Consider the following 144,179-nt stretch of genomic DNA (forward strand, 5'->3'; position numbering starts at 1 on the left):
GTCCAGCAGGCACAGGAGGCACCCGCCCAAGGGGCTATTCACAGGCCAGTTACGTCCCAGTGAAGACAATGCCTCCCCTGGCCACTCAGGTCTGGTTATCCCAAGGATACTGGCAGGGGTGAGGGTCCCAGGAGCAGCTGCACAGCCATGCCTCCCAACAACCAGGAAGCAAGTGGGCCCTAGAAGTATCTGAGGCAACCCAGGGCACAGGAGATGCTGTTGCCCTGAGCCATGAAAGCGCCATCACATTCAGGTGACTTGCCATGCTGTGTCTTATCTTGCTTTGGGGATCCCCCTCTCCTCCTGCTGCCTGCCAAGTGAACATCTCAGCAATCCCTGCATCACATCATTGTGTTAGTTAGCTAGGGCTGCCACAACACAGAATCACAGGCTGGGTGGCTTAAACAATAGAAGTTTATTTTGTCACAGCTCTGGAGGCCAAAAGTCCAAGATCAAGTTGTAGGCAAAGTCGGTTCCTTCTGAAGCCTCTCTCCTTGGCTTGTAGATGGCTGTTTTCTCTCTATGTCTCCACATGGTTTTTGTTTGTCTGTTTGTTTTTGTTTGTTTTTTGTTTTTTTAGACAGAGTCTTTGTCTGTCACCCAGGCTGGAGTGCAGTGGTGTGAGCATGGCTTACTGCAGCCTCGAACTCCTGGGCTCAAGAGATCCACCCACCTCAGCCTCCTAAGTAGTTGAGAACTTACAGGTGTATGCCATCGTACCTGCATAATTAAAATATATATATATATATTTTAGAGATGGGGTCTTGCTGTGCTGCCCAGGCTGGTCTCAAACTCCTGGCCTCAAGTGATCATCCTGCCTCAGCCTCCCAAAGTGCTAGAATTATAGGCATGAGCCACTGCACCTGGCCTGGCATTTTATCTGTGCGCTGTGTATGTCTGTGCCCTAATCTCTTCTCTTTCTTTTTTTTCAGAGACAGGGTCTTGCTATGTTGCCCAGGCAGGACTCAAACTCCTGGACTCAAGTGATCCTCCCACCTCAGCCTCCCAAGTATCATCTCTTCCTATATGGATGAGTCATGCTGGATTAGGGCCATCCTAATGACCTTATTTTAACTTAATTATCTCTTTAGAGAGCCTGTCTCTAAATACAGCCACATTTGTTGAAGTCCTGAGAATTAGGACTTCAACAATTAGGAGGGGGCACAATTCAGCCCCTAGCAGCCACTATGTGAGAAGGTCTGCATGACCCAGCTGACAGCCACCCTCCACTGGGCAGTTTTTCATCCCAGCACCTCAGGGGTTGCCTGCTTACTGCGGGCGGGGGCTAGGGCCTGGGGAGGGGAGCCCCATGCAGGGAACACGCCTACCCTGCTCAAGGAGCAGTCCAGCCTGCTGCTTCCTGGGCAAAGGCTCACCATTGCTTTGGTTGAGTGACATTGCAGTGGCTGAACTGACACTTTCAGCTCTGTGTTTCTCTAGCAGGCAGTGAGGAAACATGAGGGCAGGGCCTGGGGATGGCACTTCTGTCCTAGCTCCCCAGCTATGTGTACGTGGAGAGAGTCTAGCTCCTCTTGTCCCTCCTTCTGGTTCTTGATTGTGGGCATGAAGGAATATCCAGGCCCCATGGCTCAGTGAATGGGCATGGTTTCCACTGTTGCTGTCGCCCTATTACCTCAAGCAGGTCCATCCACATGCCCAGAGCAGGTACTTATGGCAGCAGGTGATGCTCCAGGTGAAAGAGCCACCTAATCCTCTCCTCAAAGGGGGCCAAGAAACCTCTACTACCATTTCTGGAAGCATCTTTGGTCAGGGATTCAAGAAGGTGTCTTTCAAGAAGGGAGAGGAGGAAGGGTCCCTGACTGAGAAGCCCCATGGGACATAAGAGACTGGATGCCAAGAGGCAGGAGTGGGTTTGGAGTCATGGCTCCACCACTACCCAGCTGTGAGTCTTTGGACAAGTTGCTTAACTTCTCTTAGCCTGTGTCTTCAGATATTAATGAGACAATAGTCTCAACCATCTTATCTATTTGGGAAGATAAAATAGCACAGATGAACATTCCTGGCACGTGGTAGACACTCAATAAATGCAGGTTCAGTTGCAATCTCTTCTTGATGGAGGAAAGTGCTTTGTAAACATATGTCATGACACAAATGGCAATGGTTATTATTATTATTGAGACGGCCAGATGGGAGGGGGTTCCTGCAGAAACTCCAACCAGCCTGCCCACTGAAGTGGGGCCTCGGGCAGTTCAGGATGTTTGCAGCAGAGGAGCCTGGCCCCGCTTCTTCCTGGGTGGAACCTGAGATTCAAGCTGCGACGGAAGCGCTCTAGCAGGGATTCGGCGTAACGCGATTCCCTGTTTCCCCCTTTTCTTCCTTTTCACCCAATAAAACCCTATCTCACTCACCATTCAAATTGTCTGTGAGCCTGAATTTTCCTGGCCATGGGACAAAGAACCCCATCTTTAACTGAACTAAGGAAAAGTCCTGCAAAGTTTTGGCACCCCATTTGGGGGCTGGAGAAGTGGTGAGTGAAATGGGGACTCAAAACCTCTCACTGTTGATCCTGAGCATTTTAATCCTCGAACTTCTGAAGGTGGGCAAAACATGCCCCCAAATCCGGGGGCTCCGGAGATCAGAAGAAAGGTCCTTTCCTTTCTTTTGGGGGAAGGATAGGCCAGCGGGGGCTCCTTGCTCCCTCTCCCCTCTGTGCGGAAGCTGGGATGCATGGCCCAAGGGTCGTGCACAGTTGGCTGGCTTGTTCCAAGCCACGCACCACCACAGCAGCCGTCCCCTTCCCCAGCCAAGGGGTTCAGCTTCACTGGGCAGTAAACTTTTCTCCCTGATGGAGGAACCACTTGTATAAGAATAAGAGGTTCTTCCCCAGGGATTTTTAAACCTTTTTTCTTTCCTCTTATCCGCCCCGTCAGCAGTTAAGTTTAAGCAGGTTTTTTTTTTTTTTTTTTTTTTTTTTTTTCTTTCTAGAAGACATTTTGCTAGGCTAGGAATGATAAAAATCCCTGTTTATATTCTCTGTAAAGCTTTAATTGTGAAAAAGGATTTGTGGGGCTAGTGTTGGGCTGTGGCCAATCTGGTGTGCTTTGCAGGTCTATATGGTTTGTGCTGCAAGCCTCCATCTTGTTTTACATCCTGGGGCATGGCCAGTAACCACTTGGCAAGGCTTTGTTTAACAATCCTGCCTTAGGGGATGACCGTCTCTGGATGGATATCTTCATGTTTCCTAGTCCTGTCCCTTAAAGGGCCCCACCCAGCAACTGGGTTTTCTTGTGCCTATCTGTGTATGTACTGTGTGTGATGTCTGCAAAAAGAGCTCTAATTAATTTTGCCTAAAGAAAAGCGCTCAGGCCGGGCGCAGTGGTTCACGCCTGTAATCCCAGCACTTTGGGAGGCTGAGGCCGGCAGATCACGAGGTCATCAGATCAAGACCATCCTGGCCAACACGGTGAAACCCCGTCTCTACTAAAAATACAAAAATTAGCTGGGCATGGTGGCATGTGCCTGTAGTCCCAGCTATTGGGGAGGCTGAGGCAGGAGAATCGCTTGAACCTGGGAGGCAGAGGTTGCAGTGAGCCGAGATTGCGCCACTGCACTCCAGCCTGGGCGACAGAGTGAGACTCCGTCTCAAAAAAAAAAAAAAAAAAAAAGAAAAGAAAAGAAAAGCGCTCGGATCAAAAAAAAATTTTTTTTTGAGATGGAGTTTTGCTCTCGTTGCCCAGGCTGGAGTGCAGTGGCACGATCTCGGCTCACCGCAACCTCCGCCTCCCGGGTTCAAGCGATTCTCCTATGTCAGCCTCCTGAGTAGCTGGGATTACAGGCGCACGCCACCACGCCTGGCTCATTTTTTTGTATTTTTAGTAGAGATGGGGTTTTACCATGTTGGCCAGGCTGGTCTCGAACTCCTGACCTCAGGTGATCTGCCCACCTCAGCCTCCCAAAGTGCTGGGATTACAGGCGTGAGCCACCGTGCCCAGCCTGGATCAAATATTTTTTAAAGGCAATATAAAATCCGTGGTACCTTTTAGTTCATGTGACTTTAATCTTTGAGAAATAAAAACAGCCGTGAAGATTATTAATGCAGGTCAGATGCAAAGTTTGCTAAGTGTTTTCAGGTTACAAACTGCTTTTTGGGTTTTGAGAACTATTTGACTTGCTGGCTTCATAACTGGTAAGGCTTGGGGACATGTGGAACTAACTAGGCCCTTAAGTAAGAAGGCAAACATTGGCTGCAGTTAGCGCACAATTCAACTTACCAAGTTTTACCTTAAAGTTAAAAATTGCTAGGAGTTACAATTATGACATGTAATTGAAACTACCGAAAATAGATTTACATGCAAGGGGTGTAAGAAGAGTAAAATGTGATTTTTATGTAAAAGGTTATAAGAAGGCATGGAAATGTAAACTTTTGCCTGGGGTTAAAGGATTATTTTGAGTTAGAAAGGGAAAGCTGAAGGTTCAAACAAGTGGTGGAAAAGCTGTGGGAATTAATCTTGCAGAAGAGGTTCTCTGTGTGAACATATTAACTAAATGCAAAAGGGTTATAAAAAGCTTTTGCTTCTTTAAAATTTCTGAGTCATGATTTTGAGAAAATAAATATTTTGTGGTAATCTGGAGCTCTATTTCATAGTATCAGGTGCTTTAAACATATTTAAAAGGCTTCTCGAAATCAAACTTAAGTTTCAAAATTGTCTTTTCTGGTACCTGGCTTTTCAGATGTTTCAGAGGACCCCTGAAACATCCCGAAAAAAGAGGCAAACAGAATTATTTGGCGTGTTTAGGTACATGGGATTGCAAAATGATCTTCAGTCTTCTTTAGGCTATACTTTTGTGAATACTAATATATGTTCCAAAATTGTATGGGAGTTCTAAGATTCTAATGTCTGAGTATATGCTATCAATCATAATTAAGGTTGGTATGTTAAGTTATTGTAAACTATGAAGATAACAAAACTTCGTCAATTGTGTTTCTAACTGTAACTACCCTGGACATTTTGCTATTCACAGACAATTGTTGTCTCATTTTGATTCTTTTCAAAAGATAGTTTATAATAAGCTATAGAACTTTAACGGGCGCTCTCATATACAGGCTTCTGATAACTTTGGAGATTGTAACATTAGAATAAAGGAAAATGTACAGGACTCATGAAGAGCTGAAATGTTCACAAATATTAAACAAAAGAAGAGTTAACTAAATGAACTGAACTCAGAAAGCTGAAGCAACCTTTTTGACTTTTGATTGGAATATTGCTGATTCTTGTTTTGTTTTTCATAGTTAAGGAAACTTACTTGGAACTATTTACAGCCTTTAATAATTGAGTAAGGTTTACTCCTATGAACAAAAATTTGGAGCATGTTTGTTTCTCTCTGCCTGGTTCCTCTAGAATTTGGAAACTATCTGTGAGTATTCTTACGGTAATATGGTTGTTTATATCAGTGCAATAAGAATCCATTTTTCTTTTGCAACGGAACACAATTGGAGAAAGTGGTTATTTTACCAAGGCTTTGACTAGAAGGGTATGCTTCCCTTTAAGGAGTCAATCTTGACTTGCAGAGCTGATAAAAGCCCTGTGGAAGAAACTGGCCTCAAACCCTTGCCTACGCAGTCCCTGTACAGGATTCTTTCTCCTCTACAGGTAAAGAATGTCACTTTCTAACAGGTCCGGGAGCTCCAAGTTTATCTTGGGACCTTAAGGTAAACTCACAGTTGTTTGAGGATACAAACCCATGGTTGGGCTCAGCATTAAACGGTCTTATCTGAGATTCCTTGTGGAACAAACTTGCATCAAAGCCAATCCAAAAGGTCTATGTAGAAATAATTATTCTTGCTGCACTTTATGCAATTAATCAGGCCAAGTATAAGACTAAAGTCTATTTTGCAAACCATTCAGTCCTATGATGATTTTTTAACAAAAATGAGGACCGGAGAGAGAGAAATCATGTTTCAAAACTTATTATACATTTGTCATTAAATTCTAAACTCATTGGTTGTTTTTAAGTTTTCACCTACATTTTAGGCTAACCCTACTTGCTCTTGTGAACCAACCAGCCATCTCCAGCTGCAGCTCAGAAAGAACAAAAGGGATGGGTAATGTAGAAATCTGGATCAATATTCTAGCTCTGGGCAATTATCCTGCAAGTCCTGCTAGGTGATTGGAATAAATAGGATGCCCATCACTTGGAGGTTTCCTTTTTGGGGAAGTAAGACCAAGAAAGCTAATCAAAGCCAAGGACCATGCACCCAAACCCTCGCAAGCATAACTATAGCCACCAGTTATCCGGTTGTGTCACAAGACATCTTTTTCTCTCCCTTGTTGGAGGAGGACGCAATTCCACAGTTTCATCTTAGCATTTGGCTTATGATAAGGAGTCCATGCACCCCCCCGAGACACATTTTTGTCCCAAACTCAATTCCAAGCTTTGGGTCAAAGTCCTAGGAAGGAAAACTGGATCTGAGGGATCCAGGGACAAATGACAACAGAGGTTAAAAGGCACGGTGCAGGTGAGCGTGGCTCATTCCTGCCAATTAAGCCAACCCCAAGCTTCTTGTTTCATGGATAAACCCATGGCACAAATTTCCATGGCATAAATGAGATCTAGGGAACTCCAAGGCTACTGACAGTAGGGGACAGAGGCATAGGTGAGAGCAGATAATTCCTATTTTCTAGGCCCTCCCTGCTTCATGGGTGCAAGCCACTTTGGCACTCATGGCGGCACCTGCCAAGGTCACTGGGACTCGGGGATGCAAGGATGGAAGAGGGAAAGAGGACGCTCTTTTCTCTCTCCCTCATGTACCCTGGGTATCTGCTAGGAAGAGAAGGGAACCAGGGACACCTGCTCCCCTCTTTCCAGATGGGCAGCAATTCATCTGCAGTCTGTACCCCTTTCAAATGCACCCTGAATCCCTGGGACTCCTTCAGAAGGTGTCTTCTTTTTTCCTTTCTTCTCCTCTGTCCTCTCTTCACTGATAGGTAATTGTGTCTCCGTACTATGGGACAATTCCCTCAGATGCATCCTCCAAACTGGAAACAGTTAATTTCCCGAACCTTAAACTGGTTGGCTTAGGATTAGGCTCAGGGGAAGGGAACTCAGAAGCCCGACGTGCCAGCAAAAGGGTCCAGTTTTTGCCAGTTGGGCTTTTGGCCTCCCTCTCCCTGTACAAACTGGTAAAAGGCCTCAAGATTTTTGAGCTGTCCTTACCCCTCCGCTTGTCTCCCCTTGTTTCCTTTTGGGTTTTTGTTTTTTTGTTGTTGTTTTGTGTTGTTTTGTTTCGAGACGGAGTTTCGCTTTTGTTGCCCAGGCTGGAGTGCAGTGGCCTGGTCTCGGCTCACTGCAACCTCTGCCTCCCTCCCGGGTTCAAGCGATTCTCCTGCCTCAGCCTCCCTAGTAGCTGGGATTACAGGCGTGCACCACCATGCCCGGCTAATTTTTGCATTTTTAGTAGAGATGGGGTTTCGCCATGTTGGTCAGGCTGGTCTCAAACTCCTGACCTCAGGTGATCCATCCGCCTCGGCCTCCCAAAGTGCTGGATTACAGGCGTGAGCCACTGTGCCCGGCCTGTTTTGTTTTGCTACATGTTTTCTAATGACCCCGTTTGTCTGTTCTTGCCTTCAGGCCATCAAACTCTGAACAGTCATGCAACCGGAGCCTCTGATGATGGCCTCTTCTGCTGGGAACCCTTAGACAGGCATCTGAGGGAGCTCTGACTGCCGTTTCCCAAAAACAGTGCCCCCTGTCATCAGGAAGCAGTTAAGATCGGTCTTCATCCTTATCCTTAACCTAAGGGCAGTTAGATGGACTTCTTTAGAGGGGGGAATGAGACAGCCAGGTGGGAGGGGGTCCCTGCGGAAACTCCAACCGGCCTGCACAGTGAGATGGAGCCTCGGGAAGTTCATGACGTTTGCAGCAGGCAGGAGCCTCGCCCCCCCTTTCCTGTGTGGAACCTGGGACTCAAGCTGTGGGCAGGAAGCGCTCTAGCAAGGACTCTGGCCTAGCGCGACTCCCTGTTTCCCCCTTTTCTTCCTTTTCACCCAATAAAACCCTGTCTCATTCTCCATTCAAATAGTCCTTGAGCCTGAATTTTCATGGCTGAACTAAGGAAAAGTCCTGCAACTTTATCACCCCAAGTTGTTCCTGACGTGTTTTATATACACTGAATCTTGGGTCCCATGACCCTTCCCTAAGGCTTTACTCAGAAGCTGACTTGGTGTTAGGAGCCCAGAAATGTCCGTCTTGGTCCTCTTGGGAATGAAGACCCATCCTCTGGGTTCAGTGGCCCAACATGCAGCCTGCACTGATGTGCCTCCCAGGGTCCCCCACCTGGGACTCTCACTGCACCAGGTTTGGGCTGTACTCCTCCTCTGAGGAATGCATCGGCAACCCCGTCCGCAAACCCAAGCACTGCCTTCCCACCTCCTCGAGCCCCCCGTCCCCTGCACATCCTCATGTGTCCCTTCCTGTGACTGGCCACTGGCAAGCACGAGCCTCTCCCAGGGCCTAGGGTCTGGGGTGTAGGGAGTTGTGGGGAGCAGATGCCTTCATGTTTGTCACAGCCCTTTCCTTCTGGATTTGAGGAGGACTCTGTCAAAGTTCTGTCACCCCCCAGCAGAGAGGCAGTGGCTGGCTCAACCCACGTCACCCTTCCTGAGATTAAGAGGCTTGGTGCTGGGAGAAGAGAGGGAATGTTAGTACATTCAAATGGTATCTTCCCTTCTATTGGCAGTGCTGGAAGGGGAGCTAACTTTATCTCCCATTGTGCCTTCTGATGAGCCCCTCTGAAACTGAGTGACTGCAGAAGAATCCTCCAGCCAGGAGCATTCCAGTTTAATCTGAGCACATCGAGTATTTGGACAATGCAAATGATCACAAAATGCTCCCTAGAGTGTCTGGGGGACTCTGAGAGTGCCTTGGTCATTGTACTGCCTTGGGCTTTAGGTCCTGGTCTTAGCAGCAACTCAAGTCAACCTGAGGCACAGATGCCATTTCTGGGGCCTTGGAGGGGCCATTGCAGTAGAGCTTCAAGTCTCACCAGAGGTTGTGCTTTGAAGATGATTCCCTCTTTTGGACAAAAGCAGCATCGAGGCCATTGAGACTGCAGCCTCTCCCCGGGTAAGTGGACCCTAAGGGTGCTGGGCTGGCCTGAGGAAATGGCAGGAGGCGGGGCCCTTCCCCTGGGTGTGAGTGACAGGAATGACACCTGGACACTCATTGTCAGAGCACTTGCCCCCCCACGGCACCCAGTACTGAATGCAACGCTGCAGATGCGGTTTCATTCCGGACCCCAGCCTGCAGCTCCTTGTGCATCTGAAACCAGGTGGCCTGTGTAGTCAGCCCCAGCATGCCGTGATGAACACTGAGCTGCCTGTTGGGTAACTCCCCAGGGATGAAGGAAAGCACGGAGCTTTCTTCATGTCAAGCGCAACTCTTTCATTGAACGCTATTAGATTTCATCGTGTTAGATTGCCTCTGCCTGTTGGGATATTTTGGGATTCTGATTTGTTCATCTAATATACTTATTTCTCCTTATCCACAAATTTAGTAAGTTCTGTAGGTCTTCATCCCATTATGAGCGAAGGCATTGGCTGGGTTGTGGATGCAATTCTCTCCCAGGTGCAACCTGTCCTTCGTTGTAACTGAACAGGTAGTTATACATTCTCCTAACCACTCTTACCCAGACTCTCATTTATTCAGAAGTCTTTGTCAAATATGTATGTTGCCCACATTTCCCTCATCAACCAGTCTAACAATTAAGAGCAGGAAATGAGCTGCATCTGTACACTTATTCTTGGTAAACTCAATCTGGGGCCTGATGCTTGATTTAGCATGCAAATTCCTGGTTGCAAAGGGATCAGATTATCAAAGATGAGGCTGTTTGAAGAGTCACTTGCACAAGCCTTTCGGAAGACAGGGAATTCGGGAAAAAGGTCTGAAAGAACGCAAGACCTGCCTTGGGGGAGGACAGCCTTCATAACGGAAAGCAAACCAATGGCAAAGGCTGCAGAGGTGGGGAGGACGGCGTGTTGTCCCAGTCAGAGATCTGTTCGATTAGGAACACGGGAGGACACAGGGATTTGAGAAACTACCGGAAAGGTCACATGAATGTTTATTACAACATAGAAAAGAGGGAAAGGAAGAAAAAGGTTTCCAAAGCCATATTTCCAAGGATTTAAAAAAACACAAACTTGGAATGCCAAAGAGATGTCATGCTTTATATATTTATAATAGGAAGGTGTGTGTATGTATAAATATGTACATGGAGATATGTACACAGGTTTTGACTGTCATATATAGTATTTTTCATTGCATGTACAGTAATGCTGCTTGAGTGAAGGGTTTTAAAGCTGGCAGAAGGCTGGAGAATCTGGAACCCTGCTTGGCCCCTAGAGGGCGCTGTGGAGACCCCTGAGCAGCTCCCAGGGAAGGTCTGCTGGGGCTGGGTCCTGAGGGTGTTGGGGAAAGCTCAGCTGCAGGCGGGCTTGGGCCCCAGGCTGCAGGGTTCCGGCCAGGGCAAGCCTGGAAGTGTCCCTAGGTCCCCGACATTAGACGTTTTCTTCCAAGAAGTGTTCCAGTCATTGGAATAGGCTGGAAATACCCTCATGGCTGGACTGGGGTGGGGTGGGCTCCCAGCGGGTCAGGGTAGAAGTGAGACAAGAAAACCCCAGGAGCTCAGAGTCTTCTCTAAGAACAGTGAAAATGCACAGCAGTTAATTTCAGAGAAAGAAGAGAGACCCAAACAAAGCCAATCACGGTGTCAAAACACTGCAAATCACAACACAACACTCATTCATATGTACATTAGGTTAATACACACAGAACCAGTTGTTTTGTTTTTATATATGTTGGTTTTTTTAAAAAAATGGCACCACGCACAACAGCAGGGAACTTAGCCGATGAAAAGGGCTGGCCACAGGTTCTCATGGGTGCCCAGGCCTTCTGGGGTGACGGTGCCCACGAGGAGCCTGTTACAGCCACCATCACCTTGTCCCTTGCTTGAAACATCCAATCAAGTGCTAACCCAGAAAACGGTGAATGGAACCTCCCTCTCCTTTCTTTCCTCCCTGGTTCCTGTGCTGGAGCAGGTGGGTGGGAACACTGCCCCTCCCCTCTGGGCAGGTCCGCCTTCCCCTTCCCACAGGAGGCCAAGCTGGGGTTGTGGGGAATGGGCACAGCCAGGTTTGGTGCTGAGCCCACTCACCCTAGGAGTGCATGGGAGCAAGAGATCCACAGGCTAGGGCCCTGGAGACAGGAAGCAGCATGTGCATGTGGGCTGAGCAGGGGTCGGGGATGTGATGAGGGAAAAAAGTGCTGCCAGCCAGCGCCCATCCCGGAAGAGGGGGTGTGGGCTCCTTTGGAGATAAGTCCCAATCCTGAGGCTCCAGGCAGACCCTGGCCTGCTTCCCCCAGCAGTTAAAGGTGCTGGGAATGTGTGTGAGTGTGTGCCTCTGTCCATGTGCGGGTGAAATGCAACGGGGATGGACTGTGGCATCCACACCTGCCTGGGTGGTTGGCATTTTGGCAAATTCAGGCAGAGAGGGAGAGGGTTTGAGGGCCGAGGTTCCCTAGCTAAATGCAAATCCAGATGACCTGCACTGGAAACTTAGGACACACACACACAGTGGACGCTACAGGGCACCTTTCTGCCCTCTGCGGTAGCATCAGGAGGGGAGAGTGGAATTGGGGGCCAGTGTTTCTGTTCTGCTAGAAAGAATCTTGCCAGCTGCAGCTGGCAAGGAGGTGAGGCCTGGGCAGGAGAGGACAGCCCTTGCCCGGATGGGGCTGGCCTTCCAAGCCCTTGGCTCTGACAGAAATGGGGAAACAATGGCTGCCTAAGCCCTTCTTTGTTCCTAACCTGTAGATGGTTAAACTGAGGTGAGAGGCAGTCGGAGAGACGCCGGCAGTCATAACAGCACTCAGGCTGGAACTCACTCTTGGGCCACAAGGGAACGTTTGGGATCACTCTGGTTGGGATTCTTCCTATCTCTGCAGGGCGTGGGATTTAGGGCAGTGCATGACTGTCTGAGCGTGACCACCTCCATGCCCCTATGATCCCGTGAACATCCAGCTCGAAGAATCTTGCAGGAAGAAAACTGATGAAAACACAGGCCCCTGAGCCTTGCACCCACCGCCTGCTCGGGCTGAGCTTTTTTGTGACTGTTTTCAAGATCCAAGCCGGTCAGAAGGACCACAGTCACCTCCCCCGACCAGGCTGGCACCTCATCCCCAAACCCAGCGCACAGAGCTCTTTGGAGGGAGAAGGGGCAGTGCTGTCCTTGAAGAGTGTGTCCCCACTCCTGCCTCTGCTCACCTTGCAGCTTCACCTGCGGAGGCTGGGACGGCAGGAGTGTGGGGGTGAAGGCAGGAGTGTGGGGGTGAAGGCAGGAGTGTGGGGGTGAAGGCATCATTTCCAAGCACAGGACCGCTGGGCCCACGTTAGCTCTCGCTGAGCTTGCTGATGAGTTAATGCAAAGCAGGGAGGTGTCCCCCTGGTGAGGACTGCCTGAGGCCACTACCTGGAGAGGAAACCCTGTCTTTCCTCAGCCTGAGGCCCGGCTTCTTTCCTGGGTGGGTTGGCAGCAAAGGCTTCACGCTGCTTCCTAAGCCTGAGGCCTCCAGCCACATACAAGGTCATGGTCTCTGGGAAGCTTAGGTGCAGCTCGGGTGCAGGGGGTGGGGTGCACTTTAAAAGTGCTCTCCCACCTCCAATCCCTCTAATAAAAGCCCTCCAACAAAGCCAGCAAGAGGGAGGAATAACAGTAAACTCTGCCTTCAGTCACTATTGGAGAACTTCCATTTAAATGACACGCCCCCAAGCATTTATGCAATGCTCTGGGCTTTCTTTGCAAAATTCACTAACACCATAAGAAACAGCCAGTGCAATTAAAGCCTAAGGTGGGCCTGGGAGCCTAGAAGGGACCCTGAGGAGGCCCAGCTCTCCACCCTCAGGCCCAAGGGTTGGATCCCGGCAAAACTGAAGTGAATTCTCGGAATTGCAGGCATCTGGGCAGGGAAGGGGTTAGCTAAAGAACATGTTTCAGGGTTTTTGGCTTCGTGGGTGTTTTGTATTTTAAAGAGCCACGCTGGTGCAGAAGGACCAGGGCCCTATCAGCTTCCCCTCCTCCTCGAGAACCTCGGGCCTTCGGAGGGCCTTTGACCCGGTCCTGGGGTTTCAGCCCCACTTTGCGCTGCCTTACACTTGGTGTTGGTATCTGTGCCTGGCTTTTCTTTTTGAGAGCCGGACCCCTTTGCCCTCCAGGGGAAAAGTTAACCATGTGGCTTTTTTTCTTTCTGCAGTTCCTTTCTGTAGCATCCTCCTTACTGCTCCCTAACCCTGGGCATCCTGCATGAGGCTGAGTTCATCTCACACCTCTGAGATGCCTGTGCCAGCATGGCTGGAGCCCCTGGCTGCGAGAGCGGGAGACTTGGTCCTGCATATTAGGATGGGGAAGCTCCTAATACCAGCTGTCTCTCTGCCGCCATCCCCCGACACCCTCAGGAAGGGGCGCCCTTCTGGGCCTGCCTAAAGGAGGTAGCATGGGTGTGAGGGCTGCCCGGGCAGGTGGGAGTATGGAGCCTTGTGGGGCAGGGTGGAGGCGTCCAGGACCTTCCTAGGAGGTTTTGCCCAACTCCCCCTAAGTGATGACAGGTCTCAGGAGGGGGCCGCCCCCACATATGGGAGGGAGCTTATTTTCCCAGCTTGGGGTGGGGGCGGCTGCTGAGGGGATGGAGAAGAGATGGTAATTTATGTTGCATGTTTAGTGACACAATCCAGACGCAGGTGGAATTGTGTCACTAAACATGTGACATAATCACCCTATCACTCCTGAGGGGCGAGGACCCCTCCACAGGACCTGCTCTGGGCTGCCTGTGATTCTGCTCCTTCTTCTGGGAGTGCTGTAGTTAGTGTGTGGACGGCACAGGCTGTGGGGGTGGCCCAACCTGGCCACTTGCCTGTCCTGCCACTTAGGAGCCGAGTGTTTGGGGGCATACGGCTTACTCTCTCTTGGAGCTTCTGCTCTGACATCTGAAACTCACAAAAGCATCTCCCCTCCCAGGAGCTAAAACGCCCTGCACCGTGCCTGGGTGAGGCTGTTCTTGGGGCTGGATGCGTGGGTCTGGGGCAGCTGAGGGTGGGAACCATGCTGCCTGCCCCTTCCTTGCCATGGCAAGGCCAGTGGCGTGGCAGGCTGGGGTGGGCCCCAGCAGCAGAGCCCCCGCCCTGCAGCCCCAGTGCTAGGCAGGCGAGCTGGGGGCTGGTACCGCAGCCAGGAGCCATCAGACTCCTGCCGCTCCCATGGGGACCTGGCCTTCTCAGCCTGAGATCCTTGGTTCTAAAACTGACTCAGAGCTCAACATCCAAATCAACAGTCTCCACCGTCTGCAGGACACACCCAGGCCACCCACAGCTCACTCTGGCTCTAGGGTCCCACTCTGACCCTAGATCAGGGAATAGCCACCCTGATCCCAGTGGCACAGTTGGGTACTGGGAGCATCTCATTGCCTCTGACTTTCTCTGCAAGCCTGTGATTCCTGCACTAAACACCCACAGCCAGGGAGCGTCCTATTGAATTCCGACTGACAAAAGGCCCCAACCTGGAATGTGCCCTGCAGCCTCTGAACCAACAGCCTTGTCTGCACTATCCAGGCAAAGCCCAGTTTTGTCACCAAAGGGCTGTGTGTCAACCAAGCACTTGCCAGCATGAGAACCCTAATTTTCAGCTGGCTGGTGTTTGAGAAGTTAACTCTGGCCCTGGTCTGAGTGGCCAGCTGGAACTACTTGGAGTAAATCAGCCACTGTCCCTTATCTACTGAAGATGATCATGATGAGACCGCGGTCTAATTTAGAGGGGCGGGGGTGCTATTTTGAACCGGTCCCGCCCACGTGGCAACCCTCACAGCCTCATTCAGGAGACAGGCAGGGGCCTCTTGGCTTCTCCCACACATCAGTTACCCGGAAAGGGGCCTCCTTCTGAGGCTGATGTGTTCCCAGGTTTAGAGACGCAGCCCCCGGGGGAGAGGAGGATCTGGGGGCGCAATGGCCCTCCACACACACAAACACACAAACCCCTGTATTAAGCCGTCCCACACAGGACCCAGGGTGACACCTGCCACTCAAGAAAGTCCCACCTGCGTCTGGATTGTGTCACTAAACATGCTACACAAATTGCTATCTCTTCTTCACCCCCTCAGCAGCCGCCCCCAGCCCAAGCGGGGAAAATAAGCTTCTCCCTCCCGTGTGTGGGGGCGGCCCCCTCCTGAGACCTGTCATCACTCAGGGGGTGTCGGGCAAACTCTGGGGGCTGTGTGGGGTGAAGGGCTGTGGGCTGGTGGGCATGGGAGGGGGCGGCTTCCTGCAGCTGAAGCTATTTTATCTGAGTGGAGGGGCGGCTCCACTCTGACGCAGCTTCCTCGAGAGCAGCGAGCACCAGCCTGGAGGATGCCCGCTGCACACAGCAGAAGGTTCTAGCTTTTTAGAGAAAACCAAATCTGTTCCCACACCTTGAAGATACAGAGGCTTCCAAACAGGAGAGAAGAAGGCAAAGGCCTGGGTCGGGGTCTGTAAGAAGAGAGGACAGGATGCGACAAAGACACTGCCAGGTGTTCAAAAATGGCAGCCGAGCCCCAGGCGGCAATGGAAGATGGACAGTAGCTGAGGGATCCATGCTAAGGGGTGGGCGGCAGGGCCGGCTTCTCAGGCAGGACTGTGATTAGAAAGCCCAGTGGATGGGGTAGGTGGGCTGAAACCTCCAGAATGGTGGCCACTGCTTCCCAAGCACTTTCATCCTGCAAAATCCCTTCTCCTACCCTCATGGAGTTCTGACAGTCTCTGATAGACAAACAAGCCCTTCGAAGAGGGACATGCCCAATGGCACTGTGTCAAGTGGAGTCAGAAGCTTGACTTTGGGCCAGCCCCACCTGTTAGCATTTCCTATGTTAGAATGAAAATGAAAGGAAAGGAAACAGACATGTAAATGTCCATCCTCTTACTATAATTTCTCTTAATTTCAGATTGATACTTGATCCACAGTATCCCGGACAACTTCTGCTAGATTCTCCCCACCCCTAGCCCTCATTAGGGATCTAGCCCTGTCCCAATCACTTACAGAGGGGCTCCTTAAAGAGGCCCGTGGTCCTTGGGCAACTGAAGGAGTCCCTGTCTAATGCTGACAATTTCACCCTCTAATGCATCTGTTTGTAAGTAGGATATTCAGATCCAGGTCCACAACCCCCTACAATTGTTCTTGCAATTCTGAAACCCTAAAAGCTCTCAAATGGTAAGTTTTTCCCTAAGTTACTTAGTGGCAAAATTAGACTGAACTGAGGTGAAGCTATTTACAGTTTGTATAGCTCCCAATTAATGGGACTAGTCACATGTTTCTCTGCAGAAATATTCACGTGCCTGATGGTAGGCGAGATGTTCCACACTCTGCCGGGAAGTTAGAAAGTGTACGATAAATGGATCGCATTGTCTTTCTCAAATCTAAAACTTCTCAATTCGGAGACACATCTGGCCCCAATGACTTCAGAAAAAGGAATGTGGGCCAGAAATGCTGTTAAGTATTGGGTGAAAGGCTGCTAGTCTGCCCACTCTTGCTTCGGTCTAATAACTTAGTGTATAAACATCTGGCAGTTCTGGCAGTTTCACCCCAGGGAAGGAGCCACTCCTCTCCTTAAACACAGGTCACGACACACCCAGCCCTTAGATTTCAGCTGTGAGGAGGCGGGCGGTGCGGTCAGGGAGGCAGGCCCAGGAGACACCTGTGGGACTGGTCTTCTCCCCGAGGCCTCAGGCCGGCTGTGGGCACAGTGGGCCTTTCCACGCTAGGTTGGAGCCGGGCCATCCTCACCCCCACCCTGGTGTTGCCCCCAGGAGACCACACAGTAAACACTTGGGGCACCAGATTTTGAGGCAGGTGGGGTTCCAGAGGATGGGTCTACCACAGTCCTGTCCCCTTGGTGAGCCCCTGCTCACCCAGACAGGGCCCGGTGTGGCCCGGCCCAGCAGCTGTGGTGTGCCCTTGCAGTGGGCAGTGGGTACAGCAAGGCCGGTTGGAGCCTGCCGGAGCATCCCAGCCTCTCTGTGGGCGTTCTCATCTCCACCCCACTCTCTGATGCTCTGGTGCCTGCGCCCACAGTGCTTTCCGGAGCAGGAGGGGCTGGCAGCCCTCACAACCTGCTGAGGAAAGCAGATGCGTTTTCAAAATAAATAATATTTTTAAAAATACCTCCTTTCCACCCCCAGTCCAGAAAATGGCAGAAGAGAACATGTAAAGGTCCTTGTGCCCAAAGCTGCCTGGTGCAGCCCTCACAGGGCCCCCCTGGATCTCCCCAGCGGCTCCCGTGGGCTCACAGCTGCTGTGGGATGCCCTGCTCCTTGTAGCCTGTGAGGAAAAAGCAAAGGAGAGATGGTTAGACACCTGCTTCCTTCAGGATTTCTCCAGGAGGTGCCCCTAGCCCAGAATGCACACAGGAGGCATTGTTTATACTAAGGTGCAAATAACTGCTACCATCAGAACACGACTTTTCCCAAGGGCTTTGACTTTCTAATGGGAAACAAAAGAATGAATCAGGAAATGTGGAGTACTGGGTCTACTGGGAATGTATGACGGGCGGGCATTTGGGGTGGGAGCTAAAAGGCTATCGATGTGCTCCTGAACCCACATCTGGAAGCTGCTCAAAGACTGGTCTGGTGTGATTTCCCAATGCAGAGCCTTGGGAGCAGGTGCCTGGCAGGCTTCCCTAAGGGTTGGGCATCTGGTATAGGTGGATGGAAGGAGGAAGGAAGGAAGAAGAAAGGAGGAAGATGGCATACAGAGGGGAGCAGCCATCCCTGTGTGCGTCCAACCTGCTGGACGGTTATGGCGGGAAAGGGTGCCTGAAGGCTAAACCTTTAAAATATTGTTGATCCGAGTCCTTTGGGAAAAAGTGAGCTCTGTGGATAGTAAGGAATTGTTACTGTTTTATTTAGGTGTGAAAGGGTATTGTGCTTGTTTTCTTAAGAAGATACCCTTTGGGAGGCCGAGGCGGGCAGATCACTATGTCAGGAGACTGAGACCATCCTGGCTAACATGGTGAAATCCCGTCTTACTAAAAATACAAAAAATTAACTGGGTGTGGTGGCACGCACCTGTAGTCCCAGCTACTCGGGAGCTGAGGCAGGAGAATCGCTTGAACCCAGGAGGTGGAGGTTGCAGTGAGCTGAGATTGCGCCACTGCACTCCAGCCTGGGAGGCACAGCAAGACTTTGTCTCAAAAGAAGAAAAAAAAATACCTACTGAAATATTCTCAGCTGCTGTTACACGAGCAGAATTTGCTGAGTGGTTATTCCTATTAGCCAGTGAACTTAGTCTGAAGAGGAGCTTTGGTGTATTGAGCTGCTTTTTTCTCTTCATTTAGCAGAGTATTTCTCAATTTTGGGTGCCAATAAACCCATGCTGGGGTAGGGAAGATGTAGCGAATGACAGAGGAAAGGAGACTGGCCATGAATTGATGGCGGCTGAGGCTGGTGTGGGCATTAGGGCCTCATTTTACTAGGGGCTCTACTTTTGTCTATGTTTAAGCATTTTCCAAACCAAAAGTTAAAGCTAAACATAAAAGCCCATTGACCCACTGGGAGAGTGGGTGGGGTGTTTGTGTGCAAGAGTGGGGGTCTCGGGGGAGGGGAGGGCCCCAAGCAGCAGCACGAGGCCCGCACGTCCATCCGCAGACTCACCTTGGGAAACTGCAGCAGCACAGAGTGGGAGGCAGCAGGAGGAAGAGGAGAGAGAGAAGAAGAGAAAACATAGCCTGAAAACAGAGCCACAGGGAACGCTGGGCGCAGGAAACAAAGCAGATCCATAGTGAGGCCTGGGAGATGGGACAGGGGCCATGCCAGTGGCTTCTCGGACGCCATCCCCAGGCAGGGAGTGCTCAACACTCATGGTGACAGCCACAGTGGCCAGCGGTCTGCCCACCAGGTGTGTGGGTGTGGCTAGGGGCACAGCGAGGGGCTCTCACACTGCCAGGGAGCTTGGTCCACTGCCTCCCCAGCCCTCCATATCCTGGCTCTGCCCACACTGCTGCCTTCATTCTTTATTCTTGTCTTCTTTTGAGACAGAATCTCACTCTGTTGCCCAGCTAGAGTATAGTGGTGTGATCATGTCTCACTGCAGCCTCAAACTCCTGGCCTCAAGTGATCCTCCTGCCTCGGTCTTCCAACATGCTGAGATACAGGCATGAGCCACAGCACCTAGCTTTTTTTTTTCATCCTCAGCTCATGCCTTTCTCCAGATAAATTCCAGATGGACACGAGGAGTGGCAGCTCCTGGACAGCTAGAGCTTTGACTACAGCAATCTAAAGATGCCAATATGCCCCATCCTGGCCCCACACTGGCTCTGTCTGAGCTACGTGCTTAGCCATTTCTATGGAGAGGAGCCACATATATAAAAACACTTTGGGGAAGACCCAGGCCAGAGGGTGGCAAACAGGTTTTGTCTTGCAGACCTCTTGGATCAATTAGTAGTGACTGCCCGAAGCCCTGTGCTGAGAACATGTGAGACTGGTCAGCAGAAAGTGTCTTGATTGATTAGCAATGTCTGCCATGGGCATGGCAGTAGAAAGAGCCCACCGTAGAGCTACCAAGTATTTACTGACCCATGACCAAGACAGGGTGTTGTTGATTGTTATTTGTTGTTATTCATATAAATCAAGCAACATGCTTGCAACTTCCTGATGTTAACTCCCGCTGTCATCTAGATTTCTCTGACTCCCCTCTTAGGAGTTTTTCATGATGGTGTGTTTGCTGATGACACCCCAGACAATGCCATGCGAAAAGCCAAGGTGTATTGTTACAACTGAAAAGTTTCCTCTGTTTTTATAGCAAGGGGCTGGAGTGACACCAGAAAGAAGAGTCCCCTATCCAACTGTCTTCTAGGATAGAAAAGTCCATTGTGATTATTCCCTTCAAAGGAGTCACTCTCAGACACACAAGTTCCATGGTTGCTGGGAGTAATCCCACCTATAGCACCATCTCATGAGTGGCAACTATTCACCCTTTGGGAGTGGGATTAGTTGTGGGGAAAAAAGGCAAAGGCTTCCCTTGCTGAGATGGGCGAATGAGTCTGGCAGTCAGGCAGTGGGCAAGAATGAGGTGTGACTGGTTTTTGTATGCAGCCCTCAAGTCTATCCCCCGATATGGTTTGGCTGTGTCCCCACCCAAATCTCATCTTGAATTGTAACTCCCACAATTCCTATGTGTTGTGGGAGGAACCTGGTGGGAGATGATTGAATTATGGGGGTGAGTGTTTCCTGCAGTGTTCTTGTGATAGTGAATGAGTCTCACGAGATCTGATGGTTTTAAAAATGGGAGTTTCCCGGCACAAACTCTCTTTGCCTGCTGCCATCCACATAAGAAGTGACTTGCTCCTCCTTGCCTTCCGCCATGATTGTGAGGCATCCCCAGCCATGTAGAACTGTAAGTGCATTAAGCCTCTTTTTCTTCCCAGTCTTGGGTATCTTTATCAGCAGTGTGAAAATGAACTAATACACCCTCCAAAAGCATTCTCAAAAGTTTGATGCAAAGACAGCGTCCCTGGAAACAGTGTGCAGACAATCAAAGGGTTGACACTGACCCCCAGCGAAGGCTGCGTGGCAAAGGTGGGGGCTGCAGCTTCTTGCACTTGCTTATCCTGCCAACCAGTTAGCGCCCCACACCAGCCACAGCAGAGGAGATTCTGGCCAAGTCAACAGCCTGGGGCAATGGAAAGTGAGGAAGTGACTGGATCCCCATCTGCACTTCTGGGGCCTCAATGCCTCATCTAGGCATGTTGAAGGGAGCTCTTTATCTCTAAGGTTCCAACCTCTTCGTTCCTGGGTATTAAGGAGATCAAAGACAAGTGTACCAGAAAGCTCTAGAGATCAGATGAGGCATCAACATACATTATTGAGACCTACCCTGTGCCACAGTTATGTTCCGCTTTAATGCAGAGGTTCCTTACTCAGGTCCCCAGTGCCTGGCCAGATGCTCAGTTTGAGAGAAAATGAGCCAGTAAGAGGGGCTCATCTTGCACAAATTGGGCAGCCTTCAACCTTCCGAGGGCAGAAGCACCTCCCAGCTTCCAGCTGGGAATGGAGTCAGGAGCCTGCAGACCACAGGCTCCTGGGGAAGCAGCAAATTTCCTCTGTGGAATTGGGACCAACTTTTAGGAGTCACCCGAGGGCTGGCAGCACTTCCTTTCTATCGGTCGTGCTCTTCACCTTTCCAGACAAATGAAAGTGGCCTCTGGACATGCCCAGAGGATGAGATTCCATGAAGGAGATGCAAGGGCCTGCCTGCTTGGCTTACCTCACAGTATTCCTCCGACAGGGCAGCCCCTGCCCTGAGCACACCCCTCCCAGGAGGAAGGAGCAGCTTCCCTGCCGCTTCCCAGCTCATCCCTCCCTGGGGCAGCTCGCTGCTCAGCCTCTGGTCCAGCCTGGGGTTCCCCTGCTCTGGCTGCCCCTGGTTGCCAGCATCTGCCCGGTTTGCTCTGATTCTGGGAGACGCTGGCAGTGCAGCTGACCCGCTTCCTCCCCTGATCTCTGCTGCTGGAGGAGCCACTTCCGGGCAGCCCATCTGACCACACTCCACTGCATCTCCCTCAGGCTCTGCATCTACCTGCATCTTCTCTGGCCCGGTGGCCTAACTGGTCGCTGACCCTGGTCCTGCCATTTGTGTGTGCCCTGGGTCGCATATTCACAGGATCCTGAACTCAGGCTGAGTTGGCTATAGATCATTCTACGTAATTCTAGGGCCCCTGAACCCTGAGTTTCCCCTTCTGCCTCTGCCACTCTTACCTGGCTCAGCTTACCTCTGACACTGATGATCCCAGCTATGAATGGTTTTGGGGGGTATAGGACACAATGAGGGGCATGGGGTATGGAGTGAAGGCAAAGTGCCTGAGAGGTAAGGTCAATTATTGAGGAACTGTGGCCTCACATGTCGATGGGCGTGGGAAAATACAGGGAACGTGGATGGTGGTATGGGAGACATGCACAGCTGCTTAAAATGGGTGGTGTCTGTTTTAAGATTTTGCTAGGTTATTTTAGAAAGGGTAACTGAGTTGTCTTTGGTAAACTTGATTTTGTAACTTTAAACCCTTTCACAAAACCATTCTGTGTCTGAATTAAGTTTGCATTAAATGATGGAACTCTCCTGCCATCCATTCATAATTCCCTGCAGGTGTTGGGCCAGGCCTGGTGGGGAGGGTCCCCAGTGCCAAGCAGCCCAGGGAGTTGTGAAGAGGACATGGGCAAGCCCTATCCAGAGCCCGTGCTTAGCAGGCGAGCAGGACCTCGGCCAGACATGAAGGTCTCCCAAGTCCTTCCTGTCCCTGGCCACTCCCCCACCCCCAGGAGGCACAGCACCGACAGCTACTCACTGGCAAGGATGACCATGTCCATGCCCCAGAAGATGCTCATGATCCAGCCCACCATGACGATGGCAGTGAGGATTTGGATGAGGGCTGCTGCAATGTTCAGCCAGAAGACGCAGCACACATGCCTGTCCGGGAGGTCGGTGCGGGCCCCGCACAGCACAGTGAAGGCCGAGACGAATGTCCCTGTGAGAGGCCAGAGGGGACAGCCTTCTGAGGGTGCTGGGAGACAAAGGGGTCTGTGTGCTCATTGCCGGCCTGGGGCCCAGCTGTCCACCCTCCAAGAACTCAGGGAAGAACCACCGATGTCTGGCACCCTGTCCTCTGAGTGGCACCCCTGCCCAGACCCTGGCCCACCTCTCATCCCCATACTGGAGAGGTCAGTGGGCCACCTGGAGGAGGTATTGCACGGGGCTGCCAGGGGCCCCATACAGTCTTGGAACCTTTGGGGGAGACAAGGAAGTCACAGGACAAGCAGTCCCTTCTGGGAATGAGCAATGGGGAAGCCACTTGCAAGGGCAACAGGCAGTTGGAAAAGGCAACTTTATGTGGCAAAGATTCCAAGAGCCAAAGAGTTCTGAGGTGGAAGCTGGTGTGTCTGAGTTAACACAGAAGCAACCTCAGAGGTAAATTCAGGAGAGGGGAAGGGCCAGGAAATGACCACCCGGCACACATGCTGATCGTTAAGGGACAGGAGCCAAGAGCCTACGGTGTAGTAGTAGTACACTGTGCAGTGTAGAGGGTGCAGACTAGGACAGGTGTCCCAGAGCCCCTCCCTGATGGGGTTCCCCTAGACACCCTGACCTGTAAGGGGAGGGACAGGGAGCCTAAGCTCTATTGAGCATCCACAAAGTGCCAAGCAACGTGGTGGGTGCGGTCACATTCTTCACCTTGTCTAAGACTCAGCCCCTGTGGGTAACATCACTACCTTTACCGAGTTAGGCCTCTTTCCTACATGGGCTCTGAGCCCCGCTGACAACAACCGTGCAGAGAATTAGCGTTCTGTATATCTGTCATAGTTCCCTACAGTGTCGGTAACAAGTTACCCAAACCTCATGGTTAAAAGCCACACAAATTTATTCTTTTATAGTTCTGAAGGTTAGAAGAGTCTGCAATGGGTCCTCAGGGATGAGTCCTTCTGGACGCTCCAGGGGAAAATCCACTTCCTTGTCTTTTCCAGCTTCTAGAGGCCACCTACATTCCTTGGCTTGTGGCCTCTTCCCCCATCATCACCGCCAGCAGCGTAGCACCTTCTCCCTGACCTCTGCTTCTGTCTTTATATCTTCTCACTGCCTCCCTGTGGTAAGGACCCTTGTGATAGCATTCAGGACCCACTTGGGTAATCCAGGATGCTCTCCCCATCCATTTAATTTAATCACATCTGCAAAGTGCATTTTACTACATCAAGTAGCATATTCACAGGTTTGGGGATATGGATGTGGACATCTTTAGGGGCCACTGTTTGGCTTACTACACTCTTACACACAGAGAGAGAGATTCAGTGTGATGGTTAATTTTAGGTGTCAACTTGATGGGATTGAGGGGTTCCTAGACGGCTGGTGGAGCACTGTTTCTGAGTGTGTCTGTGAGACTGTTTCCAGAGGGGGCTGACATGTGAGCCAGTGGACCGAGAGAGGAAGACTCGCTCTCAGTGTAGGTGGGCACCATCCAATCGGTCGGGGGCCTAGCAGGAACAAACAGGCAGAGGAAGGGGAATGTCCTCTCTACTTCCTTTCCTCCTTCCAGAGTGAGACACTTTTTCTTATTCTGCCTTTAGACATCACACTGCAGGTTCTTCAGCTTTTGAACTTTGGAACTTACACCAGCGGCCCCCTGGGGGCCTCTCAGGACTAACTGGGGGCTGCACTGTCAGCTTCCCTTGTTCTGAGGTTTCAGACTTGGACTGTGCCACGCTGCCTGCTTGAGCCAGCTACTGGCTTCTCCAGCTCTGCAGCTCGCAGTCAACCTATCGTGGGACTTCTCCACCTCTGTGATCATATCAGCCAACCTCCCCTCACAAATCCCCTTCCAGGGCTGGGTGCAGTGGCTCATGCCTATAATCCCAGCACTTTGGGAGGCTGAGGTGGGCGGATCACCTGAGGTTAGGAATTTGAGACCAGCCTGGCCAACATGGTGAAATCCTGTCTCTACTAAAAAATACAAAAATTAGCAGTATGTGGTAGCGGGCACCTGTAATCTCAGCTTCTCAGGAGGCTGAGGCAGGAAAATCGCTTGAACCCAGGAGGCAGAGGTTGCAGCGAGCCAAGATCGTGCCATTGCACTCCAGCCTGGGCAACAAGAGTGAAACTCCGCCTCAAAAGAAAAAAAAAATCTCCTTCCATATATCCTACTTGTTCTATCTCTCTGGAGAACTCTGACTAATAACTCTCAGGAAGTAAGCATCTTGTCCAAAGTCACAATGACAGGTGGGCATTGAACCCACCAGAGTCACATGCCAACACCACGCCCCTCTGCACTGCCTCCCAGGTGTAGATGGCCTGTTAAAAGCGGGCCCAGACCAGAAAGCAGGGCATTTGGGAAATTGACCAAAAGACTGGTGACCATTGTCACATTCCTCATGTTTGATTCTCTCAGTTCCTGCTCTTTGAGGCTGCCTTGTTTTTTATTTTGCCTCCCACTCTGAACTGAGTCCACGTGCTGATTTCTGAAACTGACCGTGTCTTATTTTCCTCCTCCTCATCTTAACCACTGCCACCAACGTGAGGTCCCAGGCTGCATCTCATTGGTTTCTGGCCCTTCCCTGCACAACTCGCTCCTACAGTTTCCAGGTGTGGCCTTTGCTCTCACCCACACCTTTGTGCTTCAGATCCAAGGCTGAAGCCTGAGTCCACATGCTGATTTCTGAAACTGACCCTGCCTCATTCTCCTCCTCCTCATCGTAACCACTGCCACCGATGTGAGGTCTCAGGTGGCATCTCATTCACCTTCATCCCTCCAGCCCCTTGCACAGTGCCTTGTACAGAGTAGGTGGCCTGTGGGCATTCAAAGAAGTACACCCAACATCAAGTGTCTCCTCCGACCACCTGCCTCATCGCCTGTGGCATTTGTTAAAAATGCGGGGTCTCACCTGAGATCTACGGAATTTCTAAAGGGTGACCCGGCATCTGCGTTTCTCAACAAGCTTCCCCCCTGCTCTCCAAGGAATAGGAATGATAAGGCTCACCAAAGTGTGAAAACCACGGATTCAAGATCAGGCAACTCGCTAACTACCCCCACTGTGTTCGTGGCACAGAGCCCCAGAGGCCCTGGGGGAGATCCAGAGAGGCAAAGCTGTTCTACTCTCACCGGATGGACAGCCAGCTAGGGGCACAGAGGGTTGGCTGGAGCCTCCTTTCTGGGGGATGAGGTTGGGGTGCAACTCTGGAGTCTCTGTAGAGACTCATTCAGGAACCTAACTGGACCCCTGCCCTCAAGAACTCACAGTGTACTGGGCAAACTCATCACCCCACCTGACAGAGGAGAAGGAGGCTGAGGGCTCCTGTAAGGGTAAAAGTGATGGAGCTGGGACTTCAGCTCTAGCCTCTTCCTGCTGGGAGGAGAAGGGTGAGGATGGTGCAGAGGGCAGGGTGGTGACAAGGGGAAGGTGATGGGGATGAAGAGGGAGGACTGACTCCGGCCATTTTTGGAAGGCTTTGAAAGCATGGGTAAGAGTTTGCCCCCAACCTGCAGGAAATGGAGCTCTCACAGAGAGTTTTGAGCAGGAGAGCAATGCAATGGAAGCAGGGATTTAAGAAAATTAATTTGGCGGGGCGCAGTGGCTCACGCCTGTAATCCCAGCACTTTGGGAGGCCGAGGCGGGCGGATCACGAGGTCAGGAGATAGAGACCATCCTGGCTAACACGATGAAACCCCGCCTCTACTAAAAATATAAAAAATTAGCCGGGCAAGGTGGCAGGCGCCTGTAGTCCCAGCTACGTGGGAGGCTGAGGCAGGAGAATGGCGTGAACCCCGGGGGGCGGAGCCTGCAGTGAGCCGAGATTGCGCCACTGCATTCCAGCCTGGGTGAAAGAGGGAGACTCCGTCTCAAAAAAAAAAAAAAAGAAAGAAAATTAATTTGTCGGCAGGGTGGATTTTTTTTTTTGTTTTTTGAGACGGAGTCTCACTCTGTCCACCAGGCTGGGGTGCAGTGGCTGGATGTCAGCTCACCGCAACCTCCACCTCCCAGGTTCAAGTGATTCTCCTGCTTCAGCCTCCCAAGTAGCTGGGATTACAGGCATGCACCACCATGCCTGGCTAATTTTTGTATTTTTAGTCGAGACGGGGTTTCCCCATGTTGGCCAGGCTGGTCTTAAACTTCTAACCTCAAGTGATCCGCTCATCTTGGCCTCCCAAAGTGCTGGGATTACAGGCGTGAGCCACCGCACGCGGGTGGCACGGTGGATTTAAAGTGTCTGAGATGGGAAAGATGAACTGGGATGAGAAGGCTACAGCTGAGGAATGGAGGAGATGTGGGCTCAGGGCTTGGTGGTGGACATAGGAAGATGCAGGGGACTTAGGGACTATTAGGAAGTGTGTGCCACCATCCTTTGCTTCTGCCAGTACATCATGCGTGGGAGACAGGAGATGCACACAAGTGGACACTATTACAAAAGAGAACGCTGCAGAAGGGGAAAGATGGTTGAAGATGAATAAGAATATGTGTAGAAAATGTGAAGTGAAAATAACATAGGTGCCATTTACTGCAAACCTATAGCATGCTAAGCACTGTGCAACCCTCTCTCTACCTACATTACCTCTTATTCTTAAAACCACTGGAGGTAGTTATTATTATCCTCGTTTTACAGATACAGAAACTGAGGCTCAGATAGGCTAAACAACCTGCCCTCACAGCAGAACCCAGACTTAAAGTCAGTCTGTCTAGTTTAGAAGGCTGAGTTCTTTTCAGTCTAAGGTGTGGCATCCTTACATTAAAAAATAAGGAAAAAGGCCGGGCGTGGTGGCTTAAGCCTGTAATTCCAGCACCCTTGGGAGGCCAAGGCAGGCGGATCACCTGAGGTCAGGAGTTCAAGACCAGCCTGGCCAGCATGATGAAACCCTGTCTCTACCAAAAATACAAAAATTAGCTGGGTGTGGTGGTGCACGCCTGTAGTCCCAGCTACTCAGGAGGCTGAGGCAGAAGAATTGCTTGAAGCCGGGAGGCGGAGGTTGCAGTAAGCCAAGAATGCTCCTCTACACTCCAGCCTGGGTGACAGAGTGACACTCCATCTCAAAACAAACAAAAAATTAATAATAATAGGGAAAGAACCTTCACGCTTAATGGTTTTCAAATATCCTTGAACCCACTCCTTCCCGTCCCTGTGTCCTTTATGGAAGGCCTGAATTGGATGGTGTTGTGATCTCTGGGCTGCAGTGTCCTGACTTGGTGGGAGCTGAGACCCAGTGACCCTCTTTGTGGCTGTGGCCTAACCTCACTCTTTCAGCCTAGGAAATGGGAACAGAGCTCCGTGTTCTTTCATCTTTTTATTAGGCTGAACCATATGAAATTGGCACTTCTGCAGGTCAAGAACAGCTGAATAATAAAAGCCTAATGTGTATATGAAAGTTTTGAGCATAAGGAAATTTTGTCCTTGAACTCAGAGATTCTTAGAGTCAGAAGGTCGTCAAGCCCATCTCTTGCCAAAAGATGAAATCTCAGTGGAATTGCCAAAGTGATTAGAGGCCAGTGGGCTGAGTACCTGCCTGTTCTCAGTGGAGCGGGGAAAGCCTGGTGAGCCCAGTGCTCTGCAGATGAGCAGGGCTGTGCACACTGAATGATCCATAGCAAAGGCTTTGGCTTATATGTTAGGAAAAGCTGGGTTGGCCCACACTTTATTTAAAGGAGGAGACAACCTTAGCATGTGTGTGGTGTCGGAGGGATTTTTGGTCTCTGCTCCTTCTTTTACTCATGTTGACACACTCATGATAACTCTAAGTCATGTAAAACTATAACCTTATACACATACTGACTTCTACCGTGTGCACACGTATTGTCCAGTTGTGTGAACTCAGATATCACTAATAAGGAAACTGTGACAACAGGTCCCTTTTGCCGTATAAGGTACCACACACCATAAAAGGTGGCGATTAAGTGAATGGATTTATAATATAAAAACTGTTTTAATCTCTTCAGCAGTAAATTTAAAAAATGGTTTTAGCACATTTTCCTATGAAGAGGTGTTAATTGTTTTAAATGAGTCTTACCAGTTAAATAAAACGCTCTACCCAACAGCAATGTGTTGGTTCTAATTTATTCTATTGAGCGCCAGCCATATGCCAATGCTGAGTCCTGGGAATGGGAGCCCAGACAGGTGATGGGAACTTGCCACCCCCGCCCGGGAGCTCCCACTCTGGCAAGGACACTGGGTCACACCAGGAACAGTGACGAATTCTGTTTGGCCATAGCAGGAAAGACTTCACAGGAGAGCAGGCGATGGAGCAGGGAGCTGGGAAGCTGATGGGGACTCATGGAGGGAAGGAGGAGGGGAAGAGCATCTGCAGACAGGCCGTCCTGGCCGTCCAGAGCTAAGCGATGCACAGTCCGGAGCTCAGTGGTACATAGACTGGACTCAGAGGAGGGAAGAGCATCTGGAGACAGGCTGGCCTGGCCGTTCACACGGAGATTAAAATGCCCACCGATTGAAGAGAGCTGAGTCAGAGACAAGGACTCTAGAGGTGTCAATTTCAAGTAGTGGTTGGAAGTGAATGAGGTCACCCCAGGAGGGCATGGAATTCAAGGAAAGACCCTGGGGGACACCAAGATTTTAGTGGTGAGCAAAAAGGGAAAAGAAGACCACAAAGGGGACAGGGGAGGTCCAATCAGAGTGACTAGGAAAGGGCATCCCAGAAACGGGAGAGAACTGCCTGGAGGAAGAGGTGCTGGGGCAGGTCACTTGCTTCAGCAAGGTTCAGTGAGAGGGGCCACGTGCAATCACAGACTCGCTTAGGCCAAGAGTGGCTCCACAGGGAGTCGGGAGAATGGCAGGGCTCAGAGCAGGAGGTCAGGGGGCCTGGAGAGAACGGTGGTGTGGATTACAGGGCGCGGGTGAGGACCACTTTTCCTTAAGTGGGAGAAATTTAAGCTTGTTTATCTGCTGAGGAGAAGCTGCCGGGAGGGGGCGGGGGACAGTGTGAAGACATAACCAGGTAGGGGATAAGTGGACATCAAGGTTCTCCGTAAAATGAGAAGGGAATGATCAGGGGAGGGGATCCAAAGCAAAGTTTTCCGAAGCAGTGTGTGCGTCAAACGTCTCAAACTGAGGTTCATATGCAGATTCTAAGGCCCCACCTCTAGACTACCACAGGCACAGGGATGGATCTAGGAACTGCTTGTTTAAGAAAAAAATATACATTCCTCCAGCTGATACCAGTCCTCGCTCTGATGGGTGGAGGAATTAGCCTGGCAGATACAGAACGAGAAAATCACACAACCTCATCAGAAATGAGTCCACGATTCTGGCCTTTCACTCTGTCCAGCGGCTTCCCCCACATGACTCAGGGCTGGAGTGGGGAGACAGTCCTCTGCCGCAGGGACAGGGAGGCTGAGGCTGGCCCTGGGCATGCTGTCCCTGGAGGTCCCAGCTAACACTAACTGGCACCAGGGAAAATGATGGTAATGGACTGTATTGTCAACCACCAAAATCAATGTGTTGTAACATACCTGGGACTTAGGCAGAGACATGTGATTTGCATGTCCTACCATGATCCCGGGAAGAAAGGCAGGCAGCAGAGGCCTGGGGAAGTCCTCCCACGGAGAGTTGCAGCAAAAACACAAGCAGAGCCGAGCTTTGCAAGCACAGACCCCCTGGCTGCCATCACTGTGGTCTCTGTACTTGCTGCTTCCCCAGGGAGCTCCAGGCTCAGGCTCCGAGACAAGGCAGTGGGGAGGGAAAAGGGCCCCTCCACTTCCGTCCTGGAAGCCCCAAAGAGATTCTCTGGGCTTGTCCTCAGGGGAGAGTTCCTGGAGCTTGATTGTCAGGAGAAGCAGCCAGGAGTGGGCTGGTACAGCCTCCCATCAAGAGGGGGGTGGTTCTGCTCCCACGAGATAGAGCCTGGGAGCTGGAAGTGTCCTTTGAGTTCTCACCCAGTTCAGCTTTTTGCATGACTCACGTGGGAGCTTTGGGATGTGCTGGGTTTGGAGAGGGGATCTTAAAGCCTCTGGGAACTCGGTGGGAGAAGGGCAGAGCTGTCTTCCGAAGCAGCTTCTTCAGAGTAAAAACTGCCCCCAGGACCTAGGCCAGCAAGTTGTTTGATCCCAGATGTCACCTCCGGCTGGCTCTGCAGTCATTATGATGTGCTGCTCCTCAGTGGCTGTGATTTACACCTGGACACTCTCCCTCACTCCTCCGGAGGAGTTGGTTGAGCAAGGCCTTTTTTCAAGGCCTTACCCTGAATGTGAGCTTTGGGGGTCAGGAAGGAAATGTACAGCTGATTTTGAAAGCCACAGACACAGGTTCTTCACACCCTAAGAAACAGGACCCATTGCCAAAGGCTGCCTAGTTCAAGGCCAGAATAAGCGAAATGGGAGATTATGTTCGGGGTCAAAATCAGAGATTGCTAAAAATACGCCTTCCTGGGCCCCACCACCCTAAGATTCTGATTCAGGAGGTCTAGTCATCATCTTTGCCTCGTTGTGCAATTATTTCAACCAGAAAGAAAAGGAAAGGAAAGAGAACTGACTGCAAGTTCACAAATACTTCTGGACAAGTCCCAGGGACACAGAATCAGTGTAGCCTTGAATGTGAACGGGGCCTATATGGCTGTGGCCTGAGTAAACCAGAGGAGGCTGCAGAAAGCAAGGCCAGGGTCCTGGGCCACTCAGATGCTCTTCATGGCAACTCTTTTGGGTTCTGTTTTCTCAAGAAATGGAGCAGAAGATTTGGGATATCATGTGCTCATATGTGCTGAGGGAAGGCAGTGGCATCCTTTCAGCTCGGCCACTCCAGAACAGAGCACAAGAAGGCCACACTAGGTGGAAGAGGAAGGTGTCAACCAAAGGGCATATCAGCGCAGGGCTTGAGGCTGAGCAGGTCTGCGGAGCGGCTGTGTCTTCCCCTGGAACTGCACTGAGTCATTCCCCCAGAAAGTGTTTTGTAGACCCAGCACTGTGTGCAGCCTCATGTCCTGGCCAGCAAAGAATTTGCAAGGAGGACTCAGAACATAAAACCGATCTAGAATAGTGCAGAGTAAAACATGAATAGTTCTAGCATCCTCGTCATCCTGAACATCCACACACTTTTGCAGAACGAATCTGCCAGTACCCTTGATGCCTCTATCCTGGAGCAGCAAAGGGTCTGTGAGTGGCTTGCAACATTAGAGAAAGCACAGATACCCTAGTGAGGTCATACTGCCCATTGGAAAGCTGAACTTGCCAGCATTTCACTGTGATCCCATCATTTCAGTGCAGTAACTACAGGGTCTTTCCTGCTATCGGCAGTTCCCAGTGGCCAATAACCCACCTTTGATCAACTAGAGATGGGAGAGTTAATTTATTATGGCTTAAATCTTTCCATGCATGGGGTTTCATGGAAGAGAATGAGGAAGAGTGGACAGGTGGCCTTCTGTCTCCCAGCAGAGAGAGAAGGTGTATGGCATCTTGAACCACTTCCCCCTTAGCCTCAGCTGCTCCCCCACATCCAGAGGCCCTCTGTTCTCTCCCCAGTCAGAAAGTGCCAGCTTGGGACAAACCCTCTTCATTCCTCCCAGGGTCTCCGGTAAATGCTCAGGGGTCTTGGGCAAATGTGTTGGGATTGTGAGGATTGAGGTGGTCAGGGGAACACAGTGGGGTGCGAGTCTTCAGGCAGACAAGGGGTGTGCAGGTGAGACCCTGGTAAGTCACCGTCTTCAGGTGTATTGCAGCATCAGGTGGGCTGCAGCTGTTAGTGTGTGCCTTTGATTTTCCAACTGGCATAAAGGAAAGAAGACAGGAGCCTTCTTGGACGCCACACATCCATCTGGTGTCCCTCCTTCCGAGGACAGAAGGAAAATGAGACCAGCTCCCTCCTCCATCCCCCTCAGTCTCCTGAGCGTGACGTGAGTTTTCATCCTGCTGGGGGTGAGGGCGACTGGAGCTAATAATTAATTTTAGTGGCGCCGGGCGTGCATCAGCTTCCCTGTGCTTATTAGCAAACCTCCTCTGCCCTCTGCCTGCCCCCTCCTAGACCTCTGATGTGCTCCCAGCCTGGGCACTCTGTGGCAGGGCTGGGGAACTGTGCTACAGAACTGGACACCATAGGTCTCTTCAGGGGTCTTCCCAGGATGTTAAGCTGGAGCAGAAATTTAACCACATGGAATTTCTCAGTTCCCTAACTGCAAGCCTGCCATGACAGAGTCTAGGCTTCAGTGCTAGAGGGTGAACTGAGGAGATGGGGATGGGACGGAGAAGGGTGGTTGTGTAATGGCCAGGGCAGGGGAGCCCAGGACAATGCAGTGGCCCTTGAGGGCTTAGCCTCGCCCTTCCTACCTTCCAGCAGGTCGGTGTTAAGGGTGGCCAGTCTGGTGGAAAGATGGGTGAGGGCAGCGGTGGCGACATTTGTTATAGGAGACAACACGGCTACCATCTCCTTGGAATTTGCAACAAGATGACATTTCCATGGATGGGTAGACACGGAGATTAAAAACAGAGAGGGGTTCTGCCCAAGGCTGCAGCAGCCAGAGAGCCTGTCTGAGATCAAAGGCGGTGAGAGCCTACAACAGGATGAGACCCAAAAGGAGCTCTTGTGGGGATGCTGCAGCAACTGAGAACAGGGATCCCTGAGCTGACCCCTTGCCATAATGGTGCCACTAATCCACAGGCCCTAGGCTAAGACATGAGACATGCAGGCTAACGCCCGGACCTCATCTGATTGCCCAAATAACAAATAACATGGATGTTGTGCCCACCATGTGCTCAGCATGGAGCTTGTTAAAGCTGAGGCACTCTCTCCTTACCAAACGCAAGCCTGGGAACAAGACTGCCCCGGGCGTTCGGCAGCCCAGCGTGCATGAGCTCACATGTGCCAGGCACCAGTGGGAGCTCATAGCCAGGCGTGGGTGACCCCTGGGAGTGCTGGGAAGAGCTGTCCCCAGGTCCCCTGAGCTGTGGCTACACACACTGGGCATATGGGAGAACAGTGCACTCTGAACCCTTAAGTCCTTGAGCTTTCAGAAGCAAAAGCCTCAGTGGGCCTCTGACATAGCAGGTAATAGCAGAACATCTCTACTCACTAGGCCTGAAGACTGCATTCCATTGAGCAAAGGTTTGATGAGGTCATGGAGTTGGAGTCTCCATGATGGAATTGATGCCCTTATGGAGGGATAAAGAAATCCAAGCTCTTTCTCTCTCTCCCTCCCCACCATGTGAGAAAATCAGGAAGAGGTCCCTTCCCAGAACCCAACCACACTGGTGTACTGGTCCCAGATTTCCCAGCTTCCAAAACTGTAAGAAATAAATGTCTGGTATTTAAGCTACTCTGTCTATGGTATTCTTGTTATAGCAGCCTGAACTAAGTCATGTCCCCTCCTTAAAATCATACCCAATTCATTTCATTCATTCATTTTTCCATGTATTCGGCTGGCACTTATGAAGTACCTGCTGAGTGCTTCAGTGTCCTGGACCTCAAGAATCCCACGGGGCAGTGAGAGAGGCAAATAACCCACAGAATGCAATGCTGTGTGGTCAGTCCTCTGAGTGGGGACTGAGGCGGGGCAGGCAGGATAACACTGTGAATACAAAGGCGGGCTCTGGCGTCAGAATGCCAGGGTCCAAACCCCAACTGCAACACAGATAAGCTGTGCAACCTTGACAAATTAGGGCACTTCTCTAGACCTCATCCCCAGATAACAGCACTTCTTGTTTCCCCATCTATGAAACGCACAATGATAGTAGACAAGGGTAAACGTGAAGATTAAATTAATGCATGTAAAGTACTTAGAACACAGCACGAAACCAATAAGGCCTAGCTGGGGCATGAGGAGGGCCCCACATCGAGTAGGAAGGAGGATGACGGGGACTGTCCTCTGAAGAGGCAGTGCTGGAGCAGAATCTTGGCAGATAGGAATTATTAATTATGACTAGGAAAACAAAATTGAAGATCTCAGTGAATCCTGCTCTCGCATTGACTTGTGGCCAATGGCACTATTCTTCACTCCACCTTTTAAAAAAATTATTATCATTGTTAAGTTCACCATGTCAGCCTCATGAAGCCTGAGGCTAGGCACTCATCCCTATGCTGCAGTGTGATGCAGCCAGTGAAAATTATAATTGCGATGACTACACAGCAAGATGGGCAAGTGCTTCGAGTGAGGTTACATAAATAGAAAGTATATTGTGTGGGGGACTATTTTAAAATATTTATTTATGTGGACAAAGACTGGAGTGTATTAAGCAAAATATTGTAAAAATGGTTTTGCCATGGCTTTTCTCTTTTTTCAAAAACAAATTCTCATTTTGGTTAAAACAAAGTTTTAGGCAACTTGTTGAGATCTAACTCTTCAAGGATGACTATCAGTTAGCTCCTCACTAGCTGCAGAGAAGGCAATGGAGTGGTTGAGTAAACTAGGGGACAGATGCACGCAGACATCTAACACAAAAAATTAAATGATGCCATGGGACTCTGCAAGGCTGTGACAGAAGCCCCTGAACTTCCAGGAACACCCCTGGAATGCAGCTCCCAATCTTATGTTGTTGTTCCCAGTTAACCAGGCAGAGTGGGGCTCTCAGCCAGATGGCAGGCTTGGGCTCACCTGCTGGAGATGAGATGAGAGGCCAGACTCTGAGGCTTATGGGTTGGAAGCCAGGAAAGGACTCCAGTCCCAAGAGACCTTCAGGAGCCACTGTAGACTCAGGCAGTCACAACACAACAACAGTGGAAAAGGAGGTGGTTTGACTGAGCTGGCGCCCAGCCTCTCGGAGGACCAGGAAGGGAGGAGAGGAGGTTGAAGGAGCCCTGTGTGGGGCTTGTGCTCAGGTGCACCCTGTCAGCTGGTGATTCCCCACAGGCCTGGCAGACACACTTGCTCCTTCCTGGAACTGTGCCCTGCTGGGTGGCCCATGTATGTGCCCTAGTGCTAGGGACAACTTCCTACCTGGGGCACATGGAATCAGTTCAAGATGGCTTTCTCCATGGGGAGGTGATGTTGCTGCTCATGCCATGGGGACGTACCACACTTGCAGGAAGGAGTTGTCCCTTGTGGTCTTTAATTTGGAAGTAACCAACTCAAACGGGCCTAAATCACAAAGGGATCTATTGACACCTATAATCCTAGCACTTTGGGAGGCTGAGGCAGGCGGATCATCTGAAGTCAGGAGTTCAAGACCAGCCTGGCCAACATGGTAAAACCCCATCTCTACTAAAAATACAAAAATTAGCCGGGCATGGTGGTGCATGCCTGTAATCCCAGCTACTTGGGAGGCTGAGGCAGGAGAATTGCTTGAACATGGGAGGTGGAGGTTGCAGTGAGCTAAGATTGTGCCACTGCACACAGGCCTAGATGACAGCAAGACTCTGTCTCAAAAAAACAAAAACAAAGGGAAATTGGTTCACAAACTGGAAAACAAAACAAAACTAGAAGGGCACTGTGGGGTCATGTTAGGAAGATGGGATCTAGGGCCAGACTGCTGAGTGTTATTCATGACTTTACCATTTACTGGTTGAGTGAAATTGGGCAAGTTATTCTACCTCTGGAGGTCTATCTCCTTATCAAACCTTTTCAGCCCAATTTCCTCATCTGTAAGTTGTGGGTTATACTAGTATCCATATCCAGGGTTTCGTATGAGGCTTCATAGAGATTATGCATTTAAAATGCCTAGAACATATTAAGTGCCTAATATCTGTTTGCTATTTTTATTGTTAACAGGAATTCAGGGTTGGTTTGATTCCTTGGCTCAATGATTCATCAGGAACCCAATGTCTTCCATCTCTCTGCTCTGTCTTCCATGGTGTGAGTTTCATCACAAGGCCAACTTCTTTCATGGTGACAAAATTATTGCAGCAGTTCCAGGTTCACATCCATATACCACATCTCCAGAGGAGACAGAACATTTCTGTCTCAGCATTCCAAGTAGGAGTCCTGAGATTTACTGAGATAAGACTGGTTAGTTCACTTGTCCACCCTTGAATCAATGATTTGGCAGAAGAAATACAGTCAGCTTCCCCTACAAAGCCCAGGTAGCATAAAGGAGACATGAACACCTGAGTGAAAATCTGGATTTTATTGGGAAGTAGGAAGAGGGTAAAATGATGCTGGGTAAGTGATCAGTAATATTCACTAATGGGATAACTGCATTATTAAATCAAGCATAGAAATGATCAATTGAACCATCTTTTTCCAAATGGGGGCGTGGTGGCTTTAAAACAAGTCACCCAGGCTGGGCGTGGTGGCTCACGCCTGTAATCTCAGCACTTTGGGAGGCTGAGGTGGGTGGATCATGAGGTCAGGAGTTCCAGACCAGCCTGGCCAACATGGTGAAACCCTGTCTCTACTAAAAATATAAAAATTAGCCTGGTGTGATGGCAGGTGCCTGTAATTCCAGCTACTTGGGAGGCTGAGGCAGGAGAATTGCTTGAACCTGGGAGGCGGAGGTTGCAGTGAGCTGAGACTGCACCATTGCACTCCAGCCTGGGTGACAGAGCAAGACTACATCTCAAAAAACAAAAACAAAAACAAAAAAACATGGCACCCAATTCTTTGACACTCTTTCATCAAGAGATGGGCCCATATACTTTTCTCTTAAAACTGAACTCTCTAAGAACCAGCTGCATATAACAGAAGTGGCACTGTGCCAGTTTCCTGGCTCAAGCCTTAACAAACTGCTGGATTTCACTTCCTGCATCTTCAGCTGCATACTCTTGAACCTAGCCACCATGCTGTAAAAAAGTCCACACTAGCTCATGTGAGAAACTCCAGGGAGAAACCTCGTGTAGATGGGCCATTCAACAGCTCAGGTGAGGTTCAGCTGATGGCCAGTTTCAGCTACCAGACATGTGAGTAAAGATGCCTCCAGATTATTCCAGTCCCCAACCATCAAGTCACCCTGGTTTTGAGTCTTGCTAGCTCAGGCCCCACACAACATGGAGCACAGACAAGATATCCCAAATGTGTCCTGTCTAAATTCCTATGAAGTGATGAGCATAATACTATGGTTTTTTTTTTCACACCATTAAATTTTGAGACTGTTTTCTATACAACGATAGATAGTTAGAACAAGAGTGTCACTGGGCAACATGTCAATGGAGGGGGAAGAAGAGTAGAAGAAGTGGGCGAAGATGTTTGGTTTTTACAGCAATCATTTAGCATCTAGAATCCTAAAGGCATGTACTGTTTGGCTCTTGGGCAGAGGGGCAATTACTCCCATCCCCGCTCCCAGAGCCCTGCCCCACCAAGGCAGGACAACTGACAAGAGTCAGAGAGTCTGTTAGGATAACACTGCACTGCAGCCTTGCTATAGGAAGTATGTAAGATTATCAAAAGATAGCCAGTGACAGAGAGGAGGACTCTAGTGGACACAGAGCTGTGAGGAAAGAGAAAAAGGAAGAGGCCAGTGAGGAGGAGCTCCCTGAGGACCTTTCTAGGTGGACAGGAATGGACTAATAAGGCACTGAGGAGGAAAAACAGAATTGCTTTATGCTGTCCTGTAGGATAGACATGTGTGCTTGCTTGTCTAGCAAAAAGTACCTTCCCAGCCTTTCAACTGGCAAAGGTAAAACCATTATCATTATAATCAATCTGTAATGCACTGAGCACTCATTAGAAGCTAGCATTTTACCATATTTCCTCACTTGATTTCTACAACAATCCCAAGTCTTTATTCTCTTTTAACAGACAAGAACAGGCCTAGAATGAATGGTACATTAACCAACAGCAGCAGATTTCAGAAATGGCCCCAGTTCTCCACTTCCTGTATCCATAGCCTTTGCAATGTGACTTTGCTGCTCCTCCCATTAAGAAGCAGAATCTGTTTCCCCATCCTTTGAATCCAGGCTGGTGCTGGGACTTTCCTTGGCCAATATAATGCAGGGGAAGTGGCACTGTGCCACTCCTGAGCTGAGGCCACACTCATAGAGCTCTGCACTGTCACCACATGGACAAGCCCTAGCTAGCCTGTTGGAGGATGAGACACCACATGCAGATGGCCGCAGCCATCTAGCCATCCCAGCTAAGAATAACCAAGCCCAGCTTGACCAAAGAAATGCCCTCCTGAACCCAGCCCACAGAATTGTGAACTCCATAAACACTATTGTTTTAAGCCACTAAGTTTCAGGGAGGTTTGTCATGCAGCAAAAGCTAACTGAGACAGCCAGTGCCTGTTTTCACAAACTTGTTGGTTACCAGGAAAGGAGAGGGAGAGGCCTGAGGTCTGTGGCCCCTCAGCTCCATCAGAGAACAAGAGGGAAAGCGGGTACTGGGGCTTCAGGAGACAGCCTACCCTGAGACTGTGGAAAACCTTTTCAGGACTTTGAGAGCCAAACAAAAGTGGCCTGGCTTCCTGTGCACTGGCCTTCAGATGAGACTGACTTTAGGGTGACCCTTCAGGATCCACATACTGATGTCTTTTTTTTCTTTCTTTTTTTTTTTTTTTTTGAGATGGCATGTTGCTCTTGTTGCTCAGGCTGGAGTGTAATGGTGTGACCTCGGCTCACTGCAACCTCCACCTCCCAGGTTCAAGTGATTCTCCTGCTTCAGCCTCCCCAGTAGCTGGGATTGCAGGCACCTGCCACCACGCCCAGCTAATTTTTTGTACTTTTTAGTAGAGATGGGGTCTTACCATGTTGGCCAGGCTGGTCTTGAACTCCTGACCTCAGGTGATCCACCTGCCTCAGCCTCCCAAAGTGCTGGGAATACAGGCATGAGCCACTGCGCCCAGCCCATACTAGTGTCTTAAAAGAGCAAAGAGCCAAATGGATTTGAGAAACGTACTTTTAAAAAGAAAACTGATTTCAGGAAAGAACCAAGGATTAAAACCAGTCATCCCAATGGTGAAGGATGACATTGACCTTTCCCGGGGCAGGGACTGGCATAGCAGCAGCAGCGTCTGCCTCCGTATCAGTGGAGCTGTGGTCAGGATCCCTGGGACCAGGGCTTCCAGGAGGAGGCTGCGGACAGCTCTGGTAGCAGCATGGCTGCAGGGTGACTAAGTGAGGGAGAGCTGGAAGGGGAGGGCCAGATGTGTGAATGAGGGGCAGGGCAGAAGGCTGCAGTTAGAAATGGAAGAAAGGAAGATTTTAGTCAAATCTCAGATAAACTGCAGCAGCTGCAGAGAGGACTTATCTTACAACACTCCACAGTGGATGGGTGCAGGAAGTCCCTGGAATGGGTCCCCCTGAAGGATGAGAGCATCTCAGTGACACAAGCCGGCTAGGCCAGGCCTGGCTCAGGATGAAATCCACTAAGAGGATGGCAGTCCTTCACCACTGGCTCCTCCCTGACATGCCCATCTTCCCATCCACTGACTCTTCTCAGCTCATTTTGCTGGTTTCCAGTTCTTCTCCCCACCCACTACCTGGCTGTCCATCCTCCCCTACCATCATCTCTGTGTGTACTCCTGCCCACTGCACTGCAGCCTGGGCAACAGAGTGAGACTCCCTCTCAAAAAAAATTAATAAATAAGAGGAAGAGAGAGCTAAGCTCATACACTCTTGCCCTCTCACCATGTGATGCTCTCTGCCATGTAATGATGCAGCAAGAAGGCCCTCGCCAGATGCTGGCACTATACTCTTGGACTTTTCAGCCTCCAGAACTGTGAGCTAAATAAACTTCGTTCTGTTATAAATTACCGAGTCTGTGGTATTCTGTTATAGCAACAGAAAATGGACTAAGACACCAACAAACCAACTGTCTGTCCATCCATTCAATATTCATTGCCCAGTGAGTAGGAAGACTGCTAGCTGTCCCCCAAATCCCTTCCCTTTGACTCCTGGGCATTTAGCCACTCATCTAGAGTCTACATGTCCCAGCCTCCTCTGCAACCAAGAGAGGCCATGAGACTAAGTTTGGGACAATGAGCTATGAGCAAAAGTGATACATGTGTGAAACTTCTGGGTCATCTCCAAACTAAATCCAGCTGCTTTCCCCAGACTTTGCTCTTTTCCTTTCCTATGGGCTGGAAAGAAGACATGGCGGTAACCCAACTTCAACCATGGGAACTAGGGCCACACCCTGGACCTTGGCAGAAGACTATTCACTAAGATGATTCCAATGAATGGCCTCGTAGAAGAGAGCTGCCCTGCTAGCCTGGCACAGCCTGATAGCTTGACGTGAGAGAAAGGGCTTCTAATGCATTTAAGCCACTGTGTTTCTGGTCTCTTTGTTATAGCAGCTGAGCCTCTACTCTAACTACAGATCCACCAGACACTGTCCTTGGTGCTGGGGGTACAATGGTGACCCAGACATAGAACCCTTCGATTAGTGTTGGATCCAGACACACAGCTGGGTATTTGCTGGTCAATGTGATAAAGGCTGTGAGGGGGCAGCATGGGGAGCAGTGGGGCAAGAGCAGCACTTGACCCAGGCATAAGAGCACAGGAGGGCTTCTGAGAGGAAGGAGAGGCCTCAGGGTGAGTGGGGAGTCTAGGAAGGGGGAAGAATGTTCCAAGTAGAAAAGATGGGATATATGCCACGGAGAGTGGGGCACGCTTAAGGTATGACTTGTCCCCCTCTGCCCTCCCCCTCATCAACCATGAAATGTTGAAGCCCTCAGGCTCAGCCTTAGACCTCTCCTCTCCCCAGCACACAGCCTCTCCTAAGATCCTCTCCCCTCCACCCAGGGCACCTGATTGAAGACTTCATTCTCCAGCACAGACCTCGCCTCCGAGCTCCAGACCACTGACAATGGCTTACTTGACACCTCTTCTGCGATATTTCAAAACCCTCTCGAAAACAAGTACAAGAACAAATTCCTGACCTGTCCCTGCACTAAGCCTGGCTCTTTCTCATCTCAGAGATCCACACCCACTCCCATCATCTGCACCAGCCAGAACCCAGGATTCCCCATGGCTCCTCCTCCCCCACAGCCCATCTGAGACCAAATCTGCCATTTTTTTACTTCTAAATGTCTCTTACCTCCACCCACTTTGTCTCTGCTAACGCCGCCTCCTAGTTCAAGTTCCCATCAACTCTTGCCTGGACTGCCGCCTCCTAACAGGTCTCCCACAGCTGTGCTGCCTACAACAGCTACAGGGATGTTTTCAAGATGCAGATATGATTATCCTTCGGCTGCTCCCATTGCTCATAGAATAAAAACAAAGGGGCAGGGCAGGGTGGCTCATGCCTGTAATCCCAAATCCCAACACGTTGGGAGGCCGAGGCTGGAGGCTTGCTTGAGGCACAAGCAACACAGGGAGGCTCCATCACTACAAAAAAAAAATTTTTTTTAAATTAGCTGCGGGCAGTGGCATGTGCCTGTAGTTCCAGTTACTAGAAAGGATGGGTGGGAGGATGGCTTGAACCCAGGAGTTCAAGGCTGCAGTGAACTATGATTGCACCACTGCACACCAGCCTGGGCGAAAAAGGCCCTGTCTCAAAAAAAAAAAAAAAAAAAAAAGATATAAGGCCTTCCCAAGTTGGTCTCCCTGATCTGTCCCACCCCAGCCTTGCCTTTCACTGCACTCTTTCTTGGCCAGTGAGTCTTCCTTGGGAGGCCCCCATGGCCCCTCACTCTCCTAGCTCTGAATGCCTCTCCTTCACAGACCTCCTCATCTCACACTTGTGGGTGGGATTATCTGATGTAATGTCTATCTCCTCTAAGAGACAGGAAGCACCACATGGACAGGGACCAAGTAAATTTTGCTGATACCACTGTATTCCCAGCACGCAGCCCAGCACCTGGCACAGAACTGAATGAAGGCTGCACTCATGTGTTGGGAGTTGGTATCCCTTATCGTGATGGCCTGGCATCCCCATACCCCATCCTTCCCCCATCACTCAGCTAATGCCTCACAGTGGATTCTCTCCACTATGCTGCCAAGATAAGATAGTTTCCTTCTATCATTTGCCAAAGGGACAGTGTGAGATTAGGACACCACGCTTCTCTCAAAGAATTAGTGCACATAGCCGGCTTCACAGTTGCAGACCCTAAGAAATTGCATTGGGATGGGCCAGGCGAGAACCCACCATCCATACAGGTCAAGTGCATCATGAACCTGATCAAATTTAGGGATGCACAGAAGATTCCTCATGCGGAGGTATGGGCCCCACTGGAATAGGAAATTCCAGCCGCAGCACTCACGTCTTGCCATTAAGAAATTTTAGCTCCCCAAGATTCTCCTTCAAAATGCAAATTTATCTTCGATTAAGTCCCTAATACTTCAGTGTGACTTTTTTTATTTCATTGCTTGAGAGAGAAATCAGCAAGAGAAAACCCTGGGGTATGAGGGGCAGCTGATCAAGACTCAGGGATGGGAGGGGAGAGGCCTTCCAAGGCCCAGCTGCACTCATTGTCTCTGCCCAGGGAAGCAGCCGCTGCAGGGGTGGCTGTGGGCTTTAAACTTGGCCTTCACCGAGTCAGACTCAGACCAGTTATGGCTGCCTTTTTAAAAAGGGATTGGGGCTGGGTGCAGTGGCTCATGCCTGTAATCCCAGCAATTTGGGAGGCCAAGGTGGGAGGAGTGCTTGAGCCCAGGAGTTCAGGACCAGCCTGGGCAACATGAGACCTTGTCTCTACAAGTAATTTAAAAATTAGCCAGGCATGGTGGTGCATGCCTGTGGTCCCAGTTACTCTGGAGGCTGAGGTGGGAGGATCACTTGAGCTCAGACAGTCGAGGCTGCAAGTGACCTGTGATTGCGTCACTGCACTCCAGCCTGGGTGACAAAGCAAGACATTTTCTCAAAAAATAAGCTGGGGGTCGGGGGGGTGGTGTGGGGGACTAAATGCAGGATGATCACTTGAGGGCCAGAGTTTGAGACCATCCTGGGCAACATAGTGAGACCTTTTCACAGTTTTTAAAAAACATTTTTAAAATTAAAAATAAAGAAAAAATTGAAAAGAGACTACATGACCATGATGATGCGTAAAGACATTTTGAGAAAGCACATAGAAGCAAGATGGTGAGATGTTGAGAAGGTGGCAAACAGCAATGTCTTTTTGACGGCATCATCCTCCCCCGAGGTCCAACAAGGTCCAGTGTCCTGGGCCCACGGGGAGGGCAGTCGGGGGCCGCCTCTCATGATACTATCTCATTACAATGAAAAAGTAAGGCTGCATGTCAGGGAAGAGGCTGAGGGGGCAGACCTCCCCCAAAGAAAAGGGTAGGCCAGGCCCTCCCACCTGCCTGGGCTAGTGGTGGAAGCAAGGGTTTTTGCACTCACTCTCCCCCGCCCTACTGTCTCCTCTGTGCAGCCTCTGTCTCCTTCACCCCACAGAACAACCCATCTCTCTAGGGATAAGACTGCAGGGTGGCCCCTGAATTGGAATCTGACTAAAGCCTCCGAAAGCAGTGCACGCTGTCACAGTAAGAGCGGCTGCTGCCGGCCCCCACTCCCTTTCAGTTGCCCGTACTCCCATGAAGACGATGGTCCTGGGGCCCGAGGGGCTGTCAGCTTTCCCTCTGGCAGCGAAGTGCACCATGGATAAAGGACTTTCAACCATCATCATCAGTCCCCGGCGTGTGTGCGTGCATGAGTCTGTGTGTGCCTGAGTGTGTGAGTATGAGTGTGTGTGTGTGAGAGATACTGTTTCGTGTGAAGAGCTGGCAGGGTGAGTGAGACAGCAGATAGCCTCCCACAGCCCTGGAGACTTCCTGAGGCTTCATTCCTGGTCTTCTCCATGGTCTCGAGCTGTACTAGATTTCTGGGTACAACTTCACTTTTTTTTTAACCGGGTTTGCTTTGCTTTTTGCTTTCCTATTTACTAGAATCACGTCACCCAGACACAATGAGGACAATTCCTGAAGGGAGAGCAGCCCCAAGAAGGGACACTCTCTCCCTTGCACTGGCTGTGAGCCCTTCAAGGCAGCACTACCAAGAGGTCAAGAAGACCAACACCAATGCTGAAGCCAGCCTGCTTGGGTTTGAGCCTCAGCTCTGCCACTTCCTACCTGTGTGACGTTGGACAAGTCGCCTAACCTTTCTGTGCCTTGGTTTCCTCATCTGAAAATGAGAGCAGTAATGCCTATCTCTGTGTGTGGCTGTGAGCAGTAGAGGGGGTAACAGGTGCTTAGAACAGGAGGGAGCAGCGGTGGTCACTAAGAAAGTGTGTGTGTAGCTATTTTTGCTGTAGAAAGTAGGGTTGCATTTACTCCCCTTTATATTCTAGGCGCCAGTGCAATGCCTGGCACATGGCAAGCCTTTCATAAGGGTTTATTAAACGAATAGATCTCCAGAGAGGCATCAGCCAAGGCCCAAAGAGCTGTGTGTCCACAGAACTAGACAAGCTGTGTTTGTGGGTTTCTGCTGCCCTGTACTCTGGTGGTTGCCAGGGCCTGGGAGGGGGGAGTGGGCAGCTCATGTTAATGGGCACAGAGTTTCCGTTTGGGAAGATGAAAATGTCCTGCAGATGGATGGTGGTGATGGTTGCAAAACATTGTGAATGTACTTACTGCCACAGGACTCTACACTTAAAAATTGCTGAAATGGTAAATATTATGTTATGCACATTTTACCACAATAAAAAAAAATGCCTTTTGGACGTCCACTAACTCACTAGTCATTGGCAACCTTGGCAAGAGGTGGGTCTTTACCTGGGACACATACACTCCACACAGCAGCCACTTGGGAGCCTCGATCATGTAATCTCTCCACGAATGAATTTCATTTCATCATGGCTTTTGGAGAATAGGGAGAATTTCTTTTTCTTTTCTGCTGTGAATCAGGGCTACTGGCTTTGCCAGAGACTTTTGGCTGGGAACCCCAGAATACCTGGCCATCCCAGGCCCATAATACCAGCTCTGTCCCCCTAGCCCCTTGCCCAGCAGCAGCCCCAGCCAGCAGCTCCGGGAGACTGTGTGTCACTCCCTCTAATGAGCCACTCCTGCAACCTGGAGTAAGGACAGACCATCACTCCACCTGCCAGGGAGCGGCCGGAAGAGGAGTCGTGCTCCATTCTGGTGGTCCCCGCCTGATTACTGAGCCAAGGAAAGAATCACAGGGTCAGACAGAGCCGCGTCTGAGGCTGATGGATTTTCAAAGCAGAACTCATTAGGTGCAGGGAGACTTAACTGAGGCTTTGCAACCTGGGGCAGTGCGTCTCTTTCTAGCAGTCTAAACAAACAGGAAAATGACAGGGGTGGCAGCCCCTGAGATGGGGAGGGCAGGACTCAGCGCTTGGCCTGATGCCAACGCAGTCTCTGGGGAGAAAGTCGCCAGCAGACATTTCCTATTAGGGAAAGAAGGCTCTGCGGATGTGAAAGCCTGAATATCTATTGGAGTGCAGTTGCCTTTGACATTTTGGTGGTTCAGACTATCCACCGCAGGCTTCCACATGCCTAAAAGGAGGTGAAAAATGGGTGACCAGATATGACATGGTGTTGGTTATTTTTGTCCTCCCAGAAACAGCACTTTAGGAAATCTTGTCCTGTTCAACACCAAGAAACACCCTCATGTTTGCCCTGGCCTGGGCCTTTGCCCTGTCTTCTCCCCAACCCTGTTCAGAAAGTCCCTGTTGCCACTTAGCCACCCCCTACTCCGTTCCCCACAACCCAGAGCCCAGACAGGCCTTGCGGCCCAGTCCATGGACCTGGCCAGCCACCATCACTGGCCTCCTGCCTCACCCACCCTGGTTGCCTGCTGGCAGGGATTGGAGGGCAGCCTGCTGGAGCGTCAGACCAGGCCAATCTGCCTTTCTGGGAACCTTCAGCCTCCAGCTGGAGCTGATTGTCAACTTTTGGTTGCGAAGTCACTTCTCTGCATTCCCACCACACTATCTATCTGTGCAATAGGGCAGCGTGACAGCATTCACCTTATTGAGGGCTTCTGCTGTCCTGGCCCATTCTGTATAGGCCTGATCTAGTCCTCACAAATCCCTGAGGTGCAGGGCAGTGGTCAGGCAATGGCTCCTGGTGCCCGACTACCTGAGCCCACCAGCTCTGCCCCTTCCTAACTTGGGCAGGTCCATCAGGCTCTCTGTGCCCAAGGCTCTCCTCCCGCTAGCACCTACTTCACAGGCCTGCTGTGAGCAGCCAGTGAGTCCACATATGTAGAGTTCTGGGATGGAGCCAGCAGCCTGGACAGCAGGGAGCCCAGGCACGTGACCCTGGCCCTGCTCGGAACTGACCGCGGTCCACACCTGCGGTTTGCTTGTTCCCCATGAGTTGGGGTGGGCCTTTCCCTGAGGGGTTGTGAGACCCAAAGCCCTGGGGCCCTGCTGATCTCAAGACACGCCCTCTGGGCTTCAGGAGTCCTGTCACTTCTCTTGCAAAACTGACTCCACTCTGAGAGTTGGCAACGGTAACGTCCCCACCTCGGGCTCCCTGAAGTGCACTTTTTAATGTGAGGTCACCACATCTCTCACAGGCCCGCTCACCCGTCACTTTGGCCTGCGTCACATCAGTTCCTCTTCTGGAAACAGTGCGCATAGCTTCCTTTGGGGTCCTCCTCTCCCCCATGCTCAGGCCATGAAGTTTGGGTGGGACTGACCTTGGCCCCCAATTCCCAAGGTGGGCACATGATACAGGTCTGGTCGATCCAAGCGTCTCATTGCCCTGTCACAGTGATTACACAGGGAAGGGCACATAACTCAAGCTGGGCCAACGACATTCAACTCCAGGACTTTTACAGGACAGTTAGGGAAACCAGCCCTCTTTTTGAAGGAAATGCTATCATTTGCAACAGCGTGGGTGAACCTGGAAAACATTATGCTAAGAGAAATAAGCCAGATACAGAATAAAAACTGCACTTTCCCTGGGGCAGAGCAGCCAGAGTACCTGAGTCCCAGGAATGCTGCCCAAAGGCCGACTCAGGGACTTGGGGAACTCAGGAGGCTTCCCTGGCCTGCTTAATCCAACGGGAGGCCCTGCCCTCTGGGAGTTCTTAGACAAAGCGTGCTCCCCTCTGCTTCCGTCTGCTCATCGTAAAACTGTGACCAGCTCCACTTTCCCCTTTGCATCTCCCCGAGGCATCTAGCCGCACAGGACTCTAACCTCCCCCATCTTGGGTTTCCTGGTTTCCACTGAAGCCCAGCTTCATGACAGTATCACTGTAGACCCAGGATTTGGCCAAGTGCCTACTTTCAACAACGCATACTTGTTGAAAGTTGTTAAATGAACACAGTAGGTATTAGAAAAACAGACTGAAGAAAGCCCTGAGAATCTCAGAGTCAATGGCTCTCAACTTTCCAAGGTCAAATTACATTCCAATGACCTTGACGCAGAACACCTGTGCTGTGAATGCCCCTCTGTGGAGGAAGGTGATGGTGCCCGTTTCTTTGACGTCAAGGGTGACAGGTTCTCACAGCAGCCTATATCATTGTCATGCCCTTTAATTCTTATTTATTGACTGTGCTTGTTCAACAGTGTCTTCCTGCCTCTCTGCTCTGACCACCTGTCCTTGCCAGTGTAGCAGCTCTGACAACACAGGTTTTTAAGCAACTTTGCTCAAGAGGCCTCCAGGCACTCAGAAGTGCAAAGCAGGAGAATAAAGAGGGGAGAAGGGGCCAGGTGTGGTGGCTCATGCCTGTAATCCAAGCACTTTTGGGAGGCCGAGGTGGGTGGATCACCTGAGGCCAGGACTTCAAGACCAGACTAACCAACATGGAAAAACCCCATCTCTACTAAAAATACAAAAATTAGCTGAGGGTGGTGGTGCATGCCTGGAATCCCAGCTACTCAGGAGGCTGAGGCAGGAGAATCGCTTGAACCCTGGAGGCAGATGTTGCGGTGAGCCAAGATCATGCCACTGCACTCCACCCTGGGCAACAAGAGTGAAACTCCGTCTCAAAAAAAAAGAAGAAGAAGGGAGAAGGTTCCAAGGGGTAACCCTGGAGTCCACAGACCCCCTGGGGCATCCATGAACTATAACTGAAAAATTTGCATCTTAATTTTCACTAACCTTGAACTCAATTTTAGCATTCCCTGTTATTATGAATGCAGGCAATAACCACAGTAATATTAACGCAATCTGGTCTTCATCACCAAATGGAAACCATAGATATTCCTGCTACGGTCAAGAAGTCAATTTCTCAAAATATCATTGGCACTTATCACTATTTCGAAGTTATGGTACTTCTTAGATCCTCCACTGGATCTTCTTATTTAATACATCAATACAGAAGCACAGTGTTTCTATACGCAAATTTTTTTCTATAGTTTTTGTTTTGTTTTGTTTTGTTTTTGAGGCAGTCTCATTCACTCTGTTTCCCAGGCTGGAGTGCGGTGATGTGATCTTAGCTCACTGCAACCTCCACCTCCCGGGTTCAAGCAATTCTCCTGCCTCAGCCTCCCAAATAGATGGGATTACAGGTGCCCACCTCCATGCCTGGCTAATCTTTGTATTTTTAGTAGAGACAGGGTTTCATCATTTTGACTCAAACTCCTGTCCTCAAGTGATCCTCCCGCCTCGGCCTCCAAAAGTGCTGGGATTACAGGTGTGAGTCACAGCGCCCGGCCTACAAATTTGCTTTTAAAAATATTTTAATAAGTATTTTTCAATATCATTGGGGCTTTTAAAGTCTATGCATTAAATGCATTAAAAATGCATTTTTTAAAAAAAACATTATTCTGAGAAGGGGTCCAAGGCTTCATCAGACTGCTAAAGGGTCCAATGGCACAAAAACAAGGTTAAGAACCTCTGGAGTTAGGTCTCTAATATCTTCTCCCAGGTTCGGCCCTCACCCCTTCACATATGAAGGATAAATGATCATTTGTTTGGATGCTGTGGCTGCAGGTGCCGGGGAAGCGGGGAGCCCAAAGAGGGAAGAGCTCTCTGCGTGATGCTGCTTGAAGAAAAGGCTGCTCTGGCCAGAAGGAAGCCAGGTGGAGGGAGGCGGCTTGGCCCCTGTGGGGTAGAAACTTCTCTCACCCTGGTGCTGTCTAGTCTAAAACAATGGCGACTGCATCTGTTCAGCCTTCTGAGTTTCTCCACCTGTTGGAGGAACTGTGCTTAGCTTCTTCCCTCCTACTCTGTAGATTTCTATTGTATTTTACAGGGTGGTTTCGGGCATCACTGGTTGCTCTGACACTGCCAATGTGCTTTGGATGATCCCTGTTGCTAAGAAACAAACCTCAGATGTATCTTTAAACACACAGCTCCATAAAAGCACACGCCTCCTGACTCAACTCCATTATGTCTTTTCTTGGGCTGCTTGGTTACACTAACAGCTGTTTTCCAAAGGCCACATTTTGAACCTCAAGGAAATCTCACTGACTGTTCTGCTTACCCAGAGGAGGCACCAGAGCTCCGGGTGACAGCCCTGAGCAGAAATGAGGGCATCACTCCAGCCAGGCGCCCTGCAAACATCCAGCAGGGGGCTCGTGAAGGAGGGCCTCCAAGGAGGGGCGGGGCTCAGGTTGGGGACAGAGCTGAGGACAGGAGGAGCCCTAATGTGTGGCAGTCACCCCGAGGGACTAGTGAGCTGTGGGCCTGTCTTGGGGGCTCTTTTTTAGTATTTCTAAGAACCACTGACCTCACCTTACTGCAGAGCAGCTCCAGATTAAAAATGCTTCAAACCAAATCTAACCCAACTTCTCTCCCTGCAAGGCTCTAACCCTCTTCAGTATTTCTACCAGACAGTGCAGATCCCACCATCCCCTCCCAGTCCTGAAGGCAGAAGAGGGTCACACAGGCAGGCCACGGCTGGGAGTAGCCATTCCGGACTCTCCCTCTTGTCCCTCAATCCCAGGCTTTGGGAGTATGTTACATTGAGCTTCCCCAGGAGTTTCTCAAATGGGGTGCTTTTCAAACAATGCAAGTTATCTGCCCCCACCCCATTTCTGCTAATATTGAGTCAGAATCTCTCTGAGGGTAGAAGCTGGGGTTTTACATTTTTACCAAGCTTCCCAGGGGATTCTGAGGTCTGAGAACTGCAGTGTGGGACCGCACATCAGCCTGACGAGCTATTTGGCCCCAAAATTACTGAGCACCTGCTATGAGCCAGGTATTGTACCAACCATGGAGGTGCAGAGCTGAGTGAAGACTCATCCTGTGCTCAACAGGCCCACAGCCTAGTGGCCCTGCTGGGTCACAGAGCACTGGGCCTCTCACAGCTGGAATGGGAGGGCTGGCTTCACCCCAGGACAAATTCTAAGGATAATAATAATAAGGACAACATGTAAGCCTCACTATATGTATGTGCAAAGTGCTATTCTAAGACTTTATATGTAATAACATTTAATCTTCAAGACAGCCCTATGAGATAGGTGTGATTATTATCCCATTTTACAGATGAAGAAACTGAGGCACAGAGAGGTTAAGTCACCTGCCTAAGGTCATACAGCCATCATGTGATAGTGTGGGATCCAGGAGGTATTCCTTCAGAAAAAAAAAAGTTATCCCCAGAAAAGAGACACCAAAACTTGGGGAAGCATGCATGTGTGGGCACACATACAGCACACCAGCATTCTGGGACCTGACTGCCCACCCTCAAATGCCCTTTTGCTGGGGACCCTACAAGGACCTCTGTCTCCCACCCCACCTCCTCTTAACAGTGGGGTCGGCGGTTCTGCTTCTGTTTATCCTTGCTTCTAGAGAATGAGAGAGGCCACCCTCATTCCTGGCACCAGGAGCAAGGTCTGTCCCTGGAGCAATGAGGTGTCCTCCAGAGAGCAATGTCACAGGGGCGAAGCTCCTCACTACATTTCATGCCTTGGGCCTCCTTTCAAAGCCAAAGTCAAGGGACAAGGGACATGCCCGCTCCTCCCCACAGCTGGGACAGTGGCCGCCAGAGGGGGCAGCAGGCAGCCAGGCACCAGACCTGGCCGTTCTTTGCTCAGCAGGCTCCTTCCCTCTCCTCCTGGCCGCCCACCAGCCTCAGTCAAGCTGCCTGCTACTGATGCTTTAAAATTTTTTTAAAAATCAAATGTGTGTTGAAGGAAGAGGCTGGAGCTGTGCTGCAGGCAGCGTTCTGGTTCCAATTCCCACTCTGGATGGGGCGATGAACCACATTCCTGAAGCTGTCCCTGCCAAATTCCTCTGGGCTATTTCAGGGCAAAGAAAAAATGCCTGGGAAGCCCTTGGATCCGCGCTGATAGGCCCTGAACAACCCACCCCGCCTAGGGTTGACGGCAGCCCCGAACCCGCAGTGGGACTCACAGCCCTCAGCACCCTCGGAATGAGGCCCACCGAAACCTCACTACTCTAGAAGCACAAACTTTCTTTTTCAATAAACACACTTGACAAATCACAAATCAGCAGCAGCTGCCGGCCGTTGCCAGAGCCTGCAGAATGGACAGTCTCCTGACCTTTCCCACTGGTGTGAAGTGTGAGACTGTGCATAGTGGAGCTGGTGCTCTGAGTTTTTCTGATTTGTGCAAACTTCTGGACGTGCACTTGTCTTAGGCACATGTGGGATGCTGGTATGCAGACTCCCGGGCACGCACATGACCTCTCCCGGGTGTCTCAGGTTTGGCTTCTAAGGAATGGAGATAAGTGCTCAGCCAGACAGGTAGTCTGGTACCTCCTCCTCGGGGTGCCCTGTTCGCATTTCTGACAATACATAAATAATAATGTCAATCCAATAGCTTTCTAGTAATTCATAATTCTTTATGATTCATAATTCTACATGATTCAAGCCCCTCAGCTGTGTTCAGGTGTTCAATTAGGCAGCGCCTGGTGCCAAATGCGTCACCTGCTCACTAGAGACCCCTCGGCAGAATCATCTCATGCTGGTACTCTTCCACTTTTAACTGCTTTTATTTGTCATTTATTCTGCAACGTGTGTTTGGCTATTAGAAAATTCTCTGTCTTACTTGTTCATCTCCTCCCTTGATGTATAGCTCATTCTCTGGGAAATAAAATTTACTGGCAAGCCTCTGTTTGTGAGCCATAACAAATGTCTGGCATCACTGATAAAAATGATGCTGTTTAGGGCCATCGGGACCATCTATCTCTTCTCATTAAATCTGCTTTCCCTCAACCACTGGCATTCGGGATGAATATATTTCTTATTCAATGTTTCCTTACTTTGTTTAATGGCTAATATTGTTGTGTTTCTATTTTCTGTTATTTTCCACTGCAAATGTTCAGCATTTTAGCAGTGTAGTGTGGTAAATGGGATTTTTGAACCAATCCGGTTTGAGAAAAGAGCCCTCGGGGCCCTCACCACCCGTTGGATAGCTCCAGGATGGACAGTCTTCAAAGGCTTTTTGAAAGCAAGGCTTGGGAAGAGATTTCAGGTCAGTCTGGCCTGGAGAGGACTGTTGATTAGCAGAGCAGGTGCCCTGGCCTCACCACCCCACTGGCTTCATCATAGGAACAGGCTGGTCATCTTCTCCCCTAACCAGATCTACTTCCAGGAAGCCCCTTGTGTCAAGTGTGTTGTTGAGAAATCCAGGTCTCTGTCCTAACATGGATTCTTGGAATCTTATTTGCAGCATTTGCAGGAAGCAGCAGTGGGGTTGCTGCCAAATTCACCACCTACCTTCCCCCCAACACTGCATATCAACCTCAGCCTTCAATGTGCAAAAATCCCCACAAAAATCATGTTTATGGAAATTATATTGCCATGGCAACTGTAAAGGTCTCACAAGTATTTTTAAAATAGCAAATTAACAAAACCCACTTATAAAAATCTAAAATCTGTTCCTTCATAGGAATTACTGATCATACAAGGTCCAGCAAATATAAAGATGTGTTTTGTGACATGGTGGCAAAAAGTCAGTTAAAAGGGCTCTTGATCCTGGATTAATTGGGACAGAGGGTTGAATTAGTGAAAGCAAAGTTTGATTTTTTTCTATTAAGAGGTTGCACTTTGAACTTATTCTGGAAAAATGGCACCAAGACCTTCTGGTACAAAAAAAAAAAAATGTGGGTAAGAGACCTGAATTGCTGAAATACTAACTTATTACTTTCTATTTTCTCATCACTGATATTATTACCTTCCCCACTCTGCAAGACTATTCCATTTTTAACTCATAGGTTTTTAGCAGTTGCATAAGCTTCTGCCGCTGTGATTTAGCCTGGCTGAATCTCTATTATAAAACCTGCTTCTCAGAAGTCTGCACACAAATCACACAAGAGGGGGAAAAAAATCAGAAGAACCCTACTAGAACCTTTATGCCTTTTAAAAATGTAATTGGCATGGCTATCAAAAGGGATTCTTTCAAGTAGATGATGCACTAATTTTTGGTGTCTTTTGTAAAGACTTAAAACATAATAGGCGTATTTTGATGACTTCTCATAACAAGAAATCATTGGGGGCTTTGACATTTCAAACAGTGGAGGTTCTTTCTGTGAATGGAGGGAGAGAAATCAAACCACGCAACTGAGGATTCCATTCCTAAGCAAGTGTCATTCTCCAAGGGAAGAGGAACAGAAGAAAGGGTGATGGGGGACAAAAAGGCAAAACAACGGGTCCTAGGGAGAGGGGAGTACACTGGACTGAGTAGTGACTTGCTTTCAATATCTTCTGTTTATCACAGAAAGAGTAAGGAGGAATCGCTGGTAAGCCCAGGCACAAGCAATGGGCTGGGCAGCTGTAGCACCTTCCAAAATGAAGGCTCCAGGTGAAAGAGGGAAATGACATTCTGGGAAGGCGGCGGTGCTTCCAGCCATCTGGGTTTGTTGGGAGGAGAGCAGGCAGAACCAGGATTCTGCTGCTGGGGAATCCTCTGGGCAGAAGGTGCAGCCCAGAGATCTCTGAGCCAAGCGTGGGCGGGAGACGGGAGGATGGGGGGGTATGCAGAACTACCCAGGCAGGAGCCGGGCAGGGAGTCACGCCTAGCACCTTCTCAAGTCTCCACCCCTCCCCCAACTGAGGCATCTCCTGAGCACTAGAGCCATTTGCAAGCTGGACACCCACACTTTTCAGATGGCAGGAAGCTCTGGCTCCATGTACTGGCTGTTCCAGAGCTTCTAGGAGGAAGACTGTGTTAGAAACCAACATCTTTAGGAAAACCAGGTGGAGGTGGGTGGGGATGAGAAGGGAGGGTGGGGGAGCAGTAGTAGTGCCAAGGCTGGTGGTTCAGGACCCCACAGTCTAGTCAGGGGTGCTAAAAACAAACATCTCTGTGTGACCAGGGGGTCCCAGCAGGAAGCAAAGGCTCTCACCGCCAGGGTCTTCATGAAGGAACTATACACAGAGGTCTGGGCAGGATGGGAGGCTGAAATGCTGGTGCCCAGCAACAGTAGGAGGCCATTCTCACCCTTGGGCCTGAGGGGCAGGGAGAGGGAAGGCTGTTGTTGGGCGGAGAGGGCTGGGGTAGTGGAAGGGGGCTGTAGAATGGAATTCGTGGTCACAGACAGGAAGTTGGAGGGAATGGGAAACCAATACCCCAAACTCTCCCTCCTTTCCTCCATCCCTACCAGTGCCTCCCATTGGCTAAGACACCCGGAAGCCAGAGGGCAAGGGGGCTGGTGATGCAGGCCGTAGAGGTCGGCCTCCTCGGGTCCAGAGAAGGATAGGGAAGAGCAGAAAATGCATGGGGGAGGGCAGGGGAGTGGGAGCCACTGGCCTACCTGTCAAGCCTCCTCCCCTGCCCACCTCTGCTAGGGCAAGGCTTCTTAGTCATTCAGAACCGGAATGCATGAGATGCATCAGGCTAAGTGCTGAGGCTCCCATCAACAGTATGAGCTGGAATGAGAAGCCGGGATTCCAGATCTCAGCCAGCAGAAGCCACACTCTCCTTGAGAAAGGGGCACATTTCCCAGCTCATTATCACTCAGCAAGTAGGGCTGGGATTCTACTGGGTGCCCTGCAGTGGGCCCTCCACTAGAGGAAGTCACACAAAAAAGGTATAATCAAAGAGATAAGACTAACCCACATGCTAAGTTAGAAAACTCAAAATTAGAGTGGCAGGTAGACCAGATAATCCAAGAGTAGATGCCTGGTTCTAAAGCACGTTCTACCCATCACCCAACCACCAACCCCAGCCATTGCTGACTGTCTTCAGACGCATGTTAAGAATCACACTCTTTTCTCCCCATGATTGGTGGCAGTGCCACTCCCATGATGCTGGGCAGGGAACCCCATGAATAATAAGAAACAATGAGATGGAAATAGGCCTGGGAGACAAAGACACTCACCCACTCCCTTCCCTGAGTCCTCCTTCAAGAAGTGCTTTGCTTGACCTCCAAGCATTTCCTGAGGACCTACATCTTGAAACAGGGTAACCTAGCTCCTAAGTCCTCAGGGAAACTCACACAGAGAGATCTAGAACATCCTGGGGCATGAGTTGTATTGGGCTCAGAAGAGAAACTAGAAGGAAAAATAAACCACACCGTGGGCCCACCCAAGAGTGGGCCCAAGTAATTAGGTATCTCGCCAGACTCAAGACTTTCCTGAGTTTTCTTTCCCTTTAGCCCAAATCAATTCCCAAGCACTGAGGCCCTTGTTCTCAGGACGTATCAGCCTCAGAGTTCAGCCTTGGGCAGTCGGACCCAAGACCACCCAAGCCTTTTGGCCAAGCCTGACCTGTGAGTGAGGGTGCATCAGAGCTTGCCACCCTTTCTGCCTTGAGCCTCAGAACCCCAGCGATCTGGGCCTAAGATGGTAATGTTTACTTTTTTCCCTTCTGAGTCAGGCCACAGGGCAATTCCTGGAAGGATTCCACTTGCACGTTCAACCCACATGACCTCTCAGAGCAGCCAAGGCAAAGGGGCAGTTCTCCCATGCCCTCTTGGCATGGCAAAGTCACTGGTTGTTGATTTGAGGTGGTTTCTTTGAGGTCCATGGACAACTTCTGGACTCCACACTAAGTCAAAAAGAGGAATAACGAAGAAAATGAAGACTTCTCCAAAATAGCTCTGCAGCATTGGGATCTGCTCTTGCTCTGGCTGAAGCATTCAGATTCCTGATCAGCCCCAAAGGAAGCCTGCAAAGGCAGCCTGTCAGATCCATGGGCCACTGAAGAGAATCGGGTGTGCACAACGACCCCAGCCTCCTGGAAAACTCACTTTAACTGAGTTAGTTCATCAAGCCTATGCTGATGGAGCAGAAAAACACCTCATACTCCCAAATAGCTGCAATAAACTTTTGTATGCCCTTAGGGTTTTAATAGTAAGGATCTCTAGAAAAATCTCCTTTGGGGGCCTGGGCCTTGCAAATCAATGCAATCTTGTGCCCTGACTTTTTTCCTGTGGTCCCCAGATAGCCCCTGACTTACTTATGGCTGGTAGACCTTATGGAAGTGATAAGAGAGAGGATGTGACTGGCTTAGAGTAGAGTAGTTTGGATTTAGGTGCAATCACTATATCTGAACTGTATGAGTGTGTTTGGCTTTTTGCCAAATATTTTAACTTTTTATTTTAAAATAGTTTCAAGCTGGCAGAAAAGTTGCAAAAATAATGCAAAGAACTCTGGTCTACGCTTTACCCAGATTCCCAACTTTTAACATTTCACTCCATTTGTCTTGCCATTCTCTCTCTCCACATTCTTTTTGTTTCTTTCTGAACAATTTGTGAATAAGCTGCTGACATCACAGCTCTTTATTTCTTTATATTTCAATGTGTTTCCAAAGAACAAAGATATTCTCTTATATATTCATAGCACAGTTAAACTTAGGAAGCTAAATATTGATACAATATTTCATCTAATCTGCAATCTGTATTCTAATTTTTGTCAATTGTCTCAATAATGTCCTATTGTGATTCTCTTTTCTTCCAGTACAGGATGTAATCCAAGATTATGTTTTATATATAGCTGTCATGTGTTTTAGACTCCCTTAATATTTTATGACAATGATGCTTTTGAAGAATACAGGCCAGGTACCTTGTAGAACACCCCTCAATTTGGGTTTGTCTGATGTTTCCCCATGAGCAGATCCAGTTTATGAACCCCTGGCTAGAAGACAACAAAAGTGATATTGTGTTCCTCTCAGGATATCATATTAGTAGGTACATGATGTCTGCCCCTTGTTGATGATGTTAATTTTTAACAGCTTTATTGAGATACAATTTTTTTTTTTTCAGACGGAGTCTTGCTCTGTCGCCCAGGCTCGAGAGGGTGTGCAGTGGCACAATCTCGGCTCACTGCAACCTACGCCTCCTGGGTTCAAGTGATTCTCCTGCATCAGCCTCCCGAGTAACTGAGACTACAGGCATGCACCACCACACCTGGCTAATTTTTGTATTTTTAGTAGAGACGGGGTTTAATCACATTGGCCAGGCCAGTCTCAAACTCCTGACCTCAGGTGATCCACCCGCCTTGGCCTCCCAGTGTGCTAGGATTACAGGAGTGAGCCACCGCACCAGGCCAGAGATGCAATGTTCATATCATAAAATTCACCCACTGAATAATTCAGTGGCTTTTAGTATATTCACAGCTTTGTGGAACCATCACCACAATCAATTTTAGAACATTTAGAACATTTTCATCACCCCCAAAAGAAAGCTCATACCCATTAATGGTCACTCCCCACTTCCCCGCAACCTCACCCCCCACCCCACATACTATCTATCTCTATGGATTTGCCCACTGTGGAAATGTCCTATCAGTGGAATCACACAATGCGTGGCCTTTTGTGACGGAGTTCTTTCACCTAGCACACTTTTTCAGGGTTCAGATGATGTTAACTGTGTTCACTCAGTCAAGATGCTATCTGGTTCCTGCACTCTGTCATGTTCCCTGTGTAAGTTAGAAGCATTCCAAGGGTAGACACTTCACAATCATGCAAATAAATATCCTGCTCCTCATCCAACTTCCCCCTAGACTTAGATTTGATGGTTATTGACCAAACCAATCTTTATTAACAAGGTTTACTAAGATCGATCCCTTCCACCAGTCCTCTGACACTCATCAGTGGTTAGCTACACAACTGGAAAGTTCACAAGGTAATTAGAGATGGTGGCCCCACTCTTCTCAGTAACATCATAACTGCTTCAACAAGTCCCCCACAGACCAGGCCATCTGTCCCAGCAACATCTCTCCTCTGCTCCAGTTCCTCCCTGAGTGGTCGGGGACCAAGGACTCCTCAGAGACACACATGCTGCAGGACAACACATCTGCCCTAATTCTGCGTGCAGCCCTGAGAACTCTGAGCTAGGAAGGCCAAGAAGTGACAGGAAAGCCTGTGTCTCCTGGGGAAGGGTCCACTAGGTTAAAAGAACAAGGACCTGATCTTGATTCCACATTTCCTACCAGTAGTTAATATGCAAAGGTACCTTCACTTCAGCAAACACCTACTACAAAGGTGCTAGCTGCCATTGGAAATAGAAGATAAGTAAAGCACAGCCCCTACCCTCAAGGAGACGATTTCTCATAAAAGGATTAAGACAACCAAAGAACCAGAATCTCAAGGAGAGCAAGAGGAACATCCTAAGTGACCTGACCATTCTGAGGAAGGAAGAGCCCACCTCACTGGCATGGTCAGGAAAGGCTTTCGGAAGAGGGCATTTGAGATGGGTCTTGAAGGCTGGGTAGGAGTTAGACAGCGATGATGGAGGAAGGTGTACCAGGCAGAGGGTATAGCAGGAGCAATGATGCTCCCAAATAAAGGCCTACATAAAGCGAGGGAAAGAATGGGTGAAGCTCACTGGACCCTCGTGGGTCCAATGTGGAATGTGAACTTGGTTCAGTGGACAATGGGGAGCTCCTGAAGAATTTCAAGGAAGGAGAATCTAATGATCAGAGCTGAGACATGAATAGAAATGTGCTTAATCTGCTAACAGAGAAAATCAAAATGGGAGCATTATACCACAGCCATTCTGAGATGTGACCCAGGGGACCCACTTCCATTTGATCTGCCGTCGGTGCTCCCTTCTGCAGCTTGGCCTAAGAGTGACACTTCTGAAACCAATGCAACATCCCCAACCAGGGCCAGAACTTTTCCATCCCAGAGAGAGTGACTCACTTCATCACAAACATGCCCCACATTTCAACTTGTGCCACTGGCTCTGTGCTATTCCATTTTCATTGAGAATGTTTTCTGCTTGGTGACATGCTTCTTTTTCAAACGAAACAGAAAATAGAAGATGACAATCACCAAAACAATGTTCCATAGCCTGGAGGCTGCTCGCGTCTTGCCAACCAGCAACACTAATGTGAGCTTCGTCTTCTGAGACGTGGATTCCTGCACTGGCAGAACTTGGAGACAGCAACAGCAAAAAGCTTCCCAAACGATCACCCTTCCCCAAGAGCACCTGGATTAAGGTGTTCCTGTCGCATCAAACTTCCAAGGTTCTGGAAGAAAAGTGGTCAAGTAGTGAGGTTGGAAGCCAGGGCTGAGGAAGGAGCAAAAGGCTATAGATTTCCTAAAAGCCATTGAATCATATACTTTGTGTGTTTTTTTGTTTTGTTTGTGTATTTTGAGACAGAGTCTCACTCTGTCACCCAGGCTGGAGTGCGGTAGCGTGATCTCAGCTCACTGCAACCTCCACCTTCCAGGTTCAAGCAATTCTTCTGCCTCAGCCTCCCAAGTAGCTGGGATTACACGCGCCCGCCATCACGCCTGGCTAATTTCTTTTTTTTTTTTTTTTTGAGACAGAGTCTTGCTCTGTCGCCCAGGCTGGAGTGCAGTGGCGCAATCTCGGCTCACTGCAAGCTCCACCTCCTGGGTTCATGCCATTCTCCTGCCTCAGCCTCCCAAGTAGCTGGGACTACAGGCTCCCGCCACCGTGCCTGGCTAATTTTTTGTATTTTTAGTAGAGACGGGGTTTCACCATGTTAGCCAGGATGGTCTTGATCTCCTGACCTCGTGATCCACCCACCTCAGCCTCCCAAAGTGCTGGAATTACAGGCGTGAGCCACTGCGCCCCGCCAATTTTTTTTAGTACAGACAGGGTTTCATCATGTTGGCCAGGCTGGTTTTGAACTCCTGACCTCAAGTGATCTACCCGCCTTGGCCTGCCAAAGTGCTAGGATTACAGGTGTGAGCCATCACGTCCGGGCTGAATCATACACTTTGAAAGAGTGACTTGTGTAGTATGTAAATATATCTCAATAACGTTGTTCTGGAGGGGCAAGGGTGGAGCAGTGAGGAGAAGGGTCCTGGTGGCAGGCATTGATGTGGTCACTGACAGGTCATGTGGCTGTGCAGTTGTCCTCCACAGTCCTCACCAGGTCTTCATTAACAGCGGTGTGTTCAGTTAACTGGACAAATATGAATTAACCCTCCAGGACAAGCCAGGCACTGACAGGCAGGGAGGCCCTGAAGCCAGGGTAACTGATGGTGAGATTGTGGGTCAGAGCCTCCACGTGGTAGGCTCACCCTTTCTTCTCTTGTCTGTAAATTGAAGGTATTGCAGCTGCCCTAAAGTTCTTTGGCCCTTGGAAAGTTGAACCATTTTCATTGTTGAGGTTTCAGGACAGGCTCTTCTCCACAAACAGCAAATTGCTCTTGGCCTCAGGGTCAAACTTCTCACACAACAGAGACCAGAGCTGGACTGAGTGCTCTGCTCAACAGGGGGCTCTGGCCATGGCCCCTACAAATTCCAGGTTCAAGGGCAGTCCTGGCCTTATCTCATTTTATTCTTTTCAAGAAAAGTTACTTCATCAATGTAATTTATGGTCTGTCATAAAATAAATGCGTGGTGAATCCCCGTGTCCTACCTTTTGATTAGGAAAATACGGTCTCCTTCCCATTGCCTCCGCCTTCCCCTAGGAATGTCATTTCTAGTATGTGCTCAGCCTGGGCCAATGAGACCCAGCACCCAGTTCTCACTAGGAAGTTCCCATGCCAAAGACACACCTGCTACCCTACCCTGCCCCAGACTGTGGGGCTTCAAGTGTGCTATAAACCACCACCAAGTGTGTGCCTCAAAGGTATATGGACACAGAGATTTTCAAACCCAGACCTAGAAACTAAACTATACTCTAATTTTTATTGTAAAATAACTATAGGTAAAGTCTATGGAACATTTGTGCACACAAACACACAGGTGCACATCCACCCACCCACCCACACACACACACACACATACACACACACATTCAGTCACCACTTTGATGTTCCCCACAGCCTTTTACCAAACTGTAAAGTTATCCTCAGAGACACATCCCTCGCACAGGCCCAGGGTTTGGGGAGTACAGTGGAGAAAGCTTCCAGCTGGTGTGTTGAACTGAGCCCTGGAGAACGTGTGCCCTTCCCCTTCAAGCCAGCACGTCACGTGTGGGAGGTCTGGTTGGGTGCCCAGTGGGAATTCCTAGGTGTCAGCTCCATGTGCTGCATGGAACTGAGCTGCTGAAAAAAGGTGGAAGTGCTTGTTAGTCACCCTGTCCACCCCCAGTTGCCACTCAGAAATACCCCAGGAATGATCCTGGGAACAAAGGGGATTTTGCTAATGATTTTTGTGTGTTGATTTTGTATCGCACAACTTAATTGTATTATATTCTAACATATTCTAACAGTTTTTTGGTGGAGTCTGTAAGGTTTTCTATATATAGGATTATGTCATCAGAAGTGACAATTTCACTTCTTCCTTTCCTATTTGGATGCCTTTTCTGTCCTTCTCTTGCCCAATTGCTCTGGCAAGGACTTCCATTATGTTGAATAGAAGTGGCAAAAGTGGGCATCCTTGTCCTGTTCCAGATCTTAGAGCAAAGGCTTTCAACTTTTCACGTTGAGTAAAACGTTAGCTGTGGGCTTCTCATATATGGCCTTTATTGTGTTGAGGTATAACCTTTCTATACCTAATTTGGTGAGATTTTTTATCATGAAAGGATGTTGAATTTTGTCAAATGCTTTTGCTGAATCTAATGAGATGATCATATGGTTTTTGTCCTTTGTTCTGTTAATGTGATGTATCACATTTATTGATTTGTGTATGTTGAACCATTCTGGCATCCTAGGGATAAATCTTAATCATAGTGGATGATCCTTTTAACGCATTGTGGAATTTGATTCACCAGTATTTTGTTGAGGATTTTTGCATCTATGTTCATTAGGGATATGGGCCTATAATTTTCTCTTCTTGGACATGTCAGAATGGCTTTTATTAAAAAGATGAAAGATAACAAGTGCTGGTGAGGACGTGGAGAAAAGGGGAATCCTTGCACATTGTTGGTGAGAATGCAAATTATAGGACCATTATGGAAAATAGTATGGAGATGCCTCAAAAAGCTGAAAATAGAATGACCATATGACCCACAATCCTACTTCTGGATATTTACCCAAAAAATTTGAAATGTGTGTATCCAAGAAATGTCTGCACTCCATGTCTACTATAGCACTATTCACAATAGTTAAGTTATGGAATCAACCTAAGTGTCCATCAGCAGATGAATGGATAAAGAAAAGGGGGTATATACGCACAATAGAGTATATTCAGCCTTAAAAAAGGAAAGTCTATCATTTGCAACAACATGAATGGAACTGAAAAACATTATGCTAAGTGAAATAAGCCAGGCACAGAAAGACAAATACTGCATGCTCTCACTCATATGTAGAATCTAAAAGAATCAAAGTCATAGAAGAAGAGAGTCGAATGGTAGTTGCCAGGCACTGAGGTGGGTGAAGGAAATGGAGAGATGGTGGTCAAAAGGTACAAAATCATGGGAGAAGTATGATTTTTTTCCCTTTTTTGAGTTCTATTGCACAGTGTGGTAAACATAGTTAATAATAGAGTATCGTACATTTCAAAGTTGCTAAGGGAGTAAACTTCAAATGTTCTCACCACAAAAAGTGTTAAGTATTTGAGATGATGGATACATTAACTAGCTTGATGTAATTATTCCACGTTGTATTCATAAATTATACCCCACAAATTTATATAATTAGAAATTGTCAATTTACAATTTAAAAGTGCAAGGGGGATTTTGCTAATATTAATTGGTAACAACAACCTTTTCTGACCGTGGAGTGCTTTACAGTTAACGGTGCATCATGACTTTGTCAGATGCCCAAGCAGAGATTATTATTTTCATTTTACAAGTGAGAAAACTGAGGCTCAGAGAGGCTAAGTGACCTGCTCAAGGTTCCATGGTACTGAGGAGTTAGAATTAGGTCTGAAGCCTCCTGGCTCCTAGTTTATCTCCCTTTTCATGATGCTTTGTGGCATCATGAACCTAATGTTGAACTCGAAATGGCACTTAATTTAGACCATCCAGGTCATTCTGTTTAGCCTGTTGCTCATCTCCCAGATGGCCAAGTTTACCAGGAAAGCATTGCCTAACCACTGCAGACTGGATGAAATAGGCCCCAGTAGCCCATCCTTTCCTCCATTAAAGCACACACTACTGTCTGTATTCATTAGCGTCTGCCTTCCCATTAGACTGTCAGCTCCTTGAGGGCAGGGACCACATCTTCTTTGACTTTGTGCCTCAGCTCTGAGCATAGACCTGGCACACAGTAGGAGCATGTTAAGAGTGAAATGCTGCTGAAGGCACTCAGAAGCCAGCCCTCCTCTGCTTAGCAAGCTATCTACACTTTATTGAGACACAAACTTCCCCTGTATCATCTGTTAACTGACCACTCCTGTGGCAGCTGGGTCCCTTGCCATTTCTCAGAAGGAATTCTGATGCTGTTAACACATCTATTTGAAATTACCCTTGAAATGGGACAGGTCCAAATTGAGATGTGCTATAAGTGTAAAATATACACCGGATTTGAAAAACTTAGTATGCAAAAAAGAAAATATATCTTATGAATAATGTTTATATTGATTATATGTTGATAATATTTTGAATATATTGGGTTAAATGAAACATATTATTAAGGTTAACTTCATCTATTCCTTTTTACTTTTTGTGATATAGGTATGTACTAGAAAAATTTTAAATTCCCTATATGACTCATATTATATTTCTGTTGGAAAGTTCTGGCTTAGGTCCTCACAGGTCATAATAAGGACTCGAGCTTTTACTCTGAGTGACATGGGAGCCATTAGAAAGTTTTGAGCTGAAAAGTGACACAATCTGACTCACTCGTGTTTAAAAAGTAGCACTCTGGTTGCCATGTTGCGGACAGACTGTAAGGGACATGAGTACAGACAAGCAGACCACGTAGGAAGCTACTGCAGTAATACAGGGGAATGTGGAAGCTTGAACCAGAGAGTGGTAAGAAGTGGTCAGATACTGATCAGGCTTGGAAAGCAGACCAAGAGGACTTCCTAACAGATTGGGCATGGGGTTAAAATAAAAAAGAGTCAAGGTTGACTCTCAGTTTTTGGCCTGAGCCACTGGGAGGCTGCCATTTGCTGGGATGGGGAAAGAGGAGGGAGAACCAGGTCTGGGGAAGAAGACCAGGAGTTTGGTTTTGGATGCGTTATGTCTAGGATGCCTTTTGGTTTCCAAGTGGAGACACTGAGAAGCCAGTTGGATACATGACTCAGGAGTTCAGGGAAGAGGCCTGAGCTGGGGATCTAAACTGGGGAGTCATCATCATAAAAATGCAATTGAAAGCCCAGAGGCTGGGCAAGATCACTGCGGGAGTGAATACAGGCAGAAAAGAGAAGACCAGGGTCAAGAAGACCAAGCGCCCTGGGGAGCTCTAAGGTTTAGAAGTTGTGAAGAGAGGCAAAGGAAGCAGAGAAAGAGCCTTGAGGTAAAAAGAAAACTAGGAGGGAGTGGTGCTGTAGAAGCCAAGGAAAGAAAGCATTTCAGGAGGAGGGAGTGAACCCCAATGGCCGGCGCTGCTGATAGGTCCAGGAAGAGGAAGACAGAGAACCAGCCACTGGATTTAGCAACCTGGAGGAGACTGGCGACCCTGACAAGTGCAGTGTAAGCGAGTGATGGAGGCAAAAACATGATTAAAGTGAGTTCACAAGAAAATGAGACAGGAGGGATTGGAGACAACAAATACAGACAGCTCTTTCAGGGCATTTTGCTGTGAAAGGGAGCAAAGAAATGGGCACAGGTCAGAGGGTATATTCCATCAGGAGAGGCTATTTTTAGAAGATAGACAATTTCAGCATGGATGTGTGCTGCTGGGAGTGAGCCAGTAGACAGGAAAACTGATGATGCCAGAAAGACTGGGAATTCTGATGCTTCCCCAGTCTCCAAAGAGTACGCTTATATTGCTTTTTCATGTTTTATCAAATTTAGACATCACCTATCCACTTTCTGCTGTAATACACACAAGCCAGCTTGCTTATATCACCCCTCATTGCACTTTTACTCTTGTTCCCACATGATTCCAGCAGATCACTATCATCTCACTGTCCCAACACATCAACTATTTCAGTTCATCTGTTGGTCACCTTGGTGCCTTTTATTTCTTGGTCTATTAACTACAGACAGCATCTCTTGACTCCCGTTTTATATGATTGGGGTATTGATGTCTCTACCCTACCATCTGCTATTAATCCGCTTTGCATATGTCATGCTGGGACAACAACAAGACCAACAACCACAAAATCTCAGCAACTCAGGCTTATTTCTGATTCACATGCCATGCCATGGCCTGCTTCTGATGTGCTGTTTATTCTGGGAACTAGTTGAAGGGCATCCCCCATCTGAGACCTGCTATTTTCATGAGAGAGGGAAAAGAACAATGTCAGAACTTCACACCGCTTCTTAACGTGTCTGTTCGGCATGGAATATGTCATTTCCACTCACATTCAATTGGCCAAAGTGAGTCACGTGGCCAAACCGGATATCAGTGGACAGGGGAGGAAGTATTCTCCTACAAGGACAGGCAAGCCATATGGCATCAGGTGGGGGTGTGAAATCCTCCTTCAGGGAGAACAGTGAATAATTGGGAACAATAATTTAATCTATCACAATTCCTCTTCTCTCTCCTTCTACTTTCCAATTTCTTTTATGTTGTCAAGCCAGAAACTCTTTACATACTCCTTTATAGCTATTCTTAAGTAGCCTTCAGTGCTTTGTTGTTGATTTTAGAAGTTGAAAGCCACTAAGCAGCATTTACATTATTATGACTAAGCAAATATTCTTTACTGCAGAGCCAAACAGTCCATATCATGTACCACTGTTCCAATGACAGACCCTATGCGCTTAGAGCCTTTCTTACATTCCACCACATGCTCACATGTGGACCTTTTGGACTTCTTCATATTTAGGCTATCTCTTTCATAAGAAATTTTTTGTTTTTCCAGAAGTTTCTGAATATGTTTCTTTTTTCTTGTTGATAGAAGAAATATTTGTCTTCTACATCATATCCCTACTAACCTCTAAATTTCTTCCCACTCCATTTATTGTTTGAACTCTTTTTTTCTTTTTGAAGCCGCTGACCTTCTGACCTGATTGGGCAAGCTGCTTCATTTTTGAATCTTAATGCTTTTGCATGGCTCTTTGTCTTTACTGCAATTACTAATTGCCTTCTGTTTTGTTTGGGTGGTTTTTTTGGCTTGCTTTCTGCTTTTCATTACAATCTTAATTTTTTGCAGTGTCCTAATAATACTCTCTACTCTCTGAAATGTCCTTCTCTCATGTCACCTTCAGAGACCTCTTTCCTTCCACTCTAATGAAAAGTAACTACTCACTTGTTCTGCTGAACAATTTCATCCTGGGGTTGCTTTTCATGGCTACTCTGTATAGGATTCACTGTTTCCTGAATCTTCATATCTCCTTTCTTGGTTTACTCCCTTACTTTGTTGAAAAACATCTTCAGGAACTTCCTTCAAAAGGTTTAGTAGGCTGTAAACTTCCTTGGTCCTTGCATCCTCAGGCCTACTTCACTTTTATATTGAATAAAGGCTTTGGACCAGATGATCTCTAATACCTATTCCAGGAGTATAATTCTAGTCTATATGTTATTTGTGGATAACATACTCTTTCAAGAAGACATTTAAAATAGTTGCTGCTCCCCAGGAATTTAAGATCTACTTAGATAGACAAAGAATAAAGTCTCAAAACAGCAACAAAAAATCTATGATACAAAAGATGCCAGGAGGTAGGACATGATTAATCATCAGTTTGAGCCTTGGGTCTAGAGGAAAGAGAGAGAGAAGAAGCAGAGCCGGCCTGTGGTGCTCTTATTGAGCAAGCAAGACTTTAGCAGCAACAAAGAGTAGGCAGTGTGTTCGGGATAGATTGTCCCTATCTGATGCCCTGAGTCCAGTGGAGTGGTTAAAGGTCAATGGAGGTCCTCCTCCCTTCGACTTTCCCTGTCACTGAGATATCAACATTTTCATTTCACCAAATCAAGATAGATATAATTTTTAAATATAAAAGTATAATGATACCCCTGACCACTAGACAAACTCTCTGGCCATGTTGGGGCATAACAATGAACTTTCATTACAGGTATGAATAATCGTGTATATGCTTATTTTTTTATTTTTATTTTTTTTGAGACGGAGTCTCGCTCTGTCACCCAGGCTGGAGTGCAGTGGCGCAATCTCGGCTCACTGCAAGCTCCGCCTCCCGGGTTCACGCCATTCTCCTGCCTCAGCCTCTCCGAGTAGCTGGGAATACAGGCGCCCGCCACCTGTAGCCCGGCTAATTTTTTGTATTTTTAGTAGAGACGGGGTTTCACCATGGTCTCGATATCCTGACCTCGTGATCCGCCCGCCTCGGCCTCCCAAAGTGCTGGGATTACAAGCGTGAGCCACCGTGCCCGGCGAATATACTTATAAACATCCTAATTGTTGGAACATGAAGGTACCAATGGTGGTCTTTATTAGTAGAGTTTCACTGAATAGGACTAGAGGTGACTCTCTTTACTAATGTCCATTTGTAAATATTGTTTTTCATTGTTTCAGTGAGGAGTTGGAGTGATCATAAATCACTTCTCCTTTCCAGCCACTCCCTAGGAGAGAGCACATCCCACTCATGATATGAGTGTTATCCCGAGAGCACTGTTGCTTGGGTGGAGAAGGCACTGGGGAATTTTAAGGATGGGGCTTCTCCACAGCTGGTCCTGCAGACTGGATGGACCTGAGACACCTACATCAGAGGGAAAAAATAAAAATAAAAAACGAGCCTTCATTCAGCAAAGACTGCCCTCTCATCCAATCTAAACTCCAGGAGAGGACTTGCAGGGAAGGAAGTTTCCAGAAAAAAAGAAGAGATCTTTGGGCCAGTGGTCTGAGCAATTTCCAGAATGGGAGTTTAGTGAGGATGGCAAGTGCTTAGGACACGTGATAGATTTTCTCAGCAAGTTCTAACCTAACACTACTCCCTCAAGGAGGCTTTCTCTGAGCCCCCTTCCTTCGCCCCCAGGAAGAATTAATTTCTGCTACAACACTCTGTTCCTGCTGCCATCCTAGCACTTATCAAATTCAGACAAAGTTGGCCTCAATTTTCCTCAACAGTCTATGACATCCTGACTGATTTATTCATCATCACAACCCCAGTCAATGCCTGGCAGGTGGTAGGTGCCTGTGTTGGTCAAATGCATGAGTGAATTGAAAGAAGCTGCATTTCATCAAAGAGCAGAATCAGCCATAAATATTCAATTGTCCCAGGAGTTTCAGATAAGCCAGGAGGCCTTGGAGAAGTGGATCTGGGCCAAGTGGCGGATTTCCAAGAGCTGGGGCCATTTAAACCACTCCTGGGGAAGGGGGGCAATACAACCACCTGCAAGATTGGTCTGAGCTGCTTTGTTGCCTGGGACTCCACTGCAGGTGGAGAGGGGAGCAGAGGGATCAAAAGCACTCAAGGAGCCTTTGCTTCTGAGTGGGGTCCAGAGGGCAGTCCTGCCCTGGCTGCAGCGACCCCCACCCAGAGATGGGACCAGTGCTCAGCTCTGCAGAAGAGCAAGATGGACCCACCATCCCCGGAGAGTTTCCTATGCACCAGACACTGGGCTTTACGTAATCATGTTTCATCCTCTCAGCAACGCCAAGAGACAGGTGTGCCTGACTTACAGATGAGAACCACCACCAAGGATCAGGAATCCGTCATTCTGTGTGGAGAGGAGCAGGAGCCTGTGCACCCAGTAAACTGTACAATAGCAACCAAAGCAAAATTAAAAAAAAAAAAGCCAGGATTATGTCACTGAAAATTCAGAAATCTGTGCACCTACACCTCACCTGTTTTATTACTTTTGTGGTTTGCATATCTTCCCTTTATTTTCTCCTGGTTTCTTATAATGGTTTGTTTTGTTTGTTTATTTGTTTCACAAAAATCCCATAGGATTCTGATCTCACAAAGGGAAAAGCTGGATCCCCAGGGCAAAGAGCCAGGGGTCAGCGGAATGGACGATGCCCTGCAGCCGATGCTGTCAATGCAGCAGGGCTAAGGCTGGGAAAGGCACCTAGTGAGGGGAGACCAGGGAGGGTACACACAGGTGCATGGGTGGGCAGCTGCTGTCTCCTGGGGCTGGTCTCCCACCAGGTGGTTTCCTCGTGCAGCAGTGACTTGGTGCAGCCCCTCTCACCTGGCACCAATACATTTGTTTCCTCAAAAGACCATAGGGTGGCGTTTACATCACCACTTTAAAAAAAAAAAAAAAAAAGGTGAATCAAGATGCATGCTGGCTCAGGAGGATCTTCATATCCACCAGAGGGAGGGGCAGGCAGTCTCTTTTTACTCCAGCAGGTGAGAATTTCTGATAAAACTAGATTAACATCAGCTTGCCTCCTTGCAGTGTCTAAATGTGCAAAGAGAGCTGATCTGATGACACCAGCCAGGGGGACAGGCTGCTAGAGGCATCCCAGAAGAGAGAAGCCCAACTAAAGACCACCTAACTTACTGCTCAGATAGGCTGCTCTGGCTGCAGCAGCCCCTTAGGGTAGAAAGACAAGTAAGCTCGGAGGGGAAAGTGAACGGGTCCTGCGTGGGTGGCTGTGGCCTTGGCTATCACGGCAGCAGAGGCCCCTGCTAAGCAGGCGAAGAGCGAGGAGACCGTGAGAAAGGCCAAAGTCAAACTGAAAACCCCTTCCAGCTGGCCTCTGCTCTTGGGAACTTGGAGCCATACGTTGGCAACAGGCTCGCCGACAGGCGCACGCTTTCTCCCGGAGAGGGCACTGGGGCGCCTGCCTCTTCGCGCGGGCACGGGAGAGGGGGGCACCTCCCAGCACGCAGGAGCAGCCAGTGCCAAGCTGGAGGAGGGGAGGGGCGTGCAGGCAGAGACCTGGGGGTGGAGTTAAGGGAGGGAGGGTCAGGAAAACTTCTCATTCCCTGCCTCCCTTCACCCTCCCGCACCATCTCTGTAAGGGGCCTCTGCTTTAAAACGTGGGACATAGATGCCACCAGAACCCCTGCCGGCTGCCAGAGTCCTGCACAGAATTACATCGGCGCACTCTCTACTTCTCAAGAACATAAGGGATCCGAGGGAGCTATGGGTTCATCTCTGGCCACATGCATCCAAACTAATAAAATCATCCCCCATCCCCCTGGTGCCCTGCGGGGTGCTGGCGGAAGTGCAGGCACCCCAGAATGAGGCGGAGGAGACTCTGGCTAGAGTTCTCGTTCCCACGCGGTCCGCACTCCGCGAACCAAAAGGGGCTGCAGGTATATCTAGCCCGGATTGTCCCCTTTCCCTGGCTCAGCTGACTTCGACGCCCAGGAGTTTGATCCTCGCCGCCGAGGCCCTAGAGCTCCTTCTGACCCGACCCCATTCCTCTCGGGGAAATGGGCTCGCGGACGGATGCACACAACGGAGAGAAGGAGCAGAAATCGGGGCGCCGGGACGGGAGCCCTACCCCGAAGCCGGCAGAGCCATTCCGGCCGCCGCTTCGGGCTCCAACATTGGCCGCAAAGTTTCCGGCTCTTTGGGGCCCCGCCTGCGGGTCGGAGACCCCAGCGCAGCCTCTCCCCTCTGGGGTGCCCACTCCACGCGCTTCTGCCACCTGCCAGGGAACGCCAGGAGCGGGCGGTCGCGCCTGGTCGCAGCACTTGGAGCGCGCGGCCCCGCCAGGAGGTCTCCGGCCGCGCCCTTTTCTCCCCCCACGCCCTCCCGCGGCGGGGTCCGGGTCGCAAGGGTCGAGGCAGCCGTGTCTTACCCAGTCCCGGCACGAAAGTGTTGAGGAAGAGGCAGATGACGGCCACGGGGAAGGGCATGTAGGGGATGGCGGCGCGCAGGGGGCCCTTCTTCTCGCGGACCTGCACCACCACCCCGCTGGACGAGGACGCCCCCCGGGGATCCGCCGCCGCCACCGCTGCCGCCGCCGCCGCCGTCTCGGCGTCTTTGAGCGAGGGCTCCATGGCCGGGCGCGCTCACAGGCAGCCGGGCAGCACAGCCGGAGCTGGCGCCCAGCGTACGGGAGCAGGAGACTGCCGGCTGCGGGCTCCGGGCTCCGCGCCGAGCTCAGGCGGCCGCCGTGCTCCGTGCGCCGCGCGGCTCGCGGAGACTCCCGCCCTCCGGCGTCCCCACACGCCCGGCGGAGGGGCGGAGAGGGCGGCGCGACACCCGGTGACAGCGCTCTGACGCCCCTCCTCGCCAGGCCCCTTCCCCGCCCCCTCCCCCCAACCAAAACCACCACTCACAAGGAATGGAAAATCAGGGCGAAGGGAAGGCAGTGGAAGAGGATCGCAAAGGGAGCTGGTTGCCCAGGTGCTGGAAGGGGTGGACACACCTCGCCCTCCCAGACAGGTGAACTAGGAACCTTGACCACGAAGTCCCGCGAGTGTGTGCTTGGCTGACACCGTCGGGAAAGCCTCGAGGCTGAGTGCATTGATCTAGAGTAAGCCTTTGGCCAGGGACATGGAGACAAGGGACCGCGCGGCGCCTGACACGTAGTCGGCCTTCAGTGCATTGAGATTTAAATGATTTTGTTTGGAGCGAGCGCAGTGGCTCCCGCCTGTATTCCCAGCACTTTGGGAGGCCAAGGTGGGAGAATTGTTTGTGCCCAGGAGTTCGAAACCAGCCTGGGCAACTTAGCCAGAGCCCCCCAGCTCTATTTTGTTAAAAAAAAAAAAAAAAAAAAAAAAAAAAAAAAAAAAAAAAAAAAAAAAAAAAGAAGAGTGAATTTGTTTCAAGTGTCAGAGAAAAAGCAATCCTGGGATCGGATCGATAACAGAGGAAACAGATTTTCAAACACCAGGCCAGGTCTCCGCAAGACTAGTTAAAAGATGGGACACTTCCCTACACACACGCACCAAAAGCAGAAAGAAATGCGCCTGTTGCAGGCATGTTGGGAAGCGTTCACCATCCCCTGAACTATGCTGGAGGAAACCTGAGCCTTTTGTGAGCCCGACGTGGTGGTTAAAGAGCCAGTGAGGACACAGCGCCGTCTGGCGTTAATAATGGGGCAGTTGGTAGAAGCAACAGCCAGCAGCTTGAGGTCCTGTTTTGAATTCGATTTTCTGAATAAGGCTGCCTTCGCCTCCGCACCTGGAAAAAGTAAACGGATGAAAGTTACCTCTTCTAACGTTAGGGAGGGGTTCAAGTCTTCCGAATTAGACAGTCAGCAAATCGTCTGAATAATTGGAAGGGTGCAATAGCCTCCCTTCAGGAATAATAGTAATTAATATTATAAACAACCCAGGGTCTCAGAAGAGGCTAAAAGAACATGGGTTATTGTATAAGTCTCTGAATAAAATAATTTAAAAAGCGAATGGCCAGGGGTTAGTGATGATACTGGTGGACACACACATGCATGTGTACACATACACACACACACACATACACACACACACGAGTCATTAACTTAGGTTTGGCAGTCAGAAGAACAGGGTTAAAAATTTTAGTCTTTGTTCAGCCACTAATTATCTGTATGGCTTAGAAGAACTCGCTTAGCCTTTTCTGGCCTGGAGTTACTGTGTTTGTTAAAATCATAGCAAGATTCCATTTAATACACACTTATTGAAGGCCTACTAAGACTTAGATTCCAGGGAGAGAGAAATGAGTAAAATCCAGCCTCTGCCTCCAAGAATCTAAGAAATGAGCTGAGAGATACTGATAACTACAAAGATAGACTTACAGAAACAGTGAGGAATGTTGCAGCTGTGATGTGCTGGAGGTGCTGCGACAACATGGACCTATCTGTGAAGCCAGCTAGCGTGGGGGAGGCCTCGGGGAGGTGTCCCAAAGAAGGCGATACTCAAAGGGACTTGAGCAATGACTACAGTTAACTATTTGCAGATTTGTTATTTTCAACAAACATTTATTTATCCAAGCACTCTCTGCCAGGCATCATTCTAAACCCTTTACACATTTTAACTCTTTTAATCCTTACCATAACTCTACAAAGTAAGGATTATTTATTTCCCCATTCTACAGATGGGGAAATTGAAGCACAGAGAAGTTAAACAGGCTGCACAAAGTCCCCCACTAATCAGTGGTAGAGCTGGCAGCTGAATGCAGGCAATCTGGCTCCAGAATCAATTCTATATAACCATTATTTTATTCAGAGACCTAGAAAATAACCCACATTCTGTGAATATTCTTTTGCAGAGCACTTGAACTGTCTTAGGGCCAGTCAATCATTCCTCCTGGAGAAAAAGGATTTCAGGGAAGTCAGTGGATTTGTATCCCCCAGTTTTCCAGATGATTTGCTGAATATCTTGGATGTCAGAAAGACATCCAGGCAGAGCAACAAAATATACAAAGGCATGGGAGCCCAGGGAAGTAGGGATGATTCCAGGAATTGCAGTGTGGCTGGCACTAGGGCTTGTGTAGGCAGAGACAGGAGATGGATCTGGTGGGGTGGACAGGCATCTAGTACTGAATGGCAAAGGAATTTGGACTTGATCTCGGTGGTGGCGACGCAGAATCACTGGAACATTTTAAGCAGGGGTGTGGCATAAGTGTTCCAGTTACTATCACTATGTCACAAATTACCCCCAAATTTAGCAGCTTAACACAATCATCTTTTTCTGATCACAAATTCTGTGGTCAGGAGCTTGGACAGAGCACATCAAGATAATTCTTCTTTGCTCCTTATATCTGGAGCCTCAGCTCGGGAGACTGAAATGGCTGACAGCTGGAACAGCCGGGGCTAGAGGATCCACTTCTGAGAAGATTCTCAGGAATCCCAGCCTGCCTGGACTGGGGTAACTTGAAAGCTAGGTCAACTAGGATGGGTCAGCAAAGCGCCTACACATGGCCTCCCCACGTGACTTGGACTTTTCACAATATGACAGCTGGCTTCTGAGAGGGAATTTCCTGAGAGGAGGCCCCCAGAGAATGAACATTGCAGGACTGGTGGAAGCTGTATGGACTTTTCTGCCCTAACTTTGGAAGTCACACAGTGCCACTTCTGCAGGGCTTTACTGGTCGATGCAGTCACAAGCCTGCCCAGATTTCATGGGGGACACCCCGCCTCTCTATGGAGGGGTGTCAAAGACTTGGGCCTGGGCTTTAAAACCACCACCATTACGAGATGTATTTGTTCACAGTGTGGAAGATGGGCTGGAGGATAAAATCAGGTCACATGCTTATGTAGAGGCTGAGGGGGAGGAGGACTCTTCCTGACTGAAAAGGACTGAGAATGGGGGAGGGACAGTTCCCAAATGAAAACTAGATATTAATAGCAGACAAGGAGGAAATGAGTTTGAAGGGTCTGAACACATCCGAGAGGTTGCGGGGACTCATTGATTAAATGGCCAGCATAGGCAATTGTCTTGATAAAAGTTGGATATTGAGTCAAACTGAGAATCAAGAAAGCAATTGGGGCTGCAGATTTGGGAGCCATCAGCATACAAATGGTAGTTAGAGCGCTGTATGCAGATATGGAATTTAAAAAGTCATAGAGGCTGGGTGCAGTGGCTCATGCCTGTAATCCCAACACTGGGAGGCTGAGGCAAGAGGATCGCTTGAGCCCAGGAGTTCAAGACCAGCCTGGGCAACATGGCAAAACTCCATCTGTACGAAAAATACAAAAATTAGCTGGGCGTGGTGGTGCACACTTCTAGTCCCAGCTACTCAGGAGGCTGAGGTTGGAGGATCTCCTGAGCCTGGGGAGGTCAAGGCTGCAGTGAGCCGTGTTGCACCACAGCACTTCAGCCTAGGCAACAGAGTGAGACTCTGTCTCAAAAAAAAAAAGTTACAGAATTTCTGTAATTAAGCAGAAAGGAAAAAGGAGGGAAACAAGGTTTACATGGAGAAACACTAACAGTGTTTCATGGAAGCCAAAACAGGAAGATTTTAAGGAGGATGCAGTCAGCAGTGTCAAATTCACTGAAGGGTAAGGTAAAACCCCAAGAGTGCCCTTAGATTTGGCAGTTGGGAGATTTAACTGTCTGGGATCCTAGCTAAAATGTCTCACGTGCTATGTATCCCTTTTCTAGGAATGTGTCCATTTCGTGGAAGTTATGGAATTTGTTGGCATAAAACTTTTTCTACTTTCCTCTTATCTTTTTAATGTCTGTCAAAGCTGTAATGATGTCTCCTCTTTCATTTCTGATATTGTTCATCTGTACATTCCTTTTTTCCTTACCACTCTTGCAAGAGGTTTATACAGCATCTACTTGACATTGTGATTGCAGCAGATGTTTGTAGGAGAGTTTAAGATCTAAGGTATTTCAGTGAGGAAGAGGCTTCCGAATAAAGGTTAAAATCTTAAATGATCATCTCAAAAAATCAGACACAAACGCAACAGGGGAAACAGACCAAACAGTTCATTACATCAGCCAAATAATACATCTGGGCCAAGCATTGGGTCATGAAGATAAAAATATATTTCTTGGCCTTGTTCTGTCATCAGATGAATAAAGTACATCAAGTTTTGGACATTTTTTAGCTAAAATAAAAATTTGCTGAAGTCAGCTTCCAAACTGCATGAGGAATTCATATTCCAACCAGGTGGCTCCTTTTTGGCAAAGACTGGTATCATAGCATCAGCAGTGGAAAGACAAACTTTGTTTGAAGCTCTGAGCCTTTGAAAAAGTTTTTTAACCTCTCTGAGCTTCAGTCTTCAAAATTGTAAATAATACCTAGCTCATTTGTGTATAAGAGGTTTAAGTGAGATAATACGTATAAGGCACTCAATAAGTAAATGGCAACTGAATCAGAAGCTTTTTCATGCCAAGTGATGGAACACAACTCAGATTTAGTTTATGGGGAAAAAAGTATGGATGTAATGGCTTTTTGATGTATCAACTTGGCTAGGCTCAACTCTAGCCCACAGAATTCCCTTTCTAGTTAGTTTCCACTTATGTTGGGCCAATGGGAATATTCTTGCTCAAGAGTTGGAAGACAGAAGGGAGGCAGCAGCCATTTTGTAGTATTCACACACCTTCCCTGAGGTATCTAATCAAATACAAATCTGGGTGTTTCAGTGAAGGAATTCTGCAGATGTGATTTAAAGTTCCCAATCAGGGTAGGCGTGGTGGCTCACACCTGTAATCCTAGCACTTTGGGAGGCTGAGGCGGGTGGATTGCTTGAGCTCATGAGTTCAAGACCAGCCTGGGCAACATGGCAAAATCCTGTCTCTTCAAAAAATACAAAAAATTAGCTGGGTGTAGTGACACGTGCCTGTAGTCCCAGCTACTTGGGAGGTTGAGGTGAGAGGGTGGTTTGAGCCCAGGAGGCAGAGGTTGCAGTGAGCTGAGATCACCGTACTCCAGCCTGGGTGATAGAACCAGACCTTGTCTCAAAAAAATGAATAAATAAAACAAAGTTCCCAATCAGTTGACTTTAAGTTTATCAATGGAACCTGGGCAACGTGGCAAGACCTCATCTCTACCAAAAAAAAAAAATTTTTTTTTAATTAGCTGGGTGTGGTAGCACATGCCTGAAGTCTCAGCTACTCAGGAGGCTGAGGCAAGAGGATCACTTGAGTTCAGGAAATGGAAGCTGCAATGAGCCATGATTGTGGCTCTGCACTCCAGCCTGGGAACAGAGCATGACCGTGTCTCAAAAAGAAAAAAAATAAAAAAATTAATTAATGGGAGATTATCATGCGTGGGCCTGACTTAAGCTCCTTAAAAATGGGCCTTCTCTGAGGGAGATCCTCCAAGTAGCTGCTGGGTCAACAATTGCTCTCCTTTCCCCTTAGAACTTTCTTCCTGACTGAAGCTGAAGGACATCATCAAGCTTCAGCTCTTGCCATGGGCTTCCAGCCTACTTGTGACCTTCCCTTGTGGCTGCATTCTGTAGAGGAAAAGTTAAATATTAAATTTGAACTCAACTGAACATAGACACAAACAATGGTCACTAAGCCCCAGAACAGATTGCATGAGCCCCTTGAGGCATTCACCCAGCAATGTTTCGGAGAAATCTGCTCCTGTACGTTAGTTATTGAAAAACAACGGACAGCTGCAAAAACAAGTTGAGCTTTTTGTGTTCCTTGAGCCCAGTCACGATGGGCCCTCATGACTGGGCCTCATGCCAAACAACTCATTACAAAAGAGCTAGGGTCCCAGGCCGTGCTGAAGCTCCATGAGACCTCTCCTCGTCTATGCACAGACTGGCGGCCGACTCTGGAACCCAGACTGTTGCTTCCTGGTCTAGTGATCCTTCCTCCATAGTCTGGTGAGTGTAAATATACATATACATATCTTTTCCCTTCTCCCCTTTCCGCTGCAATTTGCATTTTATATCATTTGCTTGTTATATCTGTATTGCTATATACGTGGGATAAAGGTTGCTTACTCTTAAAAGGTATTGTATGTCTTTTCTTTTCCCCTCGTGCGTTTCCTGCACAAAACATTTTTTGGCATCACGAACAGGATTCGAAAACAAAAGTATGCTGCTTTTCGGCTGCAAGGACAGGAATGGAAGCTCAGGGACTTCCCATATCCCAGGATGGGAACTCCCCCAGTTTTCCCCTTTGGCAATTAAATGGTCCAGGGGAACTGGCCTTGTGAGAACTGGGAATCTAAATCAGTGCAATTTGAACCTTTGGCTGTGTGTGAAGTGCTGCAGGGGATTCCAGTCGGCAAAGGAGATGCCAAGGAGATCTGGCATGGATGGTGCTTGTTTACTGCTTATAAGTTAATGTGTCAAGATAGGGATTGGTTGCTATAAGAAAAAAGTAAGCCGGAAAAGGAAAATGCTGACTTAACTTCTAGGCTGGCTTTGGCCCAATGCCAGGCCTATGTCCTGACTGATCAAGCCCAAAGCTACCAGGCTATTGCTGAAAACAGCTGTCTGGGTGACCTGGTACAAGTATAAGAACAGGCAAGGCAAGGTGGATAGGCAGAAGGTACAGGTAGCTCTTGCTCGAGCAGGCCCTGAGTGGGACCCAGACACATGGGATGGAGATATATGGGATGATGATGAAGAAGGGATCACTTACTCCTCTGACGAATAAAGGGAACCTGCTGAGGCCAGACCCTGGAGGTGGCCACGGGTCGTAGAGCGGGGGCGGGACGGACAGATGGCCTGGAGAGGTACTGTAAAAGACTTTACCCAGCAGGAAATAACAGACATTTTACAAACCTTTGGACAAAAGGGAGGGGAAAGTGTAATTATTTGGTTGGTTCGAATTAATGAACAGGGTGCCAATGGCATTAGAGTGGACTCAGGGAATGTTCTAAAGTTTGTTACCCTCTCGTGGGTACCCAAAATTCAGCTGGCTCTTTGAAACTGGGCCACTGGACCCCACCCTACTAATGATGAGGGAAATGTTTTAGATGAAATATCTTTGTGGCAATTGGCCTTCAATGTGGCCGGACGGAAATATTCCACAAAGGGTGCATGGCCAGATGAGGGAAAGCCCTGGCATACACTTAAGGAGTATGCTATGTGGTTAAAGGAGGAGGCCATGAAAACAGCTGTGGTACTGGGAATGGCTGATAACATAGAGTCAACACCCTTAAGTCCTACAATCTGCAATAAGATTTTAAAGATTGTTCCACCTGCTTATAGAATGGTGTTAACATCTTTATTATTTTCCCATACCGATACTCCCACATGGGAGGTACTGGAACAACTAGGTCAGCTATAGGACTTGGGGGATCGGATGCCCTGTGGGGAGGAGAGGATTAAGGAGCGGGGCAGACAAACCCGGGACCAATCTCGGGTTAGTCGGAAGGATATGTTTGCAGATTTATTAAAGGCAGGGGTTCCCAGAGAACAAATTGATGGCAAGGAAGCTAAAGAGTTGTGGAAACTGTACCAACAAAAAGTGAGGAATGTGTGTCAAATAACAACAGGTGGGCCCTCTAGTTTTGGGCCAGGAGTCACCCCCAGCGTGCCTCCATTGAGTACCCCCATAACCCAGCCATTGGGAGGCTCTTACCAAGAATTATTGGATTCTTTAGCTAGACTATGACGGGAAGGCCAGGCCTCTTTGCAAATATAGTGCATAGATATGCAACCATATGTGAAGCTTAACATCTATTGGAAAAACAATACTATTACTACTCTAAAGCCCTAATTGATACAGGGGCTGAGGCCACTCTAATGTATGGAAACCCTAGTACATTTCATGCACCCAAAGTGGTCATTTCTGGTCTCACAGGAAAAGAGATTCCTGCCTACTATTCTGCTATACAAATGAAAATAGGAAATAGCCGTGGAAAAGAACATAAAATTATGATCGTACCCATCCCCAAATATATTACTGGCATTGACATCCTAAAAGGGAGCACTATCTACTTGCCAGATGACCGACACTCCTTCGAAGTAAGGTCCTTAAAGTTAGTGTGCCCAGTTACCATAGGCAATTTGCATTACGAGGTAGATATTCCTGCTGCCACTCAAATAATAAATTTGAAGCAATATTATATTCTGGGAGGACACAAGTAAATTACTGAAACCATTCAGAATTATGTAGCGGTGGGTGTCTTAGTGCCAACTACCACTCAATAGAATAATCCTATTTGGCCCGTTAGGAAATCTGATGGGAGTTGGCATATGACCGTGGATTATCAGGCCTTAAATAAAGTCACTCTGCCTCTAACTGCTGCTGTCCCAATGTAATAACCATTGTTGAACTGGTCCAACAGCATCCTGGAACATGGTATGCTGTAATTGATCTAGCCAATGCCTTCTTTGCCATCCCTTTAAAGCCTCAGATATGGGACCAATTTGCTTTCACATGGGACAGGAGACAATATACTTTACTTGCTTGCCTCAAGGGTACATACATAGCCCCACCATTTGCCATCGGCAAGTTGCTGAGCATTTAGATGCTACAAGGCCAGACCTAAATTATTTGGGACTTCAAATCAGTCATTATATTGATGATATTTTAATTCAGGGGGAAACTGAAGAACTAGTTAGCCGGGGTTTGGAGCAGGTAAAAACCCAGCTCCTATCTCAAGGATGGGAAATTAACTCTAGTAAGATTCAAGGACCTGCACAAACTGTAAAGTTCTTTGGTGTCCTATGGAATGCAGAGAAATAGTCCATTTTACCAAAGGTTAAGGCTAAAATACTAGAATTTGCAACCCCTACCACTAAAAAAGAGGCCCAGAAATCTGTTGGCTTGTTTGGATTCTGGAGACATCATATTCCCCACTTGGGTAACATTTTACAAACTTTGCATGCAGTCACTAGAAAACGCTATGACTTTCACATGCTAAACAAGCAGTGCAAGTGGCCCTGGATCTATCTTCTGGCCCATACGGGATGGGCCAGAAGAACTGCAAGTAACTGTCCTAGATCAACATGCTAATTGAAGTCTGTGGCAGAAACAAGATGGGAAGAGGGTACCTTCGGGGTTTTGGACCGGGAAACTGCCAGAGGCTGGCAAAACTTATACCCCTTTCAAGAAGCAATTGTTAGCTTGTTGTTGGGCTTTGCCAGAAACAGAGTGCCCCTGCTACAACCACGATGTCATTATGAGGCCCAAAATTCCTATTATGACTTGGGTCATGAGCTCCCCAGAAATCACCGAATAGGGCACACCCAAAAAAGTTGCATCATCAAATGGAAATGGTACATACAAGGTGGGGCTAAGCCGGGGCCAAAGGGGCTATCGTTTTTACATGAGGATGTACAAAATTTGCCAACCCAGGACACCACCCCGCAAGTCCTGCAGTTAGGGAAACAGCCACCCCCCCAACCCCCGCCACCTACAATGGGGCAAATCCTTTAAAGAGCTAAACCCAGAGAATCAGAAACACATTTGGTTTACTGAAGGATCCACCAAACACGTTGGTGGGACCCAATGCTGGAAGGCTGTGGCTCATAATCCTGTTAAAAACATAAGCATTTCTGTTGAAGGAAGGGGTGGGAGCAGCCAGCTGGCTGAACTGGTGGCTGTCCTCCGAGCTATTCAGGAGGAGGCTGGAGCTATTCAGGATTTGTCACTTGTATACTGACTCTTGGTCAGTAGAAAATGGTCTCACTACTTGGATGCCCCAGTGGCAACAAAACAAATGGTTAATTGGGAATAAAGAGGTTTGAGGAAAACAATACTGGGAAGATATCTGGATCCTGGCACACACCACCATTATCACCGTTTTCCATGTTGATGCTCATGTGTCTCTGCTTTCTCTTGACAGACTAATCAGCAGGCAGAATAACAAGCTAAAATTTCCACTATTACTGCAGACTCAGGCCCGGAAGAACTGGACTGGGCTGCGCTCACGCAATGGGTGCATCTCCAATGAGGACATCTAGGCATCCAGGGGACCGTGGCTTGGGGAGAGCAAAGAGGGATATCATTACCACAGGATGTGGTTCACACAACTTTGAACCCTCTTCAAACCCTCTTTGAACCCTCTGAAGCCAGTTCCTCAGAGGGTTTTGGGGCACATTCATAGGGGGAAAATGCCAGGATGAATTTGGCAAATGGACTATGCTTGTCCTTTGCCACTTCTAAAGGGTGCCAATATATATGTACTTCTGTAGACACCTACTCAGGGTTCCTAGTAGCCTGCGCTTATGCTAATGCTAACCAAACTAACACTATTAAAACCTTAAACATCCTAATTCTATATTATGGTGTGCCCATACAAATTCAAATGGACAGTGGCTCCCATTTCAAAGGTAAGGCTGTCCAAACCTTTGCAGCCCAACATGGCATAGAATGGATTTTCCACATCCCGTGCCACCCACAGGCAGCTGGCCTAATCGAAAGAATGATATGGGTTATTGCAAAAACAGCTAAAGGTGTTAGGGCAAGGTAAGTTAGAAAAATGGCAGGATCACCTGTTTGAGATACTACAAATTTTAAATAATCAGCCATTAACAACATCTGAAACCCCATTGAGCCGAATGCTTACCCTACACTTACAAATTGCTAAGTGTGTGGGTGTAGTCCAATCTCTCTTGCTAAAATGCTGGAAAATCCACCCACTCCCATGGAGGAGTACAAGAGGAGCCGCCAGTTTGGAATTATATAGTTTAAAGCCTGGGATAATTCCCGCCCAAAGTACATACACGGTAGCCACTGGCTTAGGAGTTATTATAGGTATTATGCCTTGCAAACATTATGGGTGGATTACATTCTAATCAGGTCTTGCAATGCGGGATATTACAGTACACGGGGGTATAACTGACAGTGATTACTGGGGAGAGTTAAAGGTCATTTTATACAATACCACTCCAGATTCTTTTGATATAAAACTGCAGATACCAGTTGCTCAATTGTTAGTGGTACCTTGTCAGCAATTAACCCTGTAGGAAATATCTGCCCCAACAGAGGCTACATACAGAACCAGCTTATTCAGATCCACTGGTACTAGTGGCTTAAATCCTGGAGCCAAAATATGTGTACAGCGTCCATCAGATCCCACCCCTAAGGCTGGTGACCTTGTAGCCATGGGAGCAGAAAATGAAGGCATAGTACAATTTCCTAAATATGAAAAAACAATATCATGTTCCCCTCCACTTTTGTTATTACAGGGAATGACCTATCTACTGATGTTCACCACTTGCATCTTTGTGTCTGAGGCCTAGAATGAATTTATTAACTGGGTAGCCACCGCTGCAAAAGAGGTCAACTGCAGTCAGTGCTGGGTATGTGTCGAGTTGCCAGAGGCTGCAGGGAATAGATTACCTTCGAATCTCTGCTAATATTTCCAAGTGGCTATGTCGCTACCAATGGGGTTGGGAGAATAGCACCTGTAGTACAACCTGAACTTCTTTTAACCAAACCAAACAGTCTATTCTTGCCCAAGTTCAACAAAAGGCAAAATCCGCCCTTGCAATGAGTCAAAAGCTTTTGTATCCTGCCTGATATGCCTGGAACGGCATATACTGGGAAACTGTCATACTGGTAGCTGGACTCCTTATGCTCCCCACTTTGTTTGGGGGCCTTAAATGGCTTCCCCAATGACACTCTGGGGTTTCTCCCACCAGACAGTTGTCAGCACATACTCCAAATCAATAACAGTGCCCCCAACGAAACACAGCACCTTCGTTACTTAAATTACACATTACAGCAATACGATTATAGTAGAACACTTCCCCTTCCCTGGGGGGCCCTGTGGGTATGCGGATCCTATGGGTGGTGATACCTGCCGCCGAACTGAACGGGGAGATGCACTTGGGGGTGGCCATTAATTCCATTCACTATCTGGGATAATATTCCCCTCCCCAGTAATCTAGTTACTTACAAATATTGCTGGTTACAAATGCGCCAGACTCCCTGGTGGTGGTACCATACCACTGCTGGTACAATCCCGCTTCAACAACAAATTAAAATATTAAGCTTGCACGTAGAAAAAGCTCTTAATGATAGTAGCACTGGACTTATATTGTTAGCAGATGAATTTGCTCAGGTGCGTACTGTTGTGTTGCAAAATCAAACGGCATTAGACATGCTTTCAGCAGCCCAAGGAAGGGTTTGCGCCTTACTGCATGCTGAATCTTGTGTGTATATCCCTGACAATTCTCACAATATTACTCTCCTTGCCCAAGACATGCAAAAACAAAGCAGTTAGAATCTAACCACGGGCACCCCATCGTGAATTGGCTGTCCAACTGGCATTGGCATTGGCCATGGTGGGTGTGGTTCTTATTAATTGTGCTTTTAATTCTCCTGTGTTTACCCTGTATCAGTAATCTATATCAGCTATGCCTTCCCCATGTATCTTTACACATTTTATCTTACAACTGAGTATCAAATTGAGGCTGAATGTGGAGGAAAAGTTAAATATTAAATTTGAACTCAACTGAACATGGACATAAACAATGGTCACCAAGTTCCAGAACAGGTTGCATGAGCCCCTTGAGGCATTCATCCAGCAATGTTTTGGAGAAATCTGCTCCTGTACGTTAGTTAGTGAGAAACAACAGACAATCACAAAAACAAGTAGACCTTTTTGTGTTCCTTGAGCCCAGTGGTGAAGGGCCCTCATGACTGGGCCTCATGCCAAACAACTCGTTACAAAAGAGCTAGGGTCCCAGATCGCACTGAAGCTCCATGAGACCTCTCCTCATCTGTGCACGGACCGGCGGCCCACTCTGGAGCCCAGGCTGTTGCTTCCCAGTCTGGTGATGCTTCCTCCATAATCTGGTGGTGTAAATATATATGTACGTATCTTTTCCCTTCACTCCTTTCCACTGCAATTTGCATTTTATATCATTTGCTTATAATATCTACATTGCCATACACGTGGGATAAAGGTTGTTTACCCTTAAAAGGTCTTGTGTGTGGGCTGGGCGCGGTGGCTCACGCCTGTAATTCCAGCACTTTGGGAGGTCGAGGAGGGTGGATCGCCTGAGGTCCAGAGTTCGAGACCAGCCTGACCAACATGGTGAAACCCTGTCTCTACTAAAATACAAAAAATTAGCCGGACGTGGTGGCATGTACCTGTAGTCCCAGCTACTTGGAAGGCTGAGGCAGGAGAATCACTTGAACCCGGGAGGCGGAGGTTGCAGTGAGCTGACATCGTACCACTGAGCTCCAGCCTGGTGACAGAGTAAGACTCCGTCTAAAAAATAAAAATAAAAAAGTCTTGTGTGTGCGTCTTTTCTTTTCCTCTCGTGCATTTCCAGCACAGAACACCTGCCCTGCAGACTTCAGACTTGCTTAGCCACAATTGCGCCAGCCAATTCCTTATAAGTCCATCTCTCTCTCTCTCCTTCTCTCTCTCTCCCTCTCTCTCTCTCCCTCTCCTATCTATATTATTCTACTGGTTCTGCTTCTCTGGTTGAACCCTAGCTGATACAATGGGCTTACATGGCTGGGAAGTCCATAGAAGGGCTCAAATTATGTCTATAAATATTCTAATCTCTATATGTATATCTCCATCTCCACCCTTCCCCGCTTCCCCGCCCCCATCTCTCAGCTCTCGGCTCTGCTCCCCTCTGTGTGTGGCTTCAGTCTGCAGAGACTGGCTCACTCCTTGTGGTGAGGAAGATGGCCTCTGAAAACCCCAAAATCACACCCTTCCAAACAAGGCCAGCAGAAAGAGACTTCTTTCTCACAGGAAAGTGGTTCTCGTCGTTCCATCTTTGGTAATGGGCCCAGCTCTTGGATCAGTCACTGTTGCCAGGGTACCATGATTGATTACTGAGTTTGACATGGCCTGTAATGGGTGGCATTCTGTGATTCACACCCCACATCACACCTAAAGGAGTGGATAGAAGTACTCCCAAAGAAATAGGTGGTACTGCAACCAGAAAAGGGGTGTAGGGATGCGTGCTAGACAGACATAACTGTAATGACCAAGGTCTACTAGAAGAAGCTAGTGAACCTCTTAGCAATGAATCTTCTAAGTCACTGGTCTTGAACTTCATGAGCCTCGTGTTTGGGCTTCCCTCTACGTGCTGACTTCCAGAGCCAATCTTCTGGTTGCCTTTTCTAGATGCAACGTACTTGTGCAAAATGTGATCTTAAAGACAGAGCCTCAGCTTGGTGTCTACTCACACCTCCACTTCCACCCAGCTACATGACTGTGGACAGAGCAAGTCATTTCTCTGTGCCTCTATTCTCCATTTGTTTAATACGAATTTCCACACCCACCCTTCCCACTCCAAAGGACCAGGAGTGTGGAATTAGATCATAAATTAGAATAGTACTTTTATTTCAGCTCTTTGGATCAGGTGGTTTATTTCCTGCTTCTTCTCTGGATAGAGCTTCCCCTCCTCCTTCCTATAGTAACATTTGTCCTCCCCATTGGTCCCCTGAAGCCATAATGGTATCATGTTTGCAGAAGAACATGATGAGGGAGAAGAATGCTTCTAAAGCCAAGATTGATAAGAGAAGTGAAGGCATGAGTACCCTCTCCTCCCATATTCCCACTGAGAAGCCTGCTGGAGCCAGGATTCCCTGCTGGACTCAGGGTGGGTCTCTGTTCTAATGGAAGGGACCTCTCCTCTGTAAGTCTTCTTTAAAAAAAAAAAAAAAAAAAAAAAAAAAGGGGAAAGCAACCTCATCAGTAGAGGAATACTCAGGTCAGGCAGTCTAGATTTAGATGCCAGCTGTTTACAGAAGTATTTGGAAACCTTAGTGCTTCCAGGAAGTCAGAAGGGAGGGATGAAGGGTAGCAGAAACTATCCAACCTGTGGGAAGGTGAGCTTGGGCACAGCACTCCGAGTGGGAGAAGATGGGGCCTAGGACCCAGAGTAAGAACAAGGGTCACTATTAGACAACCTTATACAGCCTTTAAGGACCCAAGGAAGGATCTTTCTCGCACTGAATTTAAAGTGTTGATGATCTGAGAAAAACAGGCTGAGAGGAGCTCTAGCAAGGCTGAGGAGATTACTGTCTAGGATCTAAGGATTCCCACAGTAGACACTCAGAGCTAGCACTTTACCTTGGCAAGTCACATTTCTTATGCCAACAGTTTTATTTACATTTTTCCAAAGTGGATAAGGCTGGGGCTGATGACCAGGTTATCGAGAAGAATGTGGAAGGCTGTTAAGACAGAGAACACGAGAGCCAGCAGGGGCCTCTCTGGTCTAAAAGCAGCTGAACTTGGACAGACTTTCATTCTCTTAAGAACCAAGGACTCCTAGACTGTGCACTGCTGAAACATGGGCAGAATTCTGAACCACACCTGGAAGCTGAGGGGACACGCCCCCAGAGGCCTCTTCCCTTCATGGAGAAGCCGCTTGAAGGGCAAGAGGGTTGTCTCCAGAGAAGAACAAGTAGCCTCTCAGTTAGTAGTTATTAACATGTGGCTACTTAAATTTAAAGTTAAATTAATCAACATTGATTAAAACTTAAAATTCATTTGCTCAGTCGCACTGGTCATATTGCAGATGTTCAATGTCCACATGTAGAGGCTGGTGGCTGCCATACTGGACACTGGACAATGTAAACAGAGAATATTTTCATCATCTCAGTAAGTTTGATTGGACAGCTCTGAGTTAGAATCAAGGTGGGGATGCATATTAAAAAGATGCAACATCAAAGTGGCTTAAACAAGATAATGGTTTTTTGTTTTGTTTTGTTTTGTTTTTCCTAAAATTTTAAGTCAGTAAAGTAGCTTAATTCCCCAGAGTCACTAGGACTGCCTATGCTCCTGTGGTGGCTACAGAGTCACAGACCCAGGAACCTTTTATCACGACACTCTGACATTCCTACGATGCCGGAAGCGTTGTCTGCATGGCTCAAGATGGTGCACCAGCCACTGGGAAGAGGGAAGGAGAGAGCGCATCTTTTCCTTTCAAAGGCATCCCCTAGACCTGCATAGATCTCTTCCACTTATATCCACTGGCCTCATCTAACTACAAAAGAGCCTAGGAAACTTTATTCTAAATTAAAAGTTAACTAAACAATCTAAATCACACTTTGGGAGCCTGAGGCAGGAGGATTGCTTGAGCCCAGGAATTCTAGACCTGCCTGAGCAACATAATGAGATCCTGTTTCTATAAAAAAAAAAAAAAAACATTAAAACATTAGCCAGGTGTGGTGGCACATAGCTGTAGTCTCAGCTACTCAGGAGGCTGAGGCAGGAGGATCACTTGAGCCCAGGAGGTTAAGGCTGCAGTGAGCCGAGACTGCACAACTACACTCCAGCCTGGGTGACAGAGCGAGACTCTGTCTCAAAGAAAAAAAATCTAAATCAAATATTTAAAGCTCATTACTATGGAGGAAGGGGGGAATGGATGGGGAGGGCGTGTAGCAGTTTCTTCCATGGCAGTTATTTATAGTATGTGAATCTGTTTCTGCCAATATTCTCTTTTTTGTCATCTTTCTCTTTGCTGTCTCTCCTATTTCCTCCCTCTTCCTTTTATCCCACTGACCCCTGCACACACACCCCCACCCCAGGTTCCACAGGAACCATACCCAGTTCTTTCGCATGCACAATCTCATTTTATCATCACAAGCACCCTATGAGGTAGGTATTAATTATTTTTACCTGTTTTACAGATTTTACAGATAAAGACACTGAGGCTCAGAAAAGTTAAACAATGAGCCCTGCCTAGTTCCTGAGAATTGCTGGAAAGATTGGTCCCAAAGGCTTTCTTCCCACATTCACTCAGTTCCCCTTGCTTCTTCCCCTCCGCTTGTCTGAAGCCCATCTCTTCTCTTTGGATTCTCTCCCCCACCTCTCCCTGGCTTTTGGCTTTCATTCTTTTTTTCTGTCTCCCAGTGCAACAGGCCAGCCTCACTCAGCCCATTACACGCTGGCCCCACTCAGCTCCTAATAAATCTATTAAGTTGTAATCAATCTGTAAATCAGCTCTCCTGATTAAACCTGGTGAGGATTAGGTTTGGGTTTCCCTGTAATTACAGCTGAAGATCTGAACAATAAACCAAATTGACTAGCAGAAAAAACATGAGGTTACCTCAAAACATCCTATCTGTTCTCTCCCATGGTTCACGTGGCCAGGCCCTGACCACAGATGTCTGGCTCCCTGCAGTCCCCTCCCCAGCCCCAAGACAGAGTGTGTGAGGACCAGAACAGACCTCTAATCTTGGGCTAGAGAATGGGGTCTGTAAGTGGGCAAGGAACTTCCAGAGCTCTAATCGTCCCACTCATGAAATCCCCGTCTCCTTTGGGTCCTGGGTAATGAGATTCCCTCCTTCAGCTTCATGAGGTTTCTCTCCTTCCACTTGGGTACAGAAGTGGGTGAGGACAGGACTTTCTGAGAGGTGTCAGTCCCCTCACTTGTCTGGAGACTGCCTTTGATTCGGGTTATTTCTGACAGAAACAGAAGGGGACCTCAGGCAGCAGTGAACATGACAGAGGGGACTAAAGATGGTGGGGGAGGCGTTTGCTAAGAAGGACAGAGGATGACAGTGCCCTGGAAACTGAAAATCAATCTCCTCTGCTTCCCCCTCTCCAGAGACTGTGGTGGAGTTGGGACAAGCACCCCTGGTTGAGGCAGGGAGGCTGACTCTTCCTCCAGCCCTCCTAAGAATCCTTACGGCCAGGGTTAGGCTTCTGTAGCTTCCTCCCCCAGCCCCCATCTCCACTTCCCTGCAACACACGCCCACACCCAGGGCTGAGCACAGAGGCTGGCACATCCCGGGAGTTCGATCAATGTGAATCAAATTAGCCCACTCATTCAGGCACCAATCAATCCCTGTCTCTCCACGTGCAATTTTTATTACTCAGCTGTCCCAGACATCCCCCAATCCACTGATGTCTTTTCAGAAGCAGTGGGAGTCCCAGAACTGATGACTTTCTAGAAGGTGGAGAAGCCAGGAGGAATCCAGAGAGAAACAGGAAGGGGAGAGAAAAAAGGAGAGAAGTGGACTTGGGGAGAGAAGGAGAGAGAGAGCGAGACAGAGAGGCAGAGACATCATGCCTTTTTCCTTGAAGGTCATCTTTACTAGGTCTCCGAGGTGAGTCATGTGCCATCATACTCCCTACTCTGCAGTTTAACTAAACAAGTCATGAACTAAAAAACAAAACAATAGCAAAAACAAAGCCAATCAAGAAAGCAGGTGCTTTCAGACCTGGACATCCTCAAATCAGCAAAGATGGGTCCAAAGCAAAGACCCAGTGTCTTCTTAGTGTTCTGTTTCCAAGTCCTTCAGTGATACTTCCTCTGGCTCTAAAAGCGGGAGGCCCAGCCCTGGGACCCCTGACCCAGCTAGCCTGGCTCCAGCTCCCCAGCCCCTCTGTCCCCGCTTCACGAGGCAGCATGCTGGGCCCAGGCTGCTTTGGCACCCATTAGTTGCGTGGTCTCATGTTTCCTGTGATGACACATGGGGACATGAAGCTCTGTTATTCTGGCAGGCACCAAAGACTGGTCTCTGTTGGCATTTGGTTCCTGGGCGTAGGTTGGTTTCTCACTTATGGCAGTACCTCTGAGGCTTCAGGGGAGGCTCTGGGCTGCCATGTGGCAAAGGGCTCCCTGCAGGCCCTCAGCTTGTATCCAGGGCAATTCTTTTCTCTCCATGCTCAGCCCCTCCCTGTATACTCTCCCAGGCCAGTCAGGGCTGACTCAGAGAGCCCCAGCCATGGTTGTGCCCAGGGAGGTGTGCAGGGCATGGAAACCGAACAACTGAGGACAGGAGGTGTTCGGATCAGGAGCGGCAGTATCACACGGGCTTGGACTCTGACATTCCAGGGAGGGGACCATCCTACTTCTGCCACTCATCAACTTTGTGACCTTGGGCAAGAGGCTTAGACTCTCAGAGACTCAGCTTCCACATTTCTAAAATAGGACCTTCTTCGTCAAGTTGATATGAGGACTACATAGAGTGCTTAACACGATGCCCAACACATGGTAAGTGCTCGATAAATGGGACTATTACCATGATCATTATTATTAACACTTTATAGAGGAGGCTGGGACAATTCCTTTGGTGCTGAGCCCTTGCGAAATGCAAACACACAATGTGTAAGTGGTTTATCAGATCAGTCATCTTCTGGGGTGGTGGGAGGAGCAGACATAACCCCCAAATCCTACTAAAGATGGCCCTATTGGGTGGCAAAGTAAGTGGTGATCTAAGCAGAGTGATTAAGAGCCACCTTCCCAGCATCCAAATAGTGAGAACTCACAGCATAATGGCGTTTCAGTCAACAACATACCACACAGAGTAGTACACTGGTCCCTTAAGATTACAACACCATATTTTTACTGTACCTTTTCTACGTTTAGGTATGTTTAAGTACAAAAATACTTGCCATCATGTTACAATTACCTACAGTATTCAGTACAGTAACATGCTGTACAGGTTAGTAGCCTAGGAGCAATAGGCTATATGCCGTATAGCCTAGGTGTATAGCAGGCAAACTCAATGATGTTTGCACAAGGACAAAATCACCTAATGGCACATCTCTCAGAACATAATCCCTGTCATTAAGCAACACTTAACTGTAAACCATTTTTATGATTCACTAGTCATGGACCCCTAACATGTCTCCCCCGGTCACTTCTTTGGAATAAGGCAGAAGCCCCAAAGACCATGCAGAGTCCCCTTTGGGGACTTCTTTGATCCAATTATTTCTATCTTGTCTGACAGCTGGGAGAAAATTTGTGTTAGGATAAGACAGAAAATTGAGCTGGTACAAGCAGGTCTGGACTGGAAGAGTTGTGCACGGTGGGGGCAGGCAGCAGGGGGGCACAGGGCGGGGGTCCTCACAAGTGAGGGAAGGGATTAGGGTACTGGATCCTGAGGTCTCCAAAAGAGGAGTGTGGGAGACACCCCCCAGGATTCGCGTCCTCTGGCCGTTCACAACCTGTATATCCCCCGCCCCCTGAGCTTGGGTGGGACCTGAGACTTGCTTCTAGCCAGTGGACTATGGGAAAAATGAAGGGACTTTCAGAGGTAATTGAGGTCCCAAATTGGTTGATTTTTGAGTTCATCTAAAGGGAGATTGTCCTGGGTGGGCCTGACTTAATCAGGCAGGCGGCCCTTAAAGAGAAGGGCTGGGCTGGGTCCCTCCTCAGGGCAGAGGCTGTCAGTGGTATTATAATACCATATTTTTACTGTACCTTTTCTATGTTTAAGTACAAAAATACCATACTGCCTCATCTGAGGGAAGATGAAGTCAGTGGCCAGGCCTTTGTGGCAGGAAGCTGGCAGTCTAGGACCTGAGGGCAAGCCTCCAGTCAAAGCCAGCAAACAGGGGGACCCTCCCCAATCCCACCCTTGGTACAGTTGCAAGGAAGTGAATGCTGCCAACAGACTGAGTGAATCTGGGAGTGGATTCTTCCCCAGGTGAGCCTCCAGAGGAGAATACAGCCCAGGGGACTCTGAGCAAGGGATGCAGTGAAGCCGTACACAGACTCTTGACCCACAAACTGCCATAGAATAATGGGTGTCTTTTCAAGTTGCTAAACTTGTGACAATCTGTTACAAAGCAATAGAAGACTAATATATGGGTTGAGGGGAGGGTGTCCTGGAACAGGAGGTGGGAGGTGCCAAAGACAGGCTCCAGCTATGGTACACTGGTCTGCTTCTCACTCCAGGGGGCACTGGTTTTGTCCAAAAGATTCCATCCTGACCACCTTGCTGGCCCCACTCTGTTTTTGTTTGGAGGTGGAAAGGGGTCGTGTTTTAGACCTGAAGCCCTAAGAACGCTTGCCTGAAGCTGAGATGGGAGGGTATCCTCCTTCAGCACGCCACCAGGATGCCTCACCCTGAGGACGTGCCAGGCGCTCTGGAGCAAAAGGATCCGGGCTCCCAGGCTTGTCCAGAGAGGGTGCTGCTGGGAGTGTAGGGCGGGCTCCAAATCTAGGGGAACTCTAGATCTTCCAGTCAGACCTGGAGCTGGACTGGTGCCCTCGCCTTCCCGCAGTGCCCCCAGGAGTGGTCGTCCCAGCATCCCTGGCTCTGGCTCTGTCATCTGTGGGCATCTTAGCGCCTTTAGATAGACCTGGGGCCACCCCCAGGTAAGAAGGGCCAAGCCCCCTGAAACTGTACCCTGAGACCTCACCTCGGTGCAGGAGCTGACTCTGGCCCTGGCCCCAGCCCTGCCCCACCCTGAGCACCTCCACTGCCCTCCCTCAATACCAGAGGCCTGGAGGGCTGCCTCCTTACTCCCGTCCTCCACTGCTATGCAGGGTCCCCACCTGCAGCAGGGCACTTCAGCTGACTTAATGTCTCTCATGGATAAAATCGCTCTGAGTAGTTTTAAAGCTTTTAATTTTAGCCCTGGAACCTTTTCCTTAAACAAAAATCTCACAAGAAAACTCAGTCTGCAAGAACAAAAGTGGAGATGCTCTGAAGGAGTGCAAGGAGGTCAGTGGCTTCTCCCCAGACAGCCTCCCTTACCCTCCCCCGCCCCTGCCTCCTCGTTCCCTGGCAGCCCCTGAAGGGCTGTGTGGAGCGGAAGTACTTCTGGAAAGCTTGTTTGGACGCTGCTGACCAGGACCCTGTCACGTTTTCCTGTTTGTTTCCTTCAGGGCTGGTTGGGACAGGAAGTCCCGCCCTCTCAACCCCAGTGCAGCTGTCAATCAATGAGAGCACGAAGAATGTTCCCAATCCACAGACAGAGTCCCTTCCACAGCTGGGATCTTCTCCACCTGGAGGACTACGTTCCCCACCCCACCTTGCAAGTGGCTTGACATGAATTTGTTATCTGTGAGACAAATGTTCTTGGCCTGCCAAGGAGAGCTTTAAATAGACTCTGAGTTAAAAGGAAGCTTATCCATTATTTAGTCCAGCTCTTAGCTCGGGCAAGAATTCCTTACACATCCCCACCAAGAGGCAATCTAGATTCTCTCTGAATACTCCCCACAATGAGTGGCTCACTATCTCACAAAGCAGGTGTCTCACTGTTAGGCAGCTCCTATTAAAACACAAACCTGCCACCTTATAGCCCTCATCCACTGGCTCTGCCTCTGGAGCTCAAATAATAAGTCATGAAGTCGTGGAACTTATACTAAAAGGAATGCAGCTCACCCCAGGCTAGTCTTCTCCCCTCCTGTTCCATTCTCCTTAGAGGGCACTTGTGTAGATTATTATATTGGTGGTCAAGGAAACATGTCACTTAGTATTTGTGGACTGTGTATTCCCCTCTCTCATTGACTCTTGGATTATCCTCATGACTTGCTTTGGCCAATGGGATATTAGCAGGCATAAAGCCTTGGAAGCACTTGCAAATTTGGGCTTGCCCCCTTAGAAAGTTCCTCCTTGGAAGCCAGCTGCCATGCTGAAGGAAGCTCAAGTTTGGCTACTGAATGGTGCAAGGCCATGTGGAGAGAGGCCCTGGAGAAGGGCAGTCAATTTTTTCCTTTTTTTTATGTTTAATGTTTGTGGGTACATAGTAGGTGTGTATATCTATGGGGTACATGAGATGTTTTGATACAGGTATGCAGTGTGGAATAATCACATCATGGAAAATGGGGTAAGAGGAGAGGCCATTTTGGATGTTCCAATCACAAGCAAGCTCCCAGCTGAAGGCAACCACAGGAGTGACCTAAGCAATACACAAGGAACAGAAGAGCTGCCCTGCTAAGCTCAGCCAAACCACAGGATCTTGAGAAATAATAATTTGTTGTTTTAAGCAACTAAATTTTGGAATGGGTTGGTAAACAGTGATAGAGAATTGAAAACTACTGATAGAGTTTTTCTAGGAGCACATTTCTAGGATAATTTGGCCAAAATTTTTCATCTCAGATCAGCCATTTACAAAGAGTATAGACAACCTGCCTAAGCCAAGAGATAGCAGACATCTTTACTGGAGATACTGGGAGCTCGGCCACTTAGAATTAAATCAGAAGGAGTCAGTCAGAGATGGGAAGGACTTAGGAGCCTTTGGCTTGAGCAAGTCAGAGAGCCCTGTCTGAATGACAAATTATATGGAACAGCTTGGCTTTCCTCACAAAATAAAATTATTGCTTCAGTTCAAATTCTTTGCCACTTATAAATTACTTTTTATTTTATTGCCCTACAGACCATGTCCAGATATGTTTGGATGCTATGCTGTTTTTTATATGCCATTCTCCAAAGCTGTGAAGGTACAAATCATGGGCCATCCCAAGTGGTTTGGGGAAGAGATGTTTTTTCTTTCAAAAACAAGGTTTAGGTACATATTTGTGGTAATGACATAGAAATGAAAACATAGCAAGATCAATTGGAGTTTATAATAGCATTCTGAACAGGGAGAAATAGTGTGAAATGCTCCTGGATGAGGCTGCCCCAGCCTTCTCCCAGCATTCACTCCATAAGCCTTTATTGAGCACCTACAGTCCCTGCCTTCCAGGCACTCATGTTCAAAGGAGGAGACTGACAGGTGGAGCAGCAGGTGCAATACAGTGTGATAACGAGGAAGTCTGGGACAACGGAAGTACCTACAAGAGGCCTGTCTCCTAAAAGAAGCTCTATCTAGGCTGAGAGCAAAAGGGTCAATGGAGCAAGTTGAACAAAGAGAAGGGACATTCATTGATTGCAGAGATTACTAGCTCCTACCCAATATCTATCTATCTCTTTTTCCTGATGATTAGAACATCATTTTATCCTGCTAGGCAATATTTCTAGCTAAAGGACTACATTTCCCAGACTTCCTTGCAGCTAGCAATGAATAATGGGACAAAAATACAAGTTTATAGGGTTTCTTGGAAGGAATTCTGATTCAACTAGGAGATACAACCAAGTTCCTCCATCTTTCTGCCTGGAACGTGGACTTGATGGCTGGAGTGCCAGCAGCTATTTTGTGTCATAAAGCAAACTTGAGATGGAAACCAACTACTAAGTATGGTAGAGCAGAAAGTTAAGAAGAGCTTGCGTCCTGACAACTGTGAAGCTGCTATATCAGCCCTGGAGAGCCACCCTTCTGGCTTCTTTCACATGCCAAATAAATAAATGTCAGATTTAAACTACTTATTTGTTTTGTCGTTGTTGTAATATACAGCTGAACCTAATCCTAACTGATATGCCTACATGTGCCCAGCCCCAGAGGTAAGAGAGCACATGACATATTCCTCAATCTGCAAATGGTTCCAAGTGGATGGAACTCAATAAAGTGTGTGACAGAGGAGGGGGTGGTGAGTGGGGCAAGCAAGGGAAGCAGAGGTGAGCCTGGAGTTCTTGGGCAATGGGGCACAGAGGGAAATCATAATTGCTAGCATTTATGAAGGGCTTTAAACAACAGATTCTTCTCTCCCTATCCTCCACATCTGGAGAAAGGACAGCCTCCTGTTCCCCAGAGACCTAGGACTAGGGAACAAAATGTCCTTAGTTAAAGGGTGTGTCTCAGAATTGGGAACATGGCCACAGACAACTGTCCTTGGATATGAGAACTGCCTCATGACTTCGCTTAAACTAAATTAAACTTTCTCTGGGTCCCATTTTCCAGCGTGGTATCAAAGTCAGCTTCCCTCTCCCAAGGGCTGTGCAAGATTAGAGAGCCGAACTTGTAGAAAACCAGCAAAGGCCTCCAGCCTTCTATCATGGAATTGTTTCTAAGTTGCCTGTTGCCAAGGCTGGGATGGTCCACGGGCAGCTTTGTTGCTGCCCAGATAACCCTGAGAATAGGGATCCCCTTGAGGAGCCCAGGTCCACAGCTCGCTGAGAGTAGCCTCCTCCTGCATCCGCAGGCCACCCCAGCAGAGGTCTGGAAGCTCCCAGATTCCACAAGGAAACATGGCTTGTTCTCTGCCACACTTGGAAATCCCCAAACCTAACCCTTCACCTTTGCTAGGGAAACCCGTCTTTGCCCCCTTTTGGGTGGGAGCCTTGTCATTTTCCCCAGTCGAAAGGAATCCAGCTCAATCCTCCTGGGTAAGCCTGAAACACAGAAGAGATTTGCCTCCCACCTTTCCACACTTTATTCCTGCCCTGGGGAAGGGGATAATGTAAGGAACTTTAAAAAATACTCGTCATCCAACCATCCAACCATCACTGGCAGCAGAGCCCCTGAAAATCAGATAGCCTGGAGCAGCTTGTCACAGAAGATAGTGAGGAAACAGTCAAAGACAAATTTGATTTGATAGAGTCGTAAAATGGTCTCAGGAGCCAGGGTGAAGAGGCTCCCGCTGGCCAGATGTGAAAATGTGAGTACCAATAAGGACAGTAACAGCAGTGGATTGAAACAGGTCAAATATATATAAATCCATGAGTCTATAATGATACTTTTTTTAAAAGAACCTAACTGGCTATCAATTGAGGCTATCAATTCATACTAATGAATTAATTCATTGTTTTGATAACTAACATATATAGAAGTAAAAGATCAAGCAAGAGATAAAGACAAAAAGAAACTACTATGGCCCATGTAAATATATCCCAAGATGTTAAAAAAAATTAGAAGAGTTTAGCCTGTAATGACTGTAGCAGGAACAGCAGTGCACTTTAATGATGCACAGGGGAATGAGAAGTCCTTGCTCTGAGCCTTGATGGTCCATGGGAGGGTCTACGTGGGCTTGAGCCAGCAGGGTTTCCTAGGACATGGTTCTCCAGAGAAAATGCCCTGGTGAAAACCACAGGCAGAAAAGAATGGGATGAGCCTGGGATGGAATAGCAACAAGAATATCCCAGAAATCTTTTTTTTTTTTTTTTTTGAGACAGAGTCTAGCTCTGTCACCCAGGCTGGAGTGCAGTGGCATGATCTCAGCTCACTGCAACCTCCGCCACCCAGGTCCAAGCAATTCTCCTGCCTCAGCCTCCCGAGTAGCTGGGATTATAGACATGAACCACCAGGCCCAGCTGATTTTTGTATTTTTAGTAGAAATAGGGTTTCACCATGTTGGCCAGGCTGGTCAGGGGGACCTCAGGTGATCTACCTGCCTCGGCCTCCCAAAGTGCTGAGATTACAGATGTGAGCCACCACGCCCGGCCCCAGAAAGCACTTGGGCACTTTCCCAGCATTCAGCGAACTATGTGATACAATGTTCCGTGATGAAAACAAGATGCCACCCGCATGGGAAGGATGAGAACTGAGTCAAGCGATTGAGTTTGGCAGTTTGTAGACTTCAAATCTCCTTCAAAGGAGTCAGTTCGGGGCAGTTGTGGGTTGTCCACCAAATTGCAGAGTCTTAAGGAGTGAAAGGTGGAGCCAGACTGCTGGGAGGGAGAGCCAGGGCAGAAAGGTGGGAGAGGGAAAGTTAGCTTGAGGAGGAGGCAGAGGCAAAGAGCTTGTTATGGAAATGAAAGGGAAAAGGCCTAGTAGATGAGTCCCAGAAGGCAAGAGAAACAGGCATGTCTGAGCTGGGCTGGGTGCGGGGGGCACCTGGAGAATAGACCCAGAGATCTCTGCTTCATAATGTGGGGGCAAGCACGCCACATAGCAGCCTGGTCTGATACTTTCTCTCCCTACTCCCATCTCTATTCAAGGATGGACTAGGGCAGGGTTCAAAGGCCCAGGAGAAAGTCAAGGAGGCTCCCAGGACCTTGCTCCAGAGAAACCCGGAGGCCATCAGGCAGAGCGAGGAGGTCTGGGTCACCAGGAACCAGGTGAAGACAGGTAAGGAGGATGGGTAGGAGATATGAAGGAGGATGAGGAGGGAGATGAGGAGGAAGGGCATGGAGAGAGGGAGGAGGAGACAGGAGGGAAGTGGAGGGGGGTATGAAGAGAAGGTGGTAGGAGCTGGCAGACACAGAAACGCAGTGTATTTAGGACCTGCTATTTTTTTTTCCTTTTTTCTTTCTCTTTCTTTTTTTTTTTTTTTTTTTTTTTTTTTTTTTGCAACAGGGTCTTGCTCTGTTGCCCAGGCTGCAGTGTGGTGGCACGAGCTTGGCTCACTGCAACCTCCTCCTCCCAGGTTCAAGCGATTCTCCTGCCTTGACCTCCCAAGTACCTAGGACTACAGGTGCATGCCACCACACCCAGCTAATTTTTGTATTTTTAGTATAGACAGGGTTTCACCATGTTGTCCAGGCTGCTCTCGAACTCCTGACTTTAGGTGATCCACCCCCGTCAGCCCCCCAAAGTGCTAGGATTACAGGCATGAGCCACCACGCCTGGCCAGGACCTGCTAACATTGAGTGTAGCCCTTTCATTGTGCAGATGAGGAAACTGAGACCCAGAAGAGCAAGTTCTTGGTCATAAAGCCCAGTGATATCGCAGAGGGGCAGGATAGTGGTGAGAAACACACAAAAATTGTCTTCACACAACTCCCTCAAACCCCCACTCCCAGAAGAAAGAGGCAGAATGATTCCCAGTCCACCCAGGTCAAGTGACTTTGGATAGTGGCACCTGTGGGTGGGCTGAGGAGTCCAGGGTGTATGGGTGCAGCTCAGTCCTTCAGGGTTAGTCTGTCCTGCCCCGCTTTCCCAAGCTCTCAACTCTGCAGGAAGTTCATGGCTCCACTGCTGCTCGGGGTGTGTGAAGCGGGAGAGAAAAGACTTGGAAACCCATGTATACCTGCCCGATGCAGAAAGGACGAGGGTGCCCTTCTTCTACACATGGGTGGGACTTGGGCCTGGCTTCAGGAGGCACAGCTGCCCCTACCCAGGCCTTGGCCACAGTCGCCATGGAAACCGCACTGTAAAGGACTGAATGACCTCAGATTTTGCGTTTCATCTCCCAGCATAGGATTTTAGAATGCAGAGAGCAGTTACTGGTCTTCTGTTATTTCAATGCCAGCTGAGCAGCATAGAGGTCGCTGGAGGCCCTTTGAGCTCCTCCTAGCTCACAGGAACAAGTGTGTGGGTCATCTCCCTGAGCCAGCCTCTGCTGCGAGACTTTGCCTTGACCCCCCTTGATCTATTCTTATTCACTTGGCAACAGTGATTAAGCCACAGGAGGTTCCAGGTGCTGGGTCAGGCAACAGGGACAGGAAGATGAGTAGGAGACAGATCCTGACCCAAAGAAGGATGCAGTCGAGTTGGGGAAACAAATACATAAATAAATCATTATAAATCCACGTGGCAAGTGCATGGGGCACCCAATGCACAGCAATTTGCTCACTAAAGTAGGTGACAGAGGGGGCAACATTGGGGCGAAGAGCTTGAAGAAAGTGGTGAAGGTGTGGACGGTTATTAAGGGGAATCATTCAGAGGACCAAGTCCAGTGGCTGCTGGACACCAAATGCCCCGCTGAGGCTGGGCCCCAGGCCAATCTACAGGCCACGTGATTTTTCTCCAGCAGGGCTCAGCTATGAAGGCATATTGTGGGACTGTGGTCTGAAGGGGAAGCATTGGAAGTGAAGATTTCAGAAGAGGAGCTGCTCTGGGAATAAACGCAGGGTCCAGCATGTGCCCCGGGAATGGGCAGCAGACCAGGAGCCAAGGCAGGAGTCACAGGAATTACAGAGGCACAGGGACTCCCCCTGTGGTAGGACAGGTGGTTCCCGCAGACACTGCTGTCCTGGGACTGAAGTGGTTACGGCAGGAGTGGAAAGGAGAAGGTAAGCCACATTCCAGCCTCTGAGGAATGGATTCCCTTCTCTCGGTCCAGGTCTCCTCATAATGCAGCAGAGATGATAATACCCAGGACATACTGTGTCCCCTTCCTTCCTCCCACACTGTCCCTGGCTTACCTCTCAAGATCACTCCACAGAGAGTCAAGCATTGCATGGAATGCACGTACACCTGGCTCGGGAGTCTCGCCAGCTCAGGGATAAATTTGGACATTGAGCCGTGATTGAATGCTGGTTCTAGTAAGAATTCAGTGTGTGTTATTGCATTAAATAAAATAATGAGAGCTCTTAAAGCAAATCGTAAGGCAGAAAGGCACACTGCAAAGGGGTTGAGTTGAAAGACTTTGCCCTTCCCTTCTCCTTGGGTGAACATGGCAAAGTGCTCTCTCCTTGTGCACAGCTGTCAGCCTTTTCAGATGCTGAGCAGGTGTCTAGTCAAGCCATTTCCTGCCAGGACAAATGACAAGCACCCCAAAAGGAGAACTTAGGGGAGCTCCAAGCCTCCTCTTTATAGAGAGCCATGTTGAGTCCTTCTCAATATGGCTTTCCCCAACCACGTGACTGCAGCTGAAAGAATAGCTTCAACCCAGACCTCCCTCTATACCTCGGCCCCTCCCCAGGCAGGCAGAGTCCCAGGAGGATGAAAGCAGGACTAGCTGTGTCCTTGTGTCCTCCGTAGCAGTGGAGAGGCAAGACTGGTTGGATCTGCTTCAGCTTTGGCACCAGGAGACCTGAATTTAAATCTCAGCCCTACTTCTTCCTGCTGTGTGACCTTGGGTAGCTCACTCAGCCCCTCTGAGCCTCAGTTTCCTTTTCAGTAAGGCAGGCAATGTGGCATTGTGATTGAGGGCCAATGTGGCTTTGTGCTTGAGGGCCAAGCACCAGAGTTATGCTTCTGGAGCCCAAATTCTGGTTTTGCCACTTCCTAGCTGATAGCCATGTCCTCCCCAGTTCCAAAGCCCAGCCTTGCAGGCAGACACCACAACCACATGGCTGAATGACTGTGGTTGCCAGCAGCCTCCTCTCTCCACAGCCACTCTGGGCCCATCCTGGACCAACTGGTCACTAGGTGCCTGGGTGCAGTATCTGGTCCCCACACCCAACCCCACCGCCCTTTTCCAATGTTCAGTGGAACTGCGCATGGGCTACACAGCCTTCGTTTTTCTGTCTTTAGCCACTCACAGATTCTGCCTCGATTTTCATCTTCGTTTGGATCTCATCAAGCTCTCCTAAATTCCTCCTCCTGATTCTGATTTTTCTTTCTTTGGTACCATTTAACCACATGCTTTCATGCAATAGAGCAATTTGTATTCACGCCCCTCTCCTCACTGGGCTAATTTAACAGCTCTGTAGAAACACAGGAGTGTAGTTTGCTCATCATCGCCTCCTCCAGAATGCCTTCCACAAAGTGAGGTATCTGTAAGGCAACCACTGTGATATGGGATCTTTTTCTCCAGCATTTATAATCATCTTAACTGCTTTATTGAGATATAATTTACATAGCATCCGATGGTTTTTAATAAATTTACAGAGTTGTGCAATCATCACCACAATCCAGTTTTAGAACATTTCCATCACCCCAAAAAGATCCCTTGTGCCCATTTGCAGTCGCTCCCCATTCCAAGTCCCAGCCACAGGCAATTTTTAATCATTTTTACTAAAAAAACCACATAAGCCCTTATTTCCCCCCAAATGTTTTGCTCTTAGAAGTAAAGCTACACGAATATTCATGTAGGGAAACTGTAACACGTATCTATGCTCATTTCTCCCAAACTCACTGAAGATTCAGGGAAGGACCGAGTATCTGACCTGAGCCCCACATTCCACAGGTGACAAGTGCATGGATGAGTGCCACCCCTAAGACCACATAGCCCATAGCAGGGCTGGGACTGGAACCCACCGGGTTCCACTCCCAGCAATGGTCATTTGTCACTCTGTCCCTCTACTCAGAGATAAATTCATTAACTGACCTTAATTAATTTAATTTGTTTTTTCTAGCCACTGCTTCTCCCTTCTCATACCCCTTCCTCAGTGGAAGTGCTAACTGGAATTGAGTGGCTCAGAAACAAATGGCAAAGAAGGAGGTGGAAAAGAAAGAGTTACGAAACTGTACGTCAGGCTCGGAATGGTGGCTTATGCCTGGAATCCCAGCATTGTGGGAGGCTGAGGAGGGAGGATCGCTTAAGCCTAGGAGTTTAAGACTAGTTTGGGCACCATAGTAAGACCCCCATCTCAACAAAAACTAAAATTAAAAATTAACCTGGTGTGGTGCTGCACTCCTCTAGTCCCAGCTACGCAGGAGGATGAAGTGGGAGGATTGCTTGGGCCCGGGAGTTCAAGGCTGCAGTGAGCTATGATCACTCCACTGCATTTCAGCCTGAGTGATAGACTGAGACCTTGTCTCAAAAAAAAAAAGTAGGTGGGGATCATAAGTCATTCCCCCAACTTCTCATGCAAGGAAGGAGCAGTCTCCTTGGCTTCTCTGACTCCACAGGGAAGGTGGGGGGATCTCCTAGGGTCCAGGAACTCACTGTTTGAAACTATCCCTGTCTTTCTTTTCTGGGTCCAGTCAGCCTTTTTCCTCCAATGCATCCTCCAGTGCCAGGAACACGTTCTTCCGGATGCAGTTATTTGTAAGTAGGAGACTCGGGAGCCAGAAAGCTCACGAGTGGGATGGGAGTGGGGGAATTCTAACACCACCATTCACTAGCTGTGTGACCTTGTACCTTCCTAACCTCTCTAGGCCTTGGTGTACTCATCTGTAAAGTGGAACCAGATTTGCCTACCTCAAAAAATTATTGTGAGAATTCAATAAAATGGTATAGGCAAGACATCAGGTTCAAAGTATGCGATCAATAAATGGTAGGGTTTTAATTAACCTCCTTCTTAAATTGTGGTCCCAATAACGACTCCCTGAATACACATGTAGGATGCACACAGCACGCACACGATACTACAGAACTCTTTCCTTCTGTCGTGAACCATAGTGTTGGACCACCTCGCATGTTTTCCTATCCCTTTTGGGAAACTTGCCCTACTCCATAGAAGAAGCGAGTCATACGTTTTTAAAAAGAAACTCCGGTGGCGACGCAAGGAATAGATTGTAAATGTGGAAGCTAGGGGCCAGGAAGCTGAGCGAGAGATCATGCAACATTCCAGGCAAACCATGAGAAGGGCCCGAATGGGAGGGGCAATAAGGAGAAGCTGCAGAGACCAGACCTGAGAGGTACTGAGGAAGCAGAATCAGTGGAGCATGGTGAGTGATGGTCATGGGAAGGGCACAACGCTTACTATTCCTCTCTCTCAAGAATAATACCTGCCTCACGACACTGCTGGGAGGCAGGGTGGCCATTCATTGAAATATTAACTAAGTGCATGCAATGTACCAGGCTCCGGTCCAGATGCCGGGAATACAGCCTAGAACAAGACAGAAGCCCTGTCCTCTTACTGCTTATAGTCAAGATACAGAGTAATGTCTTTGAAGAGACTGACCCATGGTAGGCACTTAATAAAGGGTAGATGTTATTACCACTAATAATATAATGTTTAAATATATCCAGTGAGTCTGTGCTCTGTTTCGGCCACCTAACGTCTCTTCTCCTTCCCCATGGTGCGACATCGTGGTAATACAGTAAATGTCTCCATCTGTGCTTTCACTATAGATGCCAAAGTGATTCCTGGAGACTCTGCCAGCAAGCCTCTTCTTCTAGCCACTGCAGTACCAAAGTAAACGAGAACCATGCTTGAACATATGGGTGCTCTCTCCCTAGGGACTTTAGACCCTGAGCAAGCAACCACATGGGTAGAAGCAACAGAGTTAATTCATCCAAGCACGAAGAACCTGGCCCAGACTATTTCTGCCACAAGATTCTCCCTTCCAGCTTGGCTATCTGTAAGTTTGAGAAGTCAACCTACCAAGTGACTATTGACATCTCCCTGCAGGAGAATTTCAGTCCATTGTTACTGCTTGGCAGAGTGCTTTGGGATGTAACAGACGTGGTAAATGAACTGAAATGACATCAATTGAAAAAAAATGATATAATTTCACCTAACTTTTGTCCAGCTTCTATTTCTACTTTTTGTTCTTTCATTGGAACTCAAGTACACAGAACTGGACTGAGTATTGTCCTTGGTTCACGACACACCCTCACTATTGGTCTATACATGGCTTGTTTTTATTTAGTTATTTTAAATAATATAAGCACCTGTGAATGCACCAGGTCCAAACAAAAGCGAGGATCCTGACAATAACCTTGACATATGGTCCCACCCTATCACATCCTCTTGACTCCACCTGACCAAGATAATCATTCTTCATCCTCTGTCCATCAGCTCTGTGCCTTCCTTTCAAAATAAGTTCTATTGCATCTATGTGTGCTTCTAAAAGATACGTTTTCATAAAATTTAAGTTACTTTAGAAGTTATAAAAAGGATATGAGGCCAGTCGTGGTGGCTCATGCCTGTAACCTCAGCACTTTGGGAGGCTGAGGTGGGCGGAGGGCTTGAGCCCAGGAGTTTGAGACCAGCCTTGGTAACATGGCAAAATCCCGTCTCCACAAAAAATACAAAAAAAAAAAACAAATTGCCAGGTGTGGTATAGTGCCTGTAGTCCCAGCTACTCGGGAGACTGAGATAAGAGGACCACCTGAGCCCAGGAAAGTTGAGGCTGCAGTGAGCCATGATCATGCCATTGCACTCCAGCCTGGGCAACAGAGTGAGACCCCCCACCCCAGAAAAAGGATATGATATTGTATGTAAGTTTTTCAGACTTACTTTTTTCCACCAAGTATTATATTGCTAAAATTATTCATATTATTATTTATGGTCGAGTTCATTTATTTTTATTGCTGGATAATATTTCGCTGTGTAAATAGACCACAATTATCCATTCACTTTTCCATTAATGGACATTGAGTTATTTTCAGGTTTTGCTAATGTGAAAAATGCTGCTAGGAGTGTTTTCATTCAAATCTCCTGTTTTATGTACATGAGAATTTCTTTTGAATACAAACCTAATGGTGGAATTGCTGGGTAATAGGGTATGTGGATGTCCAATTTTAGGGGAGAAGGCCAAACCCTTTTCCAATGTATTTCACAAACATACATCCCTATGATTATAAGAGGGTTGTTTTTTTTTTTTTTAAGACAGAGTCTTGCTCTGTCGCCCAGGCAATGGTGCCATCTTGGCTCACTGCAACTTCCGCCTCCTGGGTTCAACTGATTCTCCTGCCTCAGCCTCCGGAGTAGCTGGGATTACAGGCGTGCACCACCACACCCAGCTAATTTTTGTATTTTTAGTAGAGACGGGGTTTCACCATGTTGGCCAGGATGGTCTCAAACTCCTGACCTCATGGTCCTCCCACCTCGGCCTCTCAAAGTGCTGGGAATACAGATGTGAGCCACCATGCATGCCCAGCCAAGAGGTTCTGTGGCTCTACAATCTTGTTAAAGCTTCATGTTGTCAGATTTTTAATTGCCAATTAAACAGAGGTAAAAACAAATTTTAGAGATTATAATGTGTGTTTCTCTGATTATTAAAGATGTTGAACATCTTCTCTTGTGTTTATCGGCCATACGTGTTTCTCTTTTTTTTTTTGAGACAGAGTTTTGTTCTTGTTGCCCAGGCTAAAGTTAAGTGGCACGATCTCAGCTCACTGCAACCTCCACCTCCCAATTTCAAGCAATTCTTCTGCCTCAGCCTCCCAAATAGCTGTGATTACAGGCATGCACCACCACACCTGGCTAATTTTGTATTTGTAGTAGAGACAGGGTTACACATCTTGGTCAGGCTAATCTTTAACTCCTGACCTCCAGTGATCCACTCGCCTCAGCCTCGCAAAGTGCTGGGATTACAGGCGTGAGCCACCACGCGTGGCCCATTTATGTCTTTTGATCATTTTTCCATTGGGTTGTTAATTTTTTTATTGGTTTGTGGAAGTTTTTTTATGTATTCTTGACACTGATCTATTGTTGTCGACTTTCTCTTCTCAGTTTGTAATTAGTTTCTTTACTTTTGCTTTCCCTAAGGTAGCTTTTGAAGAACACATGTTCTTAAGTTTATTATAGTCAAATGTATTTATCTCTTATATTATTGTCATTTTTTTGTCTCTTGTTTAAGCAACCTTTCGCTATTCAGTCTTAAACATATCTGGATGGATGGATAGATAGATAGATAGATAGACAGACAGATAGATATGAAGAGATAGATATAGATATAGTTTGGTGGTTTTTTTGTTTTTTTGTTTTTTGAGATGGAGTCTCGCTCTTGTCGCCCACGCTGGAGTGCAGTGGCGTGATCTTGGCTCACTGCAACCTCTGCCTCCCAGGTTCAAGCGATTCTCCTGCCTCAGCCTCCCAAGTAGCTGGGATTACAAGCATGAGCCACCACACCCAGCTAGCTTTTGTATTTTTAGTAGAGATGGCGTTTCCCCATGTTGGCTAGGCTGGTCTCATGCCTGTAATCCCAGCATTTTGGGAGACTGAGGCAGGCAGACTACTTGAGGTCAGGAGTTCGAGACCAGCCTGGCCAACATGGCAAAACCCGCCTCTACTAATAATACAAAAATTAGCCCAGCATGGTGGTGTGCGCCTATAGTCCCAGCTACTCAGGAGGCTGAGGCAGGAGAATCACTTGAACCCAGGAGCCGGAGGTTGCAGTGAGCCTAGGTTGCAGTGAGCCTAGATCATGCCGCTGCATTCCAGCCTTGGTGACAGAACAAGATTCCAAAAAAAAAAGATAGTGTATTATTTTTAATGCCATGTTGGTATTTTAATTGCTAATATTTTATTTAGTGTTTTTGCATCAATATTTATGAGTAAAATAGGCCTAAAATTTTTTTCTCATAAATCCTTTGTCTGGTTATGGTATCGATTTTGGGAACAGAAGATGCTGTAATTCAGTTTTAATATGTTATCTTTGCAGAGAAATCCCTGGGAGCTAATTTTTAAAAAACAATCAATGACACCTAGTAAAGACTGCTTTTTACCTCAATATTTTAAAATTAATAATTTTTGTAGCATTTCTTATAGGTTGACATATTCACCAGAAGGTAGATGTTAAAATCTGTCTTGTTCACTTTATAAAGATCTGAGTAAGTTTGCCCAGCTCCAATCCTCCAGCACCTTTCCTGTTCACCATAATTCCTCAGAGTTGACCAACAATGGTGCTTCTAACACATCTGCACATCTCTGACAACACCTGATAACCTGGGAAGTGGCTCCTAAGAAACCCAAGAGCTGGCTGGTGTCTGATGCATGGATTTGTGCACAGCAAGTGGGGCTCTGAGCTTCTCAGAAGAAAATAATTGTACATCAAAGGCATCACTAGTTATGAGCTCCTGGGTGAAGCAGCTATTGTTATCATTTAAACAGAACTTTCTAGCTTTGCTTCTGGGCAGGCGACCTAATGTGAGAGCATTTGGAGGCCAGGAAGCACCAGTTAGGAACCAGGCATCATTGTCATTTTCTGCAGGAGTGCCTTGTGGCTAGCTTTCCCACTGCAGCAGAGCCTTACCTCCATCAATGTGCTCTGCTCGTGCCCCCAGCCCAGCTCTCTCCTGGTGAGTAGTGAGCTCCAGAACACTTCAGGGCAGAGAGAAGTCCAGCTGTGGAGTTCAGAAGCTGAAAAACACCTCTGCCCAGTGCCCTCCCAGCATAGCATCCTGGCTGCATAGGCCTGAGCCAGACAGGCTGCCTAATCACCAGATAGGGACCCTCCTGGCTCCATCACAGAAAGACAATTAGGTCCCTTTTGCTGGCAAAGCCAAACCAGGCAATCCTTTGAATTAAACACAGTGACTCTCTACAAGACCCAAGGAATTTCTGAGGCCTGAGTCAGAGGGATCATAAGATAAGGTGGTTGGTTACCTAAAGAGAAAGTGTTAATGCTTTTTTCTCCTGCCTTTTTCTCCTGCCTTGTCCTACCGGTGATGATTAATTTTATGTGTCAACTTGACTGGGCCACAGGGTGCCCAGATATTTTGTTAAACATTATTCTGAATGTGTCTGTGAGGATGTTTCTGATTATCATTTGAATTGGTGGACTGAGTAACACAGATGCCCTCCCAACGTGGATGGGCTTGATCCAATCCAACTAAGGCCTGAATAGAACCAAAAAGGTGAGTAAGGGAGAGTTTGCTCTCTGTCTGTCTTCAAGCTGGGACATCAATCTTTTCCTGCCTTTGGACTTGGACTCAGACTCAGACTGGAACTACTCCACCATCTCTCCTTGGTCACCAGCTTGCCACCTGCAGATCTTGGAGCTTCTCAGCTTCTATAATCATATAGGCCAGTTTCTTAATACACACACACACACACACACACACACACACACACACACACACACTCTATTGGTTCTCTTTCTCATGAGAACCCTAATACATCCCCTTACCCTCCTTCCCTACTAGAAGGAAAGAAGAAAGAAAGGAAAGACAGAAGGGAGGGAAGAAGAAAGGCAAGGAGAGAGAGGAGAGAGAGGGAGTGGGAGGGAGCCACACATCTTTCAATTTCCTTGAAAATAGGAAATGGATTCAGTAATTGACCAGGTTAACATGAGGAAACGGGAGAAGCCCTGAAAGCCAGGCAAACTGAGCATGTGGGTTGAAGCCAGTAACAGTCAGCAGCTAACTTGGAACACTCCACCCCTGAGATGGGAGCTGCACCAAGCTGCTGCCAAGCCATGGGCCCCATACACACATCCCAGGGATGGCTGAATGCACGGTCCCCATGGCTGTTTCGTGTTTGATGAGCTGGACGAGTTTTTTCTATGGAAGTTTTTTTTTTTTTTTAAGACGGAGTTTTGCTCTTGTTGCCTAGGCTGGAGTGCAATGGCACAATCTTCGCTCACGGCAACCTCCACCTCCCGGGTTCAAGCAATTCTCCTGCCTCAGCCTCCTGAGCAGCTGGGACTACAGGCATGCACCACCATGCCCGGCTAATTTTTTTGTATTTTTAGTAGAGATGGAGTTTCTCCATGTTGGTCAGGCTGATCTCGAACTCCCGACCTCAGGTGATCCGCCCACCTCAGCCTCCCAAAGTGCTGGGATGGAAGATTTTTTTATGGGCCCTGGTTTCCTGGATAGACCCTGGCTGATGCTCTGTCCTGTTACCCCAACCACCCTACACCCTTGGATTTTATTTTGCCCCTGACGATCTCTCTTTCCTTTCTGGGTGCTATTTTGTGTTCTCTTTGACCTGACTTCATCAGAACAAAAACAAAGGGTGGGGAAGAGAATGACCCAGTATATCCCTAAACATTTCTGTAATGTTTCTCTTTTCCATGATAAAAGTAATAAATACTTAGAGAAAGCATAGAAAAGTATAGAAAAGTTTTTAAAAGAGAGAAATTACCCATAGTTTCACTACTCAGCGACAACTGATGTTAATATTTTGGCAAACACCTATGCCCTCACTTAACATATTTTAATTTTTCCCAATTTAGGAAGATAGGGTAAAAAGCTGTTAAACAAAGCATTCTTGGTAAAAACAACTGTCCTTCTGATCCTCCAGCAAAGTCTCCTCTAAAAATTATTCTCCTGAACTATTGTAATGTTGGGGAGTCAGTTCTCACTCTCTCTTCCTATGCTTTTAAAATCAGTTATTAATTTGTTGTTTGAATTCTTATCCATCACATAACATGCTGCCGCAGTCAAATGGTGGCTGGTCTGAACCATCCAAGATGACTCACTTGTATGTCTAGTGCCTTCGCAGGCATGGCTGAGAGGCTAGGACCGCTCTGTCTCCACATGGCTTGGGCTTTATTTTTTGGCAAATGAACCCTGAATCTCAAGGGTGAGCATAACAAGGAGGAAACAAAAGCTGCCAGTCCTGTTAGGCCTAGAACTGGCAAAGCACTGTTTCTGTTGCATTCTAGTGGTTAAAACAGTTGGGACCCACCCAGTTTAAGGGTGGGTCTCTAGCTCAGTGGCTCATGCCTATAATCCCAGCACTTTGGGAGGCTGAGGCGGGAGTATGGCTTGGGGCCAGGAGTTTGAGACCTGGGCAACATAGTGAGACCCCATCTATACAAATTTTTTTTTTATTAGCTGGGCATGTTGCCAGGCACCTGTAGTTCCAGCTACTCTGGAGGCTGAGGTGGGAAGATCACTTGAGGCCAGGAGGTTGAGACTGCAGTGAGCTGTCATTGTGCCACTGCACTCCAAACTAGGTGACAGATGGAGAGTCTGTCAAAAGAAAAGAAAAAAAGAAAAGAAGAGGGGAGGGGAGAGGAGGAGAGGAGAGGGAGGGGAGGGGAGGGGAGGGGAGGGCAGGGAAGGGAAAAAGGAAAAGAAAAGAAGAAAGAAATTGCACCTCTAACTGGAAAGAATGACAAGAAAATTGTTACCATCATTAACTACAAAATGGGAGGAAAGAATGGGAATATATACAAATTTGCTTACATTTTTAAAAATTGCTGAATGAATAAGCCAAAAACTCATAAAAACGGCCACCAATTAAGAGAGAGAGAGAACAGGATGGAGAAGATATGAATAGAAGCTAGACTTCTCTGAATATATCTTGTTAGATAGTTTTGACTTTGAATACAAATTTTTTAAAAATCAAAAAGGCAGAAAAGCAAGTCTTAAAAATTGAAAGTAAGAGGAAAGAAATGTACCTAACTGCATATGAAGTCAATGGCACAACAACATGAAGAAAATAATCACTTCACATGACTTTGAAATTAAAAATTTCTATTACACAGTCCTAGCAGGATATGTTCTATGGACAAAATGAGCCACAAAGAAATCTTACACTGTATTCAGTAATCTTACTGTTAGCAGCAATATTCACTTAGCTATTTTGAAACTATTATAGTTATATTATAGAATAAGGTAAATAAGTAACTATGTCAAAATTGTTAAAAACCAGGCGTTTCAGCAAAGAAAAAAAATGAAAATGGAAACCCAACCAAGTTGAGTAAAAACCCTGTAATCTTAAATTTGAATTGGAAGCATTGGTATGAACGCATAATTTTTTTCACTTTAAAAAATGTGAGAGTACATATAGCATAATCAAACATAAAAATCTGTGTGCCCAATGATATTAAAAGCAATACAATGCATTGGTCAATATTTTAGGCTGCTATGGTACCAACTCCTTCTCTGAAAGCTATTGTCTGGTGGCTCACGCCTGTAATCCCAGCATTTTGGGAGGCCAGGGTGAGAGGATTGCTTAAGACCAGGAGTTCAAGACAAACCTGGTCAACATAGTGAGACCCCATCTCAAAAGAAAGAAAGAGGAGAGGAGAGGAGGAGAGGAGAGGAGAGGAGAGGAGAGGAGAGGAGAGGAGGGGAGAGGAGAGGAGGGAAGGAGGGAAGGAAGGAAGAGAGAGAGAAGAGAAAGAAAGAAAGAAAGAAAGAAAGAAAGAAAGAAAGAAAGAAAGAAAGAAAGAAAGAAAAGAGAGAGAAAGAAAGCAAGCTAATGCCTGCAAGGAGAGAAAATTATTCTTTTTTTTTTTTTTTTTTTTTTGAGACAGAGTCTTGCTCTGTCCCCCAGGCTGGAGTGCAGTGGCATGATTTCAGCTCACTGCAACCTCCGCCTCCCAGGTTCACACCATTCTCCTGCCTCAGCCTCCTGAGTAGCTGGGACTACAGGCGCCCACCACCACGCCCAGCTAATTTTTTGTATTTTTAGTAGAGATGGGGTTTCACCATGTTAGCCAGGATGGTCTCGATCCCCTGACCTCATGATCTGCCCACCTCGGCCTCCCAAAGTGCTGGGATTACAGGCATGAGCCACCACACCCAGCAGAGAAACTTATTCTTTATAGAAAATAATGGTCAGGTAAAAAGTCGGAAGTATGATGGCTCATGCATGTAATCCTAGCATTTTGGGAGGCTGAGGCAGGAGGATTGCTTGAGGCCAGGAATTTGAAACCAGCCTGGACAACACAGCAAGACACCATCTCTACAAAACATCAAAAAATTAGCCAGGTGTAGTGGCATGCACCTGTGGTCCTAGCTACCTGAGAGGCTGAGGCAAGAGGATCTCTTGAGCCCAGGAGTTTGAGGCTGCAGTGAGCCGTGTTTGCACCATTGCACACCAGCCTGCGCAACAGAGTAAAACCTTGTCTTAAAAGAAAAAAAATTTTTAAAGAACTGAAATATCACTACCTTGCAACCACTAAGAAAATAATGAACCAGAGCAGCTAAAACCATCAGGTTGGCAGGACCTGAACCTACCTGACCACAAAAAGAGAGACAAAGCAGACATCCTGTGCCTCATGCAGTAATGCAGTAAGAGGTACACAGCACCCCCTATACAGGATTCTTGCCTAAAAATGGAGCCTGAATCCAGCGGCCTACCAACGAGTGTTTGGGGGAGATACTGATCCGCTTGTGTATAGGCAATAGCAGGGTATTTTGTAGAGAATTATATAGAAATAATAAAACCAATTCAATGTCAGTCTGCTTTTTATCATTGCCATGCACCAGCAGTTCTAGACAATGTCAGTGATAAAATACCCCTTTCCTCCAGGATGTCAGTTTCCAGTGCCTCTCCATCCTTGATATGACTGCCTGGATCTGATCAAGTTTCTTGACCTAAATAACAGCTAAAAAAAAAAATACAGAATATGGAAGAACAAGTTAAATGACATCACAAGAAAGCATTTATCCCAATCCAGAATGTGGAGCATTCTACTGGACAAATCACTCAGGTTCTCTAACAAAGTATAGGCATGAAAAAGAAGAGAGCAGGCTGCTACAGACTCAAAGAATGGAGGAGTCTTAAGAGACTTAATTAAATGGACCTATAGGCTTTGACACCTGATTTGGACAAACTGACTGATAAAAGATAATTCCATAAAGACAATTGAATTAGTTTATGCTAGGTGTGATCATGGCTTGGTGGTTTATATATGTGTGTGTTTATTATCAATTCAAAATGGCCTGAAGATATTTGTGCATTTATAACTGAAATGTGAGATACCTCGAATTTGCTTTAAAATGCTCCAGTAAACAAATGAATGAGCAACAAAAATGGGTAGAATAGAGAAAACAAGATGGGCTAAAAGTTGATAATTGTTGAAGTTGGGTGATGGATAGATACATGAGGGTTCCTTACTATTCTCTCTCTTTTTTTTTTTTTGTATATGTTTGATATTTTTTCATCACAAAAAGTTAAAAAAGAAAAGTGAATAAAGGTAATGTGTGTCAAGTGGTAGCTATCATTGTCATCATTATCATCATCATCATGATCAGACCCTGGTTGAGGGCTCAGGAGTGAGGCAGGTGGCATCCTATTCTCCAAAAGCCAGGTCAGGTGCCAGCCAAGAGGGCCAGGCTCTAGGCCCAGTGGCTGGACACAGACAGAGAAAGGAGGACCAGCTCAGCGGCCGACCACAGATAGAAGCCCAGCCTAGCAGGTGGATCCCAAGAAGCTGAAGGCAATGTCACTGCAAACAGGTGGTGGATAATCCAGTCACGAGATTGGCATCAGGAGGTAAGGGGTGTTCTGGCAAGAGACAGAGCCTAATGCCAAGCAACACTTGGACATCCTTGGGAAAAAGAACCTGCCCTCCACTGGCCAAGGATCTCAGCTCTGAGGGGAGAAGGGAGGGTGTGATGGTTAATACTGAGTGTCAACTTGATTGGATTGAAGGATGCAAAGTATTGATCCTGGGTGTGTCTGTGAGGGTGCTGCCAAAGGAGATTAACATTTGAGTCAATGGGCTGGGAAAGGCAGACCCACCCTTAATCTGGGTGGGCACCATCTAATCAGCTGCCAGCGTGGCGAGAATATAAAGCAGGCAGAAAAATGCGAAAAGGCTAGACTGGCTTAGCCTCCAAGCCTACATCTTTCTCTCACGTGGATGCTTCCTGCCCTCAAATATTGGACTCCAAGTTCTTCAGCTTTGGGACTTGGACTGGCTTCCTTGCTCCTCAGATTGCAGATGGCCTATTGTGGGACCTTGTGATCATGTGAGTTAATACTACTTAATAAACTTCCATATATATATATATAGCACATAGATATGTGTGTGTGTGTGTATATATACATATGTACACACACACGCACACTATTAGTTCTATCCCTCTAGAGAACCCTGACAAATATAGAGGGGAAGAGGGGTTCAAGACAAAACAGGAAGCTAGCAATAGTGAGGAAAGTCTTCCTCCCTAGAATGACTGATATTCAACAGGTCATAAAGATTTCATCACTAAATCAGGTTGCAAGAGGAGCCCTGGGCTCAGGAACAGCAGGAGCAGGCTCCAGACTCTAGATTCAGGTTGGAGGGGCCCCTACTGCACTGGCACCCCAAAGGCTGGGCTATGCTCTGGACATCCCTGAACCCAGGACAGGACCAACTAATTCCAGAGGGCAGGGCATGGCAGGAGCCTATGACGGAGACAGAGCAATGTGCAGGGTAAGGGTTAAAGCACTGAAGACTAGCCACTTGCGTGAACTTTCTTATTCACAATATTTTACACAATGTTTTAAATGACTTCCTATGTCATTGAATATGTATTTGAATAAATTTGTTATATATGAGTCTTATAGTTCCATCAGTAATCTGTGTTCCCTTAACAATCTGTTTGCATAGCTTCTTGCAACATGATATGCTCCCAGCTTTTTATAAGTAGAAATGCCTCCAGCCAGGAAAAGAGGCACATGGCTCAGCACCCTACATCTTCTGAGCAGCAAGGCTGGTGGTCTAAGTGTTGGGGACCAGAATGTGTTGCATAAGAAGCTGGTTTGGACGTGCCTCACATGCTGACAATATTGTAAGAGATGAAATAATATGGGGACTTAATTGCCCATCTGCAAGATGAGACAGCCTAGGTCACTCTAAATGAAGTGGTTCCCTTTGCCTCTTCAAACTTTGGGGCTACTATGAACCCTAAAGGTGGTGACAGGGAATGCTCACACCAGCCCTCTCCAGTTCTTGGCTTGGGGCAGCTGCCATGTCATGATGGATGGGGAAATGACCCTGTTCCTTCCAAAGGAACTTAACTAAACCTAAACATTTTTTCAGACTTCAATTGGAAAATAGAGCTCTATTTTTTTAAAATGCCAAAATATTGTAATACAGACAAGTCATTTATCATCATGAAAGTCATGTTCTTGGCTGGCTAATTCGTCCCTTGTGGGGCTCTCACCGTGGATGTGGACTGACTTGAACACAGTTCTCTCCCAAAGAGATGGCCAATGTGCCCAAGGCAGCTTTTGCTTCTGCAGCATTTAGCAGAACAGCCAGCAGAGAGGACTCTCAATGTTTGCTGATGATCATGGTATTTCAAAAACGGTGATAAGGGGCCACAATTTGCTTTGTGGTTCAAGCTTGTGTGATTATTAAGGAATGAGTGTTTATCCCAATATGCATCCTTCCGTCCTCCTCCAGGATCCCTCTCTCCTTCCTTTCCCTCTGTCTGTATCTATGTGTGGTGGTAGGAGTCAGGAGAGGAAGGATGTCCACCTCACACACCCTTTTTTTCACTGCCCTTACCTTTTCTTCTTTCCTATTCCCACTTCTATCTCCTTAAACTATAGTAAAAGATACCCCTGCCCGGGCATAGCTGAACAAAAGGCAACAGAAACTCCTGCAGACTTAAACGTCCCTGCCTGACAGCTTTGAAGGGAGCAGTGGTTCTCCCAGCACGGAGTTTGAGATCTGAGAACAGACAGACTGACTCCTCAAGTGGGTCCCTGACCCCCTAGTAGGCTAACTGGGAGACACCTCCCAGTAGGGGCTGACTGACACCTCATACAGCCAGGTGCCCCTCTGAGACGAAGCTTTCAGAGGAAGGATCAGGCAGCAACGTTTGCTGTTCTGCAATATTTGCTGTTCTGCAGCCTCCAGTGGTGATACCCAGGCAAAAAGAGTCTGGAGTGGACCTCCGGCAAACTCCAACAGACCTGCAGCTGAGGGTCCTGACTGTTAGAAGGAAAACTAACAAACAGAAAGGAATAGCATCAACATCAACAAAAAGGACATCCACACCAAAACCCCATCTGTAGGTCACCAACATCAAACACCAAAGGTAGATAAAACCACAAAGATGGGGAGAAACCAGAACAGAAAAGCTGAAAATTCTAAAAAACAGAGCACCTCTTCTCCTCCAAAGGATTGCAGCTCCTTACCAGCAACGGAACAAAGCTGGATGGAGAATGACTTTGATGAGTTGTCAGAAGTAGGCTTCAGAAGATCGGTAATAACAAACTTCTCTGAGCTAAAGGAGGGTGTGCAAACCCATCGCAAGGAAGCTAAAAACTTTGAAAAAAGATTAGAAGAATGGCTAACTAGAATAAACAGCGTACAGAAGACCTCAAATTACCAGATGGAACTGAAAACCATGGCAGGAGAACTACGTGACGTATGCACAAGCTTCAGTAGCCAATTTGATCAAGTGGAAGAAAGGGTATCAGTGAGTGGAGATCAAATGAATGAAATGAAGGGAGAAGAGACGTTTACAGAAAAAAGAGTAAAAAGAAATGAACAAAGTCTCCATGAAATCTGGCACTATGTGAAAAGACCAAATCTACGTTTGATTGGTGTACCTGAAAGTGACGGAGAATAGAACCAAGTTGGAAAACACTCTTCAGGATATTATCCAGGAGAACTTCCCCAACCTAGCAAGACAGGCCAACATTCAAACTCAGGAAATACAGAGAACACCCAAAGATACTCCTTGAGAAGAGAAACCCCAAGACACATAATTGTCAGATTCACCAAGGTTGAAATGAATGAAAAAATGTTAAGGGCAGCCAGAGAGAAAGGTCGGGTTACCCACAAAGGGAAGCCCATCAGACTAACAGCAGATCTCTCAGCAGAAACTCTACAAGCCAGAAGAGAGTGAGGGCCAATACTCAATATTCCTAAAGAAAAGAATTTTCAACCCAGAATTTCATATCCAGCTGATCTAAGCTTCATAACTGAAGAAGAAATAAAATCCTTTACGGAAAAGCAAATGCTGAGAGATTTTGTCACCACCAGGCCTGCCTTACAAGAGCTCCTGAAGGAAGCACTAAACATGGAAAGGAACAACAGGTACCAGCCACTGCAAAAACATGCCAAATTGTAAAGACCATCAATGCTAGGAAGAAACTGCATCAACTAACGAGCAAAATAACCAGCTAACATCATAATGACAGAATTAAATTCACACAAAACAGTATTAACCTTAAATGTTAATGGGCTAAATGCCCCAATTAAAAGACACAGACTGGAAAATTGGACAAAGAGTCAAGACCCATCAGTGTACTGTATTCAGGAGACCCATCTCATGTGCAGACACACATAGGCTCAAAATAAAGGGATGGAGGAAGATCTACCAAGCAAATGGAAAACAAAAAAGAGTCTCTGATAAAACAGGATTTAAGCCAACAAAGATCAAAAGAGACAAAGAAAGCCATTACATAATGGTAAAGGAATCAATTCAACAAGAAGAGTTAACTATCCTAAAAATATATGCACCCAATACAGGAGCATCCAGATTCATAAAGCAAGTCCTTAGAGATCTACAAAGAGACTTAGACTCCCACACAAGAATAATAGGAGACTTTAACACCCCACTGTCAACATTAGACAGATCAGCGAGACAGAAAGTTAACAAGGATATCCAGGACTTGAACTCAGCTCTGCACCAAGTAGACCTAATAGACATCTACAGAACTCTCCACCCCAAATCAACAGAATATACATTCTTCTCAGCACCACATCCCACTTATACCAAAATTGACCACATAGTTGGAAGTAAAGCACTCCTCAGCAAACGTAAAAGAACAGAAATCTTAACAAACTGTCTCTCAGACCACAGTGCAATCAAATTAGAACTCAGGATTAAGAAACTCACTCAAAACCACACAACTACATGGAAACTGAAAAACCTGCTCCTGAATGACTACTGGGTAAATAGCGAAATGAAGGCAGAAATAAAGATGTTCTTTGAAACCAATGAGAACAAAGACACAACATACCAGAATATCTGGGACATTTAAAGCAGTGTGTAGAGGGAAATTTATAGCACTAAATGCCCACAAGAGAAAGCAGGAAACATCTAAAATCGACACCCTAACATCACAATTAAAAGAACTAGACAAGCAAGAGCAAACACATTCAAAAGCTAGCAGAAGGCAAGAAATAACTAAGATCAGAGTAGAACTGAAGGAGATAGAGACAGAAAAAACCTTCAAAAAATAAATGAATCCAGGAGCTGGTGTTTTGAAAAAATCAACAAAATAGACTGCTAGCAAGACTGATAAAGAAGAAAAGAGAGAAGAATCAAATAGATCAATAAAAAATGATAAATGGGATATCACCACCGATCCCACAGAAATACAAACTACCATCAGAGAATACTATAAACACCTCTATGCAAATAAACTAGAAAATCTAGAAGAAATGGATAAATTCCTGGACATACACCCTCCCAAGACTAAACCAGGAAGAAGTTGAATCTCTGAATAGACCAATAACAGGCTCTGAAATTGAGGCAATAAGTAATAGCCTATCAACCAAAAAAAGTCCAGGACCAGATGGATTCACAGCCGAATTCTACCAGAGGTAAAAAGAGGAGCTGGTACCATTCCTTCTGAAACTATTCCAATCAATAGAAAAAGAGAGAATCCTCCCTAACTCATTTTTTGAGACCAGCATCATCATTTGGTATCAGCAACCTGATACCAAAGCCTGGCAGAGACACAACAAAAAAAGAGAATTTTAGACCAATATCCTTGATAAACATCGATGCAGAAATCCTCAATAAAATACTGGCTAACCGAATCCAGCAGCACATCAAAAAGCTTATCCACCACGATCAACTTGGCTTCATCCCTGGGATGCAAGGCTGGTTCAACATATGCAAATCAATAAATGTAATGCATCATATAAACAGAACCAAAGACAAAAACCACATGATTATCTCAATAGATGCAGAAAAGGTCTTCGACAAAATTCAACAGCTCTTCATGCTAAAATAAGCAGAAGCTAGGTATTGATGGGACATATCTCAAAATAATAAGAACTATTTATGACAAACCCACAGCCAATATCATACTGAATGGGCAAAAACTGGAAGCATTCCCTTTGAAAACTGGCACAAGACAGGGATGCCCTCTCTCACCACCCCTATTCAACATAGTGTTGGAAGTTCTGGCCAGGGCAATCAGGCAGGAGAAAGAAATAAAGGGTATTCAATTAGGAAAAGAGGAAGTCAAATTGTCTCTGTTTGCAGATGGCATGATTGTATATTTAGAAAACTCCATCATCTCAGCCCAAAATCTCCTTAAACTGATAAGCAACTTCAGCAAAGTCTCAGGATACAAAATCAATGTGTAAAAATAACAAGCCTTCCTATACACCAATAACAGACAAACAGAGAGCCAAATCATGAGTGGACTCCCATTCACAATTGCTACAAAGAGAATAAAATACCTAGGAATCCAACTTACAAGGGATGTGAAGGACCTCTTCAAGGAGAACTACAAACCACTGCTCAACAAAACAAAAGAAGACACAAACAAATGGAAGAACATTTTATGCTCACGGATAGGAAGAATCAACATCGTGAAAATGGCCATACTGCCCAAAGTAATTTATAGATTCAGTGCTATCCCCATCAAGCTACCAATGACTTTCTTCACAGAATTGGAAAAAACTACTTTAAAGTTCATATGGAACCAAAAAAGAGCCCACATTGCCAAGACAATCCTAAGCCAAAAGAACAAAGCTGGAGGCATCATGCTACCTGACTTCAAACTATACTACAAGGCTGCAGTAACCAAAACAGCATGGTACTGGTACCAACACAGAGATATAGACCAATGGGACAGAACAGGGCCCCCAGAAATAATACCACACATCTACAACCATCTGATCTTTGACAAACCTGACAAAAACAAGAAATGGGGAAAGGATTCCCTATTTAATAAATGGTGCTGGGATAACTGGCTAGCCATATATAGAAAGCTGAAACTGGATCCCTTCCTTACACCTTGTACAAAAATTGATTCACGATGGATTAAAGACTTAAATGTTAGACCTTAAACCATAAAAACCCTAGAAGAAAACCTTGGCAATACCATTCAGGACATAGGCATGGGCAAGGACTTCATGACTAAAACACCAAAAGCAATGGCAACAAAAGCCAAAATAGACAAATGGGATCTAATTAAACTAAAGAGCTTCTGCATAGCAAAAGAAACTGCCATCAGAATGAACTGGCAACCTACAGAATGGCAGAAAAATTTTGCAATCTACCATCTGACAAAGGGTGAATATCCAGAATCTACAAAGAACTTAAATAAATTTATAAGAAAAAATCAAACAACCTCATCAAAAAGTGGGCAAAGGATATGAACAGACACTTCTCAAAAGAAGACATTTATGCAGCCAACAGACACATGAAAAAATGCGCGTTATCACTGGCCATCAGAGAAATGCAAATCAAAACCACAATGAGATACCATCTCACACCAGTTAGAATGGCAGCCATTAAAAAGCCAGGAAACAACAGGTGTTGGAGAGGATATGGAGAAATAGGAACACTTTTACACTGTTGGTGGGACTGTAAACTACTTCAACCATTGTGAAAGACAGTGTGGCAATTCCTCAAGGATCTAGAACCAGAAATACCATTTGACCCAGTGATCCCATTACGGGGTATATACCCAAAGGATTATAAATCATGCTACTATAAAGACACATGCACACATATGTTTATTGCAGCACTATTCTATTCACAGTAGCAAAGACTTGGAACCAACACAAATGTCCATCAATGATAGACTGGATTAAGAAAATGTTGCACATATACACCATGGAATACTATGTAGCCATAAAAAAGGATGAGTTCATGTCCTTTGTAGGGACATGGATGAAGCTGGAAACCATCATTCTGAGCAATCTATTACAAGGACAGAAAACCAAACACTGCATGTTCTCACTCATAGGTGGGAACTGAACAATGAGAACACTTGGACACAGGGTGGGGAACATCACACACCGGGGCCTGTCGTGGGGTAAGGGGAGCGGGGAGGGACAGCATTAGGAGAAATACCTAATGTAAATGACCATTAATGCATGCAGCACACCAACATGGCACATGGATACACATGTAACAAACCTGCACGTTGTGCACATGTACCTTAGAACTTATAGTATAATTTAAAAAAATAATAAAATAAAAAGATACTCCTGCCCTGCCCTGCCCTACTCAAGAGAATCTTCCTGGTCTGGGGTTTGCTGGGGCAGAATGCATGGGACACCCATCAGCTCACACCATCTGCCCACGATGCGGAGGGCCCCTTGCCGCTGCTCCTCTTCCCTGGACAGACCCTGGGATACTGGCCTCCTGAGAGCGCGTGCCTGGGGCTGAAATAAAGAAAAGGAGGGCTAAGTGATCTGGCCAATGTCCAGCTTTCCTCCTGGGGCAGAGGCAGCCTGCGGCTCGGCTGTGGTTCTCTGCCTGTGGTGTGAAGGGCTGGCCGCCGTCCTCTGCTGTGAGCCTTAGGACTGGGCGCATGCCTTACACACCATTTCATCCTTGAAGTGCTCGGGCAGTAGGTGTGGGTGTCTGGGAGCTGCCTGTGGCATGACACCCACACTCACTGAACCACATCCAGCTTTCCTCTCCTGCCTCTCTTTGCTCTTCCCCCAACCCCCACTCAAACCCCACTGCCTGAACAATAAGGTCCTCTTCTTGGGGACAGAGGGATGGAGGGATCACCATAACAGCATCACACACCTCGGAAACCCTGGCACAGCCCACTGAGAAGATGTCTTAGGGAAACCTTGGCATCTCATTGATGGAGGCACTCTCTTGAGCATTCCAAAGCTGCAGATCAGAGCCAAGATGCTCTTGAGAGAGTTTTCTGGGCACTGCGATTAGGCCGTGGTGAGGAGTGGGAGAGAGCCAGAGACACAGCTGGGGATGCCAGATTGGGGACAGTCCTCAATGACAGGCCAAGGAAATCAGCAAATCTCCAAAGACCCTGTAATTTCCACATTGAGCTGTTTTATTGCTTTGATAAGAAAGGACCAAAGCCTCTTCATGGTTTGCTGGGCAATTTGCAGATAAATGGGCGGCAGCCTCCAGAGCTGGAGCTAATCCTGCTCTCTGTCTGGGTGAGCTTCTGCCCAGCATTAATTGGGGGCTAATTAATGTCTCTAAGGAGAGGCTTTCAGGCTTTCATGTGGATTGAAGGATCACTCTGGCAGGCAGCTACAATGCCAGTGTTGGCCTGGCTCGGGCCTGTGATGAAATGAGTAGGCCCTTCATGACGCGGGCAGTTGCCACCAGAGCCGGACCTTGGCTCAATGGGCAGAGAAAGTCAAATCACCCACCAGCCTGGAAAATGCACAACCTCTGGCCTCAGGAGCGGCCCTTGCAGCACCGATGCATGTGGGGCCCGCAGACTTGCCCCCGCAGGGTCAGGCTCCTCCTTGCTCTAGGCTGAGGCTGGCATTTCCTGGCAGACGAGCTCTCAGGGAAGTCATAGAATCTTGGAGTTTCCAACAGAGGTGGCCTAGGGAGCCCAGTCCTGTGTCTGAGCTCCTGCATCACACCTGTATTGCCCTGCATGGAAAATACAGGAAGAGCTTTAGAGAGAAGAGAGAGGCAACAGTAGAGGAAGGCAAATGGGAGATGGGGAGGGAACCAGGGCAGCACCTCTGCTTTCTGGTCAGGTGGCAATGCCACACCATGCCTCCATGGGAGGCTCCAGGGCCTGCCCATTCCCCTCACCTTCTACCTTCTCGAGCAAGGCCAGCCAGGCCAGCGCTACCCTTCCCTCCCACTCCCTGGGCAGAGAAAACTCTGTCAGGAGACCTGAGTTCCTGCCTCCACTCTGGGTGAATGACCTTGGGTGAGTCACATCCGTGCTCTGGGCTTGGTTCCCATCTCTGTTAAATGGTGGTGGGATCACTGGTTGCTCCCACATACTGACACCTCCACGCTGGCTTGAAGGATTTGCATGGAGTAAGGTAATGAATTCCTTCACAGATCAGAGGGCTTAGCCCAAACATCTAGCAGTCCCCCTCCCCGCTCCTGTGGGTACCATCAAGGATGACTGTCCATCAGGTTCCACCAACGCTCTTCAGCCTACATCAAGGTCCCCAAGCCTGCATCTCGCCATCCACTCCCTTGCCTGGTCCTCCAAATGCCCTGCTGGTCTGGTTCACTCTGCCCCACCTGCCCCATCCAAACCAACCTCCTGTTCCCTTCCTTATCCTTTACCTTGCACCATTTTTCTTCAGAGCACATTTCACTGCAGATATTATCAAACCTGGTCATTTGCTTGTTGTCTGCTTCTCTCTCCCTGACAGCAGGAATAGGGTCTGCCTTGATCACTGCTGCACACAGTAAGTGCTCAATAAATACTATTGAACAAGTGAATGCACTAGTGTGCTACCACCCTGTCTTTGCTCCCACAGCTCCCCTGCCTCCCCTGCCTTCTTCTCTTCCATCCATGCTCTTCACCCCTTCAGGTTCCACCTCCCTTGCCTCTGGAAGCTTCCCCGCCTCCCTGCTTGGAACCCTCTTGCTCTAACACCTGCAGTGCCAGGGGTTCAGCTGGCCTCCTGTGCATTGTGGTGGGAGCAGAGTGCCGGGGACACAGGCATGCTCAGAATGTCAGCCCTGGGGCCAAAGGTTGGGACACACAAAGAAAACCAAATCCCACACACATAATTGGCATGAGCAAAAAATCTGCACTTTCTCAAAGCCTCCAGCCCACAGAACTCCATTTGTCCCTTCCGGGTACCACAGATGCTTAGTGACAGCCAAGATCTGTCTTGCAGAAGCAGGAACCAGAGAGTATTTCTGGCCCAATTAAGCTTGAGTGCTTGACAAGTAGGAAATGCAGCCTCACCTCTTTGTGTTCCTAATGTGAGAAACATATGGGCTCTGTGCATCTGCGCTGTCTTGCTCGCCTTCCTGCAGGTGCGTCACACCAAGGGCACGGCAAATGTGCAGTAACAGGGAACAGTACTGGGCATGATGAGGGGTGTCTCTAAAGTGATGTGGCCGACTATCATGTTGACTTGTGGCATCGGTCTCGGGCAATATATATGAGTATTGTTTTGCAAATGATCAATATTAGAAAATCAATCAATTATCTCCACTTCAAAAGCCTGGGGACTCTTCTCTTCACCATTCCTATTGGGTTTATAAGTGCAAACAATGCTGCCAGTAATAAAGTTTCTATTCCTTCTTCTTCCAGGCTTAGCAGATTGTATGCTGTCAGTTTTAGCTGGGAGACCAGATTTGAGACATGATCTCTGATTCAACACAAGATAGGTAGTTCGATGGAAACTCAGATTAGCTGGATAGTCTATTAAGCTACATACATTTGAAGAACTCTTAAATAAAGCATATCTACTCTAACATAGGTGGCCCATTTGAAACAAGCCCTGTTCAGTGCAGTAAATGTCTGACTCACCTTGAGAAAGAAACTACAAGTAAGCACCTTGCACCCAGGGCCCAGAGAGACTGCCCTCCCATCCTCCCTGTCTGGACTGGATCCTGCCCTGCCCTGGTCACTGGGAGGCCTGTTCCAGGTCCTGGCTCAGGGAAGCCTGCTATTCCACCCCACACTGTTTGCTGCCTCTGCCCGAAAGGCCCCTCCCTGTGCCAGCAGCCCCTTGCCTTCATGTGGGCACAGGCCTGGTGTGGCACAGGCCCTCCTTTCTCTTGGGTTCTCTATGGAAATATAGGAAATGGGTCATTATAGTTAGGAGTGTCTGCATGTAAGACAGATGAGGTGTTGGTATATGAGGGGGAGAAGGGGTGGTAACCTACAAATAACCTTGTTCATTTATTTAAGCTCCACGTAGCACTTAGTGTGTAGCTGGTGGTATTCATTTCCAAATCTGTGTCTAGCATAATGTGTGGCATAGGATAAGACCCAAGAGGAGCTGGGGCTGAATATGAGCATGGTCAGGTAGATGAGGGAAAAAAAAACAGTCAGGTTGGGCCATCAGAGTCAAACTAATTACAATATTATTAGTTACCATTAATTAAGGGCATCCTTTATGCCAGGTGTTTTACAGACTTTGAGCAGCTGAACCCTTATAGGCCCCCAGTGAAAGAAGCATTATCAGCGCCACATTTCGGATGGGAAAACCAAGGCTCACAGGGGTTCAGCAGCATTCCCAAGGTCATGCAGCTTGTGACACAGACATTTGTCAAACTCAGAATAGTCTGACCCTAGCACCTGAGTTCTTCACCATCATATACTTCTCTTCCTTCCCTTCCCTTCCCCTCCTCTTAGAAAGAGCACATAGGGGCTGGGCGCGGTGGCTCATGCCTGTAATCCCAGCACTTTGGGAGGCCGAGGCAGGCAAATCATGAAGTCAGGAGTTCGAGACCAACCTGGCCAACATGGCAAAATCCCGTCTCTACTAAAAATACAAAAATTAGCCGGGCGTGATGGTGCATGTCTGTAATTCCAGCTACTTCGGAAGCTGAGCCAGGAGAATCACTTGAATCTGGGAGGCGGAGGTTGCAGTGAACCGGAATCGTGCCATTGCACTCCAGCCTGGGCAATAGAGTGAGACTATGTCTCAAAAAAAAAAAAGAAAGAAAGAAAAAAGAAAAGAAAGAGCAAATGGGAGGGGGTGTTCTCTCTCTGCTTTGGAGCCCCTCTCCCTCTGTCTGTGTATGAGGGAGCTTCTATCTTCTGCCTTCTCCCATCTTTCTTGCCTATTAAACTCTCCGCTCCTTAAAACCACTCCATGTGTGTCCATGTCGTTTCTTCCAATTCAATGTGAGACAAGAGCCCTGGTGCTCCTCCACTCATCGGAGCGGTATCATTTTGGTGCATTGGCTGGGAAAGGAAATTCAGTCATCAGACTGGTGAATATGGAGCAGATTTCAACATTAAATCTCTCCTTTAATCTCAAGGCTCTCTGCCAGCTACCCTGTCACCACACTTCTTTCTCTTTTTATCCACGGTCTCTTACTCTCTCTCTGTATGTCTAATGCGTAGGAATCTTTACAGTTCAGGGAAACAGGTCTGTTAGAAAAGATCGCGAATCACGGCAGGCAGTAACTCAATAACTCTCTCTACGGTTTCTCTGGCAAGCACATGGTATTTTTAAGCCACCTAGTAGAAATCAGGATCTAGGCCTCTTCTGAGAATGGGAAGTTTATGCTTCTAACAGTTAGGAGTAAAATGTCTTTGGCAGCCAGATTTTAGTCCCTGTATTGTCCCATCAGTGGGAAAACGGCCATTCAATTCCTACGTTCTTTTAAGGCATCTATTTGTCTCCGATTAAGATAGTACTTAATTAGTAAGGGAATTTTAAGTTCGGAAGTTAACCAGAACTGTTTTAAGAGTAAGTGCTTTAGCACGGGCTATAATAGCAGGCAATCTAGCACATTGCCTCCATTAAAAGAGCCTTGCCCAAAGGCAACACAGTGTCTCCAGAGGGAGCCAGGCAAATCACACAGGTTCTAGGAGGTCAAAGGGAAATCACACAAGGCAGATAAACTAAGGCTGTGTGGGTACGCATGGTTAGCCCCATCACTTAGTTCATCCGGTTCCATGGCTTGGAGGACCATGCCTACAACCATGGCGGAGGGCGGGGGGGGGGGGCGCATATTTTAAAAAGTTCCGGAATCCGGAAACCGAGGAGGTAAGACATTTGGAAGACGCTTCCTGTCTTCTCCTCTACCCTGGATCATATGGAAAGGAAGGAGAGTAAGAGGATGGTTTTAGTCTCGCTTCTTTTTCTAAATGGGTAATAAATTATCTTCAGCTTGCACCCCTCTGAAGTGCACTCCGAGACACTGGAACTTCCTTAACCTCAGAACTTTAAAGAAAACAACTCATTTTATTTTGCACAAGAGCATAGCATTTCTACTAAACCTCTGCAAGCATTGTAAGATCAACCCAGCTCTTTTGGCAACCACTTCAGGCAGGCAGGCAGCTGACTTCGTTCCTACTTAGAGAGTGAGAAGCAATGGAAAGCCCTCATGGAATTCACCCTGCGCCACCTGCCCGACTACCATGACCTGCCCAATGGCAGTGGCTGCCTGGACCAACTGCTGTCCCTCTCCGTGGTCTGGGCCAACCACCTCTTCCTGGGCTGCAGTTACAATAAAGCCCTTTTAGACAAGGTGATGGAAATGGCTGATGGGATGGAAGTGGAAGACCTGCCACAATTTACTACCAGAAGTGAATTAATGAAAAAGCATCAAAGCTAAGCCAGAGGATTTATCACATTTTCATCATCAGCTACAGGATTAGAAATGAGGCTGGGATGAATGTGACATAGACCACAGCGGCTCTCTTAAGACTCCTGGTATTACCAACACAAAGAGGCAGGTGGAATGAGAAGGACTCTGTCTAGATTGGCTTTTTTAACATTCTCATTTTTCCAGTAGTTATCACTGTAAAAGTATACATGGATATTTTTGTATTTATGAATCATGCACTCTAAGATGACTTCATCAACATTGTAAAAGCCCTCTTTTCTATTAACAGTACTGACAAGTCTCACTCTGTCACCCAGGCGGGAGTACAAATGTGTAGTATTGGCTCATTGCAGCCTTGAACTCCTGGGCTCATATTTTCAGTTTTTAAATATCAGAATTTTTGTTTAAAATGCCTTTTTGATCCGGGTGCAGTGGCTTACACCTGTAATAATCCCAGCACTTCAGGAGGCCAAAGTGGGTAGATCACCCAAGGTCAGGAGTTCAAGACTAGCCTGGCCAGCATGGTGAAATCCTGTCTCTACTAAACACACAGAAAAGATTAGCTGGGCATGGTGGCGAACATCGGTGGTCCCAGCTGCTCAGGAGGCTGGGGTAGGAAAATCACTTGAACCTGGAAGGCGGAGGTTGCAGTGAGCCGAAATCGCTCCATTGCACTCCATCCTGGGTGACAAAAGTGAAGCACCGTCTCAAAAAAATAAAAATTTAAATTTAAATTAAAAAAATCATTTTTCTTTGTCAACAGGACACAACTGGAAAAACTGGCTATTTTACCAAGGCTTTGACTGAAAGTGTGTGTTTCCCTTTAAGGAACAAAGCTTGACATGCAGAGCCAATAAAAGCCCCTTGGGGAGAACTGGCCTCATACCTTGTCTACACAGTCCCCACACAGGGTTCCTAACCTGTGGTCAGTGAAGAATGTCACTTTCTAACAGGTCTGGAAGCTCCGAGTTTATCTTGGAACCTCAAGAGGAGAGGATCACCCAACTCACAGAAGCAATCAAACTCCAAATGGTGCTGCAAACTGAACCACACATGGACACACCATTCTTTTGAGGACCCTTAGATCCACCCCAGGAGAAGCCCTAGCTGTTGTTCCCCAGTCAGCACCCCTTTTCAGCATGAAGTAGCCAGAAAGAGTCGTCATCCAAAACCCTGTAACAGCAGTTAGTGTGATATCGCCACAGGGAGGAATGTGGTAGGAGTTATTAAGAAATTATTTTAAGCAGAGAGAGAGAAAAAGGAGTCCTTGGGAAGTTTTCATTTTTTAAAGCATCTCCAGAAAAGTTTCTTGTAAAGCCCCAGCTCTGAGAGCCAGGCCAGCAACCTTTGATATACAAATAAAGTCCATTAGAAACTGAATCCACCCAACGTGGCGATTCCCTCGGCCTTCTTGCCCTTGCCCCACATGTTCCTGGCAACATGGCCACCCCCACATATCCCCACGTGTGCAGAATATCTTGGTGCCCTGCATTTGCATATTAAAAGGCTAGGGTAGCAGGGCCAGCTTTTTTGCAGGCTACGTGAATGACATGCCTGGTCAAACCAATCCCCTGGGCCCTGTGCAAATCAGACACTGCCTCCTCCAGCCTCTATATATACACCGCCTCCTCCAGCCTCTATATATACACACCTGGCTGGTTTCTGCCCCACTTGGGGTTTCCTCTCTTGGCTTTGGAGCCCCCCTCCATCTCTGTATGAGGGAGCTTCTATCTTCTGCCTTCTCCCATCTTTCTTGCCTATTAAACTCTCTGCTCCTTATAACTACAAAAAAAAAAAAAAAAAGAAAAGAAAAAAAGAAAGAAAGAAAGAGCAAATAGGGACAGGAATCTGAGGTCAGTGACCTGACAAACCCCTAGGGAAGCCTCAAGAGGATGTGGTTCCAATGAGAAAGCAGCTCTAGAAATGAGACCTATTTTTCTACCCAACAAACGCTCAGCAGAACCAACCAGGACTGCCGATCAGCTGGTGTGCACCTGTACAGCTGACCCGTGGATGAAATGTTGAAGTATATTCCCACAAGTTAGCAAGTAGCTGCTACCCTGACATCTCCCCTCCTAGGCCCCATCAACCTGACCACTCAGGATCCTCCAGTGGAATCCAGGAGCTTCCCCAGTCCCACATTCAAGGGTTAACGCCTGACCCTGCAAGGGGCTCTAGGACCCTGTTTCAGGGAGATGGCCCAGAGCTTGGTCCATTCCCAGGCACACCAGTTTTTCATTGTTTTGAAATTCCCTTTGGGTCCAGTCTCTCATGGAAATTTCTGGTCTGAAAGCAGCTCCTGGGACCCTGGATGAGGCAGTCCTCCTTAAGCAGACCCCAGAGGAAAGCTGCATCTGGGCTAGGCTGTGGGGTCAAGCTGTACAGGCACAGAAGGAGTGGTCCCCAAAGCAGGGGGTTCAGTGGGGCAGCCTTCTCTCCTTCAGTGACTCCCGTAACCAGGCCAGGCAACACCACTCGTGCCTACAGCAAGTTATGGGACTCTGGTGAGCCAGACTGGCTGGAAGAATGGTCCAGGGGAGAGTTCTACAGTGGTTGGAAGGGATCAGAAGTCAAAAAGTCAGAAGTCAAACCCGTCTGTGGCATGGAGCAAGGCCAGAGAGAGGGAAGTGAGCCTCAAAGGCAGAAGCCAGGAGAATAAGAATAATTTGGCTTTTGGGAGGTGGGTCAGAGCCTGTGATTCCAATTTAAAGATCTGAATACTGTAAGGGGGTGCCTGGTACACAGCCAGCAGCCCCTAAGACACAGGTGGGTGGAGGCCTAGGACCCGGCATACTCTGTAAAGCGACCAGGAGAGTAGATGTGTCTGAGGAAAAGGGCAAATCTTTGCTATCAGCAAGGACAGCACAGGTCTCTCCTCCCACCCCCCAAAGCCCCCAGCTTAAACCGAATATATCTCCCATCCCCACATTCTGAGTCAAAATGCGATCAGATTTTATGTAGCAGACCCCATAAAAAGGACAAAGCCCTGTAGACTCCGCTCTGCTCGGCTCCACCCTCCCAGGCCTGCTGTTTGCTTCCCAGCCTCATATTGCATTAGTGCACGGTTCAATGGATTTTTTATTACAGTTGGAATTAAATAACTGAAAGATGGATCCAGTGGGTTGAGGGAAAACAGAAGTTTAATCAAAGGAAGTAACAGAGCCGATCTGGTTCCAGAATTGCAGGATGTACTGAAGCTCCCAGCAGGGCCTAGTGATGATGTCCCTCTCATGTTTTCTCTTTGAGCTTTTCTCCCCACAAGGCTTGTGCCCACGAGGGGGCTTCAGGTGACTCACCCCTCAGTGTGGGCAGCTCACAGGTAGCAGAGGCAGTGGGCTGAGTCACAGCCGAGTCACCAGGCCACCACAAAACTCAGGGAAGATCAAACCCAGAATTTCCGTCCCTATCATTGAAGCATAGCTGAAGAGGATTGCCCTTTTTTGCTTTTTGGTATTTTTCTCTTGTCCTGAGGTTCTAAGGGCAAGCAGCTGACCCTCCTAAAAGAGATTCTAAATTATGGCCTGGGATGCTGCAGTGTTGAGTGTGGCCAAGATTTGTGTGGCAACAGGAAGGGGTCTATGAGGAGGGAGAGATAAGACGTAAGAACTTGGGACCCAGCTAGGCATGGCCCCGTACCTGTGGGCAGCTGGAAGTGGCAAGACCTGGATAGCATCTACCTGGCTGTGCAGGGGCAAGGCTCAGGCCCACACCATGGGGAGGCCCAGACAGGCATGCTCCGTGGGCCATCAGAAGGCCCTGCCCAGGTTCCAACCTTCCCATGCACCCTTCTTCCTCTCATTGATTGTGCTCAAACTCTCAGGTTTTCTGCCACCCACCTTCCTGCCTCAGAACCTTGCCCATGCCATTACCTCTCCTGAGAACACTCTCCCCTTCCACCTAGAGCCTCTGCTCTTTCTTCAGACCTCAACTTTCACATCGTTTCCTCCGAGAAGCTTTCCCTGATCCCCTCAGACCTGCCCAGGTTCCCCTATAAAACACTACCCATGCAAAGCAGGCTTGCTATGCTCTGGTTGCCACTTCAGCCCACCATGTTTTCGGCCGCAATTTCTACCACTTGCACGAGTCAAGTGAAATAGACCACTCACACAGCAAGTTAAATAAAACAACTTTATCACTCACAGGCAGCAAGGGACAGTAGGAACCTGGGATTTGTGGTGAACCAGTCCCCTGAGGCTCAGGAAAGTTGCCCGGGGTGGATGGAATCTTGTCTACACGTCCCCCACTTGCACCACAGCTAAGGGACCTCAGAAAGCAGACCACCTGGATTTAAACCCCACCAGCAACCTGATTTGCTGGGTTAAAGTTTTGTAGGGCACCCTGTTCTAGGAAGGACAGGAACAGATCCCAGGCTGTTCTGGCCAGTTCTTCCTTATCTCAGGATGTTGTATTCCCAGCACTTTCTACAGTTATTCTTGATAAATACAAGCAAGAAAGGAAGAGCAACTGGTTCTGACCAAGGCTACCTGAAGAGTGGTCATGCACACAGCCCTCAGGATTTTCATGGCACTGACCACCATACAGCATTATGTTTAATATATTTCTACACTGGTGTCTATAAGCTCCCCAGGGGCCGGGACCACCTTGTCTTATTCTCTATTATATCACCAGTGCCCACAGAAGTTCCTGGTATGCAGAAATGACTCAGCTACATTAATAAATAAAGGGTTTAAGTTAAACTATTGGTGTTAGAAAGGCCCCAAGAGAAGGGCGGAGCCAGATGCCAGGGAGTCCAGGGCAGGCAGGGCTTCCAGGGGGCAGCAGGGCTCCATTCCCAAGGGAGTAGGACCTGCCAGGAATAAGGAAGGAACAAATCGCAGAAGCCTCCCAGCCTAGGCCACTCACCCTGGTGGGACTCAGATCCCAAGAACAAGACAGGAGTCCAGTGCTCCAAAATAGGACTCTGCTGGAGGAGGGGTTTGAGTCTTGGAAACAAGGTGAAGCCCATGCATGAGAAGTAGGGCCCCCAATCAGGATTGATTGCCACCAATAATGGCCCGATACTGAGTTACAGAATATCGGGACAGGTCTACTTAAATTCTTTCAGCCTGAGGTCAATAGTTGGCAAAGGGGCAGAGGGCAGGGCCAAGTAGGGCTGAGTCAACACAGGAAGGCAAGGGAGAAGAGGAAATGCAGTCAGTGGCCCCAAGTGGGGAAAAGGGGGAATAAAGAGCTGGGGACTGGAAGTCCCAGCCAGAGCAATTAGGCAAGAGAAAGAAATAAAGGGGATTCATATCAGAGAGGAAGAAGTCAAATTATCCTTGTTCACAGGTGATATGATCTTTTATTTAGAAAAATCTAAAGACTCCACCAAAAAACCTTTAGAGCTCATCAACAAATTCAGTATGGGATACAAGTCAACATACTAAAATCAGTAGCATTTATATATGCCAACAGCAAACAGTCTGGAAAAAAGTCAAGATGTAGCCCCATTTACAAAAGCTATGACAAATATAAGATACACAGAACTCTCTCTCTCTCTCTCTCTCTCTCTCTCTCCGTATTATATATATATTTTGAGGCAGTCTCACTCCGTCACCCAGGCTGGAGTGCAGTGGCGTGATCTCAGCCCACTGCAACCTCTGCCTCCCAGGTTCAAGCAATTCTCGTGCCTCAGCCTCCCAAGTAGCTGGGATTACAGGTGTGCGCCACCACGCATGGCTAATTTTTGTATTTTTAGTCAAGACAGGGTTTTGCCATGTTGGCCAGGCTGGTCTCCAACTCCTGTCCTCAAGTGATCCGCTGACCTTGGCCTCCCAAAGTGCTGGGATTACACTATGAGCCACTGCGCCCGGCTCATAGAAATAAATTTAACCAAAGAAGTGAGAGGTCTCTACAAGGAAAATGACAAAACACTAATGAAAGAAATTGAAAAGGACACAAAAAAAGGGAAAGATATTCCATGATCATGAAGTGGAAGAATTAATATTGTTAAATATCAATACCCAAAGTAATCTACAGATTCAGTGCAATCCCCATCAAAATACCAATGCTATTCTTCATGGAAATAGAAAAAACAATTCCAAAATAAGCACAGAAACACAAATACCCCTAATAGCCTGAGCAATCCTGAGCAAAAAGAACAAAGCTGATGGCATCATATTGCCTGACTTCAAAATATACTAGAAAGATCTAGTAACAAAAACAGCCTAATCCTGGCATAAAAACAGACACCAATAGAATAGAATAGAGAAAACAGAAATAAGTCCATGCATTTACAGCCAACTCATTTTTGACAAAAGCATCAAGAATATACATTAAGGAAATAACAGTCTCTTTAATAAATGGTGCTGGGAAAACTGGATATCCATATGCAGAAAAATAAAATTAAACCCCTATCTCTCACCATATACAAAAATCAAATCAAAATCGATTAAAGACGTAAATTTAAGACCTGAAGCTATAAAACTACTAGAAGAAAACTTTGGGGAAACACTTCAGGACACTGGTCTGGGCAAAGATATTTTGGGTAAGACTTGAAAAAGCACAGGCAAGGAAAGCAAAAATAGACAAATGGTATGATATCAAACTAAAAAGCTTCTGCACAGCAAAGGAAAAAATCAACAAAGTGAAGAGACAAACTACAGAATGGGAGAAAATATTTGCAAACTATCCATCCAACAAGAGATTAGTAACCAGAAAATATAAGGAACTCAAACAACTTAACAGCAAAAAGCCACAAATAATCTGATTTTTAAATGTGCAAAAGATCTGAATAGACATTTCTTGAAACATACAAATGAACCACAAGTATATGAAAGAATGCTCAACATCATTAATGATCAAAGAAATGTAAATCAAAACCACAATGAGATATCATCTCACCCCAGTTAAAATGGCTTTTATCAAAAAGACAAAAAGCAACAGATGCTGGCAGGGATGCAGAGAAAGGGGAAGTCTTACACACTGTTGGTAGGAATGTTAAATTGGTACAGCCACTGTGGAAAACAGCATGGAGGTTCCTCAAAAAACTGAAAATAGAACTGCCATATGATCCAGCAATCCTACTGCTGGGTATAAATCCAAAAGAAAGGAAATTAATATATCAAAAAGATAACTGCATCCTCATGTTTTTGCCAGCACTATTCACAATAGCCAGGACACGGAATCAACCTAAGTGTCCATCAACAGATGAATGGATAAAGACAATGTGGTACCTATTCACAATGGCATATTTTTCAGCCATAAAAAAGAGTGAAATTATGTCATTGGCAGCAACATGAATGGAACCGGGGGTCATTATGTTAAGTAAAATAAGCCAGGTACAGAAAGTCGGATATCGCATGTTCTCACTCATGTGGGAGCTAAAAACGTGGATCTCATGGAGATAGAGAGTAGACTGGTGGTTACCAGAGGCTGGGAAGGGTAGGGGGAAGGTGGGTTGAAGAGAAGTTGATTAAAGGGCACAAAAATACAGTTAGATCAAATGAATAAGATTTAGTGTTTGATAGCACAAGAGGGTGGCTATAATTAATAATAATTTATTATCTACTTCAAAATAGCTAAAGAAAATAATTCAAATGTTCCTAACAAAGAAAAGTTAAAATTTTCAAGCAACGGCTATCCCAGTTACCCTGATTTGCTCACCACACATTGTATGCATGTAGCGAAAGTCCCGCTAGTATAGGCTTCCAGCCCCACAGATTGAATCCCAGGTTCCACCCTACAACAGGAGAGGCCAGGCTCCTCCCTCTGCAAATGGCGGAACTTCCAGGGGCTCCATCCCAGTGTGCACTCCTCCCAGTGCACAGGCCAGTTGGAGGTTCTCCAGTGACCCCTTTCTACTTGGCTGCCTCACATTCACTCATTTATTCAACAGATAACCAACAAGCACACACCCTGTGCCAGGCACAGCTCAGGCACCAGCTAAGGGACAGCAGCAAGGAGCACGGAGCTCAGTCCTGAGCTGGCCGGCTTCCTCACAGGCTTCCTGCCCAGAGCCAGGGCAGGTTTTAGAGGGCCAGCAGATTGGCCACTGAGAGGCAGCCATAGGTATACCCGGGATCAGGCAGCGGCTGATGGAGTTTGAGCACCCCTTGCTTCTGGCTGCCCCTCCTGCATCTTCACAGCACACATTGGCTTTCCCAAGTTAAAACTAACTCTTTTTTCTGCTTCCTACCCACCTCTACCCACTTTGAACACATTCATTTAGCCTACAAAGTAGAGAAGATCTGAAACAGACAAATTTGAAATTTAGAGGACAACAATGGGACCTCTGTAATGAGGGATGTCAGCTTTAGTGAAAGGAATTAAACAGTTTGAATATTAGGATTCATTTGGTTGACTGTGCCAGAAAACCCAGAGCCTTCAGCAAGGTAGGATTGTATTTGTCTGTCATGCAAACAGGCAGCCTGGAGCAGTATGGCCACTGCATCATCACCAGGGGCCCAGGCCCCTCCTCTCTTATTGCTCTGCCCTCCTCAACACGTGGCTTCCATGGCTGCTTGAGCACCAGCCATCACATCCACATGCCAGGCAGCTAAAAGAACAAAGAGGCAGAAAAAGACACTTCCCTTTAAGGATACTTCCTAGAATTTGCACAAACCACTGCAACTTACACCCCATCAATGAAAACTCAGTCACAACACAGCTAGCAAGGCTGGGAAATGCCATTATCTTGAATGTTCCTGCACCTGGCTGAAAATCAGAATTCTATTACCAAAGAATAAGGGGAGACAGGGGCAGGGGTGACAAGCAGAACTGGGCTAGGACGTGTTCTCCTTTGGGAACTCTTTTCCCCATGGTTCACTTTGCTCATTCCCCCTTGGACCTCATTTCTTCCCTCACTGAGGCTACATAGAGGATGGAGTCTGGCTGCCCCTCTGCTGCCCTGGAAGGCTAAGCAAGGCTGGCAGGGCTGACAGCAAGAGGTCTGGGGCAGTGGAGGCAACGGCCGTGGCTGAGGCTTTCATGCAAGGACATCTGGACCCATCAGAACCCCCCCTCCTAATCTCCATCCCCATGTGATTTCAGCAAGTCACTCAACCTCTGGGAGCCCTAGCTCCTCATCCGAAGAAAAGGGGATAAAAATTCCTACCTGGCCAGGCATGGCGGCTTACACCTGTACTCCCAACAATTTGTGGAACCAAGGTGGGAGGATCACTTGAGGCCAGGAGTTCGAGACCAGCCTGGGCAACATAGTGAGATCCCCTCTCTACAAAAACAAACAAACAAAACAAAACAAACTCCTACTTCACAGGGTTGCTATGAGGATTAAGTGAGCTCAGTAAGTGGTATCTATTTTCAAAGCATGTCTTTGTCTGGGCTGTCTTTGGTGATCTCTATGTATCTATATGTGTATCTATGTCTACATGTATATCTATAACTACATCTACATCCACATTTCTGTATCTATATCTATGTCTATGTCTATATCTGTCTCTGTATCTATACCTACATCTACATCCATATCTATTTCTATTTCTACATCTATATCGTCACCTCCCTATATAGCTTTTCCCTCTATCTGAATCTCCCTCACAGACTGAGCAGACGTGGTTCCAGGCAACAGCTGGAGATAGATTTGAGTTTGGGGCTTTGGACACATTAACAGGACTGGCAGGACCAGCCTTCCCTGCACGATGTAGACACTTCATCACAGCTCACAGACGCCCAAGACCCAATTAACTTGGCAAACGTAAGAGAGCTCAGGACAGGCTTGCAAATTAAATCCTGTTACTGGCTCCAAAGAACTGAGGGCGCTTCCCACACCCTCAGGCAGACACAGCACTTGTGTTTAGCTGCCTGTGACACACCAGGGTTCCAGGGTGAGCTGTGTCATCAGAGAAGTGGACCCCTCCCCCAGCTGATCCCAGGCCTTGTGCAATGTCAACGGCTGCTTTGGGTCTTTCTACAGGAGATCCTGAAACCAAGGTTTGGACCCTGCTCATATCTTGAAGGAACGTGAGTCACTTCTCAGGAGGCAGTAAAGTGGATCGAGAAGAGATTGGGTTTGGCTTCAGGCAGACACAGTTTGAATCCTGGCTCTGCCACTCTCTAGCTGTGTGATCCTGATCAACCTGCTCAACCTCTCTGAGCCCTGGTTCCTCATCTATATAACGGGGGTGGCAAGACCATCTCAGAAACCTGATGTGAGGACTCAGTGAGATTATGCCTGTAAAGTGCCTGCTCTACAAAACTCACTCCCTGAGTTCAACTCATTGACACCATCAGCGTCACCACCAAACAGATCAGGTTCCCAGCGCAGGGTGGTGCATCTTCCTCCAGCCCACCCTGCCAGAGTTAGTGAGATGTCAAAGTTGGTTCTCTCCCCAGTCTCCGCCTTGTGAGGTGCAAGTTTGCTCGAGTTCAGGTACTGGTGGAAGAGGAGGCTCCTTTGCAATCACCTGCCTCCATGTCCTTGTGTCCACTGGACGTCAGCTCCACGATGGTGCTTTGACCCAAGCTTGGGAATCAACCCTGTCCCAAGGCCCTCCCAGGGGGCCTGCTTTTCCAACTTGCTGTTATTCCAGCTCAAGATGCCAAGGCTCTTGCCTGTCCCTTTGTCCCTCTTCGCTCCTGCATCTCAGTCCCCAGAATTGTCCCCTGTATTAACACAATCTGTCTACGTATCCCTGCCTTGAGCCATCCCCTGGGAATGGGCATCCTGCCTTCCCCCAGACTCAGACCCCAGTCCTTGAGCTGAATCCCCCCACCGGAGGCTGGACTTCCTCAAGGCCAATTGCCTGTCAGCCCAGCCCGCCAGCCCCATCTGCTGCCATATGTGCCTGACCCAGTGCTCAGTGCCTGCTGTCTGCGCCTCTACCTCCATGACAGCTGCGTGTTTGAGGGCCACCAGCCCTGCCTCCCCAGCCTCTGCTCTCATCAGATGCCAGGATCCTTCATGTCACCTGCTCCGGGGGCAGCTTCTGTTGTCTGGTTCCTCCAGGCCAGACCAAGTCTAGGCAAAGACACTCATGAGCAGCCTCATCATCATCTGGAAGTGGCCCTGACAGGCAAAGGCTGCTGGCTTCTGCTCCTCACTGTCACAATGTCCCCAGGGTGAGAGAAGAGGTGGCATTTTACTTCTTACAAGTTCTAACTTTCTGATATGAGACTCCAAAGACACAATACCATCAGGAGTGCCGGGAGGGCTCCAGGATTAGGACTGCAGCTGTCATAACCCTTGAGAGCACAACCTCCGCTCAGAGCCATCAGGAGATAGGGGAGAAGCCTGGAACAATAAGAAATGCAGATTCCTACTAAATGTAACTACCTGTGTTTATCCTTTCTCCCAAAACCCCACTAAAATGAAAGCAAATGCATTTTTGACAGCATAAACCCAAAGACTAGGAGAATGTAAGAGGAGGCAATTACAGATAAGAGATTTCAGCAAAGTCTGGAAGACAGAAAGCAGATGGAGGAGGAACATTAGCAGAGGAAGATACCAGCTAAAGTGCCTGGAAAGGGGGATCCAGATGAGCAGGAACTGATTTGCCCCACAGAAAGCCCGAGGAGAGGCTTGGAATTCAGAGGCAACAGGTACAGGGGGAAGTTAAGGTCAAGTGTGGGGCTGAGAAGAGGGGCTCAAGTGCAAGTCTGTATGCTGAGCTAGACAGCCCCCCCAGTTCCCTCCTTCACCCACACAGCTGGGCAGCTTGCATCTCTCTTCCCCGTGCCCCAAACAAGAGCCCACGGCTTGCTCTGCAGTGAAGCAGATGAGAGAGCTCCCAACTTCAGTACACCTGGCAAAGTGAGGCAGGGGGCGGGGGGAGGTTAGGTTCAGGACAGCATTCTAAACATTTCACAGTGGATTCCAAAGTCCCGTGTTTTGCTCCTGCTGCTTGCAACCTTCCCCAAGGCAAGAGATTACAGGGTTCTTCTCTTGAGTAGGTGAACGCCCCAGAGAGCAAGATCTCTACCTACTAACATTTAGCAATTTCCAGTGTCAGAAGCCCCATGAGTTCTCATGCTCTGTGAAAGCATTCAGAGCTGCTGATCAGCTTTGAGGGCCTCTCTGAAATATGAACAGCCAAGGATCAACAGATATTTGAGGAAGGACTCCAACATGAAAAAGATCCAAACAAAGCCAGGAGTGGGGTGAGTGTCAAAGGATGTCAGAAACAGTGCAAGGACCAGAAGAAAATTTCAAAAGGAACTCTAGTGAGAACTGTTCAGAGAAATAAAAGAAAATGTTGCCTTTTACAGAAAAGGAAAGAATCTGAGAACAAGAAAGAACTCTTGGACATTTAAAAAATCATAACCATTGAAATAAACATTCAATAAAAGGAAATCTGCCAGTAAAGAGAACTAAAAGGAGGAAAAAGAAAACAGATGAGAGGTATATTAGTTAGGATTCTCCAGAGATAGACCCAATAGGATATATAGAGAGAGAGATAGGAGAGGGGATTTATTAGAGGGATTGGCTCGTGCAGTTACGGAGGCCGAGAAATCCCACTCAGGCCATCCGCAAGCTCGAGACCCCGGGATGTCGGTATTGTGGTTCAGTCCAAGTCCAAAGGCCTCAGAACCAGGGAGGCTGATGGTGCAACTCTCAGCCTGAGGCCAAGGCCTGAGAACCAGGGTGAGGTTGGGGAGTGGAGGTACTGATTTAAGTCCTGGAGTCCAAAGGCCAGGGAGCCTGGAAGTGTTGTCCAAGGACAGGAGAGGAAGAGTGCATCCCAGCTCCAGCAGGCAGCTCCACACACTCACCTTCTGTCTGTTTTTGTTCTCTCTGACCCACAGCAGACTGAGTGGTGCCTACCCACATCAAGGGCAGATCTCCCCACTTCATCCACTCAGACTCCCAAGCTAATCTCTGGAAACACCCTCACAGACACGCCCCAAAATAATACCTTACCAGACTTCTAGGTATTCCATAATCCAGTCAAGTTGACACCTAAAATTAGCCACCACAGGAGGAAATAATTTTTAAATATATATATATATAAAATATTCCTAGAACAGAAATGAATTTCCAAATTGGAAATTGGGCCCATCACTACAAATTTTAAAAAGACCTACACCAATTTTGAAATTTCAGAACACCAAGGATGAAGAAAAGATCCAAAAAGCTTCTGGGGAGCTGAAACAGGGCACAGGAAGAAAACCAGGAATCGGAATGGCATTGGCTTTTCTGGAAGCCAGGAGTCTAGGGAACAATGCCTTCAACATTCTAAAGGGAGGGAACGTTATTTTCCACCTGAGATTCTACATTCAGCCACTATCAGTAAGTGCAAGGATAGAATAAAGATGTTTTTCAGATGTGCAGGGACTCACAACAAATCGACTAGCCTCCCATGCACTCTGTCTTAAGAAACTGCTGGAGATTGTACACCACTAAAAGTAGGCTGTACACCAAGAAAGAAGAGATGGGGCTCAGGAAACAGGAGGTGAGATTCAGCAGAGCATTGAATTCAAGACCTCGGATGACAGCTGTGCTCAGACCTCAAATGCAAGCTGCTCAGTTTGGGGCAGGAGGAAGATCATGGGGGAATATGGGATCAGTACATGAAGTGATAGGTCTTGCCATGCAGAAACAAGATCATCAGGCATTTGCCCAAGCTACAAGAGCAACTGGGGAAAAGATAAGGCAAGGTTCAGAGAACACTAAATAAACTTTTAGATGAGGCCATTCTTAATCCTAGGACAAACAAAAGAAGAAAGGAAATATAATCACTGCACATGACTTGCTCTGTCATAAACAGTATGTACACTGTTGTAATAGTTAAACACTGACTACTGATTTAATTAAGATATTAAAGTCACTATCCTGGGAGGGTAGGAGGAGGTGAAACCAGGCCCAAAGAGTTAAGGAAACCAATGACCAGCAGAAATTCTTGAGTTTGCAGGATGGCAGGTAAGAAAAAGAAACAACTTGCTGAGACGCTGAAACTCCCTCTACTTGTGAGATTAAAAAACTGGCTGAAATTGGCCGGGCACGGTGGCTCATGCCTGTAATCCCAGCACTTTGGGAAGCCAAGGCGGGTGGATCATGAGGTCAGGAGATTGAGACCATCCTGGCTAACAGAGTGAAACCCCGTCTCTACTAAAAATATAAAAAATTACCCAGGAGTGGTGGTGGGTGCCTGTAGTCCCAGCTACTCGGGAAGCTGAGGCAGGAGAATGGCGTGAACCTGGGAGGTGGAGGTTGCAGTGAGCTGAGATCACACCACTGCACTCCAGCCTATGTGACAGAGCGAGACTCTGTCTCAAAAAAAAAAAAACCCGGCTGAAATTGATGGGCACTAATATGGCCAACTGGAGTTTGCACAGAATGAGCTTGCTGATGTCACAGCCTGAATATTCACTATGTTTCATAGCAACGCTCCCCAAATTCACACATGCAATCCACGAAGTAGCAGGAAGAGATAACTGTGCACACCCAAGGACCTCCCCTTTCCTTGCATAGGTAGGAATTGGTGGAATGGAGGAAAGGGGAGATGGCTCATCTAAAGCGTGCATGCCTTTCCAGACCTCCTCTTTCTTTCCATCAAATCACTGCTAACCCCAGAACCCACCCATAAACCTTTTTGAATAAAATCCCTGCCTTAGAGCCAGCATAGGGAGACAGATTTGAGCTGGACTCCTGTCTCCTTGTTAGTCAACTTGCTGTAAAAAGCTTTTCTTAAAAACCCCAGTGTCATAGCATTGGTTTCTAGCACCTCGGGCAGCTAGCCTCTTTTGCTCAGTAGCAGAGGGAATGGGATGGGAAGAGAACACACCCTTCTCTGCCATAACAGGACATCAGTAGATAATTTCTAAACTTGATAAATCAAGAAAAGCAATATAAACACATTATTCAGAAATACAGAGGTAAATACCAGAAGAAACAGCTCAAAGAGGATATCTGTTTTCTATTACTACATAACAAATCACCACAAACTTAGCAACTTACAGCACATAATTAGCGTCTCACAGTTTCTGTGGGTCAGGAATCTGGGCACAGCTTAAGTGAGGTCCTCCGCAGGTCCTCCCCCAGCTGAAATCAAGGCATCAGCCTGGCCGCTTTCTGATCTGGAGCTCAACTGAGGAAGAATCTTACTCCAAGCTCAGCAGATTGTTGGCAGAATTCTTGTTTTGAATATTAAATAATAACGGCAAAAAATGCAATTACTTTTGCACCAACCTAATATTTTTTAGAGATGGTGTCTCACAATGATGCACAAGCTGCATTCAAACTCCTGGGCTCAAGCAATCCTCCTGTCTCAGCCTCCTGAGTAGCTAGGACTACAGGTGTGTGCCACCATGTCCAGCTGAAAATTCATTTTTTAGTAGTTGCTTGACTGAGGGTACCTGCTTTTTCCTGGCGGTGGGCTGGAGGCCTCCCTCAGGCCTCTGGGCCACCCAAAGTCCCTGAGGGCCATCCCCAGTTCCTTGCTTCTCCAACATGGCTACTGACTTTATCATGCTGCTTCCCGCCCTCACCCCAGGGAGCCTCCAGTCTGCTTCCGCTAAGATGGAGTTGTGTAAAATGTAACATAATCAGGGAAGTACTATTCCATCACCTTTACCATATAAACCCTGTCCTCACCCAAGGAGTGGAAACACCAGGATAGGGGGATCTTTGGGACCACCCTAAAATCTATTGGCCACAATGAGATTATTAACCTTTTATTTTTTATAATTAAGTAATCTGAAATACATAGAAGAGTATAATGAGTCCCTCCTACCCTTGTTTCCTAGCCAGTTCTCTCGCCTGGGAGGCAACAGATAAGATGGGTTTCTTTCATAATCTAACAAAATGATTTAATGTATATAATGCATACGCCCATAGACATGAGTCACTCTGCACTCTCTCAGCTTGTTGCTCAAGTGTGACATTGCTGCCTGGGCCTCCCATGAGTGCTCTGTACAAATGGCAACACACATATCTTTCTCCCCCTTTTTCCCATGACTGGTAGCACACTTTGCAAACTCATCTGCATCTTGCTTTTTGCAGGTAATATATAGCAAGATCACTTTCCATCAGTACATAGACTCTTTATTGTTTTTCTGCTGCTGCATAGCATTCATTGACCTTTTTGTGGACGTCTAGTTCATTTCAACCCTTTTCTGTTACAAATGATGCAGCAATAAATATCTTTGAGGAGAGTCATAATAGTGTCATCTCTGGGAAGTAGGACAGGAAAGTGCAAGGATCTACTGCTTTCATTTTAAACCTTTCAGGACCCTGTGATTTAAAAAAAAAAAAACATGTGAACATCATACTTTGATAGCTATAAAAAAGGGCTTTGTGATCTCTGCAGGGGATGATGCTGGCTACGTGAGAACCCCGCTTGTCCTCACCACTATCAGAACAGGCTTTCAAGTCCCTTTTGAGCTGCCACCCCTACTTCCATTCTAGACTTCATTCTTTCCTTTGCTCAACATTTAACCAGCGTCTACTATGTGCCAGGTGCTTGAAGGTTGGGGCTTCTGAGAAAAAGAACACTTCTCTTTTCAGGCAAAATAGTCCACCTGTCTTTCTTCATGTGTAAGTTCAAACATGAGCACAGTTCTCCCAGACACTCAGCAGAGAAATGGGCAGCTGGCCCCCTCAGAGAACAGGCAGCTCAGCAGCAGAGGCACCCTCCAAGTTTGGGGGTTTGGGAATTTATCCGGTGTTCAAGTCCTACTTTCCAGTGGATCGGAGTGAGGGGCAGCCCTGGCAGCCGTACACCCTTATCACAGTCAAAGTCACCCACCCCTTCTAGAACCTCATCAGGGCCGGGTGTGGTGGCTCATGCCTGTAATCCAGCACTTTGGGAGGCTGAGGTAGGTGGATTGCTTGAGGCCAGGAGTTTGAGACTAGCCTGGACATAGTGAAACCCTGCCTCTAGTAAAAATACAAAAACTTAGCAGTGGTGCGTGTCTGTGGTCCCAGCTACTCAGGAAGCTGAAGTGGGAGAATTGCTTAAAAGCGGGAGTTCCAGGCTGCAGTGGGCCATGTTCATGCCACTGCACTCCAGCCTGGGTGACAGAGCAAGACTCTATCTGAAAAAATAATAATAAAATTAAAAA

The 144,179-nt window shown here is 47.6% G+C and overlaps 1 protein-coding gene and 1 long non-coding RNA gene across 3 annotated transcripts; one reads left to right on the top strand and one right to left on the bottom strand.

Moving 5' to 3' along the window:
- Positions 1–10,061: 10,061 nt before the first annotated feature.
- STUM (stum, mechanosensory transduction mediator homolog) lies at positions 10,062–71,515 on the bottom strand. Of its 2 annotated transcripts, XM_030812791.1 has the most exons (4): positions 71,146–71,515; positions 22,372–22,551; positions 18,686–18,694; positions 10,062–17,354 (listed from the first exon to the last, which is right to left on the bottom strand). In XM_030812791.1, exons 1-4 carry the CDS (start codon positions 71,345–71,347, stop codon positions 17,320–17,322), a joined length of 426 nt encoding a protein of 141 aa, XP_030668651.1. In that variant the 5' UTR covers positions 71,348–71,515; the 3' UTR covers positions 10,062–17,319. The 2 variants fall into 2 exon arrangements, with proteins under 2 accessions (XP_030668651.1, XP_030668653.1); XM_030812793.1 differs by lacking the exon at positions 18,686–18,694.
- LOC115835134 lies at positions 26,718–45,293 on the top strand. Its single transcript, XR_004030080.1, has 3 exons — positions 26,718–26,754; positions 36,505–36,509; positions 45,108–45,293. It is a non-coding gene; the product is annotated as an uncharacterized LOC115835134 (long non-coding RNA).
- Positions 71,516–144,179: the final 72,664 nt, after the last annotated feature.

The sequence above is a fragment of the Nomascus leucogenys genome, chromosome 5 (genome assembly GCF_006542625.1).
Source record: "Nomascus leucogenys isolate Asia chromosome 5, Asia_NLE_v1, whole genome shotgun sequence".
Classification (NCBI taxonomy): Eukaryota; Metazoa; Chordata; class Mammalia; order Primates; family Hylobatidae; genus Nomascus; species Nomascus leucogenys.

What these genes read in the sequence shown, in the direction of transcription:
- STUM (XM_030812791.1), bottom strand. Translation starts at nt 71,347, where the DNA reads ATGGAGCCCTCGCTCAAAGACGCCGAGACGGCGGCGGCGGCGGCAGCG. An exon ending in CACTTTCGTGCCGGGACTGG is followed by an intron (nt 22,552 to 71,145) that starts GTAAGACACGGC and finishes GGCCTCTCACAG; the next exon opens with GGACATTCGTCTCGGCCTTC.